Source organism: Delphinapterus leucas, unplaced genomic scaffold (genome assembly GCF_059928025.1).
Source record: "Delphinapterus leucas isolate spDelLeu-1000000601 "Yukka" unplaced genomic scaffold, BTC_Dleu_Yukka2 spDelLeu_asBTCV2_sq25, whole genome shotgun sequence".
NCBI classification, from domain to species: Eukaryota; Metazoa; Chordata; class Mammalia; order Artiodactyla; family Monodontidae; genus Delphinapterus; species Delphinapterus leucas.
In genome coordinates this window covers 2,715,419-2,859,597 of record NW_028322234.1, presented here as the reverse complement: position 1 = coordinate 2,859,597, position 144,179 = coordinate 2,715,419, and the positions used below count along the sequence as shown (strand labels likewise).

The window sequence follows — 144,179 nt, the reverse complement described above, 5'->3', positions numbered from 1 at the left end:
GACTGAGATGTGCATGTAAATGATTTGCCTAAGACTTATTAAAGCAAAACAAAAAAAGTCAAAGAAACTGCTACATTAGAAAATACTAAACATGTAGAGTATGGGCGGCTGGTGTGTGCTCGGGATGACCCAGCCCCCTCCAGGCCAGAGAGGTGGGTGGGAAGCAGCAATTACAACAGACAAGGATGACCCTCCCTGTTTACCCCTCCCTCTGGGCCCATTTTATTCCGGGCTGCATCGTTTAAACTCAAAACACACTTTTAATATAGGGCCCTTGTAGCCATCTTGTTGTGCTACTCTTCACAACCCATGAGCAGGGTCACAGGAAACTGTAAACAGGTCTGGCTTTCCATGTTACCACTCATACAAGCCAGTGCTTTTCCCACTTGATCTACAGATCACAGACACGTGAGGATTATGCAAAAGAACAAGAACAAAGCTTTATTATAAGTTTCACATCGAAACAGGGTCCACACGAGGCCCAGCCTGGGAGGAGGTGGACACTGATGGCCTCGCCACAAAATTATTGGCTCAGGCCAACTTCCTCCTCTTAAACCCCAAGGTAATGAATCGTGACCCGGAGGAGAATGACTTGGTCGATGGCCCAGCGGTTTGTTGTCCAGCCAAGCGCTTGGCAGGTGATGAGGGGGCCCTAAGAGCAAGGCTGCACCTTGCTGTGCCCACTGCGGAGCTGGGGCTGATAGTAGTAGAGGCCGGAACCGACACACCCCTAAAGTCAGTCTTGGCTGGGCATGGGTTGCGCCCTCCGCTGGAAGTAGGGGGGCCCTGCCTGGGTGCGCCCACGGGGATGTGACCTAAGATGGGCCCTCCCGTAACACTGAGAGCTGCAAACATGCAGCTCAGATCTCGGGCAGCCGCTCTGCTCCCAAAACCCAGCTGTGTGCTGGCATGGGTGCCCACGGTGGGACTTGTGGATGATGAACCCACAGAAGATGTTTGTGCGGGGCCGCCCGAAGCTGGGGGGCCTGGAGCAGAGGCAAAGGCTGAAGCTTTCCTTTTCCTATGCTGGGGAGAGCTGCCACAGGCGGTGGTTCCTCGCTGCTGCCAATCAGGGCCCCCAGGGATGTGACTTAAGATGGAGGCAGTAGTGCCTCCAAACCCAGGCTTCTTCTTAGGGCTGGGTCCCGTGGTCACCATGGGGTGGCTCTGGTGAGGAGGGCCCCAGGAGTTCAGGCCCACGCTGCCCCCTTTGCTGTGTGTGGTGCTCGGGGGTCCCCTCGTTGCTGTTGTAAGGCTGAGAGCTGCAAACATGCAGCTCAGATCTCGGGCAGCCGCTCTGCTCCCAAAACCCAGCTGTGTGCTGGCATGGGTGCCCACGGTGGAATTTGTAAATGATGAACACCCAGAAGATGCTTGTGCGGGGCCGTCCGAAGCTGCGGGGCCTGGAGCAGAGGCAAAGCCTGGAGCTTTCCGCTTCCTATGCTGGGGAGAGCTGCCACAGGCGGTGGTTCCTCGCTGCTGCCAATCAGGGGCCCCAGAGATGGGCTGGGTAGTGGCTCCAGGCTGCAGAGGAAATCTCAGAGTTTGGGTGCAGGACCTGAGTGCAAGCAAGCTGCTGGTGACTGTGACTGAGGATGTGCTGTCACTGGGGGGCGTCTGCCGGGCCTGGGTCGAGGAGAAGAGGCTCCCACTGGAGCCAGGGGCGGACCCCAAGAGGAGAGGATGGGAGGGTGGAGTGGTGTCCATGGGGGTGACCTCAGGGTCAGAAGCGGCCTGGGGTGCCAGGCCCGCAGATGTGCCGGGTGAGGGTCTGGAACTGACAGTACACGTAACGGGCAGGCTTGGGGAGGGGGCAGTAGGGCTGGTGACGGGAGGTAGGTTCTGTGGGGTGAAGACAGGAGAGTCCACACACATGGGTTTCCTATGCTGGGGAGAAATGCCCAGGTCCCCGATGGCATAGGTCTCACCCCGCAGCGCACTGTTGATGCGCCGGAAGGCTGCTTGCTTCTCCGAGTCTAGGTCTTCAGCGGTGACCCGGAAACCCGGCTCAGGGGCTGGGGGCAGCCTCAGAGGCTCCCCTCGCCGGTGCGGCAGCAGAGGAATCCTGCGTTTTCGGGGCCTGGGACTGTCAGATGTGCGGGAGCCCTTCCTCCAGGGTCCTTTCTGCCCTCTTGCTGTCTCTGCATTTTTGTCAGGCTGGCTTTTCCTCCGGTAAACCACCGGAGCTGCAGAGGGCGATGGAGGGCCCTCCTCGCCCCCTGTCTTTGTAGACTTCTGGGGCAGCCCTTGCGGTATAGCGGGACCCCTCCTTCTTTCCACTGGCAGGAAACCTCGGGTGGAGCTATATGAGCTCGTGATGGCGTTTCTTTGGGGGCAGGAGCTCATACAAGAGGTCTGCTGTTTCCTGGCGGATCTGTCCTCTGCCCACTTGGCGTGGAGGTCTCTCTGCAGAGGTCCAGACCTGGGCACGAAGAAAGAGCCCCCCAGGGGCCTAAATGCAGATCGTGCGTCCCCGGTGTCATTGGGGCCGCTTCTCTGGTCATCGTTCCTCACTGTGACTGTGGGGACTTCCTCCTGCTTGGCCATCCCTTGCCCCCTCTCTCCCAGGGCCCTCAACACCGTCTTCTCGGTGCTGTAGTTCGGGACACAGCTGGGTGTCGTGGCCGGCACTGGCTGCCCCTGCGCCACACTGGCAGTGACTGTGTCCACTGCGGACGCTGAGCTGCGGGACGTCGTGGAGGTGCGAGCACCCATCACTGCCTTCTTCCGATGGCCTCGCCTGAAGATGGAGATAAGGATCCCCATAAGGAGTGCAGCGTCTGCGGGATGGTAGAATGGGGTCTCAGAGACTCTGTGGCAAAGCGCAGATGCAGAGTCACTGGACACTTGTGGGCTGGCCTGCGAGTGGATAGCCGGCCATAGACAGCTGGGTGGCCCGGGCCGGCCACGGGAAGTCGGTGGGCGCGGGGAGCGGGCTGGGGGCAGCCGAGCCCTCCTGGCAGGTGCTGGTCCCCCAGTGCCCGGGGCGGGGGTGAGGGGCAGGGCCTACCTAAGTAACTGCTCCTAGAGAACTTAGGTGAGGTCGGTCCGTGGATACAGAGCTGGGCTCTGAGCACTCTCCTTCAGCTGCCAACTCGGCCAAAAGTGGAGTGCGCTCTCTTTGGCCTGTTGCCTTTTTATACTCTGAAACCTGTGAGCGAACAATGGGCGTGCGTTGGTGGGGCGCAACAATTTAGGGAGGGGTGGCGCATGCGCAGAGTACACGTCAGGCCCTGGGGCGCACAGGTGAGGATGCGCGCCCCTGGACCGTCTAGCGCTTCTGAATCTCCCCGGGGGTCTGAGGGCTGGAGGTGTTTGCCTTGAGGGTGATGAGCTTCTTGGCAGGACAGCTGGCCCTTCTCCCCTGGCCGCGCCCCAGTGCTGTCGGGGTAACTAACTGTACTGGACGGGATCCCCGCCCAGCAACGTGGAGCAAGGTTGCTGGCTGTGCAGCTCCCACAAGAGGCGGCAGCTTTGGCAGCAGCGCCTCTGCGTTCCCCTGGCGCCACTGGAGGGGAGAGCCGCTAAGAACGGAAGTGCCCACACCATCCAGATCCTGCTGGGGTGACACCTGAAGTGGTGGCCAGGGCTGGCTGAGAGGGCCATACTTACCATATGACCCAAAAACCCACTCCTAGGCAGTTAACCAAGAGAAAAACTTTTCACAAAACACAAATGTGAATGTTTTAGCTATCTTGTCCACAATTCCTAAATATAGGACTATTGAGGTTATCCAATTTTCTTGAGTTTGTCATTTTTTAATTGTTCTTGGAATAACACTATGTATACGTATTGTTTCACAGTCTAGAGTTAATATTTTACCAATTAAATAAAATTCAGAAGGCTTACATCCATATAGATTCTTTTACCTTCCACTCTTTGTTATAGCTGTCATATGTGTCACCTTTATATGACTTCAACGCCACCCTCTGAGACTGTGGTATCCTTTTTTCATACATATACAGGGAACTCCCTGGCGGTCCAGTGGTTAGGACTCAACACTTTCACTGCTGGGGCCCCGGCTTCAGTCCCTGGTAGGGGAACTAAGATCCCGCAGGCCACGCAGGCGTGGCCAAAAAAAAAAAAAAGTCATACATATATAAAATAATGTAAGAGGATAATTTTTCCAGATACTTGCCATTTTTGTTGCCCTTCCTTTGTTCCTGAAGTTGCAAGCTTACTTCTTTCTTGTGTCATTTCACTTCAGCCTGAAGAAGTTCCTTTCATGTAATGTTTTTATAGCAAATTGTCTGGTGATGAATTCTCTCAGTTTTCTCTCATCTCCATCAGACTTCATTTTGGCTTTTGTTTGGCTTTCAGTCTTTAAGGATATCCTTGCTTTAAGGATATCATATCCTGGTTTGGTCTTTTCCTTTAATACTTTAAAGATGTTATTCCATTCTTTTCTGGTCTCTGTTTTCTGATGAGAAATCACAGTCCTTCAAGTTGACATTCTGTGATGTATAACAGGTCGGTTTCCTTGACTGCTTTCAAGATTATTCTTCACCTTGGTTTTTTTATCAGATTGTGTGTCAGGGTGAGGCTTTCTGAGCTTAGGTCTGTGTCTCGAAATCAGTGCCGTTTTCAACTATTCTTTTCCTCATATATTTTCTTCTGCACCTTTCCTTCAGACCCTCCAACGGCACAAAAGGTAGAACTTGCAATATTGTTTCACATGTCTCTGAGACTTAATTTTTGTTCAGTCATGTATCCTCTTTGTTTTTCAGATTGTGCCATTTCTATTGATCCATACGTTTTCTGAATCTTTCCTCTGTTTTCTCTGTTCTGTTATTCAGCCCATCCAGTGAATGTTTGCTTTTGGATATTGCATGTTAAGTTCTAAACTTTCCATTTGCTTCTTTTTCATAGTTTGTACTTCTCACTGAAGAACTTCTTTCCATTAATTTCAAGAGGATTTACCTTTAACTCATGGAGCATGGTTGTAATGGATGCTTTGTCTGCTAATTCCTCCATGTGGGTTATTTCAGGGCTGGGTCTGTTGATTGCATTTTTCTCTTGAGAATTTGTCACATTTTCCTAGTTCTTTGTATGCTCCGTTGTGTGATTTTGGGTGGTATCCTGGAAAGTTTGCTTATTATGTTTCGAGACTCTGGTTCCTATTAAAATCCTCAGGAGATTGATACTTTTCCTTTTTCTGTGGTTTTTATTAAGCAATTCATGAACCTATGGTCAAACAGGTATTGTGCCTTGTCTTCTGAGTTGTTCCAGTCTTGGTGCAGTTTTCAGGACACTGCTGTGCTGTTTGTGTCCACATGGTGCACGTACCACTCAGGGGTTAATCTCGGAATTGAGTGGCAGTTTATACTGTAGTTCACTTCCGCAAGCCTCTATTCTGCCTCGTTGGCTCTGTCTGTGCATGAGGCTCAGGGGGATCCCAGGACTTATGTGGGCTCGTACACAGACCTAAATAATCTCCTCCTATAGCTCTCTCCTCTTTGGAATTCTACCCACATTCTCAGGCTTCAGGGGCCCCTCCTACATGTTCCTTAAAGTGTTTAAGCCGCCATGCTGTCATGCAGTTCCCTATGACCAGGTTGACCTTTCAGGTGAAATAGCAAGAGAAAAGAAAGGAAAATAACGGCATGCCCCCACACTCTTCAGACAATAGGAGCCTCTTAACCTGTTCCTTTGTCCATCCAGAGACACAGGCCATTTCTCAGTGAAGGCCTCTGCCATCACTGAGGTTGCAGGGGAGATGTGGTAACTGGGGAGAAAAAGATCAATGGGGATGACCCCCTCACTCCTCAACATCCAAGCCCCCCACTTTCTCACTTGTCTGGCTAGAAATAAAAGGTTGATCCCATGGTTTTAACTTTCAGCTGTTGCTGGACTTTGCGTGCCTTGCGTAAGCTGGGAGACAGAGGCAGGAAAAAAACCCACCATAATCACCCTGTTACGGGCTGTTATTCAACTTTGGACTTCCAGGCCCCATCTGCCTGTTAGCGTTCACTTCTTAGAGTTTCAAGTGCATGCTGTTTGTCCTCTATCTTGCTCCATGCGGCTCTCAAGCCCTCGTAATATGACCACAGTTCTCGTGCCACATGTAAACATTCGAACACTTTGCAGATACTGAATTAAAAATCTATTATTTACATTGACTCCACCATTTTTATTTTCCTGGTGTGTTCATTAGAAAATTCAAAATTACATATGTGCCTGGCATTATGTATTTTTTGGTGAGCAGTGATCCAGAGGATGGAAATGTATGCCTCCTTCGACTCCTTCAACTTAACCCCACTCTGGGGCAATGTCCCAGCCAGGCAGAAACTGCAGGTGGAGCTGGAGACCTTGAAGAGTTTGGCTATACTTCCAGCTCAGCCCAAAGCCCAAGGATGATTCTGGACTTTCATTCTGACTCGTGCATTTCAGATCTTTCTGGGTTTGGACCTGGTATATATGTCCCTCCCAGCCCGCCCTGCCTGCCCCTTCAGTTGTCACCCCAGCAGGATCCGGTTGGCTTGGGCACTTCTGCGTTTTTTTTCTTTTTTTTGCACTTCTGTTCTTAGCGGCTCTCTCCTCCAATGTTACCAGGTGGGAGGGCAGGTGGACGCACAGGCGCTGACGCCAAATCTGCCACCTCGGGCGGCGGCTGCTGAGCCAGGTACCCTGCTCTCCAGCTTTCCTGCTCTGGTGGCCGGGGACCCATCCTGTACAGTTAGAGCCGGCCGGGGGAGAAGGGGCAGCTGCCCTGCCAAGAAGCTCATCACCCTCAAGGCAAACACCTCCAGCCCTCAGACCCCCGGGGAGATTCAGAAGCGCTAGACGGTCCAGGGGCGCGCATCCTCACCTGTGCGCCCCAGGGCCTGACGTGTACTCTGCGCATGCGCCACCCCTCCCTAAACTTTTGCGCCCCGCCAACGCACGCCCATTGTTCGCTCACAGGTTCCAGAGCTGCATCCCAGCAACAGGCCAAAGAGAGCGCACTCCGATTTTGGCCGAGTTGGCAGCTGAAGGAGAGTGCTCGGAGCCCAGCTCTCTATCCAAGGACCGACCTCACCCAAGTTCTCTAGGGGCAGTTACTTAGGTAGGCCATGCCCCTCACCCCCGCCCCGGGCACTGGGGGATCAGCACCTGCCAGGAGGGTTCATCTGCCCCCGGCCCGCTCCGCTCCCCACGCCCACCAACTTACCGTGGCCGGCCCGGGTCACCCAGCTGTCTATGGCCGGCTATCCACTCGCAGGCCAGCCCACAAGTGTCCAGTGACTCTGCATCTGCGCTTTGCCACAGAGTCTCTGAGGCCACATTCTACCATCCCGCAGACCCTGCGCTCCTTTCTGGGGGTCCTTATCTCCATCTGCAGGCGAGGCCATCGGAAGAAGGCAGTGATGGGTGCTCGCACCTCCACGACGTCCCGCAGCTCAGTGTCCGCAGTGGACACAGTCACTGTCAGTGTGGCGCGGGGGCAGCCAGTGCCGGCCACGACACCCAGCTGTGTCCCGAACTACAGCACCGAGAAGACGGTGTTGAGGGCCCTGGGAGAGAGCGGGCAAGGGATGGCCAAGCAGGAGGAAGTCCCCACAGTCACAGGGAGGAACGAAGACCAGAGAAGCGGCCCCGATGACACCGGGGGCGCACGATCTGCATTTAGGCCCCTGGGGGGCTCTTTCTTCGTGCCCAGGTCTGGACCTCTGCAGAGAGACCTCCACGCCAAGTGGGCAGAAGACAGATCCACCAGGAAACTGTAGACCACTTGTATGAGCTCCTGCCCCCAAAGAAACGCCATCACGAGCTCATATAGCTCCACCCGAGGTTTCCCGCCAGTGAAGAGAAGGAGGGGTCCCGCCATACCGCAAGGGCTGCCCCAGAAGTCTGCAAAGAAAGGGAGCGAGGAGGGCCCTCCGTCGCCCTCTGCAGCTCCGGTGGTTTCCCGGAGGAAAAGCCAGCCTGACAAAGATGCAGAGGCAGCAAGAGGGCAGAAAGGGCCCTGGAGGAAGGGCTCCCGCACATCTGACAGTCCCAGGCCCCGAAAACGCAGGATTCCTCTGCTGCCGCACCGGCGAGGGGAGCCTCTGAGGCTGCCCCCAGGCCCTGAGCTGGGTTTCCCTGTCGCCACTGAAGACCTAGACTCCGAGAAGGAAGCAGCGTTCCGGCACATCAACAGTGCGCTGCAGGGTGAGACCTAGGCCATTGGGGGCCTGGGCGCCATGCAGCCTTCCTGTCCCTTTCTGCTGCCTGCCACAGGGGCTGCTTCTCCGCAGAAAATGTTTCATAGTTATTTCTATTTTAATATGATCATGGTACATTAAAATGTATTAGTGCTTGCCTGTGAACACTGAGGTCACTTGACTTGTAATTGTCTATGTTGTTCTATATTTTTGTGACTAAAGGCATTACTTGGGGGAATGAAAAGAATATCTTGAAGCGATTTTGGCTTTTGATCTGCCACTAACTCCTATTTAACCTTAATTCAGGCGTCGGATTCTTTGACCCAAGGAAACAGAATAGTATAAAAAGAAAGAATGTGAGTGTCAGATGGTGGCAGTGAGTAAGTATAGCAAGAGACGCCTTTGCAAAAGTTACTCTTGGTCCCAGAAGACTCTCACTTAGCTGTGTGACCGTGGGCAAGTCACTTCACCTAAATCTCTGAATTATAGGGCTGTGCTGATGATTTAAAAGTGACTGAGCACGGTGGACACTCGGAAATCCTGGGTTCTCAATAAAGCCACTGCCCTGCTCTTTGGTCCTTTGGGATTACTATATTAGTAAAATTTATACTTGACAGTAATTTTAGCTTAAAGTTTATTTTGTCTATTTCATCTCAGGCTTTTGGCTAAGATCAAGTGTAGTATCTGTTCTTGTCAATTTAAATAGCAAGAGAAAAGAAAGGAAAATAACGGGCATGCCCCCACACTCTTCAAACAATAGGAGTCTCTTAACCTGTTCCTTTGTCCAGAGACACAGGCCATTTCTCAGTGAAGGCCTCTGCCATCACTGAGGTTGCAGGGGAGATGTGGTAACTGGGGAGAAAAAGACCAATGGGGATGACCCCCTCACTCCTCAACATCCAAGCCCCCCACTTTCTCACCTGTCTGGCTAGAAATAAAAGGTTGATCCCATGGTTTTAACTTTCAGCTGTTGCTGGACTTTGCGTGCCTTGCGTAAGCTGGGAGACAGAGGCAGGAAAAGAACCCACCATAATCACCCTGTTACGGGCTGTTATTCAACTTTGGACTTCCAGGCCCCATCTGCCTGTTAGCGTTCACTTCTTAGAGTTTCAAGTGCATGCTGTTTGTCTTCTATCTTGCTCCATGCGGCTCTCAAGCCCTCGTAATATGACCACAGTTCTCGTGCCACATGTAAACATTCGAACACTTTGCAGATACTGAATTAAAAATCTATTATTTACATTGACTCCACCATTTTTATTTTCCTGGTGTCTTCATCAGAAAATTCAAAACTACATATGTGCCTGGCATTATGTATTTTTTGGTGAGCAGTGATCCAGAGGATGGAAATGTATGCCTCCTTCGACTCCTTCAACTTAACCGCACTCTGGGGCAATGTCCCAGCCAGGCAGAAACTGCAGTGTGTCTTGGAGAAGGTCTTTTGCATTGAGATAGTAGGATGCTCTTTTAGCTTCAAGAACTTGGATGTTGTTGAGTTTAACCTGGTATAAGTTCAAATTAGAGTGTTTTAATTTTAGGATGTTAAAGGTAATCCCCATGGTAAACACAAAGAAAAGAGCTATAGAATATTCCCAAAAGGAAGTGAGAAAGTAATTTAAATATTGTATTGTAAGAAATCAGCTAAACACACACAACGAAAGAGAGGAATGCAGGAAATGAGGGGCAAAAAAGCTTTGGGCAGATGGAAAAGAAACAGCACAATAGCAGAAATAAGTCTTTTTTTTGTCAGCAATTACTTTAAATGTAAATGCATTAAACTCTCCAATCAAAATACAGAGATTGGCGGAATAGGTAAAAACATATGATCCAACTATATGCTGTCTACAAGAGACTTACTTGAGATCAAAAGACTCAAGCAGGTTGAAAGTTAAAGGATAGAAAAGGGAATTCCAAACTCAGCGAGAAAACTCAAATAGTAACCAAGAGAGCAGGAGTGTCTATACCAATATCAGACAAAATAGACTTTGAATTTAAAATGGATCAAAGAGTTAAATATAAGAGCTAAACTATACAAATTTCTGAAGAAAAAAAGGGATAAATCTTCATAGTCTTGGATTTGGCAATGAACTCTTAAATATGATAGCAAAGGCACAGACAACAAAAGGAAAAAGAAATTGGACTTTATCAAAATTAAAATCCTTTGTGTTTCAAAGAACACCATCAAGAAAGACATAATACAACCTTCAGAATGAAGGAAAATGTTTGCAAGTCATATATCTGATAAAGCCTAGTATTCAGAATATGTAAAGAACACTGGCAACTCAACAATAAAATGTCAAATAACCAAATTTTAAAAACGAGAAAAAGAATCTGCACAGATACTGCTCCAAAGAAGACACAAATTGCCAATAAGCACATGAAAACATATGCAAAATTATAAGTCAAAATTATGCAAACTGAAACCACAGTGAGACACCACTTCATACCCACTATTGTGCCATATAATTTTTTTAAAAACAAGCGTTGGCAATGATGTGGGGAAATTGGCACTTTCAATCATTGCTGGTGCAAATACGAAAAAGAAAATAGTTTGGCCGTTCCTCAAAAAGTTCAACACAGAGATACAATATGGCCCAGGAACTCCACTCCCAGGTATATGTCCAGGAGAAATAAAAAACATACGTTCACACAAAAACTTGTACATGAGTGTTATATTGTCGTATCATTATTCATAATAGCCAAAGAGTGGAAACAACCCAACTATTCGCCAACTGAGGAATGGAAAAATAAAATGTGTTATATCCATACAATGAATATTATTCAGCCATTAAAAGGGTGAAGGACAGATACATGCTACAACCTGGATGCACCTTGAATACATTTTGCTTACTGCAAAAGTCAGACACAGAAGTCCGCACATTGTGTGGTTCTATTCATATGAAAGGTCCAGCATAGGAAAATCAATAGAGACAGAAAGACCCAGGGCTGGGGTGAAAGGGGTGGACAGAATGAGAATGACTGATACTAGGTATGAGGTTTCTCTTGGGGATGATGAAAATGTACTGGAATTAGAGATGTTGATTGCAAAACCTGAGTACACTAAAAGCAGCTGAATCACACAGTTAAAAAAAATGTGAATTATATCTCAATCAAAAGATAATATGACAACATTTTTATAGTCATTACTCTTGATCAGTTTCAGGATGGAATTCTCACAGTGACTTCAATGGAGTGGCTTGTATGGGATGATATTTGAGGCTCAACCCTTTGGGACTAGATGTTCATTTTGAGCTGTTGAATGACGGTGAGGGCCAGCCAGTATATTTTCTTCACGGAGGATCAATCCCCATATGGTATCCTTGGTTTGAATCCTTGTCTTTTTCTCTTCATATTCCTGAAACAAGCTCCTAGGAAATACATTCACAATAGTGAGAGGTGTTGACATCTTCCTGGCAAAAGTCTTATTCACAGGTGAAACTTCAGATCTCCTTATTACTAGCTGCCCGGGGAGTCCCCTGAATCAAAGTAGGGCTTATGAAGATGGACCTTGCATTTTAGCGTGCACTTAAAATACCCAACAGGCTGATCACATGGGGAAAATAACTTTATTTACATGAGACAAGTACAAAGTCAGCACAACACAATGAGGGAGAGTATGGGTGCTGGTGCCTGATGGCCTGAAATCAAATCCTATTCGAACGCCATGTGTACCTGGGAAGGTTAGTTACTTAGCTCTTCTGTTTCTCAGTTCCCTGGCCAGGGATATGGAAATATTAGTAGGACCTGCTTATTCGTATTATGTTCTGAGGCTAAAAATTAGTAAATACAAAGCCTGAAGAAAAATGATGGGTACTTCATAAGTGCTACCTACATAAATGTTCAAGTATTAAATGCCTGGAAGAATAAGTAGGTTGTCTCCAGAAAGGGCACCTAGGAGGCTACAAATAGGAGGATAGAGCCTACTTTTTCACATTGATGACACGAGTAAGAAGTTTTAGAGCTCATGGAAAGAATATTATTTCTTGTGATGCACTGTGGGGTGGGCAGAGTAGGGGCTGTGACCCATATTTTATGGTTCAGGGCACTGAAATTTAGGCAGATTGAGTAACTTGTCTAGCGTCACAACACTGATGAGTGATGGGTCTGAGGCAGGGGAGGGACAGAGATTCCGGAACACATGGACATGAGATCATACCCTGGATACACAAACCAAGAGCTCTCCTCACTCCCTTTCCCACATCCTCCTGCCCCAAGAATGCTGCAGGGAGACAGCTGGTACTCGGAGGAGGTGCCTGGCCCAAGAGAATGGCTCAAACCTGGACCCACCTCCTGGCTCTACGTTTCAATCCCTGACCCCAAATACAGTGTCTTTCCCCCAAATGCAGACCCCCTGATGGACCAGGGTATCCAAATATGTGTGCATCTCCCCTCCCTTCCCCCTCAGCACTTGATTCTAGCAGCTGATTTGCAGTGAGACTTCCTGGTGGTCAGGTGACCACCCTGAATGACCAGTAGTCTACTTGACTCCCTAACTGACTCAAAACCCAGGACATTCCAAACCAACTGCCCACATGACAGTTGCACAGAGAATTAGCATCATCTTCAACTGATCAAACCCGGATGATGAGCAGTTAATATTCATTAGCTGGGAACAGGGTCTACTGGGCTCGTGTTTTGGTGGCTTAACACATGAAGGTTACAGGCCCCCAGGGTCTCACTGACTAGAAACTGACCAATCGTCTGAGCAGCTTGGACTAAGGCCTGGCTAAGAGCGGGCAGTGGCTGCACGGGCTCTGAGTGGGCACCTTCCCTGCCCAATCCTCCCTCAGCCAGATCCAGGCTCTGCTGTACAAACTACAGCCATTGCTCCTGAATCTACTTGCTGGTATTAGTTCCACAGTACCTTCAATGGAGTGGTCAGTGGGGGTGCTATTTGGGTCCCTACCCTGTTGTTTGGCCAGATGCTGATTCTGATGTGCCTGAACCACCGCTGCGGATGGCCAGCAGATTATCTTGATCACAGATGATATTCTTGTGCATCCTGTGTTTGATTCCTTTATAATCTTCCTTTTCTTCTTGGTACCCGAGTCATGATCCTGGAAAACACAACAAAAACTGAGAGAACTATTGATATGTTGCTGGGAGAAGACCATGCAGAGGTGTCAATTCATTCCCAGGTCACACGTCTGTTCTCTTTGTTCACCAGCCTCCTAGGGGAGTCTAGGGGAGTCACGTGAATCGAAGCTGGGCTGAGAAGAGGGTGTTGCAATGTGGTGTGCACTTAAAATAGCCAGCAGGCTGACTGCACGGGACATGACTTTATTTAGTGAGATAATATAGAAAGGGAGCACAGCACAGTGACCGACAGAGTGGGAGCTGGTGCCTGATGGTCTGGATTCAAATCATACCAGAAGCCACATGAACCTGGGAAAGTTATGCAGACCCTCTGTCCTCAGTTCCTTGTTCTGTGATAGTGGAAATGTTAATAGGGTCCACTTATTAGTATTACATGATGAAGCTGAATACAGCAAATCAGGGAGACCCTGATGAAAAATGATGCTTACTTCATAAGTGCTACCTAAGTGTTCAAATATTAAATGTCTGGAAGAATAAGCAAGAAATGTGGTAGTGCTGCCTCCAGAGAGGGGACCTGGATGCCACAGGGCAGGGGAGTGGGGAAGGTTATGGGTGTGATGCTTTAGAGCTTGTGAAGAATATCTGTCATCATCTCCTGTGATCCCCACATCAGCCCCGTGGGGAACTCATGGCAGGTGCTGTGAACCATATTTTATGGTACATGGCACTAAAATGTTGAGATTTTAAGTGACTTTCCCGGAGTCGCAAAGCTGATGACAGATGGATGTGGGACAGGAATGTAGTTGGTTCCCTGGGACAGAAATCCCTGAACCCCTGAATCCTCTAGATGGTGCTCTGGACTCCTGAGCCCAGGGCTCCCCTCCCTCCATCCCCCCAAGCCTCCTGCCTGCCCCATGGTTGCTCCAAGGACAGGAAGGGTCTGAGCCAACAGGAGGGCCCAAGCCTGACCCACTGCCTCCCTTACATGTTGATCCCTGACCCCACAGCTCTTAAATATCCCTGAAAGAAGGTCCCTTGAAGGATCAGGGGGTCCCATCTACGTCCCTCCTCCCTCAGCGTCCTCACACACTGGGTGAGCCTCCTGGTGGTCTGACCAGTGGTCGGCTTGTCTCCACGTGGCTCAGAGCCCTGGTCTCTCCAAGCCAGTTGCCCACATGGCACGTCTCTAACAAATTAGCTTGGTCTTCAACAACCAGCCCTGGATGCACAGTTAGTGCTGATTAATCAGGACAGTGGCCTGCTGGGCTGTGCTTGGTGGTTTAGTGGGTGAAGCTGGCGTGCCCCACTGTCGCCTGACTATTGATGTGAGCAACTGTCTGAGTAGCCTGGGCTACGGCCTGGCTGGGGAGGGGCCGTGGCCGCACTGGCTCTGAGGGCGCACCTTCCCTGCTCATCCTTCCTCATCAAAATCCAGCCCCTACAAACTCCTCATCCATCCCTAGACCCTGCAGTGGCACAGGAGAGAGGCCCATGCCCTTCTAGAGGGACCCCTCCATAGCCACAGCCTAGAGACCCCATCCCAGGACTGTCTCTGAGGATGACCCAGGCCCTCCTAATCTCTGTCACCAAATGTTCATTCCACTAACCCGATGGCATTGTCCCTTCTCTCCACGTTCCCACGCAGCGCCCAAACACCCAGTGATCCTGTCCACATCAACCACTGGAAATACCGCCACGAAATCCCAGTTTCCTTCCTTTCTGAAAACCTCTAGGTTTAGACTGCTAATATTTGCTTTTGGATTTTGACATCGACATTCAGAAGTGTTTAGCCTGGAATTTCTCCTGTCCTGTAATATCTACTGCTGGTATGACATCAGTATTCTCCTGGTCCGATGAAAGCAGTGTGGGTGTGTTCCCTCTGTATCTGTTCTCTGGAAGAGTGTGTAGGAGACGGGCATCGTTTCTGTCTTAAATGTTTGGTAGAAATCAGAGGAAGCCACCTGGCCCTGAAGTTTGTTTTGTGGGGAAATTTTTTTGGCATCTCTTTCTAATTGAAGTTTACTTGGTGTATTGTACAGGGCACAGATCTTAAGCATAGAGCTTTATGGTTTCTTGTAAATATAAACACATCTGTTACCAACACCCAGTTCAATATACAGGACGTCCCCAGCACTCTGGCCGCCCCCTGTCGAAGAATAAGTGCTAACTTATTCGGTTATAAGAATGAAGTCAGTTACTCCATGTATATTCCAAGTGCAGTGATTTACACACAAATAACTCAAAATGAGTGTGGCAGCACAATGAGAAAGTAGTGGAGGGTGCTGGAGGGCTGGGAGAATCCAGTCCCTTTGGGATTTCCGCTGTGGAGGTGGGGCCAGAGTAAGGAAGCTGAGAGGAGCTTCTCTGAAGCATCTGGGCTTTTACAGAGGGAAGAACTACTGCTCCCCAGAGTGCAGCGCCCATTGTAATTCACTGAGCCCTCCCTTTGCGGAGGGTGCTTTCTATACTTGTGTGTTATTTTACATAGAAATGTTTAAAAAAATAAAGAGGAGATCAATTTTGTTTGATGTAACAGCCTTTCACTGTTAAAAGTAAGACATATATCTAAAATTATGCTAAATCTGTACAGCTCCGACAGGAAGTAACCGGCACTCACTACCTGACTCAGGAGCGGAGGCGGAGCAGAGAGGCGGCCCTCCTTCCTTGGCCTCGTGTCTCATTTAAGCTGCCAGGCGCTGCACAAGCTCCATCCCCTCTGAGTCTCAGGCTGAGGCCTCCAGGTCACAGTCTTCACAGGAGTCAGACGAGAACCTGCCACACAAAGGCAGGGACTGGAGTCAGTGGGGAGGTGGGCTCCCTGGGGTCGGTGTGTGGGACCCAGGGGGCTACTCAGACCCTGCAAGTGACTTTGGGCCCTGACATCCCCAGGGCTCACATCCCCAGGGCACTGGGGCCTGTTTGCTGCTCTTTGCCAAGTGTGTTCTGGTAGCAGAGAGACCTGTCCTACAGGGGCGATTTAACCTGGGCATTTGGCCGGGCGGCGTTCGAGCGACTGGTCCCCTGAACAGTGAAAGTGATGCAGAGGAAAGGGGAGGCACTGGGGCTCCAGGTTGAAAAGTGTGGGTCCCTCCCACCTGGGCGCTGTGAGGAGTGGGAGGTCTGATGACACAGGTGGGAGTAGTGACCCTGTCCCTCCAGCCCACACGCAACACGGCCCATCATGAGACCAGCACAGTGGAAGTGGGCAGAGAACCGCAATGTTCCCTTTTCCCCTAATAATCGTTTTTCTTTCTTTAACACCCCAGCCAAACTTGCCTGTGCTTTTTCATTTAAAAATATCCTGATGCTGTGGTCACAGAATCATAAATTCTATAGCTTTGCTGTATCCCAACATGAAAAGTTTGTAGAAGACACTGCTTTTCAGCATGTAATAAAACCAGATGTATTTGTTATCTAATTTTAAGGTCATAATTAATTTGGAATCCTGGCCCTTTAACTCATCCTAAATTAGCATTGCTTTGAATTGCCTTCATTTTGTGTGTGTGTTGTATTCAATTTTTACACATCTATGAAAAATCTATAGAACCTCAGGTTGAGAAATGGTGCCATGAGGTGACCCAGGCCCTTCAGTGGGGCTCCACAGAGGCTGAGGGGTCCCCAGGGGTTGGGCAAATCCCAGCCAGGTGTGGATCCTGCAGTGTCCCCTACCGGATGACAGGGCTACTGTGTGCCCACAGGGATGCAGCAGTGCTGGGCCAGGTGAGCTGTCTGCTTGCATGAGAAGAAGCCCCGGTTCCTCTGTCCTCCTCACCCTTTCCCCAGGACGCCTGAACTGGGGGGTACCAGGGCCACTCCAGATATCTCACCACACCTGGGGATTAACTGGGGATGTTGTCTGCTGACCTTGGCGGGTTGGGAGGGCAAGGCTGGGTCCTGCAGAGGGAGATGTTGAACCTCACCAGGGACACTCTTTACAAAGAACACAATGTGAACAACACCTCCAGGAGTGATGTACGTGATGACCCCACAGACACCTTCGGCCCCCCATCTAAACATAAGAGCCTGGCATCTTCAGGGATTCTATGGAACGGGGACTGTTCCCTGGCGAGATGCACTCAGGTCATCCTCCAGTTGCCTGCGCAGATTACCACCATTCTCTTCTCTCCACCTTTTTGTTCACATGCAGTGGTGAGCACCTCTGTGCTCTTCTCTGGCTTTTGGGTTTTCCTGAAGCGCCAAAAAAAAAAAGTCAGGGATGGCAAGAGAAGCACATACACTTATTTGCCTTCTGCTCTTCCTCCTACCCTCTCCACGCTCACATTTCCTCTTCTTGTTCTTCCTCATCCTTTTACTTCATCCCTTCCCTTGAATCCAGGATGAGAGAATTTCTTTTTTTTTTTTAAATTGGATGAGTCAGTCTTCTTTTACTTATTTATTTATTTTTAACGTCTTTATTGGAGTATAATTGCTTTACAATGGTGTGTTACTTTCTGCCTTATAACAAAGTGAATCACCTATACATATACATACATCCCCATAACCCCTCCCTCTTTTGTCTCCCTCCCACCCTCCCTATCCCACCCATCCAGGTGGTCACAAAGCACCGAACTGATCTCCCTGTGCTAAGTGGCTGCTTCCCACTAGCTATCTATTTTACGTTTGGTAGTGTATATATGTCCATGCCACTCTCTTTGTCACAGCTTAACCTTCCCCCTCCCCATATCCTCAAACCCATACCGTTTTTATGCTAAGTTATATTCTACATGTACCTGGAAAAATGTTAAAAAGATTTTTAAAGAACTGCGCATCTATTTTTGCAGCTGATTTGCCTGTTCAAGGCTCGCTAGCACTTTATCCATCTCAGTACTATTTCACTTAGTAAACAAATGCAGTTACCATAATTGCTGCATATGTGTCTGTGTTCCCTTCTAGGTTATATGTTTTTGAAGTTAGAAACTATATTTATATCACAGCCCCTATGTATGGCACAATATCCATTGCTAATTCAGATTGTGTTTTAAGATATGAGACAAAATTTAAGACTTTTATTATAGTCATAAACATCTAGCAAACCAACCAGAAAATAAAAACTAATTTTCAATTGGTTGGCCAAGAACAAAAAAGGGAGGAATACCTAGTGCAAAATCATATCTCTAATAACTACTGTTGGATTTAGAGCACACACATGCTAAACTTATTTTAAAATATCTTCTTATCAAAGATTTGAGGTTGGACCGGAAAAAATTATATCAGAAGTGAAAATAATTATGTGGTCTGACCAGCGTGGATCACAGAAAGTAAGGGTATACTATATATAAAGTAGATAAACTACGAGGTCCTGCTGTATAGCACAGGCAACTATATTCAATACCTTGTAATAACCTATAAAGGAAAAGGATCTGAAAAAGAAATATATATATATCTGAATCACTTAGCTGTACACCTGAAACACAACATTGTCAATCAACTAGTCTTCAAGGGAAACAAAACAAAACAAAGTAAGTGTAAAGGGAAGTATAGTTTTATAAATTCACCTCTGATATCCAATGGACCAACTGAAAGAAAACAGAAAGTACAACTTTCTAGGAGACAGGACATGGCCAGCAAACCAGGCCGTTACCCTCGGTAACGGTCATACCTGCCAAAAAATATACAGACTAGCCTGCATTCAGGAATACATAGGAATTCTTCATTTATCTGGCATTGTTAGGCAATGAGGTATTGCATGTTAGGAGAAGTATTTTTAAAATGACAAAATGAAGAGGAGTTGTTTTAACCTTCACTCGGTAATTTTTTTCTAAAATTAAGAAATGTATCCACTGGTGTATTTAATGTTTCCGTGATAACTCGGGGTCATCAGTTCAATCAACGTTTGCATGAATAATGCAAATGGAAACAAGACAGGCATGCTTACTTACTGAAACTGAAAATGACATGGCACTGGCTGGAATAACTGATGAGAGAGCACGAAAAAAGCAAAAATGAAAACAAACCGTGAACAAGAAACAATCAGTCAAGTTCTGACTTTCTGTACTTAGTTTCAAAATGAGATACCACAAATCCCAGCGAGAGACTCCAGCATCATCAGCTGTCTTTCTCCTTTGTTTCCACCTTCCTTTCCTTCTCCTTCTATCCTAGACTGTTCCAGGCAGTGCTTATGGCTGCTTGCAAGAGAAATTCTAATACTTGCTTTCTCTCACACAAACTTCACAATATGTCCATGTGATAACTAGTGTGGAGGTAAAAGACAATTCATCACAGAGACATCTCCTATGAAAATAAAATTAGAAACTAGCTTTTAAACATGCAGAGAGAAGGGCGTGGAGTCAGGCACTAATTTCCTTGCGAATTCCTCTCCATTTCTAATAGACGTTCTTCTTTACCAAGATCCCTTTTTATTGGTGTCCTATTCCAGACTGCTCCACCCCGCCCATCCTCATTCTGTAAAATACATTCACACTCTTTTGTGACCCTAGTTATTTGCCCATTAAATAATCAATCATAGAACTGTCGGAATTATTTACAGAGTGAAATTAAAATGCTGGAGTCACTTGGAGGGTTTAAGCAACTCCACCAGAAAATACTGGGCATGGATTTAAAAGAGGCTGCGTGGGACTTGCTCTTGTCCAAGTTCTTTCTCAAGAAGTATCTGAAATAAGCCTAAATTCAGAGTTAATCAGACTGGCCTGCTTTCTCAGGTGGACTGGAACTCATTGCTCTTTCCCCTCAACTCCCTGATGTCAGCGGCACTTTCCGGAGAGGAGGTGGACTTCTCTGCCTACTGCAGAAGCTCAGTTCCCCCCGGGCCCACTCCGTGTCTGAATCCCACACTTGAGGCCACATGCCAGCCTTCCCAGAACATTCGTCGTCTCATTTCAGTTTTTGACCTGCTCAGATTGAGTCCCTCTAGACTCTTCCTCAGCTTGAAACCTGATCTTCCACCACTTTCCCTGACCTCCATGGTAACCTGCCTACTTTAGGCCTCAGGTGCTTTAGCTATAAATTGATATATTTGCCCTTAATTCTAAAGTCTTCTTTCTAAAGCTCTACAATGTGGTGGCTCCTTGAAAATGTTTCTCTTTGCTGGTTGTAATTTTGTACAGAATTAAAAGCACAGCTACTCTAAAAGACAGTAAGTTGCATTGGATAAGGAAAGTGTGCTCTTGTAGTTAGAGTAACAGGGATGGAAGACGACTTAGTATGTTTTAAGATACTCATGATCCATTCTCGTGAGAGTCGGGGGAAGAAGGGGAAGAGAGTTAATAAAATACCAAATGTTTGTGACAAATTAAGTTCAAGATGTAGCTGATAAGTTACTACTTGAATAAGCCACACAAATCCAATTCAAGTTTTGCTTTATTTTTCTAAGAAGGGATCCCAGTGAACTGAGTCCCATGTTCAGTAACTCCACGTTCAATGGCTTAGTCTTTAAACACTGTTATGTTGCTGGAAGAAGAAATATTGCCCACCATTCCTAACTGATGTTTAGCTATCACGCACATTTGAAATAAATTTATTACTTTGCCTGATCTCGGGGTAATACATTCCAAAGGGGCAAAGAACACACGAAAAGTTATGGAGTCTCCATCTTCTACACTAAAGTGTGCAATAAATTACATATTATTTGGCCGTTAAGTTCACAAGCCATAGAAACCATTCCATTTGCAATGTATACAGTGGTAATCAGCAGGTAATGAGAATGATATAAAACCAAACAGACCATGTATGATGGCACTGCTGCCAATAAAGCAATCATTAAATGCATTCATATGCATCTACGATAGGTAAGCTCTTTGAGGGCAATTGCTATGAATTCTACATACCTGTCAGGATACTATATATAGCCCACTTTCTATGGCCTTTATTCAAAGACGCTGAGAAAGGGTTACTCTGGGTAAATTCAGACCTTTTCTCAATATAGAATTTGGTCAACATGCATTCTGAACAGCAAAATTTCACAGTATTTTCCTACACTAAGTGCCACCTCAGCAAATGCAGGATTAAGTATAATGGATTATAAGAAGTGAGAAAGGAAAGATGGAAGAAAAGAAGGAAGGTAGGAAAACGGTGGGTATGGAGTACTTCAACATTTATGTAAAGAGTGGAACTAAAACTAACCTGAGGTTACCCTGAATTATTAGCATACGCTATAGAAACTTAAATGAAAAAATAAAAAAAACCCAGCAAGGGAAACCCAAAGATTCTCTGTTTTTTCACTTTACTGCATATACACGTCCATCTTAAACAATCTATATGCTTATATCCAATAAGAGAGCATTGTTTTGCAAGGCTATTTGGCTTCTATCAGCATGTAAAGGTCGGACAACTCAACTTTAGCAGAGTCAGCCTTCAGGTGAATAATTGCTTCTTTCAGGTTGTGAACATTTGAATTTTCCAGAAATGTTTCCCAAAAAATGAAAACTAAAAGAGTCCTAGGACAGCGTCCTTTAGAAGTTTTATAGTACCAAGGTTTTTTGAAGAAGAGTATTCTTGTCAATTATCAACACAATGATTCCAAGCAGGTCAATTTTTGCTGAGAATATTATATAACAGAACCCACTTCACCTCCATTATACTGACAATGATCTTCCTTACTTCAACCTTGTGCTGCTTAGTAAAGTTGAAAATACGGAGCCAAGAACAGACAGTGACAATGCCAGAGACTCAGATGTACCTATAAGTGCCTTCAGACAACATCAGCCACCCAGGCTAAAGTCCTGGTTTAAAACATCCCAACATGAATGAATCTCAAAAACTATATGCTGAGCAAGTGAAGCCAGATCAAAAGGGCACCTACTGTATTATTCAACTTACATGAAATTCTAAACTGGGCAAAAGTCATCTCTAAAGATAAAAAACAGATCCGTGGTTGCCTTGGGGTGGGAGATGGGGATACTTTTGCAAAAGCCTAGGAGGAAACTTTCTAGGGTTTTAGAATTGTTATCTATCTTTATGGGGGTGGTAGTTATACAAATGTATACATTAATTAAAAGTCACTGAACTACTGACTAAAAATGTCTGCATTTTATTGTATGTAAATGATACCTTAATAAGGTTGATTACAAAATGAACCAAAACCAAAACAAAGCAGAAGAGAAACCTCTCAAGACTTCAAAGGAAATACACTGTTTTCTTCCAGGGTACCAGATTGGAAATGAGGCATTGGTCTGTTCTACCCTCAGCTTATCCCTAGGGTTATCTAGTCTATTTTAAAGCACTAGAGTCCCCTATCAGGAAAACTCACCCCATGTTTAATTACTTTGATTTCTTCTCTGCCTCTTCTCCCAACACACTGAAGTCATTCACGGAAGAAAAACCAGCTTTTTCCAACTTTGCATCATGACACATTCTTTCCAAAGCTATTAGCTATAGAATAAAATTTGGGTACACTTTGTAAAAAATCTAGCTTTTTGAGCCTTACAAATCTTAACAGTTAACCTATTGCCTCCACTGGAATTTGGAAAAAAATTATTTTGAAAAGGAATAGCTGAGACTTGACATTTTTTTGTGTGTGATTTTCTCTTCCCCTAAGAGAGAAGTGAGGAGGAATGAGAAACACATACATAAAGAAAAAAAATTATCTTGCTGCCTTTCCATGGTTATAATTTATAGGAGGCCCTTTTCAACAATAATCTATTATCAGAATCAATAAAATATAATCTCCATGAAGGCCAGGCCAGGATACTTGTCTCTTTTTCAGCAGATTGCAATACAAACCACATTCATGGATATGCTTCTTGATGATCTTTGTAATACTGTAACAGTTGACCATTTCCTCATGCCTCTTCACCTTAACTTCAACCTGGTTTTTCACTAATGACTTCACATTTCCTTCTCTAACACTTGGTTGTGGGCCTCTTTTCCAACTCCAACTCCAACTCGCATTTCACTCTGGAACCAAAGGAAGACTCACACCTTCCTGCTACAGTTGCAGATTATATAGACTAGAAAAAGGAAGGTTGCCAGATGGTGGTTTACATTATCTACAGACTGTCTCGGCTCAAGGTTAACTTCCCTGGGAGAAAACCCATAAACCCAGAAGCATCAAAAATAACCTGCATGTGCAGGGGGGAGACAGCTTTGCTTGTCTCATTTTACATTCTTTCTGATTTCTGGGCCCTGGTGATTTATCTCCCATGGAATGGAACAAGGAGGGGAACAAGTAGGGACAGTCCCTTCGAGCTAAGAGAAACACTCCGGGAGGTTTTGAATCAGACTTGGTTTTTTGTTAGCCAAGTTACAGGAGAATTTTTAAAGTGGGGGAAAGGGAAGAAGGAAGCGGACCAGGAAAAGAATTTAAGCCATCATCTATAAACCAACAAAGCACTGATAGTTCCAAACATTATGTCACAAACTAAAATGACTGATGTAGGCTCAAGTGGTTTATAAAACCTATAAAAAGACTACAGCAGCAAAGTCCCCATTTATCTGTAAAGTTCAGAAACTAAAACAAGGAATATTTTAGCTTAAAATCTTATCTCAAGAGAATCATATACACTTCACATGAATAAAAATACCTGAAACCAAACATTTTTAAAAGCTCCAATACCCAAAATATAAAGAAAAATATTAATCCAGAAGACTCAATCAATCCAGGATAATCACAAAACGGCTGGGCAATCTCTATCTCCCTTCCACACTAACCATCCATCCCATGGAAGACCAAGGGAGATCAGACCTTCCAGACTTACCTTCCAGACCTTCCAGACACCTGGATGCTGCAAAATTCTATGGAGACTCCTTGTGGAGCAGCAGTTTCCCATCTCTTGTGTCTCTCCCTATCGTGATCATGATCATGCAGGAAGCAAGTCTGGCTGTGCTATCTTATCATTGTCTGTCACCCATCTGCAACATGGTATTGTACAGATAAGGAGAAAGTAGTTGCCTTTCCCCCGGAAGGTTGAGGCTCAGGTACAGGGTAATTCTCCTGTGCACACAGTCATTATTTAGGCCGACTCAGTGACTTCAACAGGCTTAATCATGTGATCAGGTTTGTTGCCAGCTGCGTAATGCTCCCACATCTGTAGATAGAGCCGCTCTAGGTCCATTGTGTATTGTCTGGTGTTGAACAGAGGGCTAGATGTTCTCTGCTTCCAGACTTTGCCACGAATTTTCTTCAGGTATTCTAGATCAGTTCCCAGTTTCACAGCTATGTCTTCATATTCTTGACTATTTTTAGCAATAAGCTCAAGACAGCCTAAACAAGTGAGCTGGGAAGCTGCAACTCGGGAAGCAAGAGTCTCTCCTGGCATAGTCACCATGGGTGTCCCTGACCAAAGGACATCCATCCCTGTGGTGTGTCCATTACAGAGTGGAGTGTCCAAGCAGACATCAGCCAGCTGGCCTCGCCGAACATGTTCCTCTTTAGGAGCAACAGGTGAAAAAATGATACGGTTCTGGGGAAGGCCCATATTTTGTGCGTACTGTTGAATATTAGGTTCTCCTACTGCTGGAAAACGCAACAGCCACAGTACACTATTGGGAACACGCTTCAGAATATTTGCCCACATCTGCAAAGTAGATGGGTCAATTTTATATAACTGATTGAAGTTACAGTACACAATGGCATCTTCCGGTAACCCGTACTGAGAACGTGTGGTTACAATAATGGTACGGGGAACCTCCTCTCCAGTGGCAGCCTTAATGTTGATCTGGGTAGTTGCCAGTCCATTGCTAAGACTGAATCCATTAATTGTTATCTGAATTTGTCCTCTGTTAATCATTTCAATAACTGCCTCTGCAATAGTATTCATAGGAATGACAGGCATATTAAGAGCTGTATTACTGCTGTCTGCGGTGTCTCCTCCATCAGGACATTTCATCTTGACAATTTGCACATCTGGGAGACTATCAAGAAATGCTTTGAGGTCGATGCCACTCAGCACAATCCGATTGTCATAAATGTGCCCATTGGACTTAAAATCGATGACTGCTTTCTTCTTCAGGTGAGGGAACATATTGGCATGATCACCAATAAAGAAAGTATGGGGCATATAAGCCAGTTTCTCAGAATACTGCTCAGCAACTTCAGCAGGTGAAGTTTCCTGATCAGTGATGATATAATCCATGAAAAGCACACCACTGGTTCCAGGGTAGCCCAGCCACATTGCCTGAATAGGAGCTGGCCTGAGAGCAAAGAGTTCATTTCGAGCACCCCTGGTATAACCATTCATATTTACAAGGATGTGTATACCATCTTGATGGATGCGATCAGCTGCTTTCCCATTGCATGGAATCTGAGAAAGATCAATGAAATGATGGGCTTCTGCCATCACCTTCGCTCGGAAGTTTGTGCCGTCATCTGGGCTCAGGGCATAATAGAATACCTCAAATTTATCAGGATTGTGCGTGCCTGGAATAGACTGCATAAGATGAGAAGTAGGATGATTCCCAAAGTCAGAACTCACGTATCCTACACGCAGTCGACCATCACTGAGCTTCAAGTCTTTTGGATGTTCATACGGTGGTTTACGAAGGACACTGATCTCATCCAAGGAGAGGTTCCCATGGCTCTCAGCAAGAGCCTTCCTGAAGCCATGAGAAAGAGGATAGAGCATACTATGATGAGGCTGCACAGAAGGCAACCTATTCTTCTCCAACTGGTCAGCCACAATGCTGACCAACTTCTTCATTCGCTCATCATAGTCTGTCCAATCACAGACAATCTGCAGGCAATGAGCCAAATCACAATAACCGTCAGGAAAGTCAGGTTCAAGCTTCAGAGCAGTGCGATAAGAAGCAATTGCTTCTGGAATATTCCCTGAATCCTTGTGAATGGAAGCCAGATTGCTGTGGGCATCTGCAAATGCAGGGTTAATCTGAATGGCACGAGTATAACACTGCAAGGCTCCCTGAACATCCTGCATCTCCTTTAGAGTGTTTCCCATATTACAGTAGGCGTCAGCAGAGGTAGGACTGATTCGAACAGCCTCCTTATAATGCATCGGAGCTTCCTGCAGTTTTCCCTGCTGCTCCAATACACTTGCTAAATTTGAGTGGGCAACAGCAAACTCTGGGAAGACTTCTAATGCTTTACAATACAAGCGAACTGCCTCTTCAATGTTTCCCTGGTCTCCTTTGATATTGGCTAGAGAGTCTGCATGGGTGGGGCACAGCCGCAGAGCTGTATTATAACAATCTTCTGCTTTGGCAACACGGCCCTTCTGTTCCAGAGCGTTGGCTAGGTTGCAGTAAGCATCACGGAAATGTGGTTGCAATCTAATAGCTCACCAATAGGTGTCTATTGCCAGATCTATCAGGCCTTGCTCGCAGTGTACACAAGCCAGGTTGGCACGTACCACTGCATGATTTGGACTCAAGCTTAGGGCACAAAGGTAAGCTGCCACAGCTCTGTCAAAAATCCGTGCCTCTTTCAAGATATTTCCTAAATTGATATAAGCATCCAGAAAATTGGGGTCAAGGGTGACAGCCTTTTCAAAGTGATGAATTGCAAGCCAAATCTCCCCTTGTGCATTGAAAACACAGCCAAGATTACTCCAAGCTACTGCAAAGTTCGGTTGCGTCTCCATTGCTTTCAAATAACATGCCTTGGCTCCTTCCAAGTGACCCAGGGCTTTGAGCAGGTTCCCCAGGTCACTGCGAACACAGTACAAATCAGGATTGTACTGAACAGCAGAGACGTAAGCTTATACTGCCCCTTCCATGTCACCTGCTGCTACCAAAGCAGCTTCCAGGTTAATATAACCATCGATGAAATCTGGTTTGAGACGTAATGCATGCCGGTAATGCTCAATTGCTTCCTGCAACTGCCCTCTTTCCTTGTACACATTCCCCAAATTCGACTAGGCTTCTGCCAGAAGAGGGTTCTGTTTAATTGCCAGAGTACTAAAGTGGGCAGATGTGTCCAGCCGTCGACACTGGAAGTGTAGAGATGAAAGTAGAAAATAAAAGAATAGGATGTGATTTGTAGTCGATACTACTTTTGCAAAAATTAGAAAATACAAAACAATTCGGTATTTCAAATATATACATATGTTTAAAATAACTATAAAGGTGAGTTGGGAGATTACATATTAAATGGCCCAAATGGTGCTACATAGGGGAAAATAAAGGAAATAAATCTGGCAGAGGAACGTTGGGGCCAAAACCAATCTTAAAAGTATTAGAAAATAGAGTGACCATACACACTGATGATAGAGTGACATGAACTGAGGCATATGGTCCCTTTTGAGTAAATGCCTTAAATACAAACTAAAAAAATAATGTCATAAGATTTACAAGCACTATAAAAATATTTAGCAGTATTGCAGTAGACAGTAGAAATATATAACCTTTCAACTTAAATAAAAACAAGACTGATGAAATATCATCTTTGTTTCCATGTCATCCATGCTAAGGAAGAAATAATAAATCAGCTTTCAAGATAGAATTTTTTACAATGAGAGATACAAAAACAAAGAAAAAGAAACCCTAACTGTTTATCCCATGAAGGGAGAAAAAAACAATTTGAAAAGTCAGAGTAGAACTCTATGAGGATAATATTTAACATCAATTTTTTTTTTGTAAAACAGAATTTTAAGCTGGTTTTGAATTGTTTATAGAGTTTCTAATTAGCATGCTGAGGAAATACAGGGTCCATCTTAATCCAGAAGCAAGTAAAAAGTTCTGACTCTTAAAATTCTAGGCTCTAGAGTAGGTGTGTGCTGGTGTGTATGTGTGTGTGTGTGCACATTTGCTGTGTGTTTTCAATAAACTCAAGAGTACATAAGGGTGTATGTTACTACATTGTAACAATTCTTGAGCAAGTCTAACTGAAGGTCAGTAGCAAACAAGTAGATGCCGCTTGGGTGGCCCCCCAAACTCTCAGGTAATGCGCAGATCTGCCTTGGCAATCATGTTCTGCTTTTAGACATAATGCATTTTTATGTTCTTGTTAGCACTGAAAGGCTAACTTGAATATTCTGCAACTGATGAAATGGACAACAGAGCAGTAACCTAGAGTTTACAAGTATTTGGGGCAGTAAAACTTTAGTTCTAGATTTAACTTGGATTTGAGTCCTAATTTAACTTGGATTTTCTACAACGCATTTTTTTTTCTATAAACTGGAGGTATATACCACCATAATCCTAAAAAACCTGTGACTTTGGGCTTCAGGGGTCTAAGCCTTCTCTCTAAGTGACTGAAAGGTACAACTGGATATTAGACCTGTCTAAAAATTGTCCTTTTCTGTCCTCACATACAAGGGAACGCTTGATTTTTGGATAGCTGTCATTAAAAAAAAAAAAAAAATGTGCAAAGAACTAATGTCTTTTGCTACAAGACAAAACAATTTCTCCTGGACATGCAGTAATAGGAGGCAATGCCATGTGTTGGAAGCACGCACATATTTTATGACAGATATTAATCTGGAGGTTAACAGCTAGGTGCTCCGGTTGAAGCAGTTTATTTCAAACATACATATAATGTTAGTCCACTTTGTAACAAAGCCTTCAACATTTCATATGCAAATTCATTTTTCTTTCTAGTTTAAGCCCAAGGAAATCCCTATAAATCTTGTCTCCAAAGAGAAAATATAAAGAATTCATAAGATTAAAGAGTTCTTATCAATTGTATAAAAAACTAAAAAGGTACTAACTAGATAAAAATGTAGATGTCTAAGAGAACGTCCAACAAATAGAAAAGTAGAGGACTGCGCTGAGATTGCAATCCTGAGAAAAATACATTATTTCTAAATGAAGAAGTAAAAGGAGATAGCATAAATTAAAGCCAGAAGAAAAATTTAAAACCTACAAAAGTACGAGTCGATACAAAGTTAAAAACCCATTAATTTTACTATATACCCAAAGGCTTCACAAAAGATCTCATGAATATCACAAATTAAAATAAACAAAAGCCAGAAATATTGTTTTCCCCAAATTGTACTACTACCTGCTTATTGCTTCAGTGGTAAGAAGAAAAATTATCTTCAAATAGTTGAATTGTATACCTACTTATATTTTAACTCTTAGGTGGATCTTGTTATATAATATATATGATCTTTAAAGAAAACCTGTTGATTGTTTATTTTGGCATCTGTTAGGAAATTCCTATTTAATTAGATAAATCTCCTTAGATAACTCTTAAATAAAAATAGATGCAAATATAGTATGTTTCCTATCATTCATTTTAGACCTCTAAGAGTTGGAAAAGCTCAACCTGGAGAAGAAACTAGTTTTACTGAGGGAAGAAACTACTTTCCAGTTTAGAAGAGGAGGGATTATCCCATTTCTGTAGAGGAAGCAATCAGGAAGATACAAAAAGAATGATCCTTGGCTAGTGCTAAGGCCAGAACTACTGTGAATATTGTACCAGATCTTGTAAAAACAGCCACTGTGCTGGCACTCACAGGCCTGGGTCATGGTGTGTTCAACAATAAAACTTTGTTCCAAAGGATGGAACTCCTTCGGGCCAAAAAGCTTTCACCTGCATGATTCCATTAACCTCCACTGTTTTGTTATGGGAAATGCGTTTATTTTTTGAAATGACATTGAAATATATCCTTAAAAGAACACTTTAGGTCTCAACAAGATTCTCTTCTCTTTCAGCCAACACATTACCTTTTAGAAATCAACAGTCTACTTCTTTCTTTAAATCATCACATTTCAAAGCTGTAGCAGCTAATAAATGTTAATATGATTTTTCCAAAACTGCAATCTCCCTAAATTTCTATGCTGTCTTCTTTATCCTGTCTTTTCAAGGTAAAGGTATCTTTCCAGTTTTCTTAGCATTATCAGGATTATGGATTTTGTTCATTGTTAAAGTTCGTTATTTATGGACATAAGTTAATGTAAATGCAAAAATATCTCGTATTATTCACAAGCTGGCTGACTTAAATCACTCGCTCTTAAAACAACTTTACTGCTCTCCAATCTGTTCAAATGCACGGAAATATAAATTCAGGATGATGTGGCTTTTCTGCAATGCTTTCTTTTCAGGCTGCAGTCTACATGACAGCGTTATATCTTATCCTTGCTGCTGTTGTTGTTCTATCTATAAAACCTCTCTTGAAGACCCCCAAAACAGCTTGTAATTTAAACTTTTACTTTTGGTGACTCACTGTTTTCAAATTGCCATCTCTGACCATATCCCCCTTCCAGGGGAATTTATGCAGACTCTTAACCCATAATTGCTTTACTCTTTACCTCTATTTCTGGGTTCTTAAATTAAATTAACTGTTACATCAGTGTTCTTCATTACTCAAATTATTTTTTCTTAAGAACTTTTCCTGGAAGTAAGTTCATGCTCTTTTTGACAAGCAAACATTTGACTTCTGAAAGAATTCTTATGGAAATGGGTTTATATCCCAAATGCACCACCAAAAATCTTGGTGACCTTGCATAAACGTCCCTTACCATTTCAGGTGCTATCTTTGCTTGACTCCAAAGGGAACTGATTAAAACTATGAGCATCTAGCTGTTATGCACTTTTGTCTCAGTTTGGTCAATGAAACTCTTAAAAATCCATCAGATTTTCATTATTTTTATCATTAGCCTGTTTGTGTCAAATAAGTTACCATTTATGGAGCCAGTGTTCTCCTTTATTCCGGCATCCAATCATTGTAAATATTTCTCATGGACACATTCTTAGAAGGCCTATGAATAACCTGGCCTCTTACTGATTCTCCCTTTTGGAGTCTTACTAGCCAGACTTCCCCAATAACTTTCAGAGAGAGTTCTCCCAATTTCCGGGTCTTCTTTTTGACTTCTATACGCCATAGAACTTTCAAAAGTCATCACACCAATACTAAGATTACCACATACCCTCCAAAAAGCTCCAAGCTGTTTATGCCTATTCATTAAGTTAATACTTTATCAAAACTTGCCCAATTGAGTAGTTTTAGCACAGATATTTTATACATTTTAGCACAGACATGCTCTGTTTAAGGCTGACAGATCCATTAGGAATTAACTTTCTGGTACATTTTCCCTCTGACATTTTCCTCACAACTGCATTTCCTCATAACTGAGCCATCAGTTATCTCTTGCCTATAGAAAGGCAGATAAAAGAAAGCTAAGTGAGAAAAGATATGTAAATAGACTAGCACAATATTGGACACATAATAAGTATTCAATAAATGATAGCAAGTATTCTTACCCTTATCCTCACATTAGTTTATATGTATTAAAAACTGATTACTGGACTCAACTCTTACTTCCATTTCTCATTAGATCCTCACAGAAACCTTGGAGGAAGCGAGGTTTTATCCCCATTTTACAGGTTGGGAGACTGCAGCCTAGAGGGCTTAAGTACCTTAACTGAAGTCATATAGTCAAGAAATAAGCCTATATTTGTCACAATCACTTGCCCATGCTTTGACGTGACACCACCACCCATCATTTACCCAGCTTCACCAAGGTACTACTAAATTTTTTACTCTTATTCTCCTCTCTTTGCTTCATACTGCCATTGCCACCAACCCAGTCAAATTCACTTTTAATTTTCCAATGTTAGTGAAGGGAGTAGAAGGTGGAAATTGAGGTTAAAGGAGGAAACTTTAATGTTATTCAAGGATGACTTCATCTTAACGTCCAGCCTTTGTCTACCCATTCTCTGCTCCAGTCACACGCAGAGTATTTGCTATCTCTTCCGTAAGTCTTGACTTTTCTTGTCTTTATGCCACTTTTCTTTTCTCCATTTGCAATGAATCTCCCTTTCCCTTGGTTCTTCACCATTTCTTACTCCATACTCTCCATTAAAATTCAAATCTACCTTTAAAGCCCAACTCATATACCAGTTCTGTCCTACAGTCTCCTGGATCTGCCAAGTCAGAACTAACCACTTGCTCCTCCGTGCTCCTGCAATGGCAATGATGTTAGAAGGGCGAGTGATTTTACAGCTCGCTCACCACCTGCGGGAAATATGTCCTATTTGCCCTTCCACATCCTTTCTCCACCCAACTCTATATGGATGGCTTGCATGGCCTATCTTAGTAAGTGTCCTTGCTCTGGCTTCTGTTTGGCTCACCAATGAAGAGTACCAATAGAAGATTGTAGGGAATGAAGGAGGGGAGTGAAGTTAGGGTATTAATTCTTGCCAAATTGCTGGGAGTTGGCTGCATCCCCCAACTAACGTATAGTGCTTCTCTGTGGGGCATCACAGCATCTTTGGGGAGGACTCTCTCTCCAGCAAGGCTTCCTTTCTCTTTCATCTCCTATAAAGTAGCCACACTTTTACTGAACCCAGGGCACTACACTATCTCTTGATTCTCTACATTGGGCTCAATTTATCCCTATTGATGTACCCCTGATTTCCTGCTGAGACCCTGTCTGATGAACTTCGTAATATGCTCTTCTAAGCTGTTAATTTTACAAACCACATTATTACACTTATTAGAAGAATGTCTTCAGGATGTGTCAGTAAGCTCTGACTGATGATAATGGTAAACAGCTAGAATTTATGGAACATAACGTATGCTTTGGTTACTCTCTTGAGTACACCGTGTGCATTATTCTAATTAATTAAAATCACTATTAGCTAAGCAAGGCACACAGATGCTAAGAGGTTCCCAGAAGTAACTTGCTCATGGCCACTCCAGTGTCTCAGTAGTGTTCAGGACTCAGATCTGTCCAAAGCCTAAACCTTAAGCTCTAGGTCTAAGCAGTGGCTCTCACACTTGAGTATGCATCGGCATCACCCAGAGAGCTTCCTGAAACAGGTAGTGGGCCCCACCCCCAGAGTGTCCGAGTCTGCAGGTCTGGAGCAGGACCCAAGACTTTCACTTCTAAAAATTCCTACATGCAGCTGATGTGCTGGTCTGGGTACCAGACTTTGAGAACCACTAGTCCAGGCATTTTAGGTCCAGAATTTCAGGTGTTAGAATAATTTTCTGGTGATAAATTGTCGAAAAAAAAAAAAAAAGCACTGCATTTTCCTGTTTGTAAGGAGGTAATACATTCAGTCTTAAAGAGTCAATAATGGGGCTAAGTATTTAAGAAAGAAGAGTTATTCTCCAGGAAGATGGGAGGAGATGGACATTCTAAGGACAGGAATGCCCTTTCAGGAATCTTGCAAAGGGAACAGAAAAATAACAGTAAGATTCTGCTATCCAGTGTTCACAGAACAAGAGTGGGATACTCTTGACTGTAAAATGGGAAGCCAACTTTTGCTCACCATATACATACCTTATTCAGTACAAATGTTTATTAAGAATCTCCAAAAGCTAGACACTAGGCATCAGGGCTACACTGATAGAGCAGATAAAGTGCCTGGCCTCAGGGAGCTTGTGCTTCAGAGGATGTACATCAGCTAGATAGACTGAATGATGGATACTATATTGGGTTCACACTTCGTCTCAAGAAAAAAATATATCCATAGACGTGATCCAGGAGTCAAATGGCAAAAGACCGAGCCTCAAAGTGAGTGTTAATTTCATTAAATGGTAGGTAAAAATTATTTTATATGCCGAGATAGGCTCTGCTTAAAAGACACACTATTCCTCCAAACGTATTATACAAGCCAGCTTATAAACCTGTGACTTTTTCTAGGAGACATGTTGCCTTCTTTCCCAAGAAGGGAGCAGTAGGGGTCGGGGTGGAAATAGTTTCATCATCAGAGGCACAGTGTCACTACTACTGCTCAGCTCCAATTCGCAACCTTCTGAATGGTTTCCAGACTAAGAAATTTAGCAAAGTGATGAAGAAAACATGGCCCATTAATCTTATGATGCGTGTTATAACTTAACTCTGGGTTTAGCATAGGAAAAATATTATTTGCATTGATTAGAAATATGCTTTATGGCTGCATATATTATTCACTCTGAACATTCTAAAATTATTAGCTGGGTTGACATGATGAACTGCACAGGAGTACTTCTAGACGACATCTCAATGTCATCTGTTACTCACATCATATAGGTCTAGGAATCAATATGTATTTTACTCAATACGAGATCTTATTCCAAACACCAAAATATGCCTGTTTTTATTCGATGGTTATCATCATGAAACTACCAGCTAAACATCATTTAGAAAATTCAAAGCAAGTAAATTACTGTATTAACTGTCCAACTATGATTATGACTTTCCTCCACTTATAGCTGAACCTAATATAATGATCTGGTCAGTCTGACTAGGAGGATTTATTCATTAATTTACTCAAAGGTTCTGAGGTATATTTTGAAGGACTTAAATTATGGTCTGGTTGGTAGGATCCAACAGTAAGGGTGCAGGTTTATCTCCTACAAGCTCTGTGACCTTGCCCAAGTGACTTAGCATCTCTGAGACTCACTTTCCTAATCTGTAAAATGGAAACAATAGTAGAACCCAAGTTGTAAAGCTGAAGGAAAAAAAGGAATATGGTAACGTATTTTGGCACAAAAGAGCAGTTACGCTGACGGTCATTATTTGTGAATACTGTTGCTAAGATTATTGAAAACCTGTTGTGTGTTAGGTGCTGTTCAAGGACTAGAATTTTAAGACTGTTCTTCACCTTTATCCCAGTTTTACCTGCAAAGTTCTGCCATGCACTGGAAAAACATACTGGTATTTCTAGGGAAGGGGACCACTCAGGTGACATTTTTGTTTCACCAGGTATATAAAGTATACAGAGGTTATAGTGTATCTTTTAAGTCCTTTGGACGTCTAGTTACCTTTCACTAGAATGATTCTAGTAGATCCTGATAGATACCTGAGACAAGGTCACGTCAGTGATGTTGGTACCTTTTCTGGCTTAAGAGCATAGGGCAGAAACACAGGAAGGGAGGTCTTCCTTTTCCACTCCTGTTACTAAGAACCCTCTCGAATAATGACAATCTGAAACAGATCACTACATTGTTGTATGTTGTAGAATCAAAGCAGTGTACAAAGCAAAGAGCACTGGCCTCCATTATACGTGCATTTCACTTGAGATTCACTTTTCTAGACCGTGGAGAAAGCAGATGTTCCAACACTTTCCAGGCACTGGAATATTACAATCTGGCAATCTCTACCACTGCATGTTTGACCACACTATTCCCTGCAAATGGAATGCTGTTCCATCAAGGTCAGATTGACCAGTGCAAATACCTGATTTTATCGTACAGTCAGAACCAAATTAACTTACTGAAATTCTGCCCAGCTCAGGGTCTACCTTCTCTGTGAAACCTCCTGTGAGATCCCAAGTTACAAACAACTCTATCTTCTTCAGAAGACATTGTATACTATATAAATAGTAATTTACATATAAATATATGTATATGTGTGTGTATTTTTTTGTTACGTTAAGTTATAACTCCTGTGGTTTGTTTCTCTTCTTAACTAAACTGGACCCCCTTATCATCACAGTGGCCATGTACATCATTGTATCCTCCAAAAAATCCAGATAATAATATCATGGATTCAGTATATAGTTGTTTAATAGAAAACAATTAACTAACCACTGCAGAATACTAGTGTGTCTCAAGTGTGTTCAGTGGATCATAAATCCTATGAGACAGTCCATGAAGGAAAAGATTTCAAATAAATTTGGGATCTGTTGTCCACTACATCTCCTTATCAGAGACATAATTCACAAGACTGGTAAAAAGCTCTGTAGCAAAGAAACTGTTGACTTAGTTTGACCCAGTATTTCTCTTACAAGAGTATCAGTTCTGGAGGTCAAGGACATTTTCCACCTCTAATACAACAGCTCTACTGCCTAGTAGAGTGCCTGGCACTTAGTAGACACCTAATAAATATTTGAATAAGTTTCAACATACATTCCCCTTTTAAGCTATAGAAGAAAAACACAGTATATAGATTTTGATTTACTTGGGGAGAATAATAATATGAATAGATAAATTTACACAAATCATTTTAAAGTATATGTATTTGATAATACTTTTTTCCACAAATCTACACAATTGCACATTTAGTGGTGATAGTAAACGAACTACATTTGCTTCTGAAAACTTGCTAAGAAGGATGGCTACTAAAAACTACAACTTGAACCCAAAACAATTGATTTAGTTCATGGGTCCCCACTCCTTAGCAGTTTTAATATAGAAGAAAATAGACGCATATATTTCTTTTCTACCATAATATGACATCATATAAGGAATGCTATTTTATTAGCTAGAAATAAGATTTGCTTTTGTTATTTTAGTACATTTGATCACATAAGAATAATTCTAGATTTTGTCCTAGACTGCTTACTATGTGCTTTCACTATAGATTTTAATGTCAATAGAGAAAGGAGAAGGAAAAGTCAGAGGGAAATGAAACAGGTGTATGCAACACCCCTCTCTACTACCGACATTTCTCAGAATTCTGGGGGAAGTTGCATCTATAAGGGGAAAGTTTTTCACCATGGAACTCACGGTGGTTGAACTTCTCATGAAGAATTTTTTTTCACTACTGAAGAAAAATATGTTTGATTTTACCATAACTGAAAAGTTCTCCTGTTTCTACTTCTGAGGTTTGCCCTCAAGACTACTGTTTACCTAATGGAAGTGACTCCTATGCATGGAGGAAAAAGTGCACCATTTGAAGGAAAAGCTAAAGGAGTGATATTCAGGTAGCTCCTCATTCCACCAATGAAAACATAGATTTTCCACTTTACACCTCATTTTCCACCTTATTTTCATGATTTTGAAATGAATATGTAGGGTCTGATGAGTTTGTCAATAGTCTATAATTATTAGTGTTATTAAAATAGAATACAAATGATAAGCCATATGTAAAAATGCTGTGTGAATAAACTGCTATACCCCAAATAATACAAATGAGTGAATGGCAGTAAACGCTAAGAGGGATTAACAACATAAAGGATATTAAAAAAATGATGACCGTATTTCATATTTATGTGTCTTTTTCTCTCTCACTCTTTTTTTTTGCGGTACGCGGGCCTCTCACTGTTGTGGCCTCTCCCGTTGCGGAGCACAGGCTCCGGACGCGCAAGCTCAGCGGCCACGGCTCACGGGCCCAGCCGCTCCGCGGCATGTGGGATCTTCCCGGACTGGGGCACGAACCCGCGTCCCCTGCATCGGCAGGCAGAACACTCAACCACTGCGCCACCAGGGAAGCCCTTCTCTCTCACTCTTACTCAACTCCTAAATAACTAAGAGAATATGCTCACAAATGGTAAGCATGTTTTGGATGTTCGATGTGTGTTTGTGGGAAAGAACAAAAAAAAATACTGCCTCAATTAGGTCAAATATACAAGAGATGAATGAGATTAGAGATGGGATTGGGATTTGTGTTAGTTACTCAATAGCTAACCAATCACAGACATGAGAGTGTAGTGCAATATGCAAATATACTTTTAAACAACTTCTCTTAAGTTATCTACTGTCTGTAAAGACAATCACACTCAACTGCTCTGCACTTAAACCCCAGAGCTTCTGAGTTAGAATCTCTTAGAAATAGGTACACGTTTCATTGCTTTGGCAACATTTACATGGCTCTGCATCAGGCAATACAACTGCTAAGATCACACTCTGGGAATTCAGGAAAGGCTAGTGTCCAGTTCTGGTCGTTCTACCACCCAACTGTGATCTAGGGTAAATTCCTGATTAAAAAAAAAAAAAAGAAAGAAAAACTCTGAAGATGCTGAAACAGTATTTCCTACTTCATAGGGTCGTCATGGGGATAAAAGGTCATTAGGATAAAGTGCCTCTCACCCAGGAAACACTGATAAATGCTACTGCTGCTACCATCATCATCATCGTGACCGATCAAGAACATATGGCCACATGGAAATTCAACATTCCCTGGGCCATTCACAACTTTCCTTTAAAGGACTCATATTCTATGTGGGGTCTTAACACCTTCAAATAACAGAAAATACAAGTCTTTACACCTTTTTTTCTGTAGCTAATTTTGGCATCTTTCACCTCTGTCCACTTAAGTGTTGGTTTAGCATATTCTTGTCACACAAAGAAGCTACTTCCCAAAGAGAGGAACAATGTGTCAAGTGACAAAGACACTGAGTGAAGTCTTTCACATCCTAGATTGTCCACGGTACAGCTCAGCTGGTCTCTGGGTTGGAAGGCCTGGGTCTACTTTGCTCGTCTGTTACAGGGGAAGGGACACGGTCCTTAGCATGTGGTCTGTGAAACAGAGGCAGCTGCGGGTAGAATTATAACACAAGCAGAACTGGCTTCAATTCTTCCTTCTTAGGTCTTTTTCTTCTTGTTCAGCTGTTCAAGGAACTTGCCTGCCCTCTGTCCCCGCCAGGACGATGTTACATCTGCCTGGATAAGTAGGTCACCATTGTATATCAGGAAAGGTCTTATTTGTAATCATCAGGAACCAGATACGGCTAATTTGAGCAGAAAAGGAAACTTCTGGAAGTTTATGGTTAGGTCTCAGTAACTAGAAGCAGACTAAACAACCGAAAGCCAAGCCTATGCTATTGCAATTATAGGATCAGGCCAAAGTGATGTTATAAGTCCTAGCTGGCCTTGCTACCAAGCAGGAACAGGAAACAGGAGGTTGACCCAGCACTGCTGGCCTTGCTTCTTTACATCATTTATTTGTAATTCAAAATCCAAGAGAAGGGTGCAGTTGGCCAACCCGAGGTCGCCCGACTGTTTTCCATCTGTAAGGGAGACTGAGCATGTGAGTAAACAGTGTATCTGACATGTTCAGCTTGTATAACGAGAGGAAGGCTCTGTTTCTCACCAAGACCCACAAAGTGGAAAATTCCCCAAAGAGAAAGGAATTTCACATCAGATGCTTGGAAAGTTAAAAACAACAACAACAAACAAATGCATGTGTGGAATTAAAGACATGGAGTCATTAAGAACCTATATGTGGAGTGATTCAGACCTGAGTTCACATCTGGAGCAAGCTACTCAATCTTGCTGAGCTTCAATTTTCTTTAAAGGAAACAATGTGGAAGATGATATCCACATGTAACTTGTGGTGCACATGAAGGAGGATAGTACAGTATATGATGACTGGCACATCCTATGCATTTTCTAAAACTACTAGTAGTACTATTATTATTGTTACTTATTATACAATTTATTGTAGAAATTAACAGGGAGAGTATTAATAAATGTTAATACAGTGCTAAGTGTCACATTTATGATCTCAACTAATTATCTGTTTATTCAACAAACATTCCACATATCAGAAAATAACCTGTGTATATATATATATACATATATATATATATATATTTTTTTTTTTACAGAAGAAAAGAAACCCTGAGGCTTAGAAAGTGTAAACAATGTACCAAAAGTCACCCATTTAAGAGGTAATGGAATATTATTCAGCCTTAAAAAAATGAAGGAGATCCTTTCATTTGTGACAATATAGATGAAACAGGAGTGCATTATGCTGATGAAATAAGCCAGACAGGATAAATATGAATGATATCATTTATATATGGAATCTAAAAAGAAAAAAAGCCACACTCATAGAAACAGAGTAGAAAACTGGTTGCCAGGGGCTGGGGTGTGGGTGGGGAAAAGAGGGGAAGACTGGTAAAAGGGTACAAACTTTCAGCTGCAGTATTGTATAACTAACATTTTCGGAGAGAATAGAACTTAAGTGTTCTCACAAAAAAAAGAAAAAAAGCAAAAAGGTGTCATGAGCTGTTAGATGTATTAATTAACGTGATGGGAAGGATCCTTTTACAACGCATATGTATAGCAAATCATCATGATATACTCTTTGACTACCTTACAATTTTGTCAATTATACCTCAATAAAACAGAAAAAAAAAGAGGTAATAAATATGAGACTCCAATCCAGGATTATCCAGCTCAAAAAACTACACTCTTAACCATTACAATATAGTATCCATCCATATGTTGTAACTGTAAAATGCTTAACACAAAGGAAACGTTAAATAAATGGTATTTATTCTAACTCTAATGCTTACTAGGTATTAGTTATGTGGTATGCTTTACTTCTAACTACAAGGGTATAAGGTGCAAATTCTTGCTACAGAACATAAAAGCCCCTGTGGTACCCTGTAGGATAAACACAGTACCTGTAAATCTCTCATCTCTCAACCCAGAGTCTCCTCAAGTTGGAGGTCTTTACCCCCTTTATAATGTGGGAATAATGCCTTTCCCACATTTGCACTGGGCATGAAAATCCATACTTCCAGGTGTATACTGAACATCTGCTTAGCTCCTCATCACCTTGGAATCACCAGACCAAAGATCATTTATTCCATTAAGATAAACGATGTAGGGATAGAAGTACAGAATATACAGAGAGTGTTGGAGGAATCCAAACAACAAGTCCTCCACTCTCAAAACAAATTTTACAGTTCCAAAAGTAAAGAGCAATGTTTGGAAATAAAACTAAAAATGAAACTAACATCTACAATTAGCCAAGTATTTATTATGGGCCAGGCTACTTACTAGGCACTTGATAAACATTACAGCTCATCTTCCTGCAGCCCTTCAAAGCGTATAATATTGTTTCTATTTCATAGAGAAGAAAATTGTATCTCTAAGCAGGTTAGTGATTAGCCCAAGACCACAGGGCTAGGCTGTAAGAAAAGAAGGCCAAGTTTCAGTGGTCAAAATGGTGATGGATGTTAGAACTAGAAGATTATGGCTAATCAAATAAAAATATTCAAAACGGTCCTAATGTATTATTAGGATTTCTTTAGAATAACTTGGGTGCCTTAGTGAATACAGCAGTGGTAGGCACTACAGTCTCTTTAATTTGCTAATCATACAAATCTACTTTAATATTCTTGGTGACAAGGAGCTAACTATTGATAAGACAGCTTCTTCAGTTTTGGGGCTACTCCAGGGTGAAATGCCGAACGTCTTACTGCCTGCAATGTCACCTAGTTCTACCAGGGGGAATAAAGCAGAACAAGTAGCCACTGTTCTTGACAAATGGATACAGTTTCAGTTTTTCAAACTATGAGTGTCAGATTCATTCATTGTATCAGATAGATCTGTCAAATGGCTTTGCCCATTTACTAATGGATGGCACACTGCAGACACACGTTGGGTCAAAGGACTCAATGTCACCTCATTGATACTGTCATCAATATAATTTGTATTGGCATTTTGTCTCACCCTGACTTTTAGGACTATGTGAGGAGATCCAAGTCTCCAGACCATGGACTGATCACCTCTGCTTGACACAGTATTCTCTGCTCATTTCCAGAGGGGACCAAGGATGAGCTCTTGTACTTCTGAGTCTATTCACCCTACCTGGCAACACATACTAGCTGGGCTGATTGGATCAAGCAGGAGCCCCACAGTTTAAAGTTCCAGCTGCATTGGAGGAAACAGAGGCTATGCCCCAATCCCATAACCCCTCACTTCTTACCGCTAGCCTATCCTAGGCTGTTCTTGCTGATAGGAGTACTTCATGCTAAATATTAATTTTGCTTACCTGATGGCAGTCACACAACCTCAAATGCCATTTTTATAAATAAGGCAACCACCAATGGAGTGTGATTTAGGGTTTTTTCTTCTGTAGACCCTGCCTACCCTATAAAATCTCCCATTACTGCATCATGGAGACTATAATCCCTTTCCGAGGGAATAGATTCTTTCCAACCATAAGATGAAATAAGAACTTACATTTCCATACTGCCCAAAAGGAAATACATTGATTACAAAATGCAGGAGAGTGACTGATTTTCCACATTTGTTGTGTTCATTAAAGGGTTTTTGAATAGACTTGACAGTATTAAAGAAGTTCAACACACACAAAATAAAAATTAATAAATGAAGAGAAAAAAATTGCATTTACAACAAACAAAATAAACACATTGATATATAAAAGGTTGTTATACATCGATGAAAAATGGATGTCATAAAGTCACAAACTAAAAAGTATTAACAGCCAATTAAGATAGGAAAATATGTTCAACCTTGCTATTATTAATCAAAGAAATACAAATAAAATAATTCAGGTGTCATATTTTACTGACTAGAATGACAAAGTTTTAAAAAACGTGATAATACTGGTATTGATATTGATAATACTGGTACTGATGAGTGTGTGTAAGAAACCACACTGGATGTTAAATTCCTGGTAGAAATAAAAAGCACGGTAACCTTTCTGGAAGACAATACGTCAGTATGTACCAGAACTGACAACCAGCCATTCAAGTTCTAGAAGTCCATTCTAAGGAAATAAACAAATGCTCAAAGATATATGAACAAGGATGCTTGTCTCATTGTTTAGCAAAGCAAAACAGGAATAATCTAAATGCTGAACAGTAGGGACTGGTTAAATAAATAATAGAATGCTGTTCAACCATTAAAAATGATGCTGCAGATTTTTATTAGGTGATGAGTAATCATACTTATATTACTAAATAAAAATGTTATAGAACTGTTTTGTAGTTGGATATAATAATTAAAGGTATTTTATACTTGCATTGTATTTATATGCACCCCGTCACAAAAAAGTTTCAAAAGATACCCTCAAAAATGTTACAGAGATGATTTATCAGAAATGGGATTTTGAGTTATTTTTCCTTTTTTCTTTAAATCCTTTCAATTTTGGAGTTTCTGCAATGAACCTGTATTATTTTTACAATTAAAAATATTTAAATTTACAATAAAAGGATCTAAATTCCTCCAGTTTTCCATTTATTTTCCACCCTGGCTCAGGGCATTTGTGTAAAAAAAAAAAAATCAGCTTATTTTCTCTTTTGTATCAATCTAAATTTACTTTTCATAAGTTAACTATTTTAGTCTGGCAAAAGTTTCACACAGGAAAATTGTTAAGGTCTGAGTATTCTATTACCTTTAAAAGCACTGGAAACTTTGAAATTATTTCTTTCAGAATTTTCATATAATACTGAAAGGTGGGGGGGAGGTAGCAAAATGAAGGGAAATAGATAGTAGTAGTCAACTTCAATTAAGAAAAAGCAACAAGAGGCAGTTTGTACTCTTTTGATACGGCAGAAGCCCCCTGTGTCAACTCATGCTAAAAAATGTATATATACACACACATATATATGTTTGTGTGTATTATATGTATATGTGACACGCACACATAATTAATCCACAGTCTTAGGCTAATCACTCATTGTGGCAGAAACAACGAGCTGTTGACTACACTTTAATTAGCTCCTCCAGCCTGTAGAGGCATCACTAGGACCAAGATAGGAACAACATTCTCCATCTCCGCTTGCATCTGGGTATGGTTCTATCCCAAAGAATGTGACCAGAGGTGACCTGAAGAGTTTATGTCTGAAGGATAACGAGTTGATAATTGTAGCTTGCAGCTTCCTCTCTCCTTTCCTTTTTAGGACAAACGTAGAGCCACTTGATGAAGGTGGTGGGTCCCTGAATAACTGAGCAGAAAACTGACCCTCAGACCACCAAAGTCCATACTACACTCCTGAGTGAGTGAGAAATGAACTGTCCATGTGTTGCTCCACTGAGGTTTAAGGTTTATTATTTAGTGTTTAACTAACGCATTTTTTCTTTAAACCTCAGTTGCCTTCTCTGTAAAATAAAGTCTTTGAAAAGGATCCACTGTAAGTTTTTTCCATTGCTTATGTTTTTATCTTAGTTTTTAATTCTCAGAAACACTGCGCACATTTTACCTTTTAAGTTAGTAAGTCTACTTTTTTTCCCACAAAGACGGGTTCTTCAAGTTATGGAGAAGTCATAGCAGACTGTTGCTTCAGTTTAAGATACGCATTCACATATGAGATGAGAAGGGTGAGGACCCAGAGAAACGCCTTTGACAGAGGGGAGTGAGAGCATACTGAAGAACGTTTAGTAATAAAGAATTCAGATGGGAGAAACGGATGGGTTACATCTAACAGATTTGCTCAAAGGAATTCTGGAAAGGCAAATATGTGAAAATGTATAGCAAAGACGTGAAATGCCTTTTGGTCCCTAAATGGATTTCATTTCAAAGATGTGCATATTGCAAATACATGTACCATAACACTTCTCTGTCCACTTCTAGAATTTTCTAAAGCCTGACAGAACATCTGCAGAGAGAGGATGTCATTCCAAGATAATCGACTGCAAGTTACTAAATTAAGATAAAAATGTCCTTAACCTTGAACAGTTTTTAAAGAGATTTTAGAAGAAAGGAGCCCTCCAGGGGGTTGTATAACTATATAATTGTACCCTTTCTAAAAGGCTATTTACAGATACATAATGTTTCCCCTCCATTCTTTAAAGTAAAATATAGGATAAAAAAAAATAGTTTGGGGATAATATTTGTTTGGGACAGCAGGCACTGCTAATCAGTACCACTCTCTCCTTATCCCTTACTATCAGAGCCCTGGTTTAGGAGACCCCATTATCCTTAAGGCTAAGGTGGCCAGTTTAAAATCCGAGCTGATGAGATCTAAGTGCAAGTCTGCTGACCATCTGTGGTAAAAAATTTGCTCTCTGAGTTAGACACTGCCTTTTTTTTCTTACTTAATTTCTTTTTTTTTTTTCCTTTTCTTTCTTCCTGCCCAAATTGTTGGAACACTATTGGAGATTCTGGGGTCACTTTGAAGCTATGTGGACGTGCTAGAGATGTGGAAGCTGGAAGAGCGAAGCAACCCAGTCCCCTGGTGATGCCCTTCAGCAGCTGGACTAACGCTAGAGGGACTATCTCCAAACTTCCTGCTACCCGTGGAAAGTAAGGTAAATCACTCATTCACTTTCTGTTACCTACTAACTGATCCAGAACTCTAACCTCAGGGTTCTAGAACCCTTCTCAGTATCCCATAGTCATACTCATGTTCCGGACTCCTGATCATCAGACTTGCTTATAGCAGATGTATGGGGAGGGCGGGCTCTTCTGGAAGCCCTCATACTTCCTCCCCGACCCCCACCACACACAAATAATGATCTTTATGTCCACTCATCCTTCTATCTACACTCAGAGGCCAGGGCCCCCAGGAAGGCTTCACTGACAACCCTTTACTCCTCTCTACATGCAGAAAGGGTAGAGGTGTGGGCTCTGGAATCAGACTTCCTAGACTTGAATTCTTAATCTGTTACTTACCAGTTTAGGACGTGGGCAAAGTAGTTACCTTCTCTGGACACCCCTGTAAAAGAGGAACACTAAGTAGCACCTATGTACCTTACTGAAAGGATTAAATGAGCAAATGCAGGTAAAGTTCTTATAATTTTTTCTTGGGTCAATCAATTCTAGCTGCTATTGCTACCTTTGACTAATTTAGGGCAGTCCCTTTGCCCTCCTTTGGTTCTCTGGGCCCGTCTCATTCACAACACACACAACCGCATACTGCATTCACAACACACACAACTGCATACTGCAGAGTTTTGAAAGGTGGTTCTCAAAATGTGGTCCCTGGGCCAGCAATATCAGCCACACCTGGGAACTGGTTAGAACTCTGGCGCTGGAGCCCTGCAATCTGTGTTTTAACAATATTCTCAGGCAAATCTGATGCACACTAAAGGTTGACGACAACTGAGAACATCTGTCTCAGACTCTCCTGGAGGCATTCACCAAAAATACAGATACAGGACTTACACCTGACCAGCTGGAGAAGGGGTCTAGTAATTGCTCTGGTTATCATGCTTGTCATGATTTTTCAGCACATAAATGTTTGAGAATCACTGCCATTTTGAATGTGTGTTTCACTTGTCTGTTTTTCCAGTGGACTTTACTTCCTTGCAAGGAAGGTTTGTGAAGATCTGTTGTTGTTGTTTGCATTATTAGTTTTAGTATGCTAATTCTAGAATCTCTGGCGCATAGTGCAATCTCAGGCAGGAAGTAGTGGCTCATTAAAACAGGTATCCCAAAAGTCTTAGTAGAACTTCAAGATTAATTCCTTCGGGAAGAGGTAAAATTGTCATTAGATGCAGATGATATGATACTATATATAGAAAACCCTAAAGACTCTACATGAAAACTACTACAACTGATAAACGAATTCAGCAAGGTAGCAGAATACAAGATTAACATACAGAAATTGGTTGCATTTCTTTATACCAACAATGAAATATCGGAAAGGGAATGTAAAAAAACAATGCCTTTTAAAATCACAACCCCAAAAATAAAATACTTAGGAATAAACCTCACCAAGAAGGCAAAAGACTTATACGCTGAGAACTGTAAGACATTAATAAAGGAAAGTGAAGATGATTCAAACAAATGGAAAGACATCTCATGTTCTTGGGTTGGAGGAATTAATATTGTTAAAATGCTCATACTACCCAAAGCAATCTACAGATTTAATGCGATCCCTATCAAATTACCCATGACATTTTTCACACAATTACAACAAATAATCCTAAAATTCATACAGAACCATAAAAGACCCAGAATTGCCAAAGCAATCCTGAAGAAAAAGAACAAGGTTGGAGGCATAGCCACCCCAGACTCAGACAGTACTCCAAAGTCACAGTAATCAAAACAGCGTGGTATTGGCACAAAAACAGACATATGGATCAATGGAACAGAATACAGAGCCCAGAAATAAACCCACACACCTCAGTTAATCTTTGACAATTAATCTTTGACAAAGGAGGCAAGAATATATAATGGGAAAGAGACAGTCTCTTCCGCAAGTGCTGTTGGTAAAGTTGGACAGCCTTATATAAACCAGTGAAGTTAGAACACATCCTTTCACCATACACGAAAATAAACTCAAAATGTCTTAAAGACTTAAACATAAGACCTGACACCATAAAACTTCTAGAAGAGAACACAGGCAAAATATTCTCTGACATAAATCGTACCAATATTTTCTTAGGTCAGTCTCCCAAGACAATAGAAATCAAAATGAAAATAAACAAAGGGGACCGAATCAAACTTACAAGCTTTTGCACAGCAAAGGAAACCATAAACAAAATGAAAAGACAACCTACAGAATGGGAGAAAATATTTGCAAATGATGCGGCCAGCAAGGGCTTAATTTCCAAAATATACAAACAGCTCATACAACTTGATGACAATAAAAGCAAACAACCCAATCAAAAAAATAGGCAGAAGACTTAAAGAGACATTTCTCCAAAGAAGAAATACAGATGGCCAATAGGCACATGAAGAGATGCTCAACACTGCCAATTATTAAAGAAATGCAAATCAAAACTACCATGAGGTACCACCTCACACCAGTCAGAATGGCCATCATTAAAAAGTCTACAAATAACATATGCTGGAGAGGGTGTGGAGAAAAGGGAACCCTCCTACAACACTGTTGGTGGGAATGTAAGTTGGTGCAGCCACTGTGGAAAACAGTATGGAGGTTCCTCAGAAAACTAAAAATAGACCCACCATATGATCCAGCAATCCCACTCCTGGGCATATATCCAGACCAAACTATAATTCAAAAAGACACATTCACCCTGATCTTCACAGCAGCAATATTCACAATAGCCAAGACATGGAAACAACCTAAATGTCCATCAACATATGAATGGATAAAGACGATGTGGTACATATATACAATGAAATACTACTCAGCCATAAAAAAAAGAATGAAATAATGCCATTTGCAGCAGCAACATGGATGCAACTAGAGATTATCATACTAAGCAAAGTAAGTCAGAAAGAGAAAGACAAATACCATGATACCACTTATATGTGGAATCTAAAATATGACACAAATGAACCTATCTATGAAACAGAAACAGAATCAGAGACATAGAGAATAGACTGGTGGCTGTCAAGGGGGAAGCAGGTGGGAGAGGGATGAACTGGGAGTTTGGGATTAGCAGATGCAAACTGGTATATATAGATTGGCTAAACAACAAGGTCCTACTATATAGCACAGGGAACTATATTCAATATCCTGTGATAAACCATAATGGAAAAGAATATGAAAAAGAATGTATATACATATGTATAACAGAGTCACTTTGCTGTACAGCAGTAATTAACACAACGCTGTAAACCAAGTATACTTCAATAAACAATAAGTTAATTAAATTTTTAAAAAGATTAATTCCTTCAGAAGAACAAGTACTACACATTCACAAAAAAAGCACCCTTTGAAAGTTTAAATTTTTGAATTTCTTTGCCACTTCCTTAGTTTTGATCATCTTGGACAATATATTTTTAATACTGACTTTTAAAAAGAATTGTGTTTCAGTGTTTGCTATCCTTAGAGAGACAGAAACAGATAAGTACAACTAAATACTTATTTTTCAAAAGTCTCAAAAGTATAAGGGAAATGAAAGTAATTTATCTTCAAATGATTTTGGGGTACGTTTCTAATTTCATACTTCTGATGGGATTCAAGATTAAAACTGTATTAAGACATTTGAGACATGCCGCATTGGTATTAAATGAATGTAATTTTGTGTAAAGTGGTAGAAATATTTTCTTCAGCAAACATACCTGCAGATATAAAATCACAACCATAAATCTACAAAAAAGCAAGCTACTGAATGAAATCTGATTGGTTATTTCCCTGCAGTATGGATCTGCTAATAATTTAATTTACTACTTGCTAACACAAGCCAAAATTTAAATATACATATATATATGTGTGTGTGTGTATATATATATCTCTTCAATTTTAAATCATTCATATATATGAACAAGTATACATACACATATATAACAATTGTTCATATATATATATATATATATATATATAAACAATTTAAATTAAAGAAAGTACATCTGGTGGCCTATTTTTTCCCCCCGATTTCTAAAGAACACCATATTCTATTCTAGGCAGTGGAATGTCAATCCACCTTAAGGGTTGTTCAATGAGCATATCTGAGAAACCACTGGTTTAGCCAATGATGTACTTATTCAGGGAGGCCCTAGTGCCACTGTCAAGAGCTTATCCACAGGACAGATAAGAAGGTACTTGTTTGGTTTGTGAAAAGAAGGAGTAGTGAGGAATGGCAGGTAGCTGCAGGCTGATGACACGTGATGTCCATATATATGTAGAACCAACACGCCCATAATTGCACCCATTTTCCATACCCAAATTCAAAGCCTTTATATCATTAATCCCAGGCAAAAATGGTAAGATTCATGTGTGTTACTATCCCACGGCTTCAAGATGCCTATAAACTCATATGAGTATGTCTTAGTTTTATCAGTGGAGGACAAACCAGGCTTCTATCACCAAGCCCCATTCCATAACAGGCAAACCAGTCCAACACTTCTCTGAGTGCTGCAGGAGAGTCTATGGAAGGGGCGCTCACTCCACTGTGATGCCTAAAATGCCTTTGCACAGAGCAAACATTCAAACCATGCTGAGTGAATGAATGAGTGAACTGGTGTCATAAAACAGGCTTATTTCAGGGAAATTCCATTCAACAGGCTGGCATTCCTTCCTACCCATCTTAACTGTTAAGCTTGCCATCAGACAAAAAATTAATTATAAAACGTTAGAGCTGAGGAAATTTTAGAAACTATCTACTCTCCAGAGGTATACAACTTTAATTTAGTGGTAAAAATCACTAGGAGTGATTTAGGAGTCTATCAGACCTGAGTCCAAATTCCACATCTACCATATTTTTGTGAGCAAATAACCACTTCTGAGGCTCTGTTCCATGTATGCATTATGGGATATCATAATAATACATACATTAATTGTATGACTATCAGGGGATGAAATGACACAATCCATTTGCCATGGTCGGCTAAGTAACTGGCACCAAGTAAGCACTCAAGACATTAGCCAATATTAATAGCGGAGAGATGATAACAAAACTCTGGGACTGATGCCCACCCTAGTGGCCCCAGTGGTCATAATGACTTTCTTCCATTCAGCCTGCTCTCTTCTCACTAAGACTAAGGAAGAGAAGATGAACAAATTAGGAATAACAATTTGAAAATGGTTCTATACTCCCTGAATGAATGGAATTATAATAAAATGATTCATGAGTTCTGCAGAAATATGATGAGACTTTAGATCTTTATGTTAGTTCTCTGCAAAACCAATTTATGGCCCTAAGATGTACCTTCCCACCCAGCCCCATCCTTACCAGGATCAAATATCATTGTAAATGGAAAAGTCAACAACACATAATCAACAAGCTAAGTTACAAGCCAGTGAAGTCTCGGAGCTTTGATAGAGAAAATTCAGATTTATCATTATATGTAAAAATAAGATGATATGAAGAACTCAATCTAAAAAATATTACCTGGAGATCTATAATTCTACAATAGTGCTATAAAAAGTAAAGAGCTAGAAATCTATTTAGATGGTTTTCCTTATAAGAAAGCACTTTCTGTATAACTTTTAATGTACTATTGATGAGAACAATTCAACAAAATTCAAATAAATACCTGCAGATGTCCTACAAGAAGAAAAGAACAGAGTTAGATGTGACGGGATAACTGGACTTCAGGATGAGTAAGACCCTATACTTGACCTCAATAAATTACCATGAAATACAGTGGATGAGTCATGTACAGAATGTCAGAATTCCAAAAGGCCAAGCTAAGTACCAAAAGGAACATGTGGGGACTCTTAAGAAGGAAATAAAATATTGGTTAGTTGATTACGAAAAGGCAGAAGGGAGTAGGTTCCCTTTGGCTGCTCTTTGAAGAGATCACTTCCTTTCCCCTCTAGTCCTGAGGCTAGGGTGGCATGGGCAATAGAGGAATGTGGGGACTGAGAATCATTTCTACTCTCACCAGAGTGGCTGGAAGCAGATTTTCTTACCAGGATGTAGTAGTATGCTAATATTTAAGGGTTCTTGAGGTCAGAGAGAAGGGTTTGAACACTCCGGCTCCATCTCTTGCTGTGGGTCAACTTTCTTACCTTTCCAACACCTCAGCGTCTTTATCTGAAAATTGGGGATGATGATAATGTCTCCCACCTGAGTGTGAGAACTACATGATATAGTGCATACGCAGGGCTAAATCTGGTGCCTGGCAAACAGAAAGTGCTCAGTACGGCAGGCGAGTGTAGTGACAATAAAGGCAAAGATGACGGGGGTAGTGCCGGTGTTGCTTCTGCCCCCAGAACAGGCTCTGACTGGGAGAGAGTTAAAGCACCTTTGGGTTCATGGGGGTTTATATATAAGCAACGGTTGATCAATGGGAGCTGGTTGTCCAAATGATTATGTGCAATCTAAGAAAAAAATGGGCCTCGGATCTGCTCAGCTACTTAATATTAGCAGCGGTAGTAGTCAAAGAAGCTAAATTTTATTACGTGTTTATATGCCAAACAACGTGCTGAACGTTTTAAAAGGATTTACTCACTTATTACAAGGAGGCTATACGCTAGGTCCTGATAATGTTATTCGTCTCTTTCAGATGTTGACTGAGCCTCAGAGGGGTTACAAAAGCACCCAAGATCCCGTTGTCAGTACATGACGGAAATGAGTTCAAATCCAGCCTGTCTGACTTGTTCTTAATCACTAAGGTATGAAATTAAGCATGTTGCCCTTTGCCTGATTCTCCTTCTGAGGCCTGAATATTTCACTTAGCTCTCTATGTGCAGAAGAGAGAAAATTCTCTCTCCTTCACCCAACTTGGCATCAATATCCAGCTCCCCTTCTCAAAATGGGTTGCTTCAACGAGCAGCAATGAATGCCGGGTCGTGGACCAGTCACCTTGATGACTAAGAGTCAGACACTAGGGAAAGAAAATGCTCTGTGACAAACCTACCCCTATACAGAAACAAGACAGAAATGGGGGGACAGGGCAGAAGATAATGGAATAAGGCATAGGAAAAATAGCACCTGGCATCGTGATAGTAATAATAATAATAGTAGTAGTAGTGGTAATAGTAATAATAATAGACTTTACTATGCTCTAGGCATTGTATTAAGTGCTTGGTGTAAGTGACTTCATTTTAACATTGAAAACAAGTCTATGAGGATGAAATATTATTAACATCATTTTATAGGCAGGAGTATTGAGGTTCAGGTAATCAGGTAAATTGCCCAAGCTCATATGGTTAGCAAGTGGAAAGCAGAGATTTGAACCAGCACCTACACTCCTAACCATTATGCTATAACCATTATGCTGAAGACATAAGAATTCCAATGGTCTTTCCCCATAACCCACTCCTGCACTCCAGACCTAAACAGTCCAAGATCAAGAGAGAGCAAGCTTGGAGTTGCCACTCTTCAGTGAGTGTCAATCATTTCAAAACACTGTGTTTGCTAACATGATGTAGTTCCTGTGATAATCTTCTCAACCAGGTATCAAGAAACAGGAAGCAAAGATTCAAGTAACAGTATGCTCGTACTTACGAGGAAGGTGGGACAGCATAGTTGACACTGGGCTTAACTGTTCTGGAAAACGTGGTCCCAGTAGGCATACACGCTGGTACATTTTCCCCACCTACCAAATACAAAAGAAGTATTTCATTTCCATGTTGCTCTTCCAAGTTCCACCTCATTCGTGCCTGTCATTCATCCTCTGGCCTCTTCCTGTCTCCATTTCTGTACAGAAAGGTGCTGAGTCTCTGCTCTCGGATACGAAAGGGTGTGTTAAGGAGAGGGAGCCATGGTACCTCAGTCTTTTGTTTTTCTTCTTAATTCTATTATGCCAACTCCACTGAACTTAATTAGAGTGAATACAGAATTACACAATTATCCTCTGTTCTATTCTTCGGATGTTATATTTTGATAAAATTTACGACATGCTGCTCTCCCCTTGAACACCAGATGAACACTAGAAATGGATGTGTGTTGACATAAAATCTGTTATAATTACAACTAAAGTATAGCTTACATAATGATAGTGTTAACATAAAATTATAGATGTGTAGAGACAACGTGGTCATGCATTTTTTAGTATAAGTACATGCTTAGACCAATATCTGTTAGCGGAATGAAGATGGAAGAGAATTTTGGTTAAGCCACAAAGGCTGTTTAAGGACTTGCAGATAGCTAAGGGGAACTCAAAGACCAGTAAGATAGTACTTCCCCTGCCATGTTTTCAATTGCAAAGTGAAGGGAAGATGTGAAAGTAAGTACCCCTATGGAAATGACAAGACAAGTACCTTTTTTTCCTTGAATACCGGGGTAAATGCTTAAATTCTAATGTATATCAGTGATGCAAATTTTCAACTGAGTTTGATAAATCATAAAATAATAATTATACATATATGTATATAAAACTGCATGGAACTAGACAGTTCAGAATTACTTCTAATTAAAGAGGTACCCTATGACAACTAACTTAAACCTTACAAAATATGGTTCCAAGTACCCTATCAGAGTGAAAAGTAGGAGACTGAAAGGTTTATTGTAAATGTTTGTAGTCATGGTGTCTTACCTAAAACTACTCTGTCACAAATACTATTAAAATAATTGTGACATTTTATTCACTTTTACTGCAAACAACAAAACAAACTATAGGTATTTTTTCATTTCAGGTAATTATTTTAGCTAACAGTTACTAAATGTTTTGAGAAAGCAGAGTGCTAACTGCATGACTTCATTTTATCTTTAAAATAGCGCTTCCATGTCATTATTCTTAATATCTCCATTGTATTAAAGTGTATCTCTAGTTCAGACCTTTCTTCAGAACTGCAGACTTGTGTATCCAACTGTGTACTCAGCATCTCTGCTTGGACGTCACGAAAACATCTCAAATCTTACACCTCCAAAACTGGTCTTTAATCCACCAAACACGCTCTACCCCAAACTTTTTCCATCTTAGGTGACAGTAACCACACCTTTCCAGTTCCCCAGGCCCTAAATCTCGAATTCACCCTTGACCCCCTCTTCCTTTCCATTCTTGCATTCAATCTACCACAAAGTGCTGTCACAACCTTCCCAATGTGCCACTTCTGAGAACTACCAGCCGCTAGCAGCCTGGTGCAGGCCACCAACATAGACCTCAAGGATCCTGTCGTCGCCTCCCGAGATTCTCCCTGACTCCACTCTCTCCCCACTTCCTCAAGACCACAGATAGAGTTATGCTTTTCAAACAAGAGACAGTTCATGCCACACCTCGGCTAAAATCCTGCCCCTGGCTGCCTACATTTAGAGTAAAAGACACAATGCATGTGATGGCCTCCCAGGACTTACCCAATCCATCCCATCACATATCCGACCTCCAGCCCTCCTGCTGTCTCTTCCTCCCCACTGACTAAGTCAGCCAGGGTGGCCTCCTTGATATTCCTCCAAGCTGCCCGGCATATTTCTGCCTTAGAGTTTTGGGACTGGTTATTCTTGCTCCCAGGGAGTGGTCTCCCCATCATACATTCTGACAACTCCCTCACTTCAAGTCTTTGCTCAAATGTCAACTTATAAAATCCACCCTGACTACCCTATCTAAAATCAGAACCTACCTGTACACTCCTCCAGCACTCCCAACCCAAGCCTCTTCAGTGAGCTTCACATCCTTTTCCTTATCCCGTAGTGCCCATCAACCTGTGACAAAGCATAGAATTTATTTATAACATCCGTTTCCACACGAGAGTGTAAGGAGGGAGAAAGCATGCAAGAAGGAGCACGCAGGCAAAGGCTCTTGTCTAATCTATTCATTGATACGTCCAAGCATAGAGAACAGGAAGATGCTTGATAAATAGTCCTGAAAAAGATACAGATGAGGAAACCAGTAGTAAAGCTCAGAAAGTTTAAGAAACTTCCTCAAGGTTCCAGAGCTAGAAGAGGGTCACAGTAGAATTCACACTTGGGGATGTCTAACTTCAAATCTCTTAGCCTCTCTGCTATCTTTTTTTTCTTCTTTGCGGTACGCGGGCCTCTCACTGTTGCAGCTTCTCCCGTTGCGGAGCACAGGCTCCGGACGCGCAGGCTCAGCAGCCATGGCTCACAGGCCCAGCTGCTCCGCAGCATGTGGGATCTTCCCGGATCGGGTCACGAACTCTCAACCACTGCGCCACCAGGGAAGCCCCTCTCTGCTATCTTAAGTCCATGAAATTCAGGATTTGTTTTAATCAGTGCCATGGAAATTCTCACTCCACTGAACAGGATCACTAAAGTGTTCTCTGTCTAGATTTATATATATATTTTCCATTTAAACAAAGGAAACAGAAGAGGGGAATTCATCATGGGTTACTGCGGTAATTTTACAGCAATTTTAGCAATAATGACATTTAAGTAATAGTGATATTTAATGATAGCATAATAATAATAAAACAATAGCTCTTAAATGTATTGAAGATGAACTGCATGCTAAACTCGGTGCTAAAATACTTCCATGTATATTTTGTGCAAAATCCTTATGAATATTCTATCGGATGAGCTTTATGTGTAACTCCACCAGGCATACTTCTCTTATTCCGCTTTCAAAGATAAGGAAATTGATGAGAAGTGTGGCAACCGTTTGATCAAGATGAGACTGGTAATAAGTTGTGAGTATGAATTTAAATTCAGGTCTAACTCCAGAATTTGATTCTCAATCCATACATGAAAATTCTGATAACTCTTTTGATAAGGGTATGTTCTCTCCTGGAAAACATCCCCCATTATGTCTGCCTGTGCTCATACCTTCAGAACACAGTCAAGTTTGAAACATGATAAAAATGTTTAAATAGTGTGCTTTAATAAATGGAAATATCTTCATCTAAACAATAACACAAAAAGGCAGGCTGAGCCCTTTGAAGTGGCTTCGTTGCTATCTTCCATCCAGAACAAGAGAAGGAATCAACAGCTGCAGAGTAAAGAAAGCATGAAACCCAGAGATGGAGGATTCTGTAAATGACCAATTACAAGACTATTAAGCCACACTTTCATAGCAAGAGGCAAAATATTCCGTTAAACTGAAAATTCTTCGACCCCTCACTCCAAGGCCCACACAAACATTAATGTTGCATTTATTAGGATGTATTTCCTGTGCTCTATCAACTTGACTTTCAGCAACTGTATTAATACAGTCCTTTCGCTTTGCACATATATCTGAATGACGGATTCCATTACTGGAGTTTTGTAGAAAGAGTGGAGTGAATGAAGTAAAGTTTGGGAAGAGCCATCATAATCCATAATGATGGGCACTGAATCAGGACAAGAAGAAACCTCTCTTCTCATTTATTTGAATGAAAATTCTACTATATATTTATTGCCTCTGTACAGGGCCATCTGTTGAATAATGGAAAACAAGCATCTTTCATTTGGAGGTAGGATTTGTGTGCTCAAGTTTCGATGGGCCTGCAGAATTAATCTTGTTTTAGAAATGAAATAAAATGTAATTTCTTACTGTAAGTAGATGTGCTTAAGCAACTGGCAACTTTGATGTCTTTAAATCACTGCAGTTTCAGGGTAGGCAAATCTATAATTATTTCAAGCACTTCTTTATTGGTGCAACAATTGAGCAGTGTACATAGTGGTCAACAACCTGGGCATTGTCAGAGGACTCTAAGTTTGGATCTAGACTTTGCCACTCACCAGCTATGTGACTTTCAGCTATGAGAATCACTTTCTTCAGCGTTACAGTGTGGATTATTATATGCCCTTTGCAGAACTACTGTAAGAACTAAATGTATATGGGCACAGTGGCTCATAGTAAGGGCTCAAATTAGTACTGTGGTCACTACTAGTAGTATTGAAAAGAAATTACAACTTCTATTCTCATAAAGTGGGATATGTGTCCCTTTATCATTGTAATTTCATATCATTTTACTTTTGACCTTATAATTTAATAGCTTGATCCAGGAAACATTTAGCAGTAAATATAATTGAAAGAAGGTCACTTGTCAAACATGAAATACTGTAGTATCAAGTGTGCTGGCACAATACTCTGCTCAGATAATTAACCTGTAAAAATATGTTATTGTCTTCTTTTTAATTGAGCACATTGAACATATATATTTACTGTGCCAATTGGCGAAAGGTCCATTAATTAATCAGTCTAACTATATGTTGCATAAATGTCTTCTAAACATAATTGTATATGTATTTTATTTGTTGGGAAAATGTGTTTGAGATTGTTCTTTTCTGCCTATTTAAAGTAAAAGAGGGTGAGAAGTAGAGTTAGGCTTAATGTACTTTGTACTCCATTATGCCATGAAAATGCTTCTGTGCCCCGGAGACAACAACAAAAGATCTGCTTTAATGACAAGAATCAAGTATGTTCTAAAGCTTCCAGGTAGGAGGCGTATAGGTTGCAGTTTATATCAGAAGTCTTTGCTCTCTCTCTCAACTGCGTCTAGATGGGAAAGATGTGGTCACAAATGCTTCAAGGTGATATAGTAAATGTTGGAAAAGAGGGGGGTAGGAGGCAGAGTTTTGAATATCTCAAACCTGAGCTAGAAGGATTTTATTTAAAGAAAATAGCGGATATGATTTTTCACTTAAGGAATGCCAGTCAGCAAACCTGACACTAATGTAGGAAATTAGCTCTTTTAGCTATGATGCTTTCAAATGCACATGGCTGAAAACAAATTCAAAATAGTCAAAGGAAATTTCAAAACAAAAACCAAACAACAACAACAACCTCAACAAACAAGTACTAGAAATTCAGGGATGCAGCCATATTCAGATACAGCTGGATCTGGAAATTCCAGAGTATCAGCAGGGTTCCAGCTCTCTCTCCATCCCTCAGCCCTGCTTACCTCTGCAAGACTTTATTTTACAGAAGGTCTCTTCTGGTGCTGGATGGTCACTGGGAGTCCCAGAGTCATATCTCCCCAGCTTAGAAATTCCAGAGAGAAAAGACAATTCTTCCATTTTGCTCTGAGAGAAAAGTCCTGGGGAGGAGTCTGATAGACTTAGCCGAGGTCACATGCCTACCCATGAGCCAATCACCTGCTTTACTGGAGTTCAGTCCCTGGGCGACTCATCCCCCGGGCCCGTGAGGAGGCAGGATGGCATTATCTGGCAGTTCTCCAAGAAAAGCCTGCTGTTTTTGTAAGATGAAAGGGGAGAGGACATGGATAATGAAACCTGTATCTGCTTCTGTAAAATCCACAGAATCTTACTCCCTGCCCTGTGTCGATGACCATGCAGTAAGCTGACCCAGGAGGTCATTTTTCCCACAACAGTCTTTATATATATGACTAAGGAACACACTGGTAAAAGAATATGGGAGAAAGTCTGAGTATGACAAGTCAGCTAGACTGATATTAACTAAAAAAGCTGTGTAAAAATATCCTTAAAAAGTTGCCCCCAACTCACTCAAAGTCCAAAGTTGGAGCTGGAAATACAATGTCATGGAGTTTGGATAAGAACAGGTTTTCTCCAAGTTGAACTATGACACAGAGATTAGAGACTTCTAGAAACTACACTTTTTCAAAGAAAAAACATCACATGAGAAAAATGAGGCCTAGAAAAATTAAATGACTTAAGATAACATAGCTAATTAATGGCAGGACTGAGACTAGAGTATATACTTTGTGTAATTGGCTATGGTTTAGTTAGTTAGTTTGTTTGTTTTGTTATCACTTCAAAACGAGACAAACTTAAAGAAAGGAAACACAACCAAAACTCAGTGGTTGGAAAAGAGATGGATGTGAACGCCCACTTGATACTTACGTATAAAGTTACCCCTCGCAGTGTTCTGGAGGAGAAAACGCTGGCTCTTCCCAACGTTGGTTACATACACAAAGATTCCAAAGACAAGACAAGCGCTTTGCAAACGAAGTAACTAGAACCAGCTCAGGCTTCCCCGCGCCGGATCCTACGTTCCACGGTCAGAACCACCAACTGTATCCCCCCGGGTAACAAGGTGATTCAGAAAAGCTGGCGTCTTCAGAGAAGCGAGAAAACTTAGCCGGGAAGAGAGGAGAAAACTTGCTCAGCTTCTTGCTGGGGTCTGAAACGATCCCAACAGAGTCCTTAAACCCCTCAGGTTTCCCCAATCAAGCACCCTCGCCTCCAACCTGGGCCACCCCAGATCTATCAGACGACAGAAGTATGCGGACGCACGAAGAGCTAACCACCCCACGAGAGGAACCTACGCGCGGCCGCACCCACTCACCCGCCGCTCCCCGGGAGACGGGAGACGAGTCCGGGGTCCAAGTCCTGGGCGTGGCACACTCGCCCCTCTCCGGGCCCAGCTCCAGCTCACCTCGGCGCAGCCCGCCTGGGCGCCGCCATCTTGACCACAAAGGGGGCCTCGCGCCGGAGGCCCCTGAGCGGGCGCCCTGAGCGGAGCCGGAGCTCCGGGGAGCCCCAGGTCGGCGCCCTACGTCCCCCGCGCGCTCGCGCAGCGTCCACGCGCGACGAGAATCCCTCACGAAGCCCCCGACCTAGGCTTCCGCGGACCCGGCGCCCCGCGCAGCCCGCACCGCGGCTCAGGCGGCGCCGAGGGCGGCCCGGACGGAAGAGCGGGCGCGGGGCACGCGCTCGGTAACCTGGCAACGCGGAGCAACCCGGCGTCTCTGGCGAACCCCTGCCTTCCACCGCGAGGAAGCACGGACCCCCCCCCCGCACCCGCTGCCCAGCCCTCGCCGCCCCTCGGTCGCTCCGCCCGCCGCTGCCCGCTGGCTATGGTCTTTTAAATCCATGATACAACGTCTATATGTAACAAATCTGTTAAACCCTAAATGTTGATGATATTCAAGTAATCCAGTATCTGAATTATTCTTGAAGATAAAACATCCAAAGACTTCTTAATTGTATGGGTATACATACATAAAATACACGTGGAGGTAACTTCAAATATAGTATGTGCCTGTCTCTATTCCTTCCCTCTCCGCTCTTTTAAAAAATGCCCCTTTAAAAATTGCCCACTCACCATCTGTTAGGTAAATTTGCTGAAACACAGTAAATGTGGAGACAGAAATTGTTATAGAGACTATTCCAAATGGCACTGACACCTGTATTTATGAAAGAGTTACTATTTTTATTATTATCCTAATTTTAGACAAGAAATTATTGTAATAGCTAACACTTATCTGGAACTTACTATGCCCCAGGTACTGCTTGAATGGTTTACACATGTTAATTTATTTAATCCTCATAATAAACTAAGGATTTATCTCATCCCCAACACATAAAGGGCAGGTATTATTATTCATCACCCCTATTTTTCAAGATGAAGAAATTGAGGTACAGTGTTCTTAAGAGACTTGCCAAGGACATAAAGCTAGGAAGCACAGAGCTCAATTTGAAGTCAGGAACTATCTTCAAGATCTATGTTTCAACCCCTCTGCCACCTAGCTCTTGGGTGCAGAAACAGAGCTCATACCCATGTCTAATCTCAGCAACAACACTTTTAACTATTGTACTCTGTTGTCTGTCTATGTATTAGACAGTAATCCCTATCAGCAGTGTTTCCAGAACTATTCCTCTTGGATGAATCACGTTCTGGGTATGTCCAGTGAACAACTGAACATAAAATGTTTAAATTATTGGAAAGTTCTCTCTGGGGAATGTCTTACGAGACCATCTACCATACTTAATTCCACTAATCGAATTAAATGGAATTTTAGACCATCTATCATTTTTTAATATTCACATCTCATTTAATATTCAAACAATATTCCTTAGGGTAATTACTCATATTCTTTGCATATCTTGATTCTTTGTGATGTGGGCCCATTTCTCATGATCGTATCTGCTTTGAAATTATTTAACATAAGTTGATACTAGTATCTTCCCCATGCAAGTTATTTATCTTACAATGATTAAAAAAATTTTTTATCATTGTGTTGTGAATTCACAGCATTTTAAAAATTAGTTTTTATTTTATTTATTTTTGACTGTGTTGGGTCTTCGTTGCTGTGTGCAGGCTTTCTCTAGTTACGGCAAGCAGGGGCTACTCTCCATTGCAGTGTGCTGGCTTCTCACTGCGGTGGCTTCTTCCGTTGTGGAGCACGGGCTCTACGCGTGCAGGCTTCAGTAGTTGTGGCTCACGGGCTCTAGAGCACAGGCTCAGTAGTTGTGGCGCACGGGCTTAGTTGCTCCAGGGCATGTGGGATCTTCCTGGACCAGGGATGGAACCCGTGTCCCCTGCATTGGCAGGTGGATTCTTAACCACTGCACCACCAGGGAAGTCCCTATCCTATAATGATTTTGATTCTTCAGTTCCTCAACCCTCCACCCCATTAAAATAAAATCAGAAGTGGGATCAAGTCTCATTTCTGTGGGGAGAAGGTAGCAGGTAAGCTCTTGTAGACATTCATTCAGTCAATCAATCTCAGTTGAGGACTCCTGCTTCTAGCCATTATGGAGTAATTGGCCCCAGAATTTTCCTCTCAAAGCTAATCATTAGAAAATTAGAATAACATAAACAACCCTTTTAAGACACTGGGCAGCTAAGAGCTCAGGACTGTGTTCCCCAAAGGAGGGGGAACAAATGAGGCAAGCCCTATGAATGTTCCTGCCTGGTGCCACTTTTCAGACCCAAGCTGAGCATGGTCAATGGGCTAATTTGAGAAAACAGAGATCAGAGTTCAGAGAGACTCAGGAAGCTGCAACTTGCAGGCAAGAGTACAAGATAGACAGGAGGTACACAGAGAAAGAGGGCTAGAAATATGTATGGTAGTCCCTTGAATTTTGGCTCAACACTAAACTGGGAAAACATAGGATGAGGATATGGGACCCTAGGAAAATAACAACTATTAGGGAACTGTAACAGAGCTCACGCAGCACTGGGAGACACTGAAGTGCTAACCCTCTGGAGGGGAGAAATCTTTCTGAAGACTCGGACAAATTAGTAGAGACCCAGAAAGACTTTAATAGCAGGGCTAAATACCCACTGGAAAAAGTCTTAAAAACCAACCTGGAAAGGTTCTAGCTGACCTGCAAGTAACCTAACATCTGCTAAAACAAGATTCAATGCTTTTTAAAGGAAGACAGTGAAATGAAGACACAACCACATTATTTTTACACTGTACAGAATCCAATAAAAATTATAAGGCATGTGAAAAGGCAGGAGGAAAAACTAGTCAATAAAAACAGATCTAGAAATGACAGATTTTAGAATCAGCACAAATACAAAAAAAAACAGTGTGACAGAATTCTAAAATAGCCCCCATAATTATATAGTGAATGGGATTTTGCAGGTGTAGTTGAGGTTATTAATCGGTTGGCTTTGAGAGAGATTCTCCAGGCGAGCCTAACCTAATCACGTAAGTCCTTAAAATAAGACTTTTCTTTGGCTGGTCACAAAAGAGTATGTCAGAGAGATCCTAAGTGTGAGAAGGATTCAACGTGAAGGAGGTTCTCTATTGCTGAGAGGGAAGGAGCCATCTGGAAGGGTCTGAGAGTGGCCCTAGCAGCTGTCTGACCCCTGGATAACGGCAAGAGAAGACAAGGACGTCGTCCCTACAGTTGTAAGTAACTGAATTCTACTGACAAGCTAAATAACCTTGGACACGGATTTTTCCCAGAGCTTCCAGATAACAGCTCAGCCTGGCTGACACTCTGACTTCAGTTCTGTAAAAGAGCCTCAGGAGAGATCCCAGCCAAGCCACCCATACTTGAGTACCTAAAGATCTGTGAGATAAATGAGTATTGTTTTAAGTCACTAAATGTGTGGTAGTTGTGTCACAGCAATAGGAAATAAATATAAACAGCTAGTGTAAATATGTTCAAGAATTTGAGGGAAACATGAACCCAATGAGGAGAGAAGTGAAAAATATAAAAATAAATGGAATGTGTAGGGCTGAAAAATACATTGTTTGAAATTCACTGCATCTGTGTAACAGCAGTTGCACACTGCAGAAGACAAACTTGAACATTGTTCAAGATAGACCATATATTGTTCCATAAACAAGTTTCAGTACACTTAAAATTATTGAACTCATTCTGATAACAACGGTATTAACTTGAAAATCAATAACAAAATATCTAGAAAATCCCCTAATATTTGATATTTAAACACACTTAACTCACAATTTTTTTAAAAATCCAGGTAGGGGCTTCCCTGGCGGCGCGGTGGTTGAGAGTCCACCTGCCAATGCAGGGGACACGGGTTCGTGCCCCGGTCCAGGAAGATCCCACATGCCACGGAGTGGCTAGACCCATGAGCCATGGCCCCTGAGCCTGCGCGTCCGGAGCCTGTGCTCCGCAACGGGAGAGGCCACAACAGTGAGAGGCCCGTGTACCGCAAAAAAAAAAAAAAAAAAATCCAGATAAATTAGAATATATCTTTAATGACTGATAACAATAACAGCCTGTCAAAATCTGTTGACTCTATCTAAAGCAGTTCTTAGGGAGAGATTTATAGCTTAAAGCCATATAGTAGAAAAGAAAATATACATTTAATTCAATCATCTAAACTTCGCATTCGAAACTAAAAGAGTAAAATAAATTAAACTCAAAGTAAAAAGAAAGAATAAAAAGTATAAATCAATAAAATAGAAAAGAGCAAAAAGAGATAAAACCCAATAATACCAAAAGCTGTTCCTTGTAAAGACCAGTAAAACTGAAAATGTCTAAGCTGGACAGATTAAGAAAAAAAGAAAGAAGAGAGAAATGACCAAGATAAAAAGAAAAACCATCACTCTAGACCCTAGACTCATGGAAAGGAAAATAAGGAAATGTCATGAAAATTTTATATCAAAAAATTGATAACTAAGTGAAATGGACAAATTCATTGAAAGGCACAACTTACCAAAATTGACTCAAAAAGAAAGAAAAAAATCTAAAAACTTTATGTTTGTTACATTTCCTTTACAGTGAAAAACCTTCCCGTGCCTGGGGCTGGTGGTGGGAATGGCGATAAACTGGAAATGGGCATGAGAGATCTTATTAGGGTAATAAAAATATTCTAAAACTGATTCATGTTGATGGTTGTATAATTTGGTAGTTACTAAAAATGACTAAATTGTATCCTTGAAATTAGTGGATTTTATAAGTAAAATTCATCTCAACAAAGCTGTTTGAATAAGATAAACAAAGTAACTATAAAAAATCATTCCCACAAAGAAAATTCTAGGTCCAGATGGCATTCCTTGGTGAATGTGATCAACAATCTAAGGAAAAATGTCAATCTTACAGAGACTCGTTCAGAAAATAGGGGAGAAGGAAGCAGAAATGGTGAAAATTTCACAAAACATATATTTTACAAAGAACTTGTACATAAGGAAGGTTATATACTACACACACACACAGAAAAAATATATGTTCACTAAAGAAGATACACAAAAGGCAGTAGGCACATGAAGAGATGTTCAGCACCATTAGTTTTCAGGGATAAGCAAATTAAAACCAAAATGAGATCCCACTACCTATTACAAAGGTTAAAATGAAAAAGACTGACCATTGTGAGTGTTAGAAAGGATACAGCAGAACTAGTACTTTTATACACTGCTGGTCAGAATGCAAAATGGTGCAACCACTTTAGAAAAGTCTTTCTCAGTCTCTCATAAAGGTAAACATACACTTACCATTCAACCCAACATTTCCACTTCTACCCAAGGAAAGAACAATCCACAGGTATTTCTGTATAAATGTTTATAGTGGTGTTATTCAAAATAACTATAAAATGGAAACAACACAAATGCCCATCAAAAGGATAAATACAAGTGGTATATCCATACAATGGAATACTACTCAGCTATAAAAGGGAACAACTACTATACACTAAACAGATATATCTCAAAAATGTTATAGGAAGTAAAGGAAGAAAGACAAAAGACAGTGTATGCAATATGACATCTTTTATATGAAATTCTAGAAAAGTCAAAGTTAATATGTAGTGAGAGCAGATCAGCCTGGGTCTGAGAATAGGGGATGGATTGAGTAAACAGGGGTATAAGGTACCTTTCCAGGGTGATGAAAATGTTATATATCTAATTTGTGGTGGTTTTTAGTATATAAAGTTTTATGCTTAGTTTATATTTTATAAGCTCATCAATCATATATTTAATATGCATATACTTTTGTTTATGTAAACTATACCACAATAAAGTTTATATATAAGGTTAAGATCCAATTATCTGGGCAAATTTTTCAACTCATCCATTTTTATTATCTATAAACTGAAGAGTTTTTTTTTTTTTTGTGGCTCTCTGAGATTTAACATTTCTTTCAGCTCTAATTATATGCCATGATTTTTATATAAGTTTTGATAAAATAACTTGCATGATGCCGCCTCATGAACTTTTACACTTATATTTATGTTGCTTCTTGTAAAACATTATTTCCCTATAAATCCAACAGTGATTAATATTATAATTAATACTTTAAAAAAGGAATTGATAAAAGTGCTTTAGAAACCTCTTTCGAATACTGATAATGTCTTACTTAGGATGTTAAGACCATACCTGTCTTGCTCCTACTTCAGGTCCACTCTTAGAAATCTCTGAATATAAAATGCGGTGGTATCCCATGATATTATCCACAATAGTCTTCTCTAAGCCAGATTTGTCACAGTCATGTCAGCCTTCTTCACATCCTGTCACACTTTAGCAGTTATAAAGATTGGTTCCTTGTGATTTTTCGTTAAGTCTCCCTTTCTGAGGCTTGTTCATCCTGGTGTTCTTACCTATAGGACAAGGTTTCAAGTCCATGGGATGGTAAGTCTGCATTACCTAGTTATTCCAGTCAGGAAAGATATATGGAGAGATGGCCAGTCTATAAAAGGTAACCTGATAGAGTCAAACATAGTTAAGAATCTGGTTATTTATTTCGAGAGCAGCTCAAAATTGTGATATGTCTGCTAAGAGTTGGGGCACTTCTGACTCAATCATAACTGAAAGGATTCTTTAGGGACTCTATGAAATCAAAAGATTAAATTAAGACAAGTTAAAACAACTTTAGAAGGCTGACAGAAATGTTCTACATCTTGAAAGGGATAGTGGTTACATGGGTAAATATATCTGTCAAAAGTCATGGATTCACACACTTAAAATGTGTGCATGTTCTCTGTATAAACATAACTTGAAAAGGTTAACAACCATTTTACAAGAGTAACTTTACAATGGAGAAACACGTCAAACACTACCTCAGCCAGGTGATCAAGGTTAATATCAACAATGATAAGCCACATTGATAGTATACACCCTTGATGTTATGTGATAAAATTGGCACTTTACCTCTGTGATCTCCTCCCCCAAACCCATAACCCCATTATAATTGTGAGGAAAACATCAGAGAAATCCCAGTTGGGAGACATTCTACAAAACACCTGGCCAGTACTTCGCAAAAGGGCCAATGTCATCAAAAACAAGGAAAGCCTGAGAAACTGTCACAGTTAAGAGGAGCCTAAGGAGACATGATGACTAAACATAATGTGATATCCTGGATGGGATCCTGTAACAGAAAAAATACACTAAGTGAAAACTAAGGAAATATGAATAAAGTATGAACTTTAGTTAATAATAATGTATCAATATTGTCATTAATTGTGACAAATTAATATAAGGTGCTAATAATAAGGGAAAGTGGGTGTGGGGATATCAGAACTCTCTGTACTATCTTTGCACCTTCTTTGTAAATATGAAACTCTTCTCCTAAAACAAAAGATTATTAAAATCATTCTCAATGAAAGACAAGAATATAAAATACAAGGGAGCTCAAACATATCCATGAAGGAGGCAGTGTTCATGTTATATAATTTATTGTCAAAATCTGAACATGTTTTGAAGTAGAAGGGGATGCAATTAATAATTGTATCAGGACAAGAGGCATAAACTGAGATGTATGGTCCCCCTAAGTACAAAGTCATATTAAATATCCAAGCTCTTGTTTCACACTTCCTGTGTCTCAATCCAAACTCTACCACTTGCTGATTAAGTAAATTATTTCACCTCACTGAGCATTATTTGCAATTTGAGAAAGAGAGTAATACTTACCTTGTAAAATTTGGGAGAATTAAATGAGATGATCAAATTAAAGAGCTTACTTAGCAAATGCCTGGCACATAATCAGTACTCAATAAATGGTAGATGACAATTTGTGTATATTTGGACATTAGCGAATTTTGCTAAAGCATGCCTGCATAATTACACTGAATCCTCTACACTAATGTATCCTCTTGTTTTTCACCCTAACCAACAGTAGTCATACAAATACTTACTCTTTAATAGTTAGCTCAGATGTGACATGACAACTTCTAGGTCCCACCCAGGATGTGTTAGGAGATTGAATGTCGTCTAGAATAATGATGATGAAGGTTATCATCATAACCATCATCATCATAAATGATACTGACTACATAGCTTCTTTTCCTTTCAGTAACTCTCACTTCACCTTATCTTGGTGGGTCTGTCAGTATCATGGTCCCAGCACCCAGCTGCAGAAGTGGTACATGGACAAGGCTGAGGCACATCCTCTTAGATACAGAGATTGCTCCAGAAATGGGCCTAAGACTAAAGCAGAGTCAATAAATGTCACGTGAGGAAAAGAGGTAACTTTACCTTTGGAGTCATGACCTCTAATGACATTAACCCAGATCTGCTAATTGTCTTCTTTGCAACAATGTGGAAAGACAACTCAGAAGCAAACAAAATTAAGAGGTAGAGAAGGAGATAGAATTCAGGTGCCATGGTTTGAACTCCTGAGTCCAGCTGTGCATGCACTCAGGAGTTCAAACCAGGAGGCCAGCTGTGCATGGACTCAGGAGTTCAAACCTGAATGCAACCTCATGCAAATTTTTTTCCTACTTAAGCTAGTTTGAATTCCTTTTTCTGTCACTTACAATTGAAGAAGCCATAAGTAATAGAGTGAATTGTCTGTCTCACTCTGCACTTGCCTACAATAGCTTTTATACTATTCATGGTTTCTTGAATTTTTTTTCCCCTCCCTGGACTTACATCTTGGATAAAGACTGAAGTTCAGAGACTTGGTGTTTAACAACTTGGAATCCTTCCCTCTTGGTTGATAATTTGTAAATGTTGGCTGAATAAATGAATTATACAGTTCTTACACAGGTGAACTCAATTACTGGTCCTCCATCATTAGAATTTGCAAACAGTATGTGAATAGAAGGACACACTCTCTGGTTTGATTCTGGACATTTTCCTCCTCCATTATCGTCTCTATTTCAATCTGTTATGAGGTCATTTTTCTCTGATGCCTTGCTTCTCCTTGAAGAACAGGTTTTTGTGAGATAGCTCACACATACTCTTTATTTGTTCATTATTCCTGCATTAAAGTTCAAGGGGCTTTTCTTGTTGTTTCGTGTTAGTCTTTCATCTGTATAGCTGTCATTTTATTTCTATGCATTTGCAATTCCTTGCTCACATTTGCTCAATGGGAATATTCTCCATACTCAGCAGACCTCTTTCAATTGTAAGTGATGGAAACCTAACACAAACTAGATGAAGCAAAAAAAAAAAAAAAAAAAGGTTACTTTGTTGACTCATGTAGCTGGATGTCCAAGAGGCAACCTGAGCTTCAGATACAGCTGGATCCAGGTGATTAAAGAGTCTTGAGGTGCTTTATCGTTCAGGGTCTGTTTGCCTTTGTATCTTTTTGCTTGGTGGCTTAGTTCTCTCCTGTTGTGGCTAGGCTCTTTGCATTGACAGGTAAGATAATCACTGTCCCAGCTACTTTATAAAATCATTACAGGTCAAAATGCTAAAGTAATAGTTACCTCTATGCCAATGACCATAGAACAAGTACAGAAAATAGCATGAAAGTAATCTAGTTGGGCAAAGCTGAGTCATGCTTTACACCAGGAAGTGATCAGACACTGTGGCTGAGAGACTCAAGAGAACTATATGGGTGATAGAGGAACAATTCCACACTGGGATTAATAGCTGTTCACTAATACAAAGTAAAAAAAAACAACAAAAAATAATTCCCTTTTATTGTAACTAGGGAAAGCTAGTCCTCAAGATAGCCCTTTCTTCATGACTTTTTCCGTCTTTCATTCTAAGACACATCTGGACATCAAAGTGGCAAGCTTAAAATCCCCATCACCATCACCATACTCTACTCTAGAGTCTGACTGCCTTGTCCAGCCATCAAAGACAAATATTTAACTCTTTTGGCCTATTACATGTAGGGTCACATAATACAAAAAGTTAACAAGAACTGAGTTCAATTAAATTAGAATATTAAATATTTTTGTGGACTCTCCACACCCACCAAGCACATAGTCAACACTCATGCAGCCCACTTCACCTGCTTGCATTAAGGCTTGACTCCCACACCTGCCTCACTTCTTACAGCCACGACTGTTTTCCTTAGAATTTCTAAAATATCACAATGGACTGCTTAAAATCTTGGAACAAGTGTCTACTCACAATAGCTAACATATGGTAAGATTATCTTCAGTTTGGTGTCTCAGTTTGGATCTAGACTGTACATTATTTAGATCAATCGTTCTCAACCGGGGGTAGTATTGTCTCTGGTGGATATCTGGCATTCTCTGAGACATTTCTGATTATCATGACTGAGTAAAAGACTGTCATATCTCCATGTATCTGGTGGGTTGAGGCCAAGGATGCTGCTAAATATTATACAATGCATAGGACAGCAAACAACAAAAAAATGTGTCACTCCAAAGTTTTAGTGCTGAGGTTGAGAAACCCTGATCGAGATGAATACATTTTGGGGAAATTTTTATTTTATTATTTAAATTCTTTATCACATACAGTATGAAGAATATAAACAGGTGAAGAAATAATTATTTGAAGGAAAAATGCAGTAGGCAAGAATAATTATTGATGATTTTAATTCTCTTTATAACTCTTTTCTTTCATTCTTTCTATTTTTTTTTTAAGCCATCATGTCCTATTATGGAATTCCAATTGGGTTCTTAGATCTTTAATAGAACAAAAACATGAAATAAAAATCAAAAAGCACTAAAACACAAGAAACCATGTTCCTAGTTCCCATTGTATCTTTTAGTAGAGTTATGACTTGGGAAAATCATTTAATCCCTTAAAAACTAATTTTCCAACTTTTCAATATGAAATATTTATATTAAATTATTGTTTTAAAATAAAATGTTAATCTACTAAAGAAAAACACAATGTAAAAAGAAACCCAAAGAAATGCTATGAGGGGAGAAAACCAAGGAACCAAAAGCCCTAATTTAGCTTACCTTCTTTCTCCACAATGGTACTGAAACAGAAATTCTTCTAGAGTCATCTCACTAATCACTGAATTCAATGAACTCTATTTTCCTTTCCAGCTCTAATGTTTAATTACTAAATCAAACTTTATCTGTCCTAGGCTCCGTTTTTAAAATATTTTGCTCTCTATCAAGGATTAAAGTTTGACCTAATAAAATAACCAAATCTATCCTCTTAGAAACCATCAGGGAGTAATATTTCTGAGATAAACAGAGAGGAATCTTAGAGCATTATTCGAATACTTATAATCTCAAGAATAATGCCAGTCTAGAGCAGGTGACATTTTACATGAGGATGCCATTTTGCTTCTGCCAAATTATGTGAGAAGATGGTTTATTCAAGACTTGTCTAAAAGGGACAGCTCCAAAATGCCAAGCCACAGAGCAAGCCGTGTTCCAGAAACAGGAACAAGTGATGGAAGATCACTCCCGACAGCATTCACTTGGTATAAGAAAACAATATGTCTCACATACAGAAAACCAGTTATGAATTGAAAAGAAAATTTTAAGTATGAAACAAAATTTTCTTTGTTAACCAGTGGATTCTTCTAAGAATGTTTATGTCCAAAATTTCAAATAAGATTTTGGAATGCCAGAAAATGAGCAGGAATGTAAGACCAGTAGAAGTACTTACTAAGAATGTGTTCATCTCTTCTAGTTTGTCCATTTGTTGGTGCATAATTGTTCATAGTAGTTTCCCATATTCCTTTCCATTTGTGTGGTATCTAGGTGTAATGTACCCTCTTTCATTTATAATTTTGTTTATTTGAATCCTCTTTTATTTCCTTGATAAGTCTAGCTAAAGGTCTGTGTGTTTTGTTTATCTTTTCAAAAAAACTCAAGTTTCAGGGATCTTTTCTATTTTCTTTTTAGTCTCTCATTCATTCATTTCTGCACTGATCTTTATTTCTTTCCTCCCACTAACTTTGGTCATAGTTTGTTCTTCTTTTTCTAGTTCTTTGAGTTGTAAAATTAGGTTGTTTATTTGAGATCTTTCTTTTTTCTTCATGTAGGTATTTATCACTAAAAACTTCCCTCTTAGAACTGCTTTAGATGCATTCCATAAGTTTTGGTATATTGTATTTTCATTTTTATTTGTCGCAAGAAATGGTTTTGATTTCTCTTTTGATTTCTTCCTTGACCCACTGGTTGTTCAGTAGCATGCTGTTTAATCTCCACATATTGGTTAATTTTTCAGTTTTCTCCTGGTAAACTAGGAGAAACTAGGAAACTAGGAAAACTTTTAGTTTTATGCAACTGTGGTACGAAAAGGCTTTTGATATGATTTCAATCTTCTTTATTTTTTTCAAAGAAGACAGTCAAACAGGTACATGAAAAAGTCCTCAACATCAGTAATCACCGGAAAAATGCAAAACCACAATGAGATACCATCTCATACCTGTCAAAATGACTATTATCAGAAAGACGAGAAACAACAAGTGTTGGCGAAGATGTAGAGAAAAGGAACTCTCCTGCACCATTGGTGAGGGTGTAACTTGGTGCAGCCACTATGGAAAACTAAGAGGGTTCCTCAAAACATTAAAAATAAAACTACTACATGATCCAGCAATCCCATTTCTGGGTATATATACAAAGGAAATGAGAACAGGATCTTGGGAGAGATATCTGCACTCTCATGTTCATTGCAGCATTATTCACAATAACCAAGATATGGAAACAACCTAAGTGTTCCTCAGCAGATGAATGAATAAAGATGAGGTGGGGGGTGTATATACATATGTACATATTATTCAGCCATGAGAAAGACACCTTGCCATTTGTGACAACATGGATAGAGCTTGAGGGCTCTATGCTAAATGAAATAAGCCTGACACTGAAAGACAAATATTGTATGATCTCATTTACATATGGAATCTAAAAAAACCAAACAAACAAAACCCAAAATTCATAAAACTTGTAGAAACAGAGAAAAAAAGGGTGGTTACCAGGAGCTGGGAGGTGGCAGAGAAGTGATATGTTGGTCAAAGGTTATAAACTTCTAGTTATAAGATAAATAAGTTCTGGGGAATCTAATGTACAGTATAGTAATTTACGTTAATAATACTGTATTATACACTTGAAAGTTGCTAAGAGAGTATATCTTAAATATTCTCACCACAAAATATAAATGGAAATTATGCTACATGATTCAGGTATTAGCTAATGTTATGGTAGTAATTACTTTGCAATATATACGTGTATCAAGTCAACATGTTGTACACCTTAAATATACCCAATGTTATATATCATTTATATTGAAATAAAGCTGGAAAAAAGTACTTACTAAGTTTCTTTGCTTCATGCTTTCTCCTCTCTTAATCAACCTTACCAATTATTTTGGTTTAAGATTTTCTGCTAGGTTTCCCCTTTGATGCATCTTTCCTGGATGTCTTTGTGAAGAAAACACAAATGAATAGAAATTCTGTTGCATGGCTCTGTCACTATCTGAGTGTACACTTGACTTCAGAAGGTCTTTATTTGCACTGAACCTTTAAACATATTGAAATTCCAATATTTGGGCTTTCAAATCTAATCAAACTTATCCTGGAGTAGAAGGGATTCACACCTCAACACAAACAAGGTTTCTTTCAACCTATCACATGGGTGGACTTTGAGGGCGCGATGCTAACTGAAGTAAGTTGGAGAAAGACAAATACTGTAGGATATCACTTATATGTGGAATTTTTAAGAAGTCAAATTCATAGAAACAGAGACTAGAATGGTGGTTACTAGAGGCAGGGGGTTGGGGGTAATCAGGAGATGTCAGCCAAAGAGTACAAACTTCCAGTTTTAAGATGAATAAGTTCTCTGGGTCTAATTACGTTACGGTGATTTTAGCTAATAAAACTGTTTAATATACTTGAAAGTTGCTAAGAGTAGACCTTAAATGTTCTCACCACAAAAAAGAAATGGTAGTTACGTGACATGATGGAGGTGTCAGCTAGTACTATGGTAGTGATCATTTTGCAATATATAAATGTATCATATCAACACATTGTATACCTTAAACTTACACAATGTTATATGTCAATTATATCTTAATAAAGCTGGAGAATTTTTTTTGAATTCCTGTTGTTTCTTTCTCTTCTTTCTTTTTCTATTAGTGTTAAATATCTTGGCTTTTTCTTTTTATTCCAAAGCAAAATTTCCCAAGTGACTAATATAGAATAGTAATCCCAAAAACTGTTTTTTTTTTTTTAAAGAAAATAGATGACCAAATATACCCTCTTTTGGATATTCTCCATTCTCATTTGCCAAATAAATTTTCTGAAGTCCTGCAGCAAAATTAACTTTTTAAATTGTTTCCTCAAGATATCTCACAAGTGAACTCTCTACCCCAACGCTCTCCTTTATATTTTTCAAGTAATAGCTACTAAACCCTGTGAAGATAGCAGAACTCATTCTGGAAAATGCTGGTCTTTTATTTGTATTATTTCTTTCCTCCTCTTTCCTTCTTTCCAAGAATTTGCAATCTTCATTGTGGCTCATATGTTACTCCCTTTGTAGCAAAGCACTTTTGCAAGAATCCCCAGTGATGCTGGATGTCTGATTTTAATAGTGTCTTTTAAGTCTTCATCATAATTGAGTTTTCTGCAAGGTACAAGAAACCTCCCATCATTTACTACCTGGTTCTCTTTGTCCCTTGATTTTCAAGGAACTATTTATCATCTGATTCTCACTCCTTTTATATGTCTCTTTTCCCCCTTGATTCTCTTTGTATCATCTTATAAATACGTCTTCACCAGGAATCCACTAGTTCTACTCTTTCTTTCGTTTTATTTCCTCTTCTTGTGTGATCTCATTCACTGCATCCGTTCAATTACAAGTGTATACTAATGACTCTCAAATCAGTATCGCCCGCCCAGACTCCAGTCCTGAGCCTAAGAATCAAATTTCAGTGGTTCCCAAATACTAGTCCGTAGTTTACAAACTTTGGGTAGGAATTTCGTGTTTCTTTTTTTTTTTAAGCTTGGCGCTCATTAGAGTGCCTTCATCATTACACATACTTAATACATGTTGGTTAAATCAAAACTTTGAACCAAATTAACTACATGGCTTAATAATACATCTGAAAGTTTGAAGTCTATTTAACTTGCCATTGGTTAAATCACTTAATTTCTTTGTCAGCTCCATCTGAAAATTGGAGAAGATAGACGAGATAATTGCTATGATTCCTATTAACATTACCTTTCAGTTTCTAAAGTCTCTATTATCTCTTTTAAAATGAAAAGAATCTTGTAAAAAAACACCTAAAACAAGAGGAGCCTTAACTAAGCAGTTAAGTTATTTCAGTTTGAATGCATTCATTTAATACACTTTTCTGAGTGCCAAATATGTGTCAGGCACTGGGCTCACAATTTTATTCCGATAACTAAGAAATACTGGGTATAAACAGAAAGATAATTCTAAAGAATGTGACTTACATTTCCTTTTTAGGTCTTATATTTTCTTATATGAGTTTAAGAAATATTCCACCAAATCTTAATTGAAACTAAAATGAGTTTGAAAAGTGGCCTAAAAAACTCATAAATTCACTGTTAAGGGTACCACTAAATAAATATTTATGCTAAAATATTTTCATAATTTTTTAAACTTGTAATAAAGTCGATCCTAGTTGCAAGGGCTTAGAGGGCAGTCAAAAAAAAACTGTACTGTGTTAAACATTAAATAATTACTTCATTTTGTGTTTGCTATAAATTTTGAAAATATAAAGGAAAATCAGAGAGAAAATAATATTAGCCTGATATTGATCAGAAGTGCTGGAAGGCAAAATAATGACATCTACTCATTATCAGAGTTAAGAGATGTTATGAATGGGGCATCTGGCACATAGCAGTTCACGAGCAGCAAAAAAAAAAAAAAAAAAACTCCATAAAAGCATTGAATGGCACCCTGCTCACAGTATTTCAGAGCTACATATATGAATCAGAAATCTCAGGAGACTGAGAAATATTTAAATGTAACCCTCCTCACACTGGAATGAAGTACTTTAAAATAAATAGTAGCTGATGTAGACTGACAATTAGTGATAAGGGCACATACTTTTATCCAGATATTTTTACATCTTTAAAACTTGATCTAAATTATCAAGTAAAATTTTACATAAAATACTGAAGAAAAACTGGCATAAGAATAAGTGACATAGGGGCCTATTTTTAATATGTGAAACGATGTACTTTTAGATTTTGTGCTTGGTGGGATTTACTACATAAAGCATGGATGAGTGTTTGTTATCTCCCTTTTAGACCCTCACTGCATTCAGAGTCCAGTCCTTATTCGCCTTGGTCTTCCCAACACATAGTTGAGTAGGTGTCCAGGAGAAGGGGCTCCAGAAGGCTACTGAATTCAACCAAGCTAAAAGACAAAAGCAAAGAAATACAAAATACATGCATGATTGATATGATTATATAAAATGTGTGTAAACATGGGAGAAGCCCTTTTAACTGGTCTCAATTTAACTAACCTATTGGGTTAACTAAGAATACCAATTTTCTTTGCAAGACTTAAAACTTATGTTCATCAACCAAGGACTGCACCAGGATACTAAATTATGGTCTAATACTCTCCCATTTCTGCCACCACCACATAAGCTGCATGTTTATCAAGAATAATTTGTGCTTTTTCTCAATTTGTTTCCCCCAGGTGTCCTTTTTATTACTTCTTTGTTATTTATATAACCTAATGGAATATGAGCATGGAAAGAGCAGTTCTTTTGAAGTCTGTGCTTAATGGTTTCAAAATACTTAAGCAGGTTACAAACAAAGTCTTGAATTATGTATAGAAAAACATAAATTTAAAAAATTAGGCAGAGGAATATAAAATCTATGAGGATTATAGTCTTGGATCATTTTACAAATACATTTACGTTCTCATTTCACTTAAAAAAGACAAACAACATGGAAATAAAAGACAATGCATTATAAATACAGTTTATACAAGATAAGTAAATTCATGTTAAGATACAAAATAAAACAAAAACAAAAACCAAATAACAGTAAATGTAGCCCTGCTTCAAATTATTATAAAGTGAATGACAGTTAAAATAGTACATCTATATCAAACATTTTTAAATGACTCCCCTCTTTAAATTATTTCTGTCATTAATTGACCGGTGAGGCCAGTCATAGTGAATAAAAAAAGACTACTCTGTCCAAACTAAACATAATATATGATACCAGATGTCAAAATTTAAAACACTTTCCTAGTACCTCTTCTTACTGGTAAGCCAATTTCTTTCTTTGTGCCCATTCTACCATGAAGGCTTGGCCATGAAGTTTGTTACCTCAGGTAAAAATAGAGCAAGTTCAGCACAGAATAACACAGTCACGATTCAGCTTCAAGTCTCAATGCTGACTTATTTTTTTTCCTATTAGAAAAAACTTATCTAATACCCTATGTCAACAACAATATCAGAATCTCAAAATTCCAAGGGATCTTGTACCTAACAAGGTAGAAGGCAGTGTTGGATTAAAAAATATATATTAATTAGATGTGTATTTTAGTTAGTGGTCTCACAGTCATTTATATATAACTTTTAAAAAAACCTCTTCTTGCAAGAGAGGTACCTAGAAAATTATTTTGCTTTGAAGGTCTGCTTTTTAAATTGCATGGTGATGCCTCTTCACTTGCTAAGTACCCTGAAAGTTCTTCCCTCTGAAAAGGATTTGCTAGCTGTTGTTTATAGCTAAGGAAAGAGAGTGGCTTGATATGTTTAAGAAGAGAGTAGACATGAGATACTGTCAGGTCTGCACAGGATTGGAGAGGGATCTAGAAGGCCTGGTACACCCCCAGTGGAATTGCTGAGGATTGAGAGCTAAACTTCCTGGGGAGGCTGAGACCACCATGGTAAGGGAATAGGTAGCCATGGGATGGATGCCTTGACATGAAGAGTCTATGCCAGGACCTGGAAAGCAGGCATTTCAGATGCTCTCAGAGCATCTGAAGCAAAGAAAATCAAGATGGAGCCAAGTTACTGCAGAAAGGGAACCACTGTACTCTGAAAAGACCATGAGTTATACCAGCTTTAAGCTACTTCAGCAGCAGGTAGAGCAAGATGTGAAACCATGACTCAGAGTCTAGTAAAGATCACTTATGGTAATCTAGAATTTATTATAAGTCAGGAAGAGAAGAACATGCAGACCATAGGCCCCTTTGTCAAATCTCTGGGCACAGGTAGGTATCCCCGTGCACCTAGAGCGGGCCTGCATTGGGAAGGAAACGATGGAACACCCTTTGAGATGGGATGAATAACCTTGATAGTAAGTGTGAACTATGACTTCACTGAGTATTCACCTCATAATGAATTACATTCCCTTAGGAAGTTTAAGTTTTTCTGAAGTACACTTATGGAGGAATAAAGCATCATATTTTATTCTTTCCACATTTGAGTGGGAGCAAATACAGTTTTTACATATATATATATGTATATATATATACACACACACATACACACTCAAAGATATATACATACAAATCTAAGAATAGAAAACTAAAGTATCCGGGAGGAAAACCATCTTGATCTCTCTGCAGAGAAAAAAATATTTGTTCGATTGATTCTATGGAAATTGGAATGAATGAAAATGTGTAGCTCTAAGAGTCTTCGTTTTACTTATGAAAATGATTTATGAACAGTTTTGAAAAACAGAAACTCTTTGGTATACACCCTCAGAATGTTTTCAGACAGTCATAAGAATTCATGTCCCAGAGTTAAATTATTCTGATAGATGTAAATATCAATATCAAAGAAGTGCAGAATAAAAAATTCTTACTTCTTAAGTGAAAATGGGATATTGAGGCAGTTAACAGCTGAGGGTAAGACGGGGGAACCCATCTTAGATGAGGTGCACAGGAAAAGTATCTCCCAGTAAGAAACATGTCAGGCAGGACAGAAACATGAGAAGGGACTAATTACAAAAGGAGCTGAGAGATAGAATAAAGAAAAAGAAAAGAGAAAGGAAGACAGAAAGGCTGATAGGAAGGCATTCAGGTTAAAGAAAGGAAAGGAAGGAAAGAAAGGGAAAGAAAGAAAGAGAAAGATTCTTCCTCTGGGGGAAAGTGTGAGGCTAGGTGTTGGAAAAGAGATCGGAGCACAGAACTAAAATAAGAACAGAGTAGCCGCAGTGAGACGAGCAAGGTGGAAAGTGACACCAGATGACACTGGAGCAAAGGTCAGCAGCCAGGACATGGCAGTCATGAGAAGGCCTTGCTGTAACTGCAAAAATGTAAGAGCTGTTCATTTTTGAAATACCAAATGTCTGACAGGGCAAAAAGAAATGAGTTCTTTGCCATGATTTAAGAATTCTGTGATCACACTTGCCTTCTAAAGTACGAAAATCCTTTCTATCACAAACACTTCTCACAAACACTTCTCCACTCTGTCGAGCTATGATGCTCTTCCTACCATCAATTCCTAATAATGCAAAGATGCCCAGTGTACGAGCACTGTAGAGTGTGTGTGTGTGTGTGTGGTTTCAGAAAATAATAGTGTTTTTTTTTTCCAATAGGAACGAGAATGTTTTGAGGCTCAAGAGTCTAGGCACACACAGTTCAACGGATTTACTTTGGGTCATACGCCTGGTCTACCACCTAGATCTACTTTACCATTTTCCTAACTGTGGTCCAGAATAGCCACAGGCCATGAGTTCTAACAGATGTGATTTCCTCCTGTATTTATAATGACTGCTTCCATATTTCTTCCTCTTCTCTTATAAACTCTGCGTCCACAGTCTAATCCCCACCCTCCTTGGAGTCAACTAACAAACCTATTTCATACTCTATTAATGATTCTTTCTTTTTTCATTTTTCCAAATATCTTTTCCAAAGCAGAGATTATTAAATAAATTATTTCCCAGAACACTCAGAAATGATTGAATTAATCAGAAAGTTTTAAGTAGAATTGATTTCTGAGGAATACACGAATTTCTGGAAGGGGGCAAATCATGATGAGTTCCTAGACTCTTTTGCAAAATTTGGCAGTTCATAAAATAAATTAGAGGTTTCAACCTGTTTTCTGAGGAAAATAAAACAAAACAAAACACAGTAACTGCAAGCACTATAAACTCTTACAATTAATAAAGTTTCCAAGGTTTTTATTATCTTTATTTTATTTCTATTATAAATAATTGTAAAATATAATGTACTATGAAAGTCCTTTTGTATTCATTAATTGTATTTATACTTAATAACCACTGGAGTTCCCTGATATTTAATTAGATTATTTATTTTTCATTTTGTTAGGTCAGATTTCAGTATCTAAAAGATGAGTGGGGTAGCTGTAACTTCTACTAATGAAGACATTGAGTTTTTGGAGACATTTTCTCTAACCCGTTTTCCCTCAAGTGCTTTGCTTAAACTATTTTTCCAAAGTAAGATAAACTTTTTCAAAGCCTGAATTAGGGTAAGTTGAGACAAACGTATTTCATTTCAGATATCCAATGAAGAATATATTCTTAAAATTGCCAGCAGCAGTAAATGACATACAAACAGAGCAAACAGCACGCTGAGCCCCAGCAAGTCCACCTGTCCTTTGTGTGCATTCTTTTCATCTTTCCCACAGTCTTTAGGTGTCGCTAAAGAGGCTCCTAATAAATTGTTATATAGTCTTAGTATTCCAAAAATTGCAAGGAGGAATCATCGATGTCAAGAATTCTTTGAAAAAGCTACGTAAGAACCGAAGGTTGACACACTCTCTCTCTGAGTGTGGTTCCCAACAGGAAGCCAATGTGTACTGCATGCCTAGGCTTCAGTCCAAGGAATTATCTCTTGGCTAGAGTCAGGATGAGCAGAGATCCAAGTGTCATCGCTAGATGACACTGAGAAGAAAGTGGCATTTGGTGGCTGAATCAAGCAAAACTCTGATCTTTGATTCATGGTGCTGTCTTGTATCCTGGGATGAGCTAAGAAATTAGTGTGTTCCCTTTCATTTGTTGAAAGGAGCAGCCAAGTCTCTGTGGGTGATATTCTGTTAGGAACTGGAAAATTCACTACACCAGAAATGGGCAGCCATCCTAAATTTTCTATAAGATAAATTAACTTGGACAATATCATTGGAACTTCTACCTGGGGTGATCCAAAAGTAATGATAATTTCGATCAAAAAGTATAAATTCAAGTGTATTTGAGTTAAGAGGGCTCATAATCACTAAGAGAAAAACAACAAAAATCTTTTCCTTCAGACTATACTACAAAGCTACAGTAATCAAGACAGTATGGTACTGGCACAAAAACAGGAATATAGATCAATGGAACAGGACAGAAAGCCCAGAGATAAACCCACCCACATATGGTCACCTTATCTTTGATAAAGGAGGTGAGAATATACAATGGAGAAAAGACAGCCTCTTCAATAAGTGCTGCTGGGAAAACTGAACAGCTACACGTAAAAGAATGAAATTAGAGCACTCCTTAACACCATACACAAAAATAAACTCAAAATGGATTAAAGACCTAAATGTAAGACCAGACACTATAAAACTCTTAGAGGAAAATATAGGCAGAACACTCCATGACATAAATCACAGCAAGATCCTTTTTGACCCACCTCCTAGAGAAATGGAAATAAAAACAACCAAATGGGACCTAATGAAACTTAAAAGCTTTTGCACAGCAAAGGAAACCATAAACAAGACCAAAAGACAACCCTCAGAATGGGAGAAAACATTTGCAAATGAAGCAACTGACAAAGAATTCATCTCCAAAATTTATAAGCAGCTCATGCAGCTCAATAACAAAAAAACAAACAACCCAATCCAAAAATGGGCAGAAGACCTAAATAGACATTTCTCCAAAGAAGATATACAGACTGCCAACAAACACATGAAAGAATGCTCAACATCACTAATCATTAGAGAAATGCAAATCAAAACTACAATGAGATATCATCTCACACCGGTCAGAATGGCCATCATCAAAAAATCTACAAACAATAATTTTCTAGATTACCTGGAGAGGGTGTAGAGAAAAGGGAACCATCTTGCACTGTTAGTGGGAATGTAAATTGATACAGCCACTGTGGAGAACAGTATGGAGGTTCCTTAAAAAACTACAAATAGAACTACCATATGACCCAGCAATCCCACTACTGGGCATATACCCTGAGAAAACCATAATTCAAAAAGAGTCACATACCAAAATGTTCATTGCAGCTCTATTTACAATAGCCCGGAGATGGAAACAACCTAAGTGTCCATCATCGGATGAATGGATAAAGAAGATGTGGCACATATATACAATGGAATATTACTCAGCCATAAAAAGAAACAAAATTGAGCTATTTGTAATGAGGTGGATAGACCTAGAGTCTGTCATACAGAGTGAAGTCAGTCAGAAAGAGAGAGACAAATACTGTATGCTAACACATATATATGGAATTTAAGAAAAAAAAAATGTCATGAAGAACCTAGGGGTAAGACAGGAATAAAGACACAGACCTACTAGAGAATGGACTTGAGGATATGGGGAGGGGGAAGGGTAAGCTGTGACAAACTGAGAGAGGGGCATGGACATATATACACTACCAAATGTAAGGTAGATAGCTAGTGGGAAGCAGCCGCATAGCACAGGGAGATCAGCTCGGTGCTTTGTGACCGCCTGGAGTGGTGGGACAGGGAGGGTGGGAGGGAGGGAGACGCAAGAGGGAAGAGATATGGGAACATATGTATATATATAACTGATTCATTTTGTTGTAAAGCGGAAACTAACACACCATTGTAAAGCAATTATGCTCCAATAAAGATGTTAAAAAAAAAAAGAAAGAAAACAGATCCTGAATTAAACGCATGTGACTCTGTTGCCTGAGAGAAGGCAGTGCTGATGATTTCACATATATATGAATGTAAACTGAGGCTCTAAAGTCTATGCCTGGGACCAATCCTGGTGCTGCTCTGATTAAGGTTAAATGAGAAATCTCTTTCCCAAAATGGCATCTTTTAACATTTAATAAAAATTAACTGAAGTGCCTACTATATGTGATGTCCTATACTAAGTATCAGGAATTCAGAGGGAAACACAAATTACCCATAGTCTTTCCATCAAGGGTATCCCCTGTCTGAGGGAGGCGGACGTTAAGCATGTTAAGGCACAAATAAAAATCTAATTATAGGTGGCGATTAGGACTCTACTGAAAGGTGCTGGTGGGAAGTGAGGAGCTAGTGAGAACAAAGAAGTGGAAGTACTGTAGCTTGGGGCGGCAGTGTCTCACTCTGTAGCCAAAGCCCCACCTGAATTTTTTCGCCCTCTTATATGATCACCTTAACAAACTATGCAGTGACGTTTGGTGTGTTTTGAAGACATAGCTGGTGTCTTTGTATGCAATGTTTTAATCTGCCGTAGGGGTTTGCCATATCTGTAAACTCCACTACCAGGTCAAAGGTTCCTGACCAGCCTGCTTCAGATACCTTAATCCGAGTGTCTAAAGAGCCGATGAAAATATTTACTTCTTAAGTTTGATATATTTATATACAGCAAAACCAAATTAATGTTCTGCTTAGCAAGAAACATCAACTGAAGCATAATTTAAAGTTTATGAGAACTTTTAAATAATGTCCTTGACTACTCAGCTTTAGAATTCGGCACAAATTATATTTTCAAACTCTCATAGCAAATCTAAACTTAATTAAAAGAATATTCTAAGTGTTTTTTAAAGCCAGTGATGACATTATGATGTCCAAATCCTATACCATTAATATGTAAATAACTGTAAATGTAGTCACATAGTTGAAGTATGTTTTCTGTCAAACCCGTTCAGCTGCAACATGCATTTATTGTAGTACAGTGAAATAAAAAAAAAAACGTAATTATTGGTCATTCCCACCACGACAGTAGGAATCAGAGATATGGGAATAATACTGCTCTCTTGTTAATTCATAACACTCAGAAGCCTTATAGCTAAATCCCTGTGTGCCTCTTTTCCTATAACAAAATTTTAGAAAAGGATGATAAAAAGCAAATAAAAAGGGAATACAGTTTTCCCTTAACTTCAATCAAAGTTGGGTAAATGTCAACATTCTGGAAGAATCCAAGAAACACTTGACAATGGCAAAATGATCAAGAGTGACATAATCAACAAAATGCTACTTTTTTTTCTGTTCTGAAGTTTGAGGAGTTGCACTTACTAACAAGATTACACACTCTTTCGTTTTCATTAAAAAAATAAAAATAATCATGGATGATACAGAGGAGAAATTTACAATCTGTACCTTTTATCCTAAGTTACGCAGCTCAAGTTGCAACTGTCAGCTCCAAATATATTTTATAATAAGGGCACAGAGTTAAAATCTTGATGGACAATAATATATCAGGTTGCTATGGACAAAGAATAAGACATTTCCACTATGGCTTCTGGAAACAACCATTATATTGGTGGTCTTCCCTATTCGCCAAGATTAATCAAAAATGACTGTCTTATGTTTGCTTTACACAGGCAGACAAAATCTTTTAAATTCATGATTCAATGTTCAACATTCTAGTTGATTATTTTAATCACATCACACACAGAAGTACTTCAGTCATCCAATATTTCCCAGGAGGCACAGCCTCAAGTGCCATCTCTAATCTTTTTAGAGCACCTTCTTCTGCTGCCGTTCATTAATTAAACAGAGTTTTGCTGATGATTCTTTTGGCTGCTCTTCCCCTAGAAGCTGCCCGATCTCTTGTCATCATATTGTTTCCTTCATCGCAACCACGCTGGTTCATCATCAATTATTTTCCTCCTTCAGAACTATTTTCCTCTCTTTGACGACTTGATAAATCTTTACAACCAAATTCTACCTCACTTATTCAAATTACTTTTCTTCAAAGGCACTACCGCTCTGTCTTTGTAATCATTTCCTTATTCCCCAAAGGAGTTTAAGACTCCAACATCAACTACAGACATACATAAGTAAGTGCCCAGATTAAAGAGCAAAATTTCAAGCCAGGAGCCAAGTTTGATACTAATATCCGTGTCATTCAGAAAGGGTCAGGAACTGGGGTAGCAATAGTAATCTATTCATTTATTTTCATTCACTCAATGTATTCAGTGCTATAATTCATTCAGAGCTATATTTATTAAGTACCCGTGTTGTGTCACCACTGTTCTGGACACTCTGGTGGGCAAAACCGAAGTGGCATTTTTGGCAGATTGTGTTTCTCAACAGAGTCATACCCACATGTCCCTCTCATCATGTAACTTTGACATTTCCACCATAGAGGGATGAGGGCCTATGTTCTTTCCCCCTGAATGTGGATGCACTTGCAACTATGGCAGAAGTAACGTTATTTGACTCCTGAAGCTAGATTTACAAAGCCACACAGTCTCTGCCTGGTACTTCTGTGACACTCACGAGTGGCAATAAGTTACTATGTAAGTAGTCTGACTGCTCTGAGGTGGTAGCCATGCTGTAAGGAAACCCAAATAAGCAGCCAGCAAGAAATGAGTACTCCAGTTTTGATTGAGTTCACTACCAAAAGCCATCACCACCTTGCCAGCCACATGAGTGAGCCATCCAGAAAGTGGATCTCAGCCTCAAGTCAAGCATGGAGCAGAACAAGTCATCCCCACAGAGCCCTGCCCGAAATGCAAATTCCATAACTACTGTTGTTTCAGTCACTAAAAACAGTCACTAAGTTTTGGAGTGGTTTGTTACTCAGCAATAGATAACTGCTACATCCCAGACCTCAGAATACTTACAGCCTACAGTGGAAGATACAAAATGTTACCAACTTACATCTCTATGACATACTGTGATATACACCCTGTTGTCATATAGTTCACTCTGTTTGGGTCAGTGGGGTAAGAACAAACACCCTAGGAAGCCACACTTCCAACTGAAACTTCACCTTTGTATGAAAGAGAAAGAGCTGTTTCTTCCTCATAAACTTCACTGCCATTTTCTGGAACACATGGCATATAAATCCAGGATCATCACGAGCATGAGAGTTATGTTTGCAATTCAGTTACAGCTCTAGCCAAAACCTTGACATTCAGAAGGCTCCACAAAGTCAAAGTCCAGGAAACCAGAAAATAATTTAACCCCTTTTGCCAGAACACTCTTCCTAAACCTTAATATAATCATGGACTATTAATCCCACTGCTGGGAAGCTTTCTTTTTAAACTACCACACCTGGAATCTAATGATAATGATGATGTTCCTACTCTATTGCACCTACTACTGATAATAATACATTTATTGATCGATTACTACTACTAAATATTTTACTAAGCATTGAGTATACATTTTCTCACTTAATCATCAAGTAACCCTATAAGATAAATGCTAATGTTATCAACGTTTCATGGAAAAGGAAATTGAAGCATAGTAAAGTGAACTCAGTTGCCCAAGGCCACCCAACGTGTGAGCAGTGGTATTGTGTTTGAACTCAGATAGCTTCAACCCACAGCCTGTACTCTTAACCACTGTGTACACTGTCCTCTTTTGTACTACGGCAATGCCTTTCTCGGTTTACTCATCTTAACTGCCCAATTGATAGCAAGTTCCTGAGGGCAAGAATCAAGTCTTAGTCATATTTTATCTGTATAACCAATAATGAAGTGCCTGGTAAAAGCATGTTTGGTGCTATGTAAATAGACATTACATAAACCCATGATGGGATGAACTGTATAAGTCACTTCTCCTTCCTGGTAATATCCTTAACAGGAAGGTGAGGTGATTACAGTAGGTAGTCAGAAATATCCGTTTCAGCTCTGAAATTCAATTATTCTCTGACCTCTACTACCTTTTTTTAAAAAAAAAAAAAAACCCTTCACCCTTAACATTTTTTGAAATTTATTTTATTTATTTTTGGCTGTGTTGGGTCTTCGTTGCTGCGGGCGGGCTTTCCCTAGTTGGGGCGAGTGGGAGTTACTCTGCCTTGCAGTGCATGGGCTCCTCATTGCAGTGGCTTCTCTTGTTGAGAAGCATGGGCTGTAGGTATGTGGGCTTCAGCAGTTGTGGCACGTGGGCTCAGTAGTTGTGGCTCACGGGCTCTAGAGCACAGGCTCCATAGTTGTGGTGCACGGGCTTAGTTGCTCTGCGACACGTGGGATCTTCCCGGACCAGGGATCGAATCCATGTCCCCTGCATGGGTAGGCGGATTCTTAACCACTGCACCACCAGGGAAGTTCTGACCTGTACTACCTCTAAGTGAGGCAGGAACTGAGAATTTTCATTGCCTTACCCCTAGACTAGAAAATAAGATGTTTCATAGGGTTGTACTGAGACTGGCTTCTCCTCTTAGCATTGGGATTTCCTGTGCTACTTTAATGAAAGAGTTCATTCTCTACAGATCCTTGAGAGTCACTCAGTTGAAAGAGTCAGTCACACCTTTGTTCCTAGAGATTGGGGGAGAAACAGAAAATTCCTCAAGGCCCACAGGGCTTGGCAGTTCTTAGGGGAGACAGAGATCAAGGTTGGGATGCCATTATCACTCTTTGGGTCTCTTTGGTCCTCAGGAACGACCCATTCAAGACCTCCTCATCACAAGGTAAGAGAAATGAGAAGCTGAAGCTCCTTTTGCAAGGTGGCAAAATGAACTCCACATTTTATAGCCTAGTTCTTGGAATTTGATGTATAAATGCTGTGGAATGTTGAGTCGGCTTTAGGAGGGAGATGATCTACCTCTGCTACCTAGTTTAATTTTGCTTTTTGTGGGGGGAGGAGAAGAGGAGGGAGGTATTAAGTTCATTGCCAAGCAAAATTACTCAGCACAACCCTCCCTATTTGAGCTCTCACAAATGAGAGGCATGGATCTCTGCCTCAGATTCTCTGCTCCACTTAGGTGTCAGAGACATCACATCAAAGCCTTTTACTTTTCCTCTCAGAAATGCTTGTATTTTTCCCCTGTGACATCTACTGACTACTCTCTCATATAATTTACCTGGACTTCCTGGGTTGTAATGTTTTACTATTTCCCCAGCAATGACTTTAGAAAAGCATTTTGTTACCTACAGGACACAGTTCATGCCCTCCTTTTCTTACTTATAGTCTTGCCAAGTTGTCTGTAAAATGAGTCATTTCCCTTACTCACTAACATGGTAAAATGAAAGTTGCCATCTTTGGCAGGGAAGGAAAATAGCCTAAAAGGGTAGAAACCGTGTTTGACTAAAGGGTTAATATATGGCAGTTTGACACTACAGATATTTAAACATTTTCCCTGTCTGTAACCACAAGTATTATATTACATTCCTATTGGATCTGCCTACAGTAGTACTTGGCTCTCTTTTCTTCATGTGTTAAATATACATTTCCTTTATAGCTAACAGTTTGGTCAACTCCTGGAATTTATATCTCTTCTATGAGCCTCACTGCTCTGTGATTTCCTGGGGACCACTCCTAGACTCATCTTACTACTCATCCTAGTGGACCCTTGTAAATATTGACCCTTGGTATCTGTCATTACAGTGATGATCGACACAAGCAGGCACTTCTGCGAGCCTGCCAAGACGACTCATTCTCCCAGGGTTACCCAACTGCCTTGCTCACATTGGATGTTGGCCAATTTCCTCCAAATCAATGTGGGAGAGCACCAAACTTCTATTTTTTGTCCCTCCTTTGTTCTTTGACAACAGCGTCTAATGACCACTCTCCCTCCTCTGTTTCCATGGCTAGTAACCCTGAGGTCACTTTGACTCAGATTCTTTCTTTGAGATGAACATTAGTCAGACTGTTAGGAATTCATGTATGTATAGCTTGGCAAAGAGGTATATAGAACATTGGAATGACAGTCACACACCGTCCTGGGCTTTTGGTTTCCCTTATTGCTTTCAGTCTGCCTCACTGTGTGGAAACACTGAGCTCCCTGCTTCTTTCTAACCTTCAATGGTTTGGTATCTTTGATTGCTTAGTCTCCTTATAAGATCTGAATCCACAAATCTCCTCTTTTACACCTGTCATGAAGAATTACAGCATTTTTGAAACATGCAAATAGTCTCTTTACTGCTTGGCCTCCTTCCAAACCTCTACCTTCCTTTCTTCCATTTATTCATTAGACATTTATTGAGCACCTATTATGAACTGGTATTGTTCCACATACTGTAGCTAACTTGTTCTACAAAAGAAATGAGATTCCTGGTGCTTATATTTCTGGAAGGCAGGGAAAGGAGGGACCAGAAAAAAGAATAAACTATAAACAAGATAACCATTGAAGAGATGAATTAACTAACAGCAATTATAAGGGGTAAATGTAATAGAGAGTGACTGGGGGCGGTAGGACTATCAAAGAAGATTTACGAGTTCAGATGAAATGATCCTGAGAAGGAAGGGAGGAGTTCCATATTTGAAAGAATCTAAGATAGTAAATCTTAGAAGTTCTTATCACAAGAAAAATAAATTGTTTGTAACTGTGTAAGGTGACAGAGGGTAACTAGACTTATTATAGTGATCACTTAGCGGTGTATACAAATACTGAACTATTAGGTCATACACTTGCAACTAACACTGTACGTCAGCTTTACCTCAATAACAAAAGGAGTTAGTCATGTGACCAATGTTTTACAATAAGAACATATTTTGGGCAAAGGGAACAGCATACTCTGTGATGGGAAAAACTTAGCCAGACAAAAGAACAGAAATAATGCAATAAAAATGGTTGAACCAAGCATAAGAGCAGGAAGGCATTGCATCTCACCCATATTACCAAAGGTTAAACAAAGAATTAGTAACAATAAAGATGACACTGATCATTTACTTCTTCTATTCATTTGTTTCAGTGACACGTGAAGGAACTCAGCTTAACCCATTAGACACTGAACCAAAAATCTGTGAGACTGCAATCAGGCAACCAATTCAGTACATCTGGTTCTGTTATGTTACCTCAGCCTGTCCTTCCTTTCCAACTTTCTTTCATAAGAATATATCTTTGAATTCTACAGAAACATGAGTGTGGGATATAGCATAACACCAAATTTTGAGAATTAGGAGATAGAAATATATGCATATGTGTTCCAAGAAACAAGCACAAGACTATTTAGAGTTATGCTATTCATATCAGTCAGACGAACAAATGCCATTTATTCTAAAATGGATTAATTTTAGAATACTTACAGTAGAATAAATTGTGATACATTCATACAATAGAATGAAAATGACCAAGGTAATGCTACAAAAAAGAACATGAATTACTATCACAAATGTTGAGTTGTGTGAAAGAAGATAGACATAAAGGCATATACACTACTACAAATCAGTTTATCTGAAGTTAAAAGTACATTTTAAAACATCATTTTTGTTTGTTTTTGCGGTACGCGGGCCTCTCACCGCCGCGGCCTCTCCCGCCACGGAGCACAGGCTCTGGACGCGCAGGCTCAGCGGCCATGGCTCACGGGCCCAGCCGCTCTGCGGCACGCGGGATCCCGCCGGACCGGGGCACGAACCTGCGTCCCCCGCATCAGCAGACGGACCCCCAACCACTGCGCCACCAGGGAAGCCCTAAAAAACATCATTTTTGAATGCATGTGAATGTGTAAAACTATAAAGAAAAGCTAAATTATAATCATGACCCTCAGAAGAAGGGCAGTAGGGAGGGGGGAAGGAATGGAGTCAGAAGTAGGCTGGGCTGCTCAGCAAATCTGGGAAGCAAGCAATTATCCATTTCTTGACCTGAGTGGCATTACATACGTGTCTTTTTTCTTTTTTTTTTTGATAAATCAGTGACCTACATATCTTTTATTATAGACTCATCCTTAAGGATACTAAATTTCACAATAAAAATTGGTTAAAAGTAGAGAATAACATAGTTCCTAGTGTACACTAAATATTCCATTCATTTAAAAAGATGGTATTATTAGTTTGGATAAGACATTTCTCCTTACCTGGAGAAGGATTAGGTGAAATGTTTTCTAAATACCCTCATAGCTCAAAGGAAAAAAAAAAAAAACACACCTATTTTAAGAAACAGTTTAGGGACTTCCCTGGTGGCATAGCAGTTAAGAATCTGCCTGCTAATGCAGGGGACATGGGTTCCATCCCTGGTCCAGGAAGATCCCACATGCCGCGGAGCAACTAAGCCCATGCACCACAACTACCGAGCCTGCGCCCTAGAGCCCGTGAGCCACAACTACTGAAGCCCGTGCACCTAGAGCCCGTGCTGCACAACAAGAGAAGCCACCGCAATGAGAAGCACGCACACCGCAATGAAGAGTAGCCCCTGCTCGCTGCAACTAGAGAAAGCCTGCGCGTAGCAAGGAAGACCCAACGCAGCCACACATACATACATAAATACATAAATATACATATATATATATTTATATATATATAAAAGAAAGAAACAGTTTAACCTACTGAGTCTACTAGCCTACTCTGTACACAGTTCCCTCGGTGTAACATGAAATCCAGATTTATGTTTGTACAAACTAACATTTGGAAATAAGCATTAATAAATTAAAAAATATAATTCATCATTGCTAGAGTAATTTAGATCTTACTGTGTGTTCCATAGCCATTGAATTTCTATTTTGCCTTTCTTTACATGTGCATAACTAATAGACTCATTGCAATAGTTTATGTCTGTTTGCCCTGCTACTTTAACAACTGAATGGAGGTAGGGCCCTTTCTTGTTTTAATGACTGTAGAATCCTTGGAATCTGCAGTACTATGTGGCACACAGCGGGCAGTGAAGAGTGTTCTGTGGTTCCACTGATTCAAGTTATCCTATCACAGGGCTCACGGTACTTTTAGAAGTGAAAAGTAATACTAGCTGTTAGAACAGATGCACGCAAAAAAAAAAAAAAAAAAGAACAGATGCACGCAAATTCTCAGTGACGGATAGTAGCTTTACTGGCAGGGTGTGAAACAGTGGTGCTCCTGTGTCACTAGTGATGGGGGCACAATGAGAAATCCTGGCAGAGCCTCCATCACCAGCGACACACAGGAGCACCACCGTTCCAGACCCTGCCAGTAAAACTATTATTAACTATTACAGTTTGGTTGAGCCTGCAAAAACTACTCAATTGACTTTTTTCACCCAGCCTTATACACCCTTCCCCACCAGAAAGCAGGTGAAGGAAAGATATTGAATCGGCATTTGAAAGGACTTCACTTCTCTCCTTTCCAAGCCACCCTTCAGTGTGACCAATATCAGTGATTACTTTATGTTATGAAACTAGAGAGTAAACATTTAATTTATGTTTTTGTTTGGTTGTGAAGACGTAGATGTACACACACACACATACACACACACAAAGAGAAAGAGAAAGAGAGAGCGAGAGAGTACTTGCAAGAGTGTTTTAGAGAATGTCTCAAAACATTCAACATTCAAAACAGAGAACAGTTCTGCTGGAAGATTAATATTCATTCTCACATAGTGCTGGGTAAGTTTGAAATTAAAACCTCAATTCCTTGATTCATATCAATAAAGGGATATTTCCAAGAAGCTCTTTTTCACATCAAAACCTTAATTTGTCAAAGCAAACAATGTCCTTCTTTTTGCAAATGCTTATTACCTTTTCAGACTATTCCTAAACTGCACATTCTTTCTTATTAAAAGTCAGCTACAGATATGTTGGCCATTCAAGACAGATGCTGAAATTTTAAATTTTCTAATAGGTTACCTTCAAGTGCTGAGTGATCACCAAGAACTGGAAATGGTGGATAATCTGCCTCTGTGATTCCAGACTAGAGCTCACAGAACCTTTGGGTAATCAACATATAGAACAGCATCACAGCACTGGGGTGGTTTAAACATGGACAAACTGGCATAGGTAATGTGGTTGAGAATCAAATCACTGAAGTACTGGAGATTAAACAGAATTAATGAATATTATGCTGCAGTCTCCATAAATGAGCCAACAAATATGCAGCAAAATCCTGAACTGCAGCCTTGAAATAAGGAGCTTAATGTAATTCCATGTTTATTGGTTTGCCTAGAAACTAACTTAGAAGGGGGTTGGGCAGGCAGGACTACAAAACGTGAAGGGTTCATAGGTTTAATAAGGAAATTATTAACTCTGAACTGCGTGGCGATGTGAGATATAAGTTCTCCAGTGGTCTCCTCTTCCACAAGCCCCTTAATATATTAGAAGGCAAGGTTAGAGGGCATGCAGAGAGGTTGCTATACAATGACAGAGCAGTGCTTAGGGCTCCAGACAATCATGGACAGCAAATGTCATCATATTCAAACCTGCCGTCATTGCAGCCAGAGATTATCTCCCCTTCTTGACAAACTGCATCTGTGGGTAAAGCTTGCTTATTGATTTTTCCTAAAATATCTTTCTCGAAACATACCGCTTAGGACTTGGTTATTACATGAGAAATTTCACCAGTTAATTAGATTACTAAGGATGCTAAACATTTAAAAAAGGACAGGTAGGGGATGGGAGAGAGGGTTAGAAGACAGTTGAATAGCTCTTATGATAAGAAAATTAACAGGCTGTGAAATGGGGCATGTGACTTCATTCAAAAGCCTTTTGGAAGAGGAGGGATTAGTTTTTAAGTTTTAATTGCAAACCACAATGTCTTAAGGAGTCACTGATATCACTCATGTCAGAATCCCTGTCGTTAGTTCAGCTTCTTGTTTTTATTCAGATATAGAAACTGAAGAGCTGATGCCCAGGTGGCGATTGAAGAGGTATCATTTTAGCATTTCCTCTAAAACCATTAAGATTTACTCTCACTTTTAGCCCTCTCACTTTTAGCACAGTGCACACGCAGTGCACATGCAGTGCACACACAGGAGACATCGTGCTTTAGCATCTTAGCTTGAAAGAGCTGCTCAGGGAGGACATATTTTCTCCTAATTATTCTTGACAGGTATTAGGTCAGATTAATTATTTTAAAATTCACCTGAACAACAGCGTCTTTGCTAATTACTTCAGGGCATATACGTAATTCATTTACAACAGGGAAAAAAGGAAAAGACTAGGGGAGAATTCAAACCCTGACCCCTTTGGTGGACAATGCATAAAAAGAGGTCCCTTTGTGACCTAAAAGGGGGCATAGGGAGCAGAGAGTATCTGGAGCCTTTACTTCAGAACGAGGATAAATGTTTCTTTATATAAATATCCCTATTTATATATTTATGTGTTTTAAAGTATCCATATTTAAATTATTTTTAAAGATACATTTGAAACTAGTTTAGAACATATATGTCAGAGTAAGACAGTGAGTGGTTAAGAACATGAATTTTAGAGAAAAGATTTTCCCAGCTCAACCTCTTGCAAGCTTTGCGACCTTGGGCAATGTACATACCTCTTGAAGGTTCAGGTTGTCCTTGTTAAACTAATAATAGCATTTAGCACCTACCTTAAGGCTTGTTGTAAGAATTAAAATATGAGATATGTAAACCACAGCATGTGACAAAGAGTAAGTAATATTTGTTAGGTATTATCATTTCTACAGAAACATAGGAAATTAAATAAATGTTTGCCTAGACACTTTGAAGCTAGTCCTAAAAATTACCTTTAAAATGAATTATACCTGTTGGCTTGAACTGCATTAGAAAAGCCCCTTTAAATTTAGGTTCAAATTTCTACAGGGAAAGATGGATTAAAATATTTCAGTAGACTAAATATCCACTGATATTAAGCAAAAGTCAAAACTGTCCAGGGGCTCTCAGGCTGATAGGAGAGTGTTAGTGCGTATGACTTGTCCAGGCCCTACTCAGGTCTCTGAAAGCATTTCGAAACCATTGATTTGTCAGAGAAGCCCAAAGGAAGATTTTTTATATGAAATCTCCTAATATTTAAATGCTTGCTCAGAGGTTTTTTAATAATCATATGAGACAAACTTATTCTCACATCGGTTTTTATTAACTGAAGAATTCTAGGGTAAATTACGGATTTGGGAACTCATAATCCAGCATTTAGATACATATAAACTGAAGACTAATTTTGCTGAGAAAACAAACTAGGTTCAGCCTCTGTTACAAAGGATCATTTTGATTTCCTTTTCAAATACTAGAATATATTTACAGCTTAAAAATTAGATGGAATAGAAGCCATTAAAATTGATGACATTGAAGGAAGGAAATAGTAGAAATATTTTCCAAATGCAGACCCAAGTTGAAAATACAACTTGTAACACCATCTGCATCAGCGCCATCTATTTTGTTGCCTAACACATATGTTAACATCGTTGTCACTACTTTAATTTACACATCTCTCTTGAAAAACAACTGGATACTGAAGAGAATGCACGCCTCACCAGGCATGTGAGGCAGAAGTCTGGATGGTGCTAATCACATGTGGCCAAGAAGACGCTTTCTTACTTTCCATGAAGGAACTGTGTGTCTTAACACTATCATTAATCTACAAGGACAAAATGTGAATAGAATCCTTTGACTATTTTAGGGTGAAACTCAGCTACTACAGTGAAAAAAAAAGGAAATAAATGTGCTTAGGGTGGGGTGGGAAAAAGAATGCAACTATCTTAAATTGCCAAATGGCTGATTGGAATAATCATCAGGTACTGGCCATTCCTGGTGTTGTGTCTTCTCTTCTCCAGAGTAACAAACGCTCGTGAGATACTGAGTCTGAGGAGGTCACAGATGCCCACATTTCTCCTCATTGAGGAGGTAGCTGAGTTGGTTGGATGTGAATAAAATGCTCAGAAACAGAATAATTAGAACAATAACAAGACTTCCCTGGTGGTGCAGTGGTTAAGAATCCACCTGCCAATGCAGGGGACAGGGGTTCGAGCCCTGGTCCGGGAAGATCCCACATGTCGCAGAGCAACTAAGCCCGTACACCACAACTACTGAGCCTGCGCTCTAGAGCCCGCGAGCCACAACTACTGAAGCCCACAAGCCTGAAGCCCGTGCTCCACAACAAGAGAAGCCACCGCAATGAGAAGCCCACGCACGGCAACGAAGAGTAACCCTGGCTCGCCACAACTAGAGAAAGCCTGCGTGCAGCAACTCAGACCCAACGCAGCCAAAGATAAATAGCTAAATTAATTAATTTTAAAAAATAAAATAAAATAACAACAGGCGCCCTATTATCTTTGCGGAAATGAAAGAGGCAAACAGATTTTCGCTCATTCTGTTTTTGTTTCTCAGGGGTAAATAAGCGGTAGCTGGCTTTGGGTAAGAGCTAGCTTTCCAGAGTGAGGAGGCTCACCCGAGAAAAGGCTAAGCTTTTCAGTAAAAAGGAGATTTAAGCTTCTTTTACTTCACAGCCTAATGTTTTTGTTAAACTCTATTACAGTACCTAGGTCCCCAAATAATTTTGGGTTGAGTTATAGGAGCAGAAGGGGTAATAGGTCAAGAGTTATGAGGGTGTTTTCTCATGTAAATGGTGGTTTGATATTGTTGGTATGATACATATATTTACCTCGTTGTGTTATGATTAATACAGAGAGAGTGTATAGGGCGGTAATACTGTCTTAGCCCCTGTGAGGATAATAGTGATATTGGACTAGAAGAAAGATATTACTACAAATAGTTCTCTGATTAAGTTGATTGTTGGGGGCAGGGCTAGGTCTGTAAGATTTACTAGTAGTCATCATGTTGCCATTAGTGGAAGAAATGTTTGTAGACCACGGACTAAAATTATGTTTCAGCTATGAACACGCTGATAATTTGAATTTGCCAGGCAAAATAATATAGACGATGTGAGGCTGTGGGTGATTATTAGGGTCCTAGTTCCTATGGAACTTGAAGGTGTTTGGGTAAGAAGAGCTACTATGACAAGTGACACGTGCTTAACGGAGGCGCATGTGATGAGCTAGTTTAAGTCTGTTTTGTGCAAGCAGATTGAGCTCATTATAATTACTCCTTAGAAGGACAATATAAGGAATGGGTACCCTACATACTTTGCTAGGGGTTTCAGGATTATTGTGATTCGTAGCCACCATGTTTGCGTTGTAGGGCTGCAAGAATCATAGATCAGGCGATAAGGGCTTCTACGTGCATTTTTGACATCATAGGTGTAACCCATAAAGGGGTATTTTTACTATAAAAGCCACTTTACACACTAATCGTGTGAAAATATGGGATCAAAAGTTAGATATTGTTTGGGCTCAGTACTGCATTGTTAAAAAGTTTAGCGAGCCTGTAGTATTTTGGATAGACATTAGTGCAACTAGAAGTGGAAGGGATGCCACTAGTGAGTAAAATAAAAAAGTAGAGTCCTGCATTAAGCCGTTCTGTTTGGTTTCCTCATCAAGTAATAATAACTAATGTTGGGACTTGTGTTGCTTCAAATCAGCTGTAGAATGGAATCATTTCCATGGCCTTGAATGTTAAGATTAAGAATATATGTAGTATGATTAATATAGTAATAGACAGTTTGTTTGCTTTTTTCCCAAGCCAGTGATTCTTTAGGTAGCTGGAATTGCCTAGCTCTGAGTGTTAGTGGTAAGAGTCATGCCGTTCGAGTTGGTAAAGGTGCTGACAGAGGGTCAGAGAAGATTAAAGTTAAGGCTGCTGTTAGAAAGGTAAAGACTAACAAAACTAATTAGTATGCTGTAGGTTGTGGTGTGAATTCAAATTATATTGCTTTTCGATAAACGTGTTAGTGGCATGAATATAATAGTTAGAACAGTAATTTTAACACTGGAGAAGGTTTGTATTTCGATGCAATCAGTGCCATAGGTGTTTGATAATATTCCTAGCAGGGATAACCTAGCGCAGCTTTTCAGGTTATGAATATTAGTCAGATGACGAGTATTATGCTAGCTAGAGTGAAATGGACATTTAGAATTATTAGGGTTGCTATAATGAATAATGATAATATTATTTCTTCCTGACATAGCAGAGAAGATATTAAGTGAGATCAATAAATTAATAGCCCTATAAGGGAAACTGTGAATGCTGGAATAATATTTATGTAGACAAAAGATACTCAGTAATTATGAGTTTAATCATAGTTTAACGAGACAAAATCATTTGTTTTCATTTAAACTAATTATCATATTTGTGTCATTCTGATCCCTTTTGAGTTCACTCACAGGCTATACTTACTGCTAGTAGTGAGATCAGGATTAGTGCTATGATGAGTATTGTTTTTAGGTTGCTAGTTTGGACTGCTCAGGGCAGGGGCCGAAGGGGGGCAATTTCTCTCGATCAAGGGGAGAAATGTAACGGCTACCAGGAAAATCTTTATGGAAAATCCTATGGGGTCAAATCCGCATTTGTAAGGACTTGATTCTTCTGTATCTGTCTTTAGTCGGGGAAGTCAGAATTCGCTAAGTACAAGTAGTGAAGCTAGTACTATGTTTGTGGTTAATGCTATACGGTTTATTATTCTTTTCAGATTGTACTAATTGACTGGAAGACAACTAATTGATACTAAAAGAACACACCCTCAACTCCATTTCACTGTACAGTAGAAACTAACACAACATTGTAAAACAACTCTACCCCAATAAAAGAAAAAACAGAATAGACCCTCATCAATAAATGGGGATGTATAGAAACAGCCATACTATGTCTACAAAGTGTATCAGGCAGTGGCTTCAAATCTGAAATGATTTGAAACTGTAGTTGGCACAGGCAGCAGACAATGAGGAAAAGTAGAGCCAATGATCACGTGTAGGCCATGGAAACCTTTGGTTATGAAGACTGTTGACCTGTGTACTCCATCTGAGATTGTAAAAGCTGTTTCATAATATTCTGAGGCTTGCAGTAGTGTAAAGTAAACTAGGGAGATTGTAATCAAAAGAGCTTGAGGAATATGCTTACAATTTCCTTCTATCAAGCTGTCATGAGCTTGGGTAATAGGTACTCCAGAGGCCAGTAAGACAGGTGTTGAAAAGTGGTACTTCTAATGGATTTAGGGGGTGAATGCCTGTTGGTGGTTAGCAACCACCTAGTTCAAGTGTAAGGGCAAGACTTGAGTGATGAAAACCTCAGAAGAAGCCTATAAAAAAGAGAACCTCTGAAATAATAAACAGAATTATGCCATATCAACATCCTTTTTGAATGAAACTGGTGTGTGATGGCCTTGAAAAGTGCTTTCCCTGGTGATGTCTCATCATCATTGACATATTGTTAACATACTAGTTAATCAGCCCGAGGATAATAAAAAAGTTGAGTTAAAATGGAATCATATGACTAGATGGGATGCTAAGAGAAGGGCTAAGAGGGCTCCTGTAAGAGGTCAGGGACGAGGATTTACTATATGATACGCATGGGTTTGGTGAGTCATTAGGTGTCATTGTGTAGGTAGAGGCTCACTCACAGGGTGAGCACGTAAGCTTGAATAAGGGCTACTGCATATTCGAGAAAAGTGAGAAGAACAAGACTAATAAATATAATGAGGGCTGTGGGAGGATTCATGCTTAATAGGGAAAGGGATGCTCCTCTGATTAGGTGAATTAACAGGTGACCGGCTGTGATACTGTCTGTTAGTCATAGGGCTAGGGCTGTTCGTTGGATAAATAAGCTAATAGTTTCAATAATTACTAGCATAGGGATAAGAGGGATTGGTGCCCCGGGTGATAGAAAGCGGCCTACAGATGCTTTTGCTTTATGGCAGAAGCCAGTGATCACAGTGCCTTCTCATAAAGGGACCACTGTGCCTAAGGTTATTGAAAGTTGTGTAGGGGCGCAAATGAGTTCAGTAAGAGGCCTAGTAAGTTTGTTGGCCAATGAATAAGGGACATAAGGATTAATGTTCTGGTTTGTCCTTTATAGTTCTGGATGTTCATTATTTGTTCTGACATAAGCTGAAGAAGTCATTGTTAAAGAGAAATTATGTGGTTATTAATCAGTCAGTTGAGTGCGGGGGAAAAATACCTGGAAACATAATAATTAAAAATAACAACAGTCAGCCCTAGTATCGTTGGGGTAATAAAAGAAACAAATAGATTTTTGTTCATTCTGTTTTTGTTTCTCAAGGGTTAAATAAGAGGTAGCTTTTTTTCTCGGTGAGAGCTAGCTTTCTAGAATGGAAAAGCTCAAAGAGAAGAAAGCTAGCTTTATCAATATCAGTATCAATATCAATACTTTGTACATAATCTTTGTATTTCTTGTATCAACCATCTGTAACTGATATTATCATTGCCACTGGCAGGGCCAGCACATCAAGGAGTCAAGATGTGGGGTCTGGGTGAAAAAGATACAGATGAAAATCTTTAACATAGACCATCTGAGATCTTTGCCTACCTCATAAAACTGTTTCAGCATTAAATTTTACATAAGAAATATTTTAGCAATGTCTTGATATATAGTTACTCTAAAATAATAGAGGATGTTATTGTTGGTATGGTTGTGGCTTTTATCTTTATCAAATAAAACCCAGTCCTAAATTTAAAGAGGTTCCAATTGAAATAGAGAACATTAACATGGAATGCAAGCAAATGAGAACCAGAAAAAAAAATATCATGAATAAAATTTCATTGTAGGATTTGACTACATTATTGATTGTTTTTATCATTATGAAATATGAACACCTGCTCTTTCGTGAATGTCAACTCTGGGCTGAACTGTGTTAGGCGCTTTACATACACAATCTCATTTAACCTCACTTAATCACTCTAAGGTAGGTATTACTATAATCGTCGTTGTAAATATGAGGAAATTGAGCTTAAATGAAGTTCAGTATTTTTCTCAAAGTCCCCCGGATGGTGGTGATGCTGAAGCTATGACAGCAGGTATTGATCTCAAGCAGGTAGCAGGGTGTAAGGACTTCCCTCCTTCTGCCCCACTGGACCCCGCAGTACACCATCTAAATTTGTTTGGGCATATTTACACCATCTCTCTACTGTTATGTGTTTGCAAGAAACGATGGAGGTGGAGTGGCAGCTCATGTGATGGAAAGCGTAGAAAAAACTCAGTTCCACGTTTAGCCCCATGGATGTGGACCACCACTAGGGGTCAGGCTAATATTCAGGCATATTTCAGTATTTTTGGGCATAACCATAATGCACAAAACACAAAGCAGCACCTTAATTTGCTCCCCAATATCCAAATGTAAAACAGAACAGCTCTTTGGAAAAGTATTTGGTAGTTTCTTAGAAATTTCGACATAAACTTAACACACAACCCATTCTTTTTATTGCTGAATTGTATAATATATCCATTCATAAGTTGATAAGACGAAAAGCTCCAAAAAAATTAGAGATAAGAGCAGGCCAAGGGTGAGATAAGACTTTGACTCACGCTGTTTCCTTCCTAAAACATTCACCCCTACCCATATCCTGCTGTAGCAACCTCCTCCATCCCTTCTAACTACTTGTAAAAGATTTTGTCTCTGCTTCATGTCTCTTCATCCTCATATCATATTCAACCCTCAACCCACTGCAATCTGGCTTCAGCCCACATTATTCTACTGAAACTATTCTTGCCAACTTTGTTATGACCTCCTTTTTGTTACATGTAGTAGGTGTATTCCAGCCTTTATCTTTACTTCCTGTCTCAACACTTCTGGCCCTGTCGATGATTCCTTCTCTTATATTGATTCTCTTTCCATGTAATTAGTGATATTTTATACTTTTAATTTTCCTTCCACACCTATGGTTACTTCTTCACCAGCCTTCTTTCCGGGTTTCTCCTCCTCTGTCCATCTTTTATGTGCTGATACTACTTAGGCTCCTATGCAAGATCCACTTTTCCTTTTACTTGAAAGTGGGGTCAGAGGATCATCTGCATCAAAATCATGGAACTCTATTTGTCAAGCGTGTAGATTTGTGAGCTACATCCTATAACTACTCAGTAAGACTCTGGAGTTGGTGCCCAGGATTCTGAATTTTATCACACCTCCTGGGTAATTCATCTGACCCCAAAGTTTGAGAATCTCTTCAACATCTTCCTTGGGTAATATCATCCATTCCTAAATGCTCAATTACCATCCACCTGATAAAAGTTCTAAACTTTATATCTCTAGGTCACATCTCATTCCTGAGCTTTAAAATCCACAGGCCCAAATTTCTGCTAGCCATTTCATTTAGAGTCCTACAGAAACATAAAACTTTCTATGCCCCCAAATGATCTCACTACCTTCACTTGCAAACTTCTGTGTTTTCTATCTTTGGAAGTGGAACCAGCCACCACTGCTGCAGATTCCAGAAATCTAATTAGCTTCCCTGACCTCATATTCTCACCCTCCTCTACTTCCAAACAGCTGTGAAGCTCTCTCAATTTAATCTTCTAAAAAATGATGATTCCAGCTACTTCTCTCCATCAACACTTAGTGCTATTCTAGTTGAGGCCAGCATCATGTATCATCTGGAACCACTGTAGCAGATTCCAAAAGAGTCCCTCGGCCTCTAGACTTAGGCTCTCACCTAACCGTGATCTTTTCTTTACACTGAAATGACTTTTCTAAAATGTGAACCTGACCAGGCAGCTTCCTTATTTAAAACCTTACTACAGAATCCCGATGGTCTTAGAAGGATGTTCATGCTTCCATGGTACAACCTCAGCTTACTGCCTCAGTCTTATTTATTATCCCCAGTCCCTGTTTTATCTTTTAAGAATTCTAACTTTTAGTTAAATTTAACTTCTCTTCGAAGAACACCACATCTTCTTTTGTCTCCATACTTTCACATATTATGCTCACTGTGACTGAAAGATTCTTCTCCATCTCTTTGCTTGGCTGAATTCTACTAATACTTCAGGTATCACCTTCCATATCACTTTCCCTGGGAACTCTCTCTGACCAGCCCCCCCACCAAATTCAAATAAGAGGATCCTGCAGTGTGTGATTATAATACGCTGTACCAACCCCATCATAGCACTTATTATCGTGCATTTTAAGCTTCAGTTTACTTAACCTTTCCTGCACTAGACTATAAGTCTAATGGAGGCTGGAACCACGTGACCACAGCTTGGAATGTGCCACTATATATCTACTGAATGATTCAACAGGTGAATGACTTTTTAAAAAATAACCACAATCTAAGAAAAAGTGTTACAATCTTATATTTTCAGCTTTCATATAATCGAATTAAAATCAAGACTGGGAAATTACATTCTAGATCTTTAAATGATAATATGAACATTATTTTAATATAATATTTGAAGTTTTAAGAATACATAAGTATAAATTTATTAATATTTTAGGGAAAAGTATTAGACAGTGTTCACAATTCATAATTTCAGAGCCACCTCAGAATGAGCCATAATAAATTATATAAAATTCTCTTCACATATTTGGATATAAGAAATACCACTATAAGTTTTAAGCTATTTAATATTGTATTCCTATTTAATAGTACCACAAATTGAATAAAGTTCTTATTTAAATAGACATGAAAAAGAGTCTTGTTCAAGGTCTTTTATCCCTGTTTATTCACTTTCTCTGAATGAATGGAATTTGAAAAGCTATAATATACATTCCCTTATTTGAAAACATATTTTCCTCCTCTAAAACTCATTTTTTTACTCTGTAGATTTCAGGATGACCTCTTCACTGGCAATTTCAAGGTACTTCACTTACTTTTGCATGTGGGCTTTTTAAATAGAACCTGACCGCTTTGAACTTTTGTATTTGAAATCCAGAAAGCAAATTCTCCTAGGGTTCCACATTAGGATTCTTCAGCTAGAAGCTAAGACTGGATGTGCATAAAATCAAATATTCAAGCCCTAGAAGTCTGTTCTCATGCCTCCTCACTCAGTGGCCATTCCATAGCAAACTCAGCTCTGGACAGCTCCCTCAGAAATTCACCAAGGTGGGGGAATTCATCATAGATCCAATTCAAGGTGTTGTCACATTGCCACCTCATGACAAATCAGAGCTATGCAACTTCAGAGGACATTGGTATATCCACTGGGATACAGAAATTGATAACAGAGCTGGAAGGTTAATTTTTGCCTTCATATAAATGCTAAACAATTTTTAAAAATGCAAATAATGGAGTTTGGAAGACTGGTTCCTTCACTTACTAGTTGTGTGACCCTAAAGCAAGTAAGATAATGTTTTTTAATGAGCATATATCAAATTAAAAATAAAGTGTGGCTTAAGTATACCACAAATGACATCACACAGGTCCGAAATTGAGTTCTTTTCAAGGGCTGGTTTGTGAATTACATAAGAATATGGGATATAACTCAATATACTAGCATACTCCCTGGTACTGTACACCATTCTGGTTAGCACCAATGGCTCCCAATGACAGGACACCGCACTGCCTGGAAGAAAGTGTCATGATATCAAACAATAGGGCAGAACTCCACCAAGTAATACTGAATACTTTTATTAAGGAAACAGAAAAAGAAAAGAAAATATGAAATAGTGGCAGTTTCTTTGCACAAAAGCTGAGTAAAACTTGTTACCCTCAGGGTAGAAAAGTTTCTTGAATTGGGAAATCATACTCTGAGCTGAGAGTTTGGAACATTTGTTCACAAACCTATTAACTTTTCTATAGCTTCACATTAAACATCGCAACTAGTTTATTCCCATCTGGGCCAGTAGGCCAAATTCTACCCTGAATTTTTCATTCCTATATTCCCTGTGGCTGTTTTTACTGATCTGCACGCTCTTTCTCAACAAAAAGTGGCTTTACTCCTCCCTTTCTAATTTTCAGAAACATCTTTGTCATCCTTATGACCTTTCAGTGAGGGACATTCAGCATAAAGGGGAAAAAAATATGTAAAAGCATCTTTGTGATGGTTGGCAGAAGATGTAAGAGCTGATATCTATGCCCTTGGGTGATTATGTACCCACTGGGGCTCCAGGTTTCTCATCTGCTCATCTGTGAAATCAGGAGAGTGATCATAAATACTATTATAAGTTTTTGTTTCTCTAACAAAGTAACTTTCATATACATTATCTCATTTAATCCTTATAACATCCTTATATCCCTATGAGGCAGATAATACACCCAGCAACATTTCATAATGGTATTATACAAATCCGCAGAGGTGAATATGAATCACTGCGCCAGTCAAAAACTCTCATTTAAGGCTGGAGGGAAGATTACTTGTTAACATGCAACAAATATTTCCTGAGCACCTACTGTGTGTTTACCACTGTATCTACACAATAAGGATGGAGTAATGAACAAGTTAGAACACACCCCTGTCCTTAGCAAGCTTACATACGAGAGTGGAGAAAGACTATAAAGTAGGAAACCAGATAATAAACTAGATGATTTAGAGAGGGACATAGCACCGTGAAGATAATAAAGCAATATACAACTTGGAATGGATTTGAGGCAAATTGTGCCAAAAGCAGATTTTCTTTAAGTGGCTAAAACAAAGTTTAAAAAGCAAGTAACAATAAAAGAAAATGTTTCCGGTACAGGACCAGCAGTACAAAAAAATAGTGTACGAGTACCTGGATAAAACACCCGTTTTGCAATAGTGCAACTTTTAAGTACATATTGTTGACTGTCCACAGTCCATGCAGAGTTACAACTCCACGCTTCAACAACAACATGCTGACAGTTCCTAAAGAAAACTACTTAAAAAAAAAGGCATAACCCAGATGTTCCCTCATTTGACCAACTCCATCTAAGTTTAGATGTGCAGAAGGGCTTATTAGATATATCCAGAGTAAGCCACATGCAGCATGTTACTTGATCAATTTTTCTAAAATAAGGTTTCAGGACAATGACAGTAAGATAAGGGAAGAAAACATGGAGGAATGAAGTCCTAATTACTATACACGCATATTTTTTGACAATAGGGGGAAACCTTTTACAGATAAGTTACAAACAAAGAAAAGTCAAATAAACAATTTTGTACAAGAAATTTAACACGTTCTGTACAATGTGTTCACTTTGCTGTCATCTGTACAAACTCTTCTTAGTTTACTTGGCCATCACCGTCAATATCTGCTTCCCTGACATTTCATCAACCTCTTCATCTGTTAACTTCTCTCCAAGGTTTGTCATCACATGGCGGAGCTCTGCTGCACTAATATAGCCATTACCATCCTCATCAAACACAAGGAATGCTTCTCTAAGTTCTTCTTCACTGTCTGTGTCCTTCATTTTTCTTGCCATCATTGTCAGAAATTCCGGGAAGTCAATTGTGCCGTTACCATCAGCATCCGCCTCATTAATCATGTCCTGTAACTGCTTCTGTGGGATTCTGCCCAACAGACCTCATTACAGTTCCCAACTCCTTTGTTGTTATAGTTCCATCACCATCCTTGTCAAATAGTGAGAAAGCTTCTTTGAATTCTGCAATCTGCTCTTCAGTCAGCTGGTCAGCCATGCTGCAAGCGCTACCGGTCTCCGGGACTCGACTACTCAAGCACTCAGCTCGCTTGCTCCACTCGGACTAATTCTGTTCTGCTACTTTAATAGACTTATTTTATGCCTAACAGAAACTCAATACATGGTTGATGAGTAAATCTCCAATCAGAATTCATCCCTCCGTTACCTCTATGCCTAAGGAACAGAGTCTGAATCTGTTGTAACAATACTCCCTGTGTGGAAGTCTGGAAAGAAAGTAGAAAGATTTTTGACAAGGACAGTGATTGAAGAAAGAAACAGATTTGAGAGATTCCAGAGAAAGAAGCAAGGACCACGATGATGAGGGGGAGGTGAAATTTTGGGGGGATTCTGGGTGGGTGCAATGAGGAAGGAGGAAAGTTCCAGAATGATGGCCAGGTTTGGTGTGAATAAATGGCTAAACTATCAGTTCTCCCAAAAGAGGGTTACCTGGTTTATAATGTTTGACACATCCCTTATCACACAAAAGTGCTCGATTGCTTGAATTGTTTTGAATAGTATGTTTTCATTAGTGCTAATAATGAAAACATAATTAAAAGCATGTTTGTAGTGAGAGGCAATAAGTTCATTCTTGCACATGACAAATTTAAAGTTCTTATGGGACCACTAAGCAAAGAGGTCCCATTGCTTGCTGGATATATACGAATGGAGCAGATGGGAAATAGGGTCTAGATTTGTAGATGTGATGCTGATGAGGTTATTGAAAGCAACACAGTATAAAGAGAATATGTAACCTGAGAAGAGAAGAAGTCAGACATTGGAATATCAACATTTAGTGAAGCGATAGGTAACTATGATGAGAGAGGGGTGGAATAGCCAAAGGTGTAGGAGAAAGACCAGGGCAAACTGGTTTCACAGAATTCAAGGTAGAAAAAAAATCATGTAGAAGAGAGTACTCAACTGTGCATTTCACTGGATATAAATTTTTTATCAATTAAAAAAAACCACTTACCCTCAGACATCCTTTACTAATTTGTTTTGGCCTAGATTGTTTTGCTTCTAGAGATTCTCTGCCTCTGTTGGTATGCTGAAACAGCAGCCTCCAGTGGTTATGGTCATGGAGAACTACGATTTATGGACTAGGAATGGTTTTTTCACATAGTACATGCTCAACGAAGTGAGTTGAACTAAATTAATTGTTCTTCACTCACAAAGAAACAAATGCTTTGCGTGACGCTCTCTTAGGGCAAAGAACATTGGCTTAAAGTGAAGATCCTGGGATTATGCTGGTAAAACAGTCAAGACTGTTTGCTTGAAATACTGATCTACGGTCCAATCGTTGTTTGCTGGCTGCTGTGGCAATCTGAAGCTCACAAGATCAGCATCTTTGCTCTCCCTTCCCCTCAATTTTTGGTTGTTATGGGAGGGACAGCAAGCCAATAGTTATGCTTAGCTCTGAGTATATGATCAATTATTTCTTTCTTCATAGTATGCTTTCTTAAAAAGCCAAAAAGTGCATTTTTACCCTAACAAGGCTTTTAAAAGTTGCTCATAGTGTGCCACTGACAACAATAGTCCTAAATTTCAATTTCTACTCCACCTCTCAGACTTGCTTTATCTTTTTTAGATCTTTTCTTCTCATCTGATGAGAACATGTTTTTCCAGACCTCAAGAATCTTGAGAACTCCACTGAGTCCACACCACCAGGCACTGGGGTCTTGCAGAGGCGCACAGTTACTAAACAGTTGCTGACCCTTCCTTATAGCTCTCTATCACTTTCTTGTTTCCACTCGTCTGACTTTGGAGCTCTCTTGAAAGCCCATCTCCCTTAAGCTACTTTAAGCCCCTCTCAATTCCACCCAACATTTTTCAATGGCTCCCTGCTTCCTTAATCTCTACTTCCCATCTATTCCCCTGGTAAAATTTAGCTTCTCTAAATTCTTCACTTATGTTTTGCATTGACATGCCTTATGTCCAGTCATTTCAGTGAAAGGAAATATCCTAAAAGGGAAGGATTCACCAAGAAGAATGAGGACCATTGATGGATTATACTTTTGCGTGTGTCTTTGAAATTCCAAATTCATCTTCATTTTCAGCACGTGGTTATATCATATGATGAAGTGAAATATCAATATGTTAAAAAATATAATTTTGTATTTGTGACGAAATCTAATTTATTGAAGCTATATTTCTATACACACACACACAAAAATGGCTATGTTCACAGTTCCCTAAATCTACCATATTTTAGAAATGTAAACATTTTTATATTGGTAGCTACATTACCCCACTGTTTTACTTATTTTACTTAAAAAAAAAAGAAAATATTTGCCTTCTTGTTAAAGGAAAGCTATGTAAGGAAAAAAACGTTACTTTAAAACTATAAAAAGATATATCAGAAGAAAAAGAAGTATGAGAGGCATCTAGGAATTTCAGAGTTCTCTCATGGGCATGGTGAAGTGAACACTACAATCAAGTTAGAGTTCTACCACATACTATTCCTATGTTTCTGGAAAAGTCATGGAGTCTATATTCATGATCCATAGGGACGCTGTCAGAACCGACAAGATAACCTACCTAAAATTGCTGTGTGCTCTTATGTTCTCCCAGAATTGTAGTGAATGGGAATTATTTGGATTGTGTGGAAACAAGTATATAAAGCAAGCTCCAGAAGAATTCTGTTTTCTTTGTTTTTCTGATCAGGTTCGATACTATGATCAGATGCATTATATAACCTCTAAATGCTCTTGTCCACTGTAGAATATAACTAAGTACTTCTATTCAAAACCAAGTCATGTTACCCATCTGACTATAATAACTCACACACTGGGTTGGCCAAAAGTTCCTTCGGGTTTTTCCGTGGATGTTACAAAAAACCCAAAGGAACTTTCTGGCCAACCCAATAGTTTGAATTGAAAAATCTTTGGATTAGAATGCCTACGTGCCAATAGCTCTAGCCATTGGTGTTGACATATAAAATGAAGGTAAATGCAGCATCTTTCTTACACATTTCACTACTGCTTAGCAAATGGCCCACAAAAGGAGTATAATACATATACTAAATTGATGGCATAAATCAACCGATAAATGAATGACCGAATGAATGACATACAGAAGCTATGGCACGTTGAGGCAATGAATGCACTGAGTGACTGACGGGAGTCATGGGGTTGTGAAGTTGCTGGGAAGTCCACCTCACACTTCACATCTGGCAAACCATCACTCATTTTTGAAGCCCCAACAATGAAAAAAATCTTCCAGCTACACAGCTTCTGAACCTCAGGCAGGACTGCTCACTCAGAACTATGTCTATCCCTCCTTAAGATCACCTGCCATGCTGCACGACAACTGGCACTGGCATTTGGCCTGTTAGACCACAGACCCCCTGGAGGAGGAGCTGTGCATTTCTGAACACACAGAGCCTGGGACCGTGCCTGACACACACAGGAGGTCTTAACAAGAAAGTAAAGAGTTAGTTGAATAAAAGAGTACTTTACATTTCACTTGAACTCCTTACTGAATAAAGACAATGATTTACTCTTCAGGGAAAAAAAAAGAAAACGAAAAACCCATCAATTAAGTAATAAGCTCAGTAGAGTTGGGAAGGAAAAAGAGTAAAACAGGCAGTCATAGCACAGCTGAAAAGCAGACTCAACCATTTATTCTTCTTCTGCACTTAAAACATTTGAGAATGCCATTCTCAGAAAATTACTATAAACGTTCTCATTTATATAATAGGAGAAGCCAGTGCGTGTTTTCCTTCTGTAATTACGGTTATCCAAGAAATCACATTCACTGCACTTCCCCCACCCCTTTCCTTCCCAAAACCACAAAGATTCTCAATTACCATTTAGTAGGTTTCCTTGTATATGGGCACTAGACGATGAGAAAGTAAGTTCTACCCCTTCCTCCTTCGAGCATAAATAAAATGAGGCCAGGGGTTTCTCACTTACTTTGTTCTCTGCTCCTTCCTCAGCACTTCGAACTGTACCTGGCACAGAGCAGATACTCAATAACTAACTGTTGCTTGAATGACTGACTACATATTTGATAATAAAGTCATAAATCCTCTCAGCTGAAAAATCTTTGTTTTCCATTCTTAGTACTTGCTTTTTTTTTGGCATGATATCTAAATGTAACCAAAGAAAACTAATAGAAAAAATTTTAAAGATACCTATAAATTTTTATACATATTCTTCATTCATTCTCTTTACTCCAATTTAAATCTGAAAATTCATATTAAGGAGCCAGAAGTGTCCTAACTAAACTCAAGAAAATGGAGGCAATGTCTTCAGATTTAATGATTTTAAAATCAGTGTGTGAGTTGACTAAATTTGTTTATAGCATTTTTTGTTGAGCAGGAAGTTTTAAGCATATTTCTTAATGCTTTCATTGTGCAACTTAACTTTTTTCCACTGTAAACATATAAAAATGTAAATATGCAGTGAATCCATAGACGATCTGAGTCCTCTTAGTTCACTCTGCCTTCCCACAGGTGTGTATTCCTCTAGCACTAATCTTTGAATTATATTCAAAGCAATCCTGATCAATATAGAAGTCCTGAACTTAACTACTTCGTTACTGCAGAGTTTACAGAGGTGAATTCTGGGTGAAATTTCTAAATCATGCCTTGTTACCACTGGAGATATTAAGTATAGGGCAATTTACCCTGTGTCGCCATACATTTCACAAAGCTGCTAAGTTAAACACATTGCAAAAATAACTGCAATGGCAATTTTAAAATTTCTAAACATTTAGAATATTTCAAATAGACTAAAACTTACCTAGGGGAAAAAGTAATGTATATTCATATATTCACCACACCACAGATTCAGTTTGCCAAATTTGTCTCAAAACTTTTTGTTTTTAATGGACTAGGTCTTCACAGATATAGAGATATAGCTAAAGCTTTCTGTGAACTGCTGCTCAATCTCCCACATCCTCCCCCACCAGCCCTTTCCCAGGCACTCCCTCTAATGACTTTGGTGATTATCATTACTGTCCATATTATTCTTTTACAAAATATTTCTCCCTAAACAATATTTGCAATATTTTCCGTTACTTTAAACTTTATATAAACTGTATTTACAATATGCTCAACATAGAATAACACCCGATAAATGCTGTTAGTCTTTTTGTCTTTTTGCCATGGCATATGCTTTTTTTTTTGTCTCTTGACACTGCATTTGAGATTTACTATGTTGAGACATGTAATTATGATTAATTCCCTTTAGCTGTGTCACTGGGCTCTAATCAAACCACTCCTGTCTGAAAGCATCTTTTTCTTTCTTTCACCCAGCAGCTCCTGGGATCCAGCCACCAGCTCAGGAATGCCTCTCCCCCAAGACTACTTCCTTTGACCTTGGTCTTTTAAAACACTTTGTTGGTATAGAGTGATTTTTTCTTGTAATTTAAACAGGCCTAGCATTACTGTTTCCATTTAATGGACATGAGATAATTTAGAGGTTTTAAAGTGATTTTATGTATAGACCATGTAAACTGAATAAATAAATACATGAGAAAACAAGTAAAAGAAAGACCTTGTAATAAACATTATGTACTGTATTTAATGTTTTAATGCAAATGACTCCATAATTAAGTCTGTATATGTTTCCCTGCTCACATACTAGGGAGTTTTTCTAAAATCACAGCTAGTAACAGAACTGCTAGGTTAAAAATGGGTACAATTTTACTTACTAGCTACTACACAATTGTTCTGCAAATTAGGCTTATCAAGCTATGCAAAAGACAACAGGGTCTAAAAATGTCGCTTTCTAAACACCCTTACCAACATTTGGTATTGTAAGAATTTAAAATATTTTACCGATTTCCTAGATCTCCTTGTTTCTCATATATTTCACCAATTTCTAGTGAAGTTGAACATCTTATCAATTCTTTATCCATCAGTCCAGTATGGTCCCTTCTAGAAATTGCCTGCTTCGATCCTCATTTGTCCATTTTCCTATTAGTTACTGTCCTGCTAATTTATAGAAATTCTTTATAAATATGAAATATTGATCCTACATTGTTTACATGTGTTGCAAACATCTACTCCCAGTTTGTGACTTGGCTGTTTATAGTGATTTTTATTGAACAGGATATTTTTATTTGGATCAATGTGTCAACTCTTTTATTCAAGGTTTGAATTTTATATTTCATTAAACAAACTCATTCTTATTTTAAGTTTATAAGAAATCATCTTACATTTTATTTTTAAAATTTTAATATTTTATTTACATAATTAGGTATTTAACCTAAATGCAACAGATTTTTTTTATATTTGAATGGTATAGATTTTTCTTTTCTATATGGATAACATAGTACTTCCAGGTTAGTTATTTACCAGTCCATTTTTTTCTTCAGTGATCTGTAATGTCATCTCTATTATGTATCACGTTTACATTCACATGCAGGCAACAGCATTCTTTCCCTGGTTTAAAAAATCTAGATCAAGAGGACAGTAAGTTGTTTTAGTCAACACAGCCTGCCATAACAAAATGCCACAGGCCAGGTGTCTTAAACAACAGACATTTATTTCTCACAGTTCTGAAGGCTGGGAAGTCCAAGATCAAAGTGCCAGCAGATTCAGTGTCTGGTGAGAGCTGATTCCTGGCTACAGAGGGCCTCCTTCCAGCTTGTGCGTACATAGCCTTTCCTCCATGTGTGCTTGTGGGGAGGGAGTTGACTCTCCTGTCTCTTCTTCTTATGAGGACACGAATCTCATCATGAGGGCATCACCCTAAACCTAACTACATCCCAAAGGCCCTCCAACCATCACACTGGGGGTTAGGGTTTCAATATATGCATTTCGAGGGAGCACACAAAACACTGAGTCCGTAACATAGGTGCTCAATAAGTGCTCTTTGATGCATCAAAAAGTAATTTAGGGCTTCCCTGGTGGCTCAGTGGTTGAGAGTCCGCCTGCTGATGCAGGGGACACGGGTTCGTGCCCTGGTCCGGGAAGATCCCACATGCTGCGGAGCGGCTGGGCCCGTGAGCCGTGGCCGCTGAGCTTGTGCATCCGGAGCCTGTGCTCCACAACGGGACAGGCCACAACAGTGAGAGGCCCTAGTACCGCAAAAAAAAAAAAAAGTAATTTAAACTGATTCTCTGCAGCAGCCTATTACTGAAACATCTTTTAAATCATCTTTCCCCTCTATGAATACAGAGCTAACCCTAGCTATAGAGGAGCCTCATCATTTGGGTATTTAGCTTATAATATTCTAATTGTACACATCTAGGGAGATAAAGAGAGAAGGAGAGAAACAAGAATTTAAGTAGCCTGAGTGAGTCTGCCTGCCCTTCCATGCACTAAATATAACCAGGGGGGTAGTGAACAGGGAGACACAAATTAACTGTGCCTACAAGGTATGTCGGTCCCTGGAACCTCTCTCAGAGTAATCAGCTTGCAGTGTGTGCAGTGTGGTTCTAGTTTGAAGATATGCATTTTTCATATACGTATTTTACTTCATAGAATTGTACACAAATCTCCTTACGCTGCACTTTATGTCAAACTTAACGGATTTCTAAAGGCATTTTTTTACTATACATGGTTTCTGCCCTAAGTGCTGACTAAACCCTAATTGCTGAGGCAGACACTACTCCACCGTAATCAGTGTGTCAACAGAACATCAAAATACTCTTCTTCTTTAAACAAGAGGTCAGATAAAAAGAGAAGTTTCTAGTCTTCACTCACAGGTGAACCAAGAGGTGCAGGGATAAGAGTGATTTCTGAGATAAAGCCAGCATGAAATAGAAAACTAGTGAGGATGTGCTGTATAGCAAGGGGAACTCTACTTGGTGCTCTGTGGTGACCTGGATGGGAGGGAAATCCAAAAGGGAGGGGAATATGTGTATACATATGGCGGGTTCACTTCACTGTGCCGCAGGAGCTAGCACAACATTGTAAAACAACTATACCCCTGATTAAAAACAAAAATAAAAACAGAAAACCCCAGCATGTCTTAGTTTCCAAGGTAAACACAGGTATACCAGGACCCTGAAAACCTGGAAACAGAGCCTCTGTCCACCAGCAACAACTGGGCAACAACAACTTGGCCCTTTCCTCCTGGATGAAGAAATGAGTTTGCTGACACTGTGTTTGTTTCAAGACCCAGAAAGTGCCAAATACTATGAAGTCACAGAAATGAACATGACACGTTATGGTGGAAGCTCTTCTCAAAAGATGGCAGACACATTGAATAGAAAAGGGTTTGGCTGTACCAAGAAGCGAGTTTCTCAAAGCTACAGAGAGAATGACTTTGCAGGGACAGTGGCATTGCTGAGAAGGTGATTCCCTTAGGAACACTGTTGACAAACAAAGCTTTGCTGATAGTGGCTACACCTGCCAATTCTCTGTGTGGCTAACTCACTTCTGATAACCTTTTATATCAGCTTGTTATGTCAGGAACTTAATCCAGCCCAGCAGTGGTTCTGTGGTGCTGTCCAGACAAGCTATTCTCACCTGAAATGCTTCAATGGCTGTATCTATCCAATGGCAAGGAAAATTAGAATAATTTTCCCAACAATTTATTATACCATAGTAATAGTTTACCTGAGGAACTGGGAGCAGAATTCATTCCCCATTCTTTAAAGCATGATTCCTTTCTGAATCAATCACAGGATATTAGCTCTTCTAGGTATCTCAGAGATTACCAAGTCCCATAACTTGGATAAGAATCTGCAAAGGAGAGGCACTGAGTAGTCCACAGTCGCAACGCTAAGAGGCAGAGCTGGTCTTAAACACCGCTTTCCTAAATCTTTGCATCCTAAATCTTCGCTCAGCATTTGCATCCACAAAGCCAAATGCCAATAAGCTAATCAGGATCCTATCAATGCAGTATTTTCTTGCTTAAACAATTTACTACTTTAAGAGACTAGAGACCTAAAACTTTGTGCTCCTAAGAGCTTAAATGGAATGACACAAGAAAAAATCTGTATAACTGGGGTTATCTGTAATGCTCTTTTTTTAAAGTTAAAAAAAAAAGGAAAGAAAATGGCCGTAATTCTTCTCCACTGACTAGGTTTACTTGTGGTTGGTTATTATTTCAGAGTAGCAGGTCTTAAAGGGACAGCCAGGTCTCAACGGCATGAAGAAAGGTGCACAATTTTTTCTGAAGCTCATCAAATTAATAATGACAATAATAATAAGACTAATAATATGATAGCTAACTTTTATTGAGTTTGCGGGGTTTTTTTGTTTTTTTTTTTTTGGCCACACCACACAGCATGCGGGATCTTAGTTCCCAGACCAGGGATTGAACCTGTGGCCCTTGCAGTAGAAGCACAGAGTCCTAACCACTGGACTGCCAGGGAATTCCCTATTGAGCTCTTATTAGTATCTAAGTTCTATTTATCATTTAATGCTCATAATAAACTATATGGTAGATATTATTTACCTATGAGAAAACTGAGGCATAGAGGAATTTTAAACCTTATGGAGGAAGGAATTGAATCTAGGAATGCCTCCTTAAAAATCACAACCTTAATCATTCCTTACTGAGATGATCCTCTTACAAAGATAGGGAGATGGACTTCAGAACTCTCATCGTCTTTTCTGGATTTAGAATTTTAGTTCACAAAAGGTGAATCTGCTACCTGGTTTGCTGGTACCCTCAAAGAGTTAATGATCCTTCCAAGGCAGAAATTCCCTGGAAGGGAGTAATTCACAGCCTGGGGAAATGCAGACCAGTACGTATAACATGGTAAGCAAATGAGTTCTTTCTATTGCAGTGTCGAGGCTGACACATTACATAGGATCCTCTCTGCATCCTGTGGATAGCAGCATCTATATAATGTACTCAAAATAAATAAGGCTTTGAGTGTATGGGAAAGATAATCACAATTCAATTTACACAGAGACATGAATCGTCTACTGTACGTTACAGTGACTGCTCAACTTCTCAAAGAAAACATTCGTTCTTCTTCTTTCCCAAAGAGCATCTTGCTCATCTACTAACTTCATATTTTCAAATACAGCTGTTTCCCTCTCAGAGGTCAGAAATGCCACCACACATACTGGATCCCCTTGAAGGGATCAAGAGAGAGTCAAGTTCTCAAAAGTGCCTCATGAGCACAAGAAGAAGGTCCAAGTAGTGTATGAAGGGGGATGAGACAGTTTCCATTCTCTTGAAAGATGGCTACTCTCAACTGTAATGGATGGTCAGAGAGTTGCTGGTGAAGAGGGACCGACACACTGCTGCGGCAAGGCACACAGGTGCAGAGTTTTGGAGTATCTACAGGAGAGCCTTCCATCCCTCAGAGCCAACAGTATGGCAGTGATTCCAAACATACAGGCAAAGCTCCACCCTCAAGGTCGTATTACACGTACGTGGCTAAAAATGGAAAATTTCCTACTGTCCCAAAATGGGGACGCTGTTAAACACATATGGTGCATTTTCGTTAAGGAATACTATGTGGTCACCAAAGACCACACTTAAAAAGCACAAACAGTAAAAGATAACAATAAATATTAGATTCTACTACTTTTATAAGTTTTGAGTATTAAAAAAATAAATAGGGGACCTGGTCCGAGGAGCAGGGGCGGGAGCTGCGAGGCCAGGGTGGTGCAAAAGGAAGTGGAGTTTCTAAGTTATCATTAAAGTGAAGAAACGTTATTATTTATTTGAACCTTCTTCTTGTCATAATCTTTGGAAAGATAGGTGTTTCAAGTAAGGGATCAGGACTCCCTCTTGCCAGAACACCAGAATCACAACTAATTGCTGAACAATCGTCAACAGGAAGATACTGGAACTGACCAAAAAGGATACGCCACTACCACAGATAAAGGAGAAACCACAATGAGATGGTAGGAGGGGTGCAATCACAATAAAATCAAATCCCATAACTGATGGGTGGATGACTCACAAACTGGAGAACTATACCACAAAAGTCCACCCAATGGAGTGAAGGTTCTGAGCCCCATGTCAGGCTTCCCAACCTGGGGGTCCAGCAATGGGAGGAGAAATTCCTAGAGAATCAGATTTTGAAGGCTAGCGGGATTTGATTAGAGGACTTCGACAGGACTGGGGGAAACAGAGGCTCCACTCTTGGAGGGCACACACAAAGTAGTGTGCACATCGGGACCCAGGGGAAGGAGCAGTGACCCCAGAGGAGACTGAACCAGACCTACCTGCTAGTGTTGGGGGCTCTCCTGCAGAGGCATGGGGTGGCTGCGGCTCACCGTGAGGAGAAGGACACTGGCAGCAGAAGTACTCCTTGGCGTGAGCCCTCCCAGAGTCCGCCATTAGCCCCACCAAAGAGTCCAGGTGGGCTCCAGTGTTGGGTTGCCTCAGGCCAAACAACCAACAGGGAGGGAACCCAGCCACACCCATCAGCAGAAAAGCAGATTAAAGTTTTACTGAGCTCTGCCCACCAGAGCAACAGCCAGCTCTACCCACCACCAGTCCCTCCCATCAGGAAACTAGCACAAGCCACTCAGATAGCCTCACCCACCAGAGGGCACACAGCAGAAGCAAGAACCACAATCCTGCAGCCTATGGGAAAAAAACCACATTCACAGAAAGAGAGACAAGATGAAAAGGCAGAGGGCTATGTACCAGATGAAGGAACAAGTTAAAACCCCAGAAAAAAAAACTAAATGAAGTAGAGATAGGCAACCTTCCACAAAAAGAATTCAGAATAATGATAGTGAAGATGATCCAGGACCTTGGAAAGAAAATGGAGGCAAAGATTGAGAAGATGCAAGAAATGTTTAACAAAAACCTAAAAGAATTAAAGAACAAACAAACAGAGATGAACAATACAATAACTGAAATGCAAACTACACTAGAAGGAATCAATAGCAGAATAACCGAGGCAGAAGAATGGATAAGTGACCTGGAAGACCGAATGGTGGAATTCACTGCTGCAGAACAGAATAAAGAAAAAAGAATGAAAAGAAATGAAGACAGCCTAAGATACCTCTGGGACAACATTAAACGCAACAACACTCGCATTATAGGGGTCCCAGAAGGAGAAGAGAGACAGAAAGGACCCGAGAAAATATTTGAAGAGATTATAGTCGAACACTTCCCTAACATAGGAAAGGAAATAGCCACCCAAGTCCAGGAAGAGCAGAGAGTCCCATACAGGATAAACCCAAGGAGAAACACGCTGAGACACATAGTAATCAAATTGGCAAAAATTAAAGACATAGAAAACTTACTGAAAGCAACAAGGGAAAAACAACAAATAACATACAAGGGAACTCCCATAAGGTGAACATCTGATTTCTCATCAGAAACTCTACAAGCCACAAGGGAGTGACATGATATACTTAAAGTGATGAAAGGGAAGAACCTACAACCAAGATTACTCTACCCGGCAAGGATCTAATTCAGATTCAATGGAGAAATCAAAAGCTTTACAGACAAGCAAAAGCCAAGAGAATTCAGCACCACAAAACCAGCTCTCCAACAAATGCTACAGGAACTTCTCTAAGTGGGAAACACAAGAGAAGAAAAGGACCTACAAAAACAAACCTAAAACAATTAAGAAAATGGTCATAGGAACATACATATTGATAATTACCTTGAACGTGAATGGATTAAATGCTCCAACCGAAACACACAGGCTTGCTGAATGGATACAAAAACAAGATCCATACATATGTTGTCTACAAGAGACCCACTCAGACATAGGGACACATACAGACTGAAAGTGAGGGGATGGAAAAGATATTCCATGCAAATGGAAATCAAAAGAAAGCTGGAGTAGCAATATTCGTATCAGATAAAATAGACTTTAAAATAGAGAATGTTACAAGAGACAAGGAAGGACACTACCTAATGATCAAGGGATCAATCCAAGAGGAAGATACAACAATTATAAATATATATGCACCCAACAAAGGAGCACCGCAATACATAAGGCAACTGCTAACAGCCATAAAAGAGGAAATCAACAGTAACACACTAGTGGGGGACTTTAACACCTCACTTACACCAATGGACAGATCATCCAAAATGAAAATAAATAAGGAAACAGAAGCTTTAAATGACACAATAGACAAGATAGATTTAATTGATATTTATAGGATGTTCCATCCAAAAACAGCAGATTACACTTTCTTCTCAAGTGCACATGGAACCTTCTCCAGGATAGATCACATCTTGGGTCACATATCAAGTCTCAGTAAAGTGAAGAAAATTGAAATCATATCAAGCATCTTTTCTAACCACAATGCTATGAGATTAGAAATGAATTCCAGGGAAAAACAGACACATGGAGGTTAAACAATACGTTACTAAATAAGGGATCACTGAAGAAATCAAAGAGGAAATCAAAAAATACCTAGACACAAATGACAACGAAAACGAGATGATCCAAAACCTATCGGATGCAGCAAAAGCAGTTCTAAAAGTGAAGTTTATATCTATACAAGCCTACCTCAAGTAACAAGAAAAATCTCAAATAAACAATCTAACCTTACACCTAAAGGAACTACAGAAAGAAGAACAAACAAAACCCAAAGTTAGCAGAAGGAAAGAAATCATAAAGATCAGAGCAGAAATAAATGAAATAGAGAAAAAACAATAGCAAAGATCAATAACACTAAAAGCTGGTTCTTCGAGAAGATAAACAAAATTGATAAACCATTAGCCAGACTCATCAAGAAAAAGAGGGAGAGGACTCAAATCAATAAAATTAGAAATGAAAAAGGAGAAGTTACAACAGACACTGCAGAAATACAAAGCATCCTAAGAGACTACTACAAGCAACTCTATGCCAATAAAATGGGCAACCTGGAAGAAATGGACAAATTCTTAGAAAGGTATAAGCTTCCAAGACTGAACCATATAGAAAATATGAACAGACCAATCACAAGTAATGAAATTGAAACTGTGATTAAAAATCTTCCAAAAAACAAAAGTCCAGGACCAGATGGCTTCACAGGTGAATTCTATCAAACATTTAGAGAAGAGCTAACACCCGTCCTTCTCAAACTCTTGCAAAAAATTGCGGAGGAAGGAATACTCCCAAACTCATTCTATGAGGCCACCATCACCCTGATACCAAAACCGGACAAAGATACTACAAACAAAGAAAATTACAGACCAATATCACTGATGAATATAGATGCAAAAATCCTCAACAAAATACTAGCAAACAGAATCCAACAACACATTAAAAGGATCATACACCATGACCAAGTGGGATTTATCTCAGGGATGCAAGGATACTTCAATATACGCAAATAAATCAATGTGATACACCATATTAACACACTGAGAAGAAAAACCATATGATCATCTCAATAGATGCAGAAAAATCTTTTGACAAAATTCAACACCCATTTATGATAAAAACTCTCCAGAAAGTGGGCATAGAGGGAACCTACCTCACCATAATAAAGGCCGTATATGACAAACCCACAGCAAACATCATTCTCAATGGTGAAAAACTGAAAGCATTTCCAGTAAGATCAGGAACAAGCCAACGGTGTCCACTCTCACGACTATTATTCAACATAGTTTTGGAAGTTTTAGCCACAGCAATCAGAGAAGAAAAAGAAATAAAAGGAATACAAATTGGAAAAGAAGAAGTAACACTGTCACTGTTTACAGACGACATGATACTATACATAGAGAATCCTAAAGATGCCACCAGAAAACTACTAGAGGTAATCAATGAATTTGGTAAAGTTGCAGGATACAAAATTAATGCACAGAAATCTCTTGCATTCCTATATACTAATGATGAAAAATCTGAAAGAGAAATTAAGGAAACACTCCCATTTACCATTGCAACAAAAAGAATAAAATATCTAGGAATAAACCTACTTAGGGAGAGGAAAGACCTGTATGCAGAAAACTATAAGACACTGATGAAAGAAATTAAAGATGATACCAACAGATGGAGAGATATACCCTGTACTTGGATTGGAAGAATCAATATTGTGAAAATGACTATCTACCCAAAGCAATCTACAGATTCAATGCAATCCCTATCAAATTACCAATGGCATTTTTTACAGAACTAGAACAAAAAATCTTAAAATTTGTATGGAGACACAAAGAACCCCGAATAGCCAAAGCAGTCTTGAGGGAAAAAAACGGAGCTGGAAGAAACAGACTCCCTGACTTCAGACAATACTACAAACCTACAGTAATCAAGACAATATGGTACTGGCACAAAAACAGAAATATAGATCAACGGAACAGGATAGAAAGCCCAGAGATAAACCCACATTCCTAGATTGGTAAACTAATCTATGACAAAGGAGACAAGGATATACAATGGAGAAAAGACAGTCTCTTCAATAAGCGGTGCTGGGGAAACTGGACCGCTACATGTAAAAGAATGAAATTAGAACACTCCCTAACACCATACACACAAAAAAACTCAAAATGGATTAGAGACCTAAATGGAAGACTACACACTATAAAACTCTTAGAGGAAAACATAGGAAGAACATTCTTTGACAGCAAGATCTTTTTTGATCCACCTCCTAGAGTAATGGAAATTAAAAAAATAAATAAACAAATGGGACTTAATGAAACTTAAATGCTTTTGCCCAGCAAAGGAAACCATAAACAAGACGAAAAGACAACCGTCAGAACGGGAGAAAATATTTGCAAACAAATCAACGGACAAAGGATTAATCTCCAAAATATATAAACAGCTCATGCAGCTCAATATTAAAAAAACAAACAACCCAATCCAAAAATGGGCAGAAGACCTAAATAGACATTTCTCCAAAGAAGACATACACGTGGCTAAGAAGCACATGAAAAGCTTCTCAACATCACTAATTATTAGAGAAATGCAAATTAAAACTACAATGAGGTATCACCTCACACCAGTTAGAATGGGCAGCATCAGAAAATCTACAAACGACAAATGCTGGAGAGGGTGTGGAGAAAAGGGAACCCTCTTGCACTTTTGGTGGGAATGTAAATTGATACAGCCACTATGGAGGACAGTATGGAGGTTCCTTAAAAAACTAAAAATAGAATTACCGTATGATGCAGCAATCCCACTACCGGGCATATACCCAGAGAAAACCATTATTCAAAAAGACACATGTACCCCAATGTTCATTGCAGCTCTATTTACAATAGGCAGGTCATGGAAGCAACCTAAATGCCCATCGACAGACGAATGGATAAAGAAGATGTGGCACATATATATTACTCAGCCATAAAATGGAACGTAATTGGGTCATTTCTTGAGACATGGATGATCTAGAGAGTGTCATACAGAGTGACGTAAGTCAGAAAGAGAAAAACAAATATCGTATATTAATGCATATATGTGGAACCTAGAAAAATGGTAGACCTGAACTGGTTTGCAGGGCAGAAGCTGAGACAAAGATGTAGAGAACAAACGTATGGACATCAAGGGGGGAAAGCAGTGGGGGTGTGGGGGTGGGGGTGTGATGAATTGGGCGACTGGGATTGACATGTATACGCTGGTGAAAAATAAATAAATAAATCTAACCACTTATGCTTTAAATAATGCCAAGGGGAAAAAGTTGCTTAAAAATATTCATTTAGAGCAGCAGTAATTGACCTATCGCCATTTGCTGGGTACCAGGGAAGCTGATATTTAGCCTTTCCAAGAATGTAACAGATAACTAATATCACAAACCAGACATCTATTCTATTCTGGCAGTAGCACCAAGGGTTTTATCCTGCAGAAATCTTGCACCAGCTTGCCTCTAAGTTTTCAGTCTCAAAATTTTAGGCTGGATAAGCTACCTCTCTCCCAGAGAAGTCACTGGCTCTGAGACTGCCACAGAAACAAAGCATACTTTTCTCTATTCGCCTATTTGCCATCCAGACTGTCCTGAAACTTGAGATCACTGCTGGGAACAAGTGAGAAAAAGGGTGTAAAAACTTCTTATTCCTCCCTCTTCCCAAGTCCATCAAACATAAAATCTTTGTTATACTGCTTTAGTCAACTTATGTTACCCCTATTTGTGCAATGGGTTAAAAATAAATATGGTAGAGATTATTGAAATAAAATCATAAACTAAACATTAATCTTCAATTATGAGAAAATTTCCATAAAATACTCATTATGAGCTTGAGACTCTCTGGACACTCTAAGAAATGAGTTAATTTTTCCTTATGGGAAGTAAAGAGGATTGACCAAACATGAATTTTTCCTTTTAAGGAAGAAGCACATGATTTGATATGTGTGTACCTTTCCAGAAGGTAGATCTTATGTACTATCCCAAAGGAAAAGAACATGTACATTTTGAAGAACTCCTTTGAAAAACATCTCTTTGATTAGAAATGATGTTTGCTTCTTTTCAAAATATTTCTTGGGCTTCCCTGGTGCTGCAGTGGATGAGAGTCCGCCTGCCGATGCAGGAGACACGGGTTCGTGCTCCGGTCCAGGAGGATCCCATACGCCGCGGAGCAGCTGGGCCCGTGAGCCATGGCCACTGGGCCTGCGCGTCCAGAGCCTGTGCTCCGCAACGGGAGAGGCCACAACAGTGAGAGGCCGTGTACCGCAAAAAATAAAATAAAATAAAATAAAGTAATAAATAAAAATATTTCTTATACAGAATAAACAGAAATCTACCTCTTAGGGTACCAAATGTGGGAAGAGAGTTGTGATTCTCTATCATCACGGGTCCTTGAGAAATGTTAGGGATAGAGTCAATCACTTTCCTTTTGACCTTAGAATTGTACCCTATAAGCCATACAAAGACTCCCCAGTAAGGCAAAGACACCTCTATGAGATCTACCCTCAACCATCAACAATGTAGGTTCTGGAGCTAAAATGGTGAATACTACAAGGGATCTCTCCTTCAAGAAGAGAGCTTATAGAAGTATGAAAATATCCATTTATTGCTTGTTGCTTTATTTGAAGGAACTCTAAGGCCAATTCAAAATGTAGTCTAACATAAAGAGGGGGGAGGCAACCCCAAGTTTCCAGAAACTAAATACTTTCTCTTTCACAAATGAGGAAATGTAAATGAGAGGCCTCATCAGGATAGCCCCCACGTTTCCCCAAGTCTAGTGTATAATCTCTCAATGACAAGTGAAATATTTTGTCTTAGAACTGTTAAAAATATACCAAAAATGTCAACCCAGTATGGATAAAAGTAAGTTCAACTAAGGTTTTTAAAGTAAGCATTTTACAGATGGTAATCTAAGGAAGATGCATAGTTTTCCATGCAATACATCTTTCTTTTCCACACATGACTGCTAAACAAACAACTGAACCTGAGACTGATATAACAGAAATAAAGGCTCAAGTCCCAGGAAGACTACAGTCACCCTCTACTGCATGCAAGTAAAAACACATCTACAATAAAATGTGAATTCTAGAAGTAAGTTTGTTACAAACAGAACTATCCATTCTTACCCCAGCCCCAAGACCTTCCCCCTCACCATAAGTCTTTCCTATTTCAGGTCAGGACAACAGTGTCCACCCAGCTACTGAAATCCCCAAAATAGAAAGCATCTAATTATTCTTTTTCAATAGCCATCCACCCCAACTCAAAGAATAAGTTTTGTGTAACATTTGAGTTTTTATTTTCATAACGTCAGAACAAAATTGGTAATCATCAACCCATCTCACAATCTACCTGTATACGTGGCTCTCACAGATGCCATAAACATATTAGCTATATCAATCAATAAATCTATGCTTCTTTCTTTGTGAAGTTTTCAATTTGTCAACCAAAACTCTGTTTTCATCTATAATTCCTCTAAAATAGTCACATTCAAAAAATGATTTATAAGAAATTAAAATATTTGTTAAAGTTTGCCAGGCCTGGCATAATATTTTTTAAAAAGTCTTACAAAATAAACGTTAGATGAACTTATTTTTTGTAAATTAATTGTGTCATTTAATCTTCATGATTTATATTTTCAATGTTAATAATAACTTATACAAATGATACCTTAAAATCAATTAATGTTATATGAGTACAAAAAGTGCTTGCACAGATACAGCTCTGGAAATGATATTATATCGTTACCTTTTTTGACTTATGAATCACAATTTTCTAAATATTTAAACTGCACCTTTGCCAAAGATGCAATGTTTCTTTTTCCTTGTCAGTAAAGTACGTTTTCTTCTTCCTTGACAAGACAAAAAATGAACCACTCCAATTTATGAGTCATGAGCTAATCTTTTTTAAAAGACAGTTTTAGAATATAACTTCAAGTAAGTTTCCTCTAAGAATTAATGAATTACAATCTCTCAGAACCTTAGTCACTGAAGTATACACTTCTGAGAATAGAGGCAATGTATGAATTTGCTTAGAAACACTCAATGATATCTTTCATTATTGACAAACTAATTCTGTTGTACACAAAGTGCCTAAAATTTTACTAAATGGCTTGTGGAAGCTCAAAGACTGATCATTAGAAATTCTCCCTTCCACTAGGAGGATGCAATGTTCTTGGGGCTGAGGTATAAAATGAATCATTTGACATTTGAATTCATAATTGTACTGGCAAAATTGATTCTGGGTATTTCACATGAGAGTCCAGAATTTTTCTGGGAAATTGGCATCATATGAAATGTGTTAATGTCACATTATTAAATACAGAATTCGGGAGCACAACTTTACAGTAGTTTGTGTGAAAACATATGGGTGTTCATCTGCCCAGGAGAGCAATATGAGCCATTGGTGAGAACTGTGCTAAAAGATCATTTTTAGGAAAAAGTAAAGCTATGATTCTCATACAGATATAAAAAGGAATGCACATTAAAGATTTTACTTTACTTAGATGAGGAAATCAAGCAGATGTTGTAACTGAATGAAGGGAAAAGGAAGAAAAATTCATATGGAGTAAAGGAATGTTGAAATTAATTGCAAATGTGGACAAAACCAGTTTTCCACAGAAAAAAGGTACTCAATTAAAATCACTACTGCACAGAGAAGAGTTTATATATCTATTATTACCTGCAACTTACAAAGAGGTGCAAAATAGCTCAGAGACAAGAAACAGAGCTAGAATCTGATAACCAAGAAGGGAAATCTAAGAAGCCTGCATTAAAAAAAAGTACGTGTGTGTGTGTGTGTGTGTGTGTGTGTGTGTGTATATATATATATATATATATATAGAGAGAGAGAGAGAGAGAGAGAGAGAGAGAGAGAGAGAGAAAGGTTTTTCACTGAATACATTTTTTTCTACACATGACTGCTTAATAAACAACTACAACCTGAGGCTGATATAATAGAAATAACGGCTCAAATTCAAGGGAAACTACTGTTACCCTGTACTGCATATAAGTGAGAACACATCTAAAACAAAATATAAATTCCAGACATAATTTTTTTAAAACCAGAACTACCCATTTGTCCCCAGCCCCAAGACCTTTTCTCTCACCCTAAGTCTTTCCTACTTCAAGTGAGGACAGCGTTGTCCACCCAGCTACTCAAATCCCCAGCTAGGAAGTGTCCAATTCTTCCCTTTCAATCACCATCCGCCCCAACTCTAAGGCAAGACAATGCATCATCAAGTCCTTGTTTGAACATGATAATCTCTTTTGGTTTACTGGAAGCCTCTCACTAGTCCCCAGACTCTACTCTTGCCTCCCCACAATTCATTTTTCTTAAAACAGCCAGCGTATTCTTTTAAAAATGAGATCAGATCAAGTCTCTCCACACTCAAAACCAATAGATAGCACTAGGATTTAGAATAAAATCCAAATCCCTTTTATGGGGCATCCTAAGGCCCCAGAATATCTGTCCCTGCCTATGTCCCTAACTTCAATTCTTCTCATTTGCACCCTTATTCAACTTAGTCCTTATTTATTGGAATCCTCTTGATCCTTTGATCACACCAGCCTGGCTCCCATCTTTGCACTAACATTTTCCTTTATTTGGCTCTCTCTTGTCCCAGATTTTTGAATGCCTGGCTCCTTTTTTGTCTTTCAAAGGCAATTTCCTTAGGGATAACTTCTTGCTCCATTCAATATAATATAATGCTCAAGAACACTGTTTTTTATTTTATTTTTTTCATGGCAACTTACTGCTGAATAAAATTTTAAATTATTTCATGAATATCACCTATGTCCCTGCCCTAATAAGCAAATTACCTAATTTCAAGGACTGTATCTTTTTTGTTCATGACTGTACATAAACACACAATAAGATTCTAATACTGTTGGCCATCAGTCAATATTAGCTGAGTGAATTATACTTGTTTTCTTTCTTCAGGGAAGTGGATAAAGTACATTTTTCTGACGTATGATGAAAGTTCTAGAATTTGTGATAGATAAGTTCAGACTACTGAGGGAAGTCTGATTTAGAGAAAAGAGTAACTTAGAAGATCTGCAGGTATGTTAGCTTTAGGGCTAATGGGGAAGAGGAATTAGACTCATTTTCTTAGGTCTATCAGCATCTAATTCAAGAAAGACTAGCAGGAGTTTATTTATTTATTTATTTTTTGTGATACGCGGGCCTCTCACTGTTGTGGCCTCTCCTGTTGCAGAGCACAGGCTCCGGACGCGCAGGCTCAGTGGCCGTGGCTCACGGACCCAGCTGCTCCGCGGCATGTGGGATCTTCCCGGACCTGGGCACGAACCCATGTTCCCCGCATCAGCAGGCAGACTCTCAACCACTGAGCCACCAGGGAAGCCCAGGAGTTTATTTTTAAAGAAATCAGAATAAAGTCAATGCTGGGGAAATGCTGTAGGCTTTACAATGATAGCAAGAGAAGCTCCCCTACGTAACAGTGAGAGCTGGAATCAATGTCTCCAGTTTAGCCTGAGTATACATCTGATAGAGAAACATCAGCTTTCTGATTTGTTATACGGAGATAACAGTCTTATATTCTTGTTTCTATTCTATTTAGTTGTATAGATCCAAGGAGATTATTTATGAGGATATACTTTGAAAAATGAAATACAGTACTAACATGAAGCACCACTGTCATTAAACCCATCACTTAACCTCTAAATCTCCATTTCCCTATTTAAACTATCTCAAAATGCCTCTCCCTCTGCTTTTTGAGTCAGAGGTAAATGGAAAAGATTTTATTTTGCTGCTGATGGTAGCAATACAGGTTGCATTAGAAATGAATGGGATGGAAGGACTCTGTTGATTTTGTTTAACCCTGCAATCGGATCCACAAATGCACAGGGCATTCACAGAGTGGAAATTTATGCCTCCAACTAACAGCAATAAGGTAAGTTTACTTTAAAAATGATATTTGGGGAGTGTTCAATTACTGTGAAGTTATGCCCCCAACCAAAACGTCATCCAGTTCCCTAGAATCATCCACATGTCTTCTGAAAAGGTTTCCTCATTTGCCTCATCCTTCTGGCTTGACTGATGGCTCCCACCCAGCCTAATCACTATCACAAAGCATATGTTGGTTTAGGCAATAACAGACCTTCATAGATCATTTACTGGATTCTCCCTTGACGTAAATTGTTATTTTTCTTTGTTTCTAGCAATAATAATACCGGGCACTGTGTAAAAACTAGCTACCATTGACTGAATGATTGCCAGGTTTTCAAGCACTGAGCTAAAAGCTCAATGTGCATTAACAATGATAATAACATTTGAGACAGACACTGTCACAAGTGCTTTGCAGTCATTATTAGTAACTCATTTCTTTCTCAAAAAACCCTGTGAAGCAGATACAATCTTCCCAAATTTACAAAACAGAAAAGTGAGGCACGATAATATTCCAGAACATGACAGCATTCACAGAACTGGTTACGTGGTTAAGTTGCGCTGGAGCTGTGATGGAAGCTCTTAAATGTCTTGCCACAATGCTGGAAAGCAGTTATTGTCTTCAGTAGAAAGATACTGAGATCAATTCTCAAAATTCTGAAGTGACTGGCCCTATTTGCATAGTAAAGACTATGTGATAGGCCAAGGACTCTGTCAAAGTAACCAGATTAGGTCCAAGATGGAATCACTCATGCTAAGCCCCACATCAGCAAACCAAAATTTATCTAAGTTTCCCTACCTGGGCTCTCCAAGCAAAGGAAGGCCCAGGTCAACCAACCAATCATGCTTGCCTGCTTACCAAACCCTTATCCAGCTCCTTGTTCCATATAAGGAAAGGAACTCTCATTAACCCATTAGCAAATGACCAGTACATCGTCCTTGACCCTGCTCACTTTGGTCTATAAAAAGCTCTCACCTTGTACTGCTCTTCAGAGCTCCTTTCTACCTGCTAGATTAAACAGTACCCAAGTCATGAATCACTGAATAGAAGTCAACTAGATCAGTAAGTTATCTGTAGAAAATTTTACTTTAACAACTCTACGGCGATCCTTTCCAAATCCATGATCTCAGCTCTTCCACATGCCTCACGAGCTTTATATCGTGAGAGAACACTGTGACCTCAGTTTCCTCAGGAAAGTGACTCCTCTCTGCCTAATCATATCATAAGGGAAACCAGGGCTAGAATCAGTAAATGTTTCCCAACAAATAGAACTAAACAGTAAAGTGTTTTAATCCCAGCACATCATTCATTCTAATCACTATATTCTCAGGGGCAAGTACTCAGCAAGCTGTGGGAATGACATGCACTGTTTCCATTAAAGTCATAACAGAATCTGTGCACAACACTCCTTCGAAAACAGCTCCCTTGCTCCTCTTCTAGTGAATATTAGCATCTACAATGTGTTCTGCTTTGCCTCTGCATTCCTGGTCTGAAACTCTTTTCTGGAAAAAAGGCTTACAAAGAGTTCCTGGAAGTAAGAATTATAGACCCCCAGGGTACCTAAGGATAGGAAACTCACAAATTAATCCAATATGTAATTAGTTTTTTCCTTTTTCTCAGAGATAATAAAAATTAAGTGTTCTCACAAATATAGTAACTGAATATCCAAAACAATATTACTGAATCATATTGGCTTAAAATGTACATGATAGAAGACTCACTTGATTTTTGTCATCAATTAAAAGTTATTAAGTATTAAGGAAATTATATTTTATTTTTTTGGTCTGAACATGTTTTATGATTCCTACCTAATCACATCTCCTTCTAAAAAAATTATCTACCTTTTTTAGAGACAAGAGCTAACATGTCCATGTTTTATTTTATAATCATAGCTGATACCTTGTGAGTCATAGTTGTTCGGGTTGGACTAAGGAACTTGAACCCTTGGACTGGCAGAAGGCTGTGCTTTGTGGAGCCTAGTTCAAAAATAGGCTTCACCATTCATATCTTTCCCTGGGAATCTGGAAGGGTGTAATTGAGAGATTAGATAGTTAGAAACGGTAATAAAATAGTTTTTGAATAAAAAGGCAATAATTAATCTCAAACCCTTTACTTCTCGTATGGCAGAATTTTTCAACTTTGGCACTACTGACATTTGGGGCTAGAAAAAATTTTTTTAATTTTTACTTTATATTGGAGTATAGTTGATTAACAATGCTGTGTTAGCTTCAGGTGTACAGCAAAGTGACTCAGTTGTACGTATACATGTATCTACTCTTTATCGAATTTTTTTTCCCATATAAGTTATTACAGAGTATTGAGCAGAGTTCCTGGTGCTATACAGTAGCTCCTTGTTGGTTATCTATTTTAAATATAGCAGTATTATTATTGTTATTTTTAACGCGGGTTGTTACCTGGTGCATTGAATGATGTTTGGCAGCATCCTTGAACTCTAATGACCAGAAGCCAGTAGAATCTCCTTCTTCAGTCCTGACAATCACAAATGTTTTCTGACATTGTCAAATGTCCCCTATCAAAATCACTTCCAGTTGAGAATCACTGCCTTATGGATCTTGAACCAGTAGATCAATATACATAGAAATCAAAAGGGGAAATTTAACAGCTGTCATTCTGGTAAAGCCAGAATACAGCTTGGAATTTAAAATCAAGACTTCTTTCAGGACTTTCCTGGTGGTCCAGCAGTTAAGACTATGCACTTCCACTGCGGGTTCAATCCCTGGTTGGGGAACTAAGATTCCCCATGCTGCGTGGTGCGGCCAAAAAAGAAAAAAAAAAGGATTTCTTTCTTTCCCTCTGAAGTGAAACTAGTGAGAAACAGAAAGAACAAGAGAATGAGAATAAGAACGAGTGGTAAATTCTTGGCAGCCCAGGTCCCAATTCCCTCAATCATATTAGTTACATATTCCCAAATGAAGGAGTTGCTCTGAGGAGAAAAGAGGAAAATGCTTTCCTTACCCCAACAGAGGCAAGGCTTCCTATGTTATACATGAGATTAAAATACAAGTTAGAGAAAAAAATGTGTGCTGTAGAAAGGGGACAAAGATAATCTAGGAGAAGTAACCTACGCAAATAGGCAAGCTGGACAATGAAGATGTAGAAAACCAGCGTCAGCAGATAAGTTCCAGAGGTTGGAATGGGGAATACAGCAGATGGACACAGAGCACCAAAGACTCAGAGAGGGAGCAAAATATTTCTCTCTACGCCTCAGCTTCCAGGTCCAGTCAGAGTCCATATGTAATTATAACAACCATTTGTCCACTGCAATAATCTGACTGAATTCTTCCTTGTAACCAAATGAGCCAGATTCAAACACTGATACTGCTATCATTTGTATGAAAAGAAGAGTAACTAGTCAATAATGTCAATCCAAATCTGAACCCATGTCATTTTTTAAAAATTCAATTTTAACAGCTAAAAGGCAGGCTTGATTTTTTCGTGGATTTTTTTTTTTTTTTTTGGTAGTACGCGGGCCTCTCACTGCTGTGGCCTCTCCCGTTGCAGAGCACAGGCTCCGGACGCGCAGGCTCAGTGGCCACAGCTCACGAGCCCAGCCGCTCCGCGGCATGTGGGATCCTCCCGGACCGGGGCACGAACCCGTGTCCCCTGCATCGGGAGGCAGACTCCCAACCACTGCGCCACCAGGGAAGCCCTTTTTCGTGGATTTTTAAAGCAGTTTTGAGAGAGAAAGAAAAAGAATAAATGGCATTTTGCATCTTTCCTGGCATCCCAAGACCTTAAACAGCTTAAGACTAGGAGATAACTTCCTTTCCTCTACTGATTTTTCCCTTTTAGTTAGGTGCCTTTATAATAAGTTCAGTTATCTTTCTCTATTATATTTTTGTGAAAACTGCTTTTCTCTGCCAGAGATTTTATCTACTTCCTACACCCTTAAGAGATTCTATTTTCTTCTACAATTTTCAGTTCCTCAGAGTGCCTCTTCTAAATTTTCTAAATGTAGCACTGTAATCAAGGTTTCTAACTGTAAAAAAACAAAAACACAACAACAACAAACAGGCCTCAAGTTTCATATTTTTAGAACAATGGCCAGGTGTTACTATGAAAAACCAGTTTCAGTTTGTCACTGATAAGACAAACTAAACTAAGAGGACTTTTTTCTTTACCCTCCCAAATGCGTTGAATGTACTATCCTCACCTCTATTTTTTTTCTTCCTTGCATTGCTTAATTCACCTTTTATGATGGCAAGCATCAGGCAAGTCTTAAAAACAAAACAAAACAACTTCATCGTTTGCTATCATACGCCTTAAACAATGAGTCATCTAAAGAAGTGAACATTCTTGTTATTTCAAATCATTACTGAAAATTAGAAGCAAATGAAGCTAGAATATAAGTCTCAGAATTTTAAAAACTTGAGAAACATTAAAGAAAACGCAGTTCATCTCCCACTGTAGCTGGAACAAATAAACCCCAGAAAACTTTGCTCAAGGCCAAACAATAAGTAGGTCTGAGAGTTGAACCTAGATCATTTTACTCTAAATACTGTTCACCACTCTCTGGCCCTACCATTATAACACACTGTCTCTATGTCTTTCTCTACTGTGTCATATGTAGTCACCATGTAACTAAAAAGTATACTGAGGATTTAATTTTTCTATCAGGTAGGTTCACATTGAACCACCCTAGGCATTATGAGGGGAAAATAGAAGCTAATATTTATTATCCACTCTGTGCCAGGCATTTGGCTAAGGAAACTGTATGCAAGTATCCCATTTAATCACCAAAATGTTTGCAATCTATGAAGTAGGCACCAAGGCAGTCTTACTCAGGGTTCAGCTGTAGAGCATAGAATCTTTCCTAGATACCTGAAGTAGAAAAGCTTATAATTAGAGAGAAGGGAAGCAACAGACCCTAGACTGAGGTTCTGGTCACACCAGGCTGCCACAACAGCTACTGCCTCTGCAATGGTGAGGAAGCAGATTCTCAAATGAGGAAACACCGCTGAAGCTGATGACTCCAGCAACTGAGAACCTCTGCCACCATCTGCACCAGAAAATTCCAAATCCATGTCCCCGTGAGAATGTGTGACTTGCAGAACTAAAATCACATCCAGAACCATAGCTGTAAAGGAGCTGGGGAACATCCTGAAGAGACTGGAAAGGGAAGAAGTATAGGAAGGCACACAAGAAAGCAGTGGGAGTGGATACTGCAAAAGTCAATATAAACAAATTTATAGAAAACTCCAAATGCCTTCTGAACAATTTCTGATCCTCAGGATCAAAATCCCAAAAAGTATAATAACATCACTTTTATAATAAAATAATGAAAATTAATTTGAAGACAATATTAGATTGAAAGTCACTGTAGGAGAGAAAGGGTTTCCTAAAAGAAAATTGTAATCTGGAAAAAAAAAAGAAGAAAGTGTTTCTTTTCTGAGTTAATGTCATGTTAATATAAGTCTAACTTCTAGAAGTAACTTGTAATTACAATCATTTATTTTATTTATTATTTTCTGCTTTTACTAAAATGAATTTAGTACATGGTTAGGTTTTGGATAGCTGCCATCCACACTAAAATGAACAGTAATGAAACTTGCTATTAGTGCTTTTAAGAGCATGCTAATGTTACTCATTAAACACTGGATGGATTGTTTCTCAGGCCATGTTCCATGGTAGCTGCATTTGATTATGTATATGTTGGCCGAAATGCTGGCAAATGACATGGACTGTCCTCCCAGAACACGCATGGAAATGAAATGTGTGCATCCTGAGGCGAGGTGGGTGAGAAAAGTTCGGCACTTAATGAAATCAACAAAGAGCCTGTTTGTCAAGGGTGACTTGAAGTGTGTGTAAATGATCCTTGCCTCCATAAGCACGATGAGGTGATTTTACCATCAGTGATTTTAGGTGATTAAACACCTCTGGTCTGCTGCTCCCATTAAGCAGCACCATTACTTTCATCCTTGCAACAAAGCTAAGGTTTATGCTTTATTAGGGAGTCTGTGGTGACTAGATGTGTCATTATCTGTCCTACCATCCACCACTGGGTTTAGAATTTTTACTTCAAAATGACCACCATTGACTCTTTCAGATTCCTTCTAGTTTACTATTTAATGTGTGCTTGTTCTGCACTATTCTCGATGGAGCTCATGCTGTTTATGTTTCCAGAGTTTCTTAAGACTCATCCTTGAATAAAGATTAGGAAAAAGTCATTTGCGTTTCCTCCAAAGAACAGCTATTAGATGGGTAATGGATCCTGGAGCTCAGATTATTAAATATTCAACTGTCCTTCTGGATCATCAGGAGGTGCATATCCCAGTTTGACAGAGACAAAGTTAGCCTATAAAAGGACCCAATTTCTCTGGTTAAGGGCTGTGAATCTCATTTTATAGGGTATGCAAGAATGATCAATGATTTTATTTTCATTTAATCAAATTATATTCAGCCTCAAAAGCCTAATGGGCTGCTAGGAAATTCTGATCTCTGCCATTGCTGGGTGTATCACCTTCAGGGTTCACCCATAATTTAGGACATTCTAGAGAAAGAGCTTCATCTTGCAGTCTTCTGCGGCCACAGCAGAAATCCTCATTATGCAAGTCTATAATCTAAAAGCTATTTGATTTTACGCCATGTATGTACCTGGGGATGTACGCTGAGACTAGGAGCCTCTAGAATCTCACCTTCAAACTGCTTCCCATTCCTTCCAAAATCCTGTCACCATCAATGTGCATCCTCCAAAATTCCAATCCTAAACATAGGCACTTAGTATCATCTTTCCAGGATGCTCAGCCTTTAAAGATCAAAACCCAGGAGAGGAATATATCATCCAGGAAATTTCTGCAAGTTAGCACTGAAATACAAGCCTGCCCTGAGACAAAAGAGCATAAAAGGTGCTAAGATACTTTTGTGAAATGTGGCTGGGGAGGATTCAGACGAGGAGAAAAAAATTAAGAAGAATTATTTCCATAAATTATTCTGAATACTTACTGTGTGCCAGGCACTGTTTTAAGTGCTATATTTGAATGGTGTTTTACTAAGCTCTCAAGATAAGTCCCAAGTGAGGATTAAATGAAACATCACTAATACATGCCAAACAACTATTTTAAGCACATTCGAAATATCATTACCTCATATAATCACATAACAACTCTATCAGGTAGGAACTACTGTTATCACCAAATGAAGAACTAAGGCATAGAAAGATAAGTAAGGTGCTGGAAAGGGGTCACTGGACCTGTATGGAAGAATGTTTTTTAAACGGGACATTGGCCTTAAGCACTTAGAAATCTAAGATAAGCATTTTAAAGTTATTCCAAACAGGGCTACATGAATGGCCAGAGTGGACAGCTTCTCTGTGCCAAAAGATACATAATCATAGATCAAAAAACAATTACCACTTTCAGTGTGTAAGATATTTTAACAGCTATTTTGTTCTAACAGTTATTAAAGTGAATATAGAACTGACTTATATCAGTGGTTTCACTTTTCATACTTAATTACCCAGTTACCCTTATAAAGCACTAAAGAAAATATGGGGGAGTCAAGATGGCAGACTAGGAGGGCATGAAATTCGCATCTTGGCACAACTAGGGCACCTACCAGGCACCGGTAGGGGACCACGGACGCCTAAGGGGACGGGAGGAACCCCCAGCAACCAAGTACGACATGGGGCATGGGGAGAGTGAGTGGGGAGGAGAAGTGGAGGTGGGACTGGACTGGCGCCCCTGAGGGGCAGCTGGGGGAGAGGAAGAGATTCCACACCTGGAGGGGGAAATTGGGGGACCACTGGGAGGGCAGAGGATCAAAACGGAGGGTGGCTAGGTTTCCCCTACCCTCTTGGGCCCCAGAAGCCTGATGAAATCCCGGACCTGATCCTCTGCCCACCTAAACCCCTCCAGCTGCGTGGGTCCTGACGGAGTGGGAGGGAGGAAAGGGGGAGCAAAAGTAAAGGCCAGACCTCTGGAACCTGCACCCCTGAGGGGCAAATGGGCGGGGGTAGGAGATCCTACACTCAGTGGGACCAGCCCACAGTTAGGGTCCAGCGGCGACTGTGGAGACCCTGGGGGAGACCATGGGGGAGGGCGTGGAGGAACAGAAAGGAACACGGCCAGTGCTTTCCCTGCTCACTTAGGCACCGGGGAGCCTGTTGGGCTCCCAGGCCTAATCCTCTGCCCTGGGAGCCTCCCTCCTACCAGGTAGAGCCCAAGCCCTGCCCCTACACCCCCACCCAGGGCCCCACCTCTACACTCGGAGACCCCTTCTGAGACCCCCTCCAAACACCCTGGGCCTAAACCCCACACACACACCCTCACCCATGGCCCTACCTCCAAACTCCCGAAATCCACACTCCAGAGAACCCCTTTGGATGTGCTGCCTCTCCCATTCTGTGTAGGTCCTAGGCAGAGGCCCCACCACACACTTGAATGTTGCCCAGCCTAGTCCCCACACCCAAGGCCTTTTCTGGCTGTGTGGGTCCTGAGTCTAGGCTCCGCCCCACACTCAAACGTCACCACCCTGGCTAGGCCCTGCCCAACCCTAAACCCTGCCCCTGCCTAAGTTCCACCCCCCCCACCTAAACTCCACCCCCAAGAGCCAAGGCCTTTTTTTTTTTTTTTCCTTTTCTCTTCTTTTAGGTCAGGGTGCTGTTTTACCTTCTTCTTGATAATTCATTAATATAATTATTTTTTTCTAATAAACCTTTTATTTTTCTAATTTTATTTTATTCTCTATACTTTGTTATTGTTCTGCTCCTTTTGGGTTGTTCCCCCCCACCACTTTTTTTTCTTGTTTCTGGTGTGGTTTTGTTTTCCCTTGTTGCAGTTGCAGTTGTTTCAATTATATTTTTATTTTTCCTAATACATTTTTTATTGTTCTAATTTTATATTTATTCTTTGTTATTGTACTGCTCCTTTTATTCTTTTTTATTCTTTTTTTTTAATGATGCTATGCAGCTTGCAGGTTCTTGGTTCCCAGGCCAGAGGTCAGGCCCGAGCTCCTGTGGTGGGAGCACCAAGCCCAATCTGCTGGACTAACAAAGAACCTCAGATGCCAGGAAATATTAATTGAGGTGAGGCCTCCTGGAGGTCCTCATCTCGGCACCAAGGTCCGGCTCTACCTAACTTCCTGCAAACTCCATTGAAGGAAGCCTCAGGCCAAACAACCAGTAAGACAGGAATACAGCCCCTCCCATCAAAAAAAAAATGAAACAACAAAAAAATATGTTACAGATGAAGGAGCAAGGTGAAAACCTACAAGACCAAATAAATGAAGACAAAATATGCAACCTACCTGAAAAGGAATTCAGAGTAAGGACAGTAAAGATGATCCAAAATCTCAGAAACAGAATGGAGAAAAACACAAACATTTAACAAGGATCTAAAGGAACTGAAGAGCAAACAAACAGTGATGAACAATGTAATAACTGATATTAAAAATACTATAGAAGGAATCAATAGCAGAATAACTGAGGCAGAAGAATGGATGAATGAGCTGGAAGATAAAATGGTGAAAACAACTGCCAGGGAGCAGAATAAAGAAAAAAAAAATGAAAAGAACTGAGAACAGTCTCAGAGACTTCTGGGACAACATTAAACACACCAACATTCGAATTATAGTGGTCCCAGAAGAAAAAGAGAAAAAGAAAGGGTCTGAGAAAATATTTGAAGAGATTAGAGTCAAAAACTTCCCTAACAAGGGAAAGGAAATAGTCAATCAAGTCCAGGAAGTGCAGAGAGTTCCATACAGGAAAAACCCAAAGAGAAACACACCAAGACACATATTAATCAAACTATCAAAAATTAAATACAAAGAAAAATATTAAAAGCAGTAATGGAAAAGCAACAAATATCACACAAGGGAATCCCCATAAGGTTAACAGCTGATCTTTCAACAGAAACTCTGCAAGCCAGAAGCGAATGGCAGGACATATTTAAAGTGATGAAAGGGAAAAACCTACAACCAACATGACTCTACTCAGCAAGGATCTCATTCAGATTTGACAGAGAAATTAAAACCTTTACAGACATGCAAAAGCTAAGAGAATTTAGCACCATCAAACCAGCTTTACAACAAATGATAAAGGAACTTCTCTAGGCAGGAAACACAAGAGAAGGAAAAGACCTACAATAATAAACCCAAAACAATTAAGAAAATGGTAATAGGAACATACATATCAATAATTACCATAAATGTAAATGGATTAAATGCTCCAACAAAAAGACACAGACTGGCTGAATGGATACCAAAACAAGACCCATATTTATGCTGTCTACAAGAGACCCACTTCAGACCTAGGGACACATACTGACTGAAAGTGAGGGAATGGAAAAAGATATTCCATGCAAATGGAAATCAAAAGAAAGCTGGAGTAGCAATTCTCATATCAGACAAAAGAGACTTTAAAACAAAGACAAGAGACAAAGAAGGACACTACATGATGATCAAGGGATCAACCCAAGTAAAATATATAACAATTGTAAATATTTATGCACCCAACAAAGGAGCACCTCAATACATAAAGCAAATACTAACAGCCATAAAAGGGGAAATCGACAGTAACACAATCATAGGAGGGGACTTTAACACTCCACTTTCACCAATGGACAGATCATCCAAAATGAAAATAAATAACGAAACACAAGCTTTAAATGATACATTAAACAAGATGGACTTAATTGATATTTATAGGACATTCCATTCAAAAACAAGAGAATAAACATTCTTCTCAAGTGCTCATGGAACATTCTCTAGGATAGATCATATCTTGGGTCACAAATCGAGCCTTGGTAAATTTAAGAACATTCAAATTGTATCAAGTATCTTTTCCAACTACAACGCTATGAGACTAAATATCAATTGCAGGAAAAAATGTGCAAAAAATACACATGGACGCTAAACAATACACTACTAAATAACCAAGATATCACTGAAGAAATCAAAGAGGAAATAAAAAAATACCTTGAAACAAATGACAATGAAAACATGATGACACAAAAACCTATGGGATGCAGCAAAATCAGTTCTAAGAGCGAAGTTTCTATCAATACAATCCTACCTTAAAAAACAAGAAACATCTCAAATAAACAACCTACATGTAAATGAATGAAATTAGAACACTCCCTAAAACCACACACAAAAATAAACTCAAAATGGATTAAAGACCTAAGTGTAAGGCCAGACACCATCAAACTCTTAGAGGAAAACATAGGCAGAACACTCTATGACATAAATCACAGCAAGATCCCTTTTGACCCACCTCCTAGAGAAATGGAAATAAAAACAAAAATAAACCAATGGAACCTAATGAAACTTCAAAGCTTTTGCACAGCAAAGGAAAACATAAACAAGACGAAAAGACAACCCTCAGAATGGGAGAAAATATTTGCAAATGAAGCAACTGACAAAGGATTAATCTCCAAATCATACAAACAACTCATGCGGCTCAATATCAAAAAAACAAGCAACCCAATCAAAAATAGGCAGAAGACCTAAATAGACATTTCTCCAAAGAAGATATACAGATTGACAACAAACACATGAAAGGATGCTCAACATCACTAATCATTAGAGAAATGCAAATCAGCAATAAACCACAAGGAGGTATCACATCACACTGGTCAGAATGGCCATCATCAAAAAATCTACAAACAATAAATGCTGGAGAGGGTGTGCAGAAAAGGGAATCCTCTTGTACTGTTGGTGGGAATGTAAATTGATACAGCCACTGTGGAGAACAGTATGGAGGTTCCTTAAAAAACTAAAAATAAAACTACCATACAACCCAGCAATCCCACTACTGGGTATATACCCTGAGAAAACCATAATTCAAAAAGAGTCATGTACCAAAATGTTCATTGCAGCTCTATTTACGATAGTGAGGATATGGAAGCAACCTAAGTGTCCATCAACAGAAGAATGGATAAAGAAGATGTGGCGCATATATATATACATGGACTATTACTCCACCATAAAAAGGAATGAAATTGAGTTATTTGTAGTGAGGTGGATGGACCTAGAATCCGTCATGCAGAGTGAAGCAGGTCAGAAAGAGAAAAACAAATACCGTACGCTAACACATGTATATGGAATTTTAAAAGCCGTACTGATGAACCTAGTGGCAGGGCAGGAATAAAGATGTAGACGTAGAGAATGGATTTGAGGGCACAGGGGAGGGGGCGGGCGATGCTGGGATGAAGAGAAAGAGTAGCACTGACATATATACACTACCAAACGTAAAACGGATGGCTAGTAGGAAGCTGCTGCATAGCACAAGGAGGTCAGCTTGGTGCTTTGTGACGACCTAGATGGGTGGGATAGGGAGGGTGGGAGGGAGGCTCAAGACGGAGGGGATATGGGGATATATGTATACATATAGCTGATTCACTTTGTTGTACAGCAGAAACTAACACAACATTTTAAAGCATTTATACTCCAATAAACATGTGAAAAAAAAGAAAATATGGGGCAATCTAAATAAATTATGTAAATTACAGGTTGCACAGGGATTTGGAGAAAACAATGGCAGTGGTACACAATCCCTGTCGTTCAGACAATTCTGCTCTTGGTATCGGTAGGCAGGAGTGTTAGGTATGTGAAAACATGATGGAAGAACACATGCTAGCATGTAAAGGAGGCCAGGATTCCTCCCTGTGAATGGAGGTGTTCAGAGACATTACTATACACTCACATGAGGCATATTCAGGAAAAGGGAGATTGCTTTGGCCAAAACAGAGTTAGTAAACCAGAAGCAAACTGCAACTGATCCTAACAAAGTGAACAGTAATGGTGGAAATATCAGCAGAGGCTAAATTATGAGGAGCTTTGAATATTAACTTTAGACTTGCTTATATAGTTACAAACGCTCATGGTATATGTCATTTTTTTCTTTCAATGTTGCATATAAAAGTGATACAAGCTCCTAATGAAAATTCAATCAGTAATTAAATGTATAAATTTTTAAAAATCTATTTACATTTATTTCTAAGAGGTAACTGTTTTAATAAAATAGGGTATATCCTTCCAAACTTTGTCTGTACATACACAGGTACATATGTAAACACATACTTATTTTCTCAACTAAATTGTGTATCTACTCTAAAATCCCTCATAGCTTGCTTTCTTATTTGACAATCCATCTTGGGGATTTTTCTATGTTAAGACAGGTAGATTTATCTCTTTTAATAGTTACATAGTATTCTACTTTGCAGATACAGCATTATTGATTCAACCAAGCCCCTGTTGATTGGCATTTGAGTTCACTGATGATTTTGAATAGACAACAAAAACTCTAAAGAAAAGAAACTGTTTAAATATAACCATTAAAATATCTCACATACTAAGAGCGGTAATTGTTCTTTGATCTAGAATAAAACATCCTATTGCACAGATGAGCTGTCCACTCTGAACATCCATACAGACTTGTATAGAATAATGTTAAAAATTTAAAGCAATGTGCCAGAAGATGATTTACAGAAGGAATCTTTAACTTTTTTCTAATCATAGATTTCCTCTAAAAATCAGATCAAAATCTGATTGTAGTATTTTGCATTCAACGTCAGGGGCTGAACCTTTGAAATTTATAAGTGGAGAACATCATGTATTATAGAGAGCCAGGACTCCAGATAGTGAAAATACAATGAAAGAATACCAATTAAAATCAGACAAAGGAAAAAATGCAATTGGTAGACTTTAGAAGGTCTCCAAACACGGATCATCCAGCTGTCCTTTCCTAGTGAAGTCATGGACAGTGTTAACTCCTCTCATCAATGACGTGTGCTAATAGACATGAAGAATTTGCATTCAGGAAAGCTCACCTAAGCTTTGGTTTCTAGAGTTTTAACTGGAGCTTAGTCACAGACCCAGTTGACTGCCTCCTGGAGGAGTTGGTCGGGGTTATTCTATAAAGACATTATTAAGAAACTGACAAAATTGAAAGATGCACTGTAGATTAAAGGATTATATTCATGTAAATTTTTAAAGTTGATAACTGTACTATGATGTGAAAATGTAAGAGGATAACCCTATTCTTAGGAAACACACACTGACATATTTAGGGATAAAGGGTCAAACTATTATACATGTGTAACTTACCCTAAAATAGCTCAAAATGTTATGTGCATATGTATACATGTATGTATATAATTACTTACATATATACTCTGTGTGTTTATATAGAGACACATATATACATATATGTGTGTATATATGTGAGTGATCAGTCTGTTCAAATAATCTATTTCTTCCTGATTCAGTTTTGGTGGACTGTAAATGTTTAGAATTTTGTCCATTTCTTCAAGGCTCTCCAATTGTTGGCATACAATTGTTCATAGTATTCTCTTATGGTTTATGTAGTTCTGTGGTATTGGTTATTGTTTCTCCTTTTTCATTTTTCATTTTGTTTATTTGGATTATTTATCTTTTCTTCTTGGTGAGCCTGCCCAGAAGTTGGTCAATTTTGTTTACCCTTTCAAAGAAACAGCTATTGGTTTTATTGATTTCTTTTTCTATTGTTTTTTAAATATCTTTTATTTCCTCTGATTTTTATTATTTCCTTCTTTCTGCTAAATTTAAGTTTTGTTTGTTCTTCTTTTTCTAATTATTTTAGGAGGTAGGTTAGGTTGTTTATTTGAGATTTTGCTTGTTTTCTGAGGAAGACCTGTATCACTATGAACATCCATCTAAGAACTGCGTTTGCTGCATTCCGTAAATTTTTGTATGGTTGTGTATTCACTGTCATTTATCTCAAGGTATTGTGAAATTTAGTCTTTGGTTTCATCGTTGGCCCTTTGGTCTTTTAGTAGCATGTTGTTTAGTTTCCATGTAATCATTTTGTTTTGTTTTCTCATTTACTTTTCTGTGGTTGATTTCTAGCTTCATGCCACTGTGGTAAAAATAAATGCTTGAAATAATTTCTATACTCTTAAATTGGCTGAGGTTTTTTCTGTGCCCTAGTATGTGGTCAGTCCTAGAAAATGTTCCATGTGCACTTGAAAACAATGTGTATTCTGCTTTTTTTTGGATGTAGTGTTCCAAAAATATCAGTTAAGTCTAATTGTTCTATTGCATCATTTAGGATCTCTGTTGCCATATTGATTTTCTGTCTAGAAGTTCTGCCACTGATGTGAGTGGGGTGTTAAAGTCTCCTACTATTATTGTATTTCCATCAATTTCTCCCTTTATATCAGTTAGTATTTGTTTTATGTATTTGGGTGCTCCTATATTGGGTGCATATATATATGTTGACAAGTGTAATATCCTCTTCTTGTACTGATCCTTTTATCACTATATAGTGTCCTTCTTTTTCTTTCTTAATGGCCTTTGTTTCGAAGTTTATTTTGTATCATATGAGTATTTCAACCCCCAATTTATCGTTTCCATTTGCATGAAGTATCTTTTTCCATCCCCTCACTTTCAATCTATGTGTGATCTTTGACCTAAAGTGGATCTCTTGTAGGGAGACTATTGTAGGCTCTTATTTTTTTTAATGCAATCTGTTACTCTATGTCTTTTGATTGGAGTGCTTAGTCCATTGACATCTAAGGTGATTATTGATAGATATGTATTTATTGCCATTTTAAACCTTGCTTTCCAGTTGATTCTGTATTTCTTTGTTTCTTTTTTCTTTTGTACTTTGATGCCCTCCTTTTGTATTATGTTTGTGTTTTTTTTGGTTTCTGTGCACCTATTACATGTTTTTGATTTGTGGCTACCCTGTTTTTCAAAAATGTTAACCCCTTGCTATATCTACTTGCTTTAGCCTGATAGTCATATAAGGCTCCAACACATTCTGAAAAAAAACCCTACATTTTCTTACTCTCCTCCCCAACATTTTATGATTTTGATGTCCTCTTTTAAATCTTCATGTTTGTCATCTTGCTGTTCATTGTGGTTACCACTGCTTTCACAAAATTTTTTTTGATTTTTTCTTTTTTTAATCTGTATACTACCTTAATTTAAGTGATATACTTTCCAAATGTGAGTTTCTCATTCCTATAGGTTCTTGCTTCTTTTCTATTTAGAAAAGACATTTCAATATTTCTTTTAAGGACAGGTTTAGTATTGCTGTATTCCTTTAGCTTTTGTTTGAGAAATTCTTTATCTCTCCTTCTATTCTAAATGTTAATCTTCCTGGGTAGAGTATTTTAGATTGCAGAATTTTCCCTTTCAAGACTTTGGATATATTTTCCCCCTCCCTTCTGGCATGCAACATTTCTGTAGAGAAATCGGCTGATAGCCTTGTGGGGGTTTCCTTGTAATAAACTCTTTGTTTTTCTCTTGCTGTTTTTTGAATCCTCTCTTTAACTTTTGCCATTTTAATTATAATATGTCTTGGTGTAGGTCTGTTTGGGTTTATCTTGTATGGGTCCCTCTGTGCTTCCTGTACCTGGATATCTGTTTCCTTCTTTAGGTTTGGGAAGTTTTCAGCCATAATTTCTTCAACTACATTTTTGATCCCCTTTTATCTTTCTTCTCCTTCTGGAATCCCTATTATGCATAGACTGGCATGCTTTATATTATCCCATAGGTCTCTTATATTGCTTTCATTTTTTTTTAAATTTGGCTTTCTGCCTGCTGCTCTGATTGGCTGATTTCCATTATTCTATCTTCCAGATCACTTATTCCTTCTTCTGCATTATTCATTCTGCTATTCATTGCCTTTAGTTCAGATTTCATCTCTGCAAATGAATTTTCTAATTTTTCTTGGCTCCTCCTTATAGTTTCTAGTTCCTTTTTATCGTAATCCACATTTCTGTCAATAGCTTCTCTTAATTCCTTCAATATTTTCATTATCTCCTTTTTGAACTCAGTTTCTATTAGACTGAAGAGGTCTGTTTGTTTGTTCTTTCAGGGGAATTCTCTTGATCTTTTCATTGGGAGTGGTTCTTCATCTTCTTCACTTTACTTTTATTTCTCTTACTCTATGAGTTTAGGAGAAACAGCTATCTATTGTGGTCTTGGAGGGCTATTTTTGCATGGGAACATCCCTGTGTAGCCTGCATGGGTTTAATGTTTTTTGGTGTGAGGACTGTTTTTAGTATGGATGCCTGTGACCTCTTTTCTCAGTGTGTGCTGGCTGTTATCCCCTCATTCGGGGATGTGACTGTTGTGGTGTCTAGCTAGAGCTTGCACTGAATGTTGAATGGGGCCTCTTCTTTGCTCTGTGGTTGTCACAGCCCTGTTGGGGGCAGGATCTGCTCCCTAGTTGTTGGACTAGAAGCCCCCATATCTGTTTGTGAGCTGTGGTTTGAGGCAGGCAGGATTGGAGCACTCCCACTGAGAGAGAAGCCACTAAGTATTCCTCTGCTGGAGCTGTCCACTGGAGAGTGTGCTCTGTGGTGTCACCTATCACCTGCCTCACAAAGTACACTGTTG

At 39.6% G+C, this 144,179-nt stretch overlaps 1 protein-coding gene, 2 long non-coding RNA genes and 3 pseudogenes across 7 annotated transcripts in view; 1 reads left to right on the top strand and 5 right to left on the bottom strand.

Moving 5' to 3' along the window:
- The window catches only part of LOC149744027 (2'-5'-oligoadenylate synthase-like protein 2), a 21,514-nt gene extending 5,740 nt beyond the window's left edge, over positions 1 to 15,774 (bottom strand). Inside the window, exon 1 of the mRNA XM_089905864.1 lies at positions 13,033 to 15,774. Coding sequence (XP_089761990.1) covers positions 13,033 to 13,127 — 95 coding nt within the window. The 5' untranslated portion in view covers positions 13,128 to 15,774. The remainder of the gene's footprint in view (positions 1 to 13,032) is intronic.
- On the top strand, positions 8,772 to 8,877 carry LOC149744028 (U2 spliceosomal RNA; annotated as a pseudogene).
- LOC149744026 (UDP-N-acetylglucosamine--peptide N-acetylglucosaminyltransferase 110 kDa subunit pseudogene) lies at positions 11,674 to 29,553 on the bottom strand (annotated as a pseudogene). Its single transcript, XR_016391597.1, has 4 exons — positions 29,548 to 29,553; positions 23,816 to 27,001; positions 15,784 to 17,351; positions 11,674 to 13,183 (listed from the first exon to the last, which is right to left on the bottom strand). The product of XR_016391597.1 is annotated as a UDP-N-acetylglucosamine--peptide N-acetylglucosaminyltransferase 110 kDa subunit pseudogene (transcript).
- Positions 29,554 to 32,970: 3,417 nt separating this feature from the next.
- Positions 32,971 to 59,038, bottom strand: LOC149744025 (uncharacterized). The gene is made up of 3 exons (XR_016391564.1): positions 58,764 to 59,038; positions 54,178 to 54,259; positions 32,971 to 52,341 (listed from the first exon to the last, which is right to left on the bottom strand). It is a non-coding gene; the product is annotated as an uncharacterized LOC149744025 (long non-coding RNA).
- Positions 59,039 to 66,473: 7,435 nt separating this feature from the next.
- Positions 66,474 to 135,345, bottom strand: LOC149744023 (uncharacterized). Of its 4 annotated transcripts, none has more exons than XR_016391567.1 (4): positions 135,134 to 135,345; positions 129,248 to 129,323; positions 128,733 to 128,854; positions 66,474 to 75,116 (listed from the first exon to the last, which is right to left on the bottom strand). It is a non-coding gene; the product is annotated as an uncharacterized LOC149744023 (long non-coding RNA). The 4 variants fall into 4 exon arrangements; XR_016391566.1 differs by lacking the exon at positions 135,134 to 135,345 and adding an exon at positions 133,490 to 134,508 and having other exon boundaries at positions 129,248 to 129,658; XR_016391568.1 differs by lacking the exon at positions 135,134 to 135,345 and adding an exon at positions 133,490 to 134,002.
- On the bottom strand, positions 96,984 to 105,695 carry LOC149744024 (calmodulin pseudogene; annotated as a pseudogene).
- Positions 135,346 to 144,179: the final 8,834 nt, after the last annotated feature.